Source organism: Apostichopus japonicus, chromosome 11 (genome assembly GCF_037975245.1).
Source record: "Apostichopus japonicus isolate 1M-3 chromosome 11, ASM3797524v1, whole genome shotgun sequence".
Taxonomy (NCBI): domain Eukaryota; kingdom Metazoa; phylum Echinodermata; class Holothuroidea; order Aspidochirotida; family Stichopodidae; genus Apostichopus; species Apostichopus japonicus.
In genome coordinates, this window is record NC_092571.1 from 10,346,296 (window position 1) to 10,490,474 (window position 144,179).

At 37.2% G+C, this 144,179-nt stretch overlaps 5 protein-coding genes across 9 annotated transcripts; 2 read left to right on the forward strand and 3 right to left on the reverse strand.

Moving 5' to 3' along the window:
* Positions 1-12,449: 12,449 nt before the first annotated feature.
* LOC139975734 (uncharacterized) lies at positions 12,450-39,203 on the reverse strand. Of its 3 annotated transcripts, none has more exons than XM_071983847.1 (12): positions 38,889-39,203; positions 35,828-35,930; positions 34,196-34,346; positions 32,740-32,811; positions 30,656-30,813; positions 29,548-29,742; positions 28,323-28,510; positions 27,587-27,688; positions 26,238-26,321; positions 23,852-23,930; positions 21,620-21,778; positions 12,450-17,075 (listed from the first exon to the last, which is right to left on the reverse strand). In XM_071983847.1, the coding sequence occupies exons 2-12, from the start codon at positions 35,877-35,879 to the stop codon at positions 15,667-15,669; spliced, it is 2,649 nt and encodes an 882-aa protein (XP_071839948.1). In that variant the 5' UTR covers positions 35,880-35,930; positions 38,889-39,203; the 3' UTR covers positions 12,450-15,666. The 3 variants fall into 3 exon arrangements, with proteins under 3 accessions (XP_071839948.1, XP_071839946.1, XP_071839947.1); XM_071983845.1 differs by having other exon boundaries at positions 35,828-35,956; positions 38,889-39,200; XM_071983846.1 differs by having other exon boundaries at positions 35,828-35,956; positions 38,943-39,057.
* Positions 39,204-39,348: 145 nt separating this feature from the next.
* LOC139975735 (7SK snRNA methylphosphate capping enzyme-like) lies at positions 39,349-58,147 on the forward strand. Its single transcript, XM_071983848.1, has 4 exons — positions 39,349-41,215; positions 45,930-46,148; positions 51,233-51,356; positions 52,343-58,147. The coding sequence occupies exons 1-4, from the start codon at positions 39,827-39,829 to the stop codon at positions 52,549-52,551; spliced, it is 1,941 nt and encodes a 646-aa protein (XP_071839949.1). The 5' UTR covers positions 39,349-39,826; the 3' UTR covers positions 52,552-58,147.
* Positions 58,148-62,042: 3,895 nt separating this feature from the next.
* LOC139976095 (beta-1,3-galactosyltransferase 6-like) lies at positions 62,043-67,392 on the reverse strand. 2 transcript variants are annotated; one of them, XM_071984530.1, is made up of 2 exons: positions 67,218-67,392; positions 62,043-65,928 (listed from the first exon to the last, which is right to left on the reverse strand). In XM_071984530.1, exons 1-2 carry the CDS (start codon positions 67,306-67,308, stop codon positions 64,910-64,912), a joined length of 1,110 nt encoding a protein of 369 aa, XP_071840631.1. In that variant the 5' UTR covers positions 67,309-67,392; the 3' UTR covers positions 62,043-64,909. The 2 variants fall into 2 exon arrangements, with proteins under 2 accessions (XP_071840631.1, XP_071840633.1); XM_071984532.1 differs by lacking the exon at positions 67,218-67,392 and adding an exon at positions 66,960-67,103.
* A 4,873-nt stretch (positions 67,393-72,265) lies between these two features.
* On the reverse strand, positions 72,266-94,170 carry LOC139975824 (ATP-binding cassette sub-family F member 3-like). The gene is made up of 19 exons (XM_071984035.1): positions 94,015-94,170; positions 93,021-93,162; positions 91,821-91,903; positions 90,350-90,399; positions 89,267-89,364; positions 87,984-88,106; positions 87,012-87,116; positions 86,010-86,171; positions 85,517-85,606; positions 84,224-84,283; positions 83,475-83,610; positions 81,859-82,059; positions 80,569-80,645; positions 79,856-79,900; positions 79,245-79,377; positions 78,016-78,196; positions 77,386-77,518; positions 76,383-76,470; positions 72,266-75,403 (listed from the first exon to the last, which is right to left on the reverse strand). Exons 1-19 carry the CDS (start codon positions 94,085-94,087, stop codon positions 75,251-75,253), a joined length of 2,133 nt encoding a protein of 710 aa, XP_071840136.1. The 5' UTR covers positions 94,088-94,170; the 3' UTR covers positions 72,266-75,250.
* A 105-nt stretch (positions 94,171-94,275) lies between these two features.
* On the forward strand, positions 94,276-119,086 carry LOC139975823 (BLOC-2 complex member HPS3-like). Of its 2 annotated transcripts, none has more exons than XM_071984034.1 (18): positions 94,276-94,429; positions 95,446-95,721; positions 97,653-98,193; positions 99,193-99,299; positions 99,909-100,162; positions 101,081-101,211; positions 102,308-102,553; positions 103,266-103,383; positions 103,982-104,071; positions 105,283-105,443; positions 107,037-107,211; positions 108,074-108,169; positions 109,104-109,211; positions 110,769-110,867; positions 111,761-111,836; positions 114,234-114,526; positions 116,155-116,326; positions 118,391-119,086. In XM_071984034.1, the coding sequence occupies exons 3-18, from the start codon at positions 97,877-97,879 to the stop codon at positions 118,564-118,566; spliced, it is 2,619 nt and encodes an 872-aa protein (XP_071840135.1). In that variant the 5' UTR covers positions 94,276-94,429; positions 95,446-95,721; positions 97,653-97,876; the 3' UTR covers positions 118,567-119,086. The 2 variants fall into 2 exon arrangements, with proteins under 2 accessions (XP_071840135.1, XP_071840134.1); XM_071984033.1 differs by having other exon boundaries at positions 95,446-95,717.
* The last annotated feature ends 25,093 nt before the right edge of the window (positions 119,087-144,179 follow it).

Genomic DNA, 144,179 nt, shown 5'->3' on the forward strand with positions numbered 1-144,179 from the left:
TGTTAGAAATAATGATACAACAGGTATAATACAATTATCAAAGGAATATTAAAGTTGTGCTTGGTATTAGTAAATGTTGATAATATGCTGTAGTTAACATATCTTTAGTTCGATACAGAAATTGTTGATCCCCTATACAATAGTCCATGTACCTGAAGCTTTGTAGTTGAGTTCATCATGTTGATAGGGGTAGCATAAGTTTGCTTTAAATGAAAATAAAAACAAAAATTGAAATATATGTAGAACAACTGCTTGCATAGCAGATGACGTAACAGGAACAAATTTATTTTTTATGTATTTTGAAATAAAGTTCTCATTTGACTACTCAAAATTGTATATTACATGCCAACATTACGCATTACGAGTAGAACCCCTGTGATAGGACCCTTGCAATGCCATCTACGAATTAATCAGGTCACACTGAAATATGGCTTGGTTGGTTTGTTACGATTTCTGAAAATAAGGAACCAACCTCCAAATAGGTTTGACATTTACAAGGCATATGCCAATAAATTCACAATTGGTTCGAGTTTGTCAAGATGCACATCGTTGGATATTGCTCGATTTCCATAGCATACATGTATGTAACTTGGGCAACGAGTCACTCGGACACATAATACCCCAGATCGTCAGGAGCGCCACTCTGACGGCGTTTATTTCCGAAATCGCAAAGCCACCTCATAATTTACATTGATAGAGTCGACAGGAAACCTTAACTTGTCAATAAGAAAGCTATATATCGCTTTCAAAGTTTGTAACTTTTTTTTTCTTATTTCTTTCTTAAATTTAATGGTCAACTTTAGTTAAACCCGTGTCGTTATCATTCATCCTAATTGCTGGTAACGTAAACATTTTTGTAAAAGGTTGTAACCATAATGTTCCACAGAAAAACGCGGTAAAGAGACTGACATTAAATGTAGATTTATGTATTCGTCTCCCTCCCCCCCCCCCCCCCAATTGGGTCGTAATAAGCGGTGAACGTATAAGAGTGAAGTAAATAACATTTTAGAAGTATGAATCATTACAATCATAAAGTTTATGTTTATAATAACACAGGAAATGTTGACCTAAGTTCCAGCACGAACCTCCATGAATGGTATTGAGCACTGTGTCTAGTATAAGGTTCCGTTATGTAGCCTGCTGAACATAGCTTAGTATATAACACTGACATAAGCTGAAGACATACGAGATCCGCACGCGCGTACATCATGTTAAGTCATACAATTCACTCTATACATGAACTCTAACGACTGACGGACACACAAGGCTACACGGGAAAGTTACGATATGCAGCCGTCCCAATGTATCGATTACCCTACTTCCGGTGTTTTCATCAGCTGGTTTGCACGTGACAAGAATAATACGTTGCCATTTTGCTCTCCAAAAAACACCGTATTTAAGTGATGAGGTTCTGTTTTTGTGACCTATACAAGGCTGGGATTATCTTAAAATACCACAAAAATGTTTTAATTACATCTCCTTCTTAGGTGGACAAAGTCAAGTGTTTCAGCCTGTGCGACCCTTGTATGGCCGTATCGTATCTCAATATCAGATTGTGGCAAATACCAAAATACAACGAATTCACTCTTGCGAGAAACATACATAAGCGAACCCACTTTTCTAAATAATTGACAAATTCTTAAAGACCGAATCACTAGGTGGCTCCCACACGTTTACAGTAGGAGCGTACTACAGAAGCAACAACCGACGGCATTGCAAAAGAATACCCTATGTCGGTTGTTATTGATCATTTACAGTTAAAATCAGTTATAATCTTCGTTAAATAGAGGGGGCTATTGCAACTCACCCCATATGCAACAATGATAGGTCTGTTTATTTTTTTGGATATTTTTTGGAAGCTGGTTATTTTGAAAGAAACGAATACGTCAATACGTACCCGCAGTCGACTCTGTTGGATTCTCACCCACGGTTTTCAATGTGTCATTGTACCATGTAATTACCAACTAATTAAAGCCATTGAAGCCTACCTCTTCATTGTCATAACAATAGGAGCCCCTTTTCAAGATGCTCCATTATTAATTGTTTCAATTGTAGGGATTCGTGACTCAGGTCTGTGACGAGTTTTATTTATCTATCAATGCGATTCATTGGAACCCATTGCAGACAAGATATGCATCAGTTATTGTCAAATTTAGGGTAAACATACTCGGTCGAAATTATAACTGTGAAACGGGGTGAATCTTAAAACGAAACGTTTTTGGTTCTCATTTGAAACCATCGGTTTCTGTTAGTATCACCATTCCTACTATTGGGCATAATTTTGCTGGACCAAATTAATATATTGCGTTCAGATAACTTATCTTTTCTGTTACAGATTAATGAGTTACGGCCAGGTCGTACAATTCCAACGCAGGCTGTCGCGTTACAACCTACGGTACGTAACCATTTATACGAAGGCTATATAGCCCAGAATCTGACGTTAATATAGATTTAAACAGCGGTGTAACTAGGCCGGTGCGGTCTTCCGGGACTCGCGCCCAAGGTGGGGGGGGGGGAGGGGTGGTGGCAAAGACCACCAATCCGCTTTAACCGGCCTCCGTGCCCCATTTAGTCTTCCAGGGCGTTAGAATGCCATATCCAGACGTCTAAACGTCAAGCCCAAGGTACTAAGCCCAAGCAGGTTGGACCAGGGTTAATGTGGACTCCAACTTGTGGCCATTTTTATTGTTGCACCGGGGTTGGGGGCGGGGGGGGGTGCATATAAGTTATTATATGCTATATAACCACATGTATTAATCCAGTTTTCGTGACGAATTAGTAGAACAATATATACAGCAGGGCCTATGGCAATGTATAGAATTACAAAATAAAAGAAATATGAAAAAACTTCACAGGGGCATAGATGGAATGGTTGTTATTGTTTCACGTGTTTATTCACATGCTGCCAGCCAAGAGTTACACTTGAAAACTTATTGAGCCAGTATTAGATTCGCAAATAACTTACTCCTAAGAATGAACTAAAGGTAAACAATGAGAACGTGAAAATATTTATGAACTCCATCTAGTGTATGGTTTTAAACCAATGAATAGGTCAGTCCTTTATTGACATCACATACGTCTAGACCTCAAAGAATCTATAACTACGACACGCGAGGCGTACATGTTTTAAGATATAAGCACGATATTAAGCAGTAAACAAACCATATAGCTGAATGAGAATATTTGTGCTTTTTGGACCTGAACAATTTACCTGATTCTTTCTTAAATGGTTGTTTGTCGCTGGAAACCATGCCGTATTAATAAACTGCACGTTCTAATGGTCATCAGTGTTGGGATAAGTCACCTAATAGTATGTAGTGCTTAATATATGCACCCTCTAAAATCGCAGAATACTTACATGTAGTATTTTCAACACCCCCCCCCCCCAAAAAAAATCACGTGATCGAGAATACATTGTTGAGTAAATAAATCCAGTGTAATATTATTTCTTGCAACATAAATCAGCAGTATGGCTATAAACGCAACAATTAGGATTGGCCCCAAATTTTGAGTAGGCCTATGCTGAAATTATTAAAAACTTTTTTCAGAACTAACTTACGCCTACTTCATTCATGTATAGGTTCTGACCTACCGCTAGACAATTAAGGGATTCAAGGCAACATGTCGATAGGGTGGTAGTTAAAACGAGGGACCATTGTTTTGACTTGGTAGCATTTTGGGGGCCAATAATGTTTAACCTATAAGTACTTGCCAATAACACCTAGAAATGACTCATGTATTGTCTCAGTGCCGAGCTACAAGAAGATAAAGAGAGGCCTTCTGCAGCAGGGGAGCTATATAACGATATGTTACCTTAAAATATAAAACGACCCCCAGTGGAACTCGTCGGGCACGTTTAGAGAGAATTGGGGAGTAAGTGGGGGAGAGGGGGGGGGGGAGGGTCTGTTGATACCTAAAATGAACTGAGTTACGACAACCCCAGATATGACCAGTGAGTTGTTGACGATATAACGAAGACCCGGAAAACACTGCCGTTATTGCCACGATTATGATAAAGTCAAGTATACCATACTTGCTATGACCAGGACTCTGTCATGTTAAATTATACATGGCTTCAATGTTTTGCACATTGGACGGTTTATGCGACAAAAGTATACCGTATTGAAATGAAAAAAAAAACACATCTTTGAGAAATGGCTCAAAAGTTGTTAAAAATCCAATTTCCTGGCGACTTTATGAACTACTCCTGTAAACATTTCAGGCAATATAACGGGTGACTTTTAACTTGGTCCACCGAAAACTTCAGTGGTGGTGGTACTGAGGGCACAGTGACGTAAAGTACAACGTGGAGAGCACAATAAACTCAAGGGTGCGAAAAGAATTAAACAAGCTGACTTTTATGACCTGATAAAAAATGATAATAAATAAATAAAGGTATATATAAATACGTGTTTCAGGTTACTCTGTGAACTAGCCATGGCGTCATAACCTGTTTATTATTTCTCCGAAGATGGTAATTTAAATCTGAACACTTTCTGTACCACAAGACCACACATGACACAATTATTCATTTCGATATAATATTATATGGCCTAATCTTAAGAACAAAACTCCTTTCTTCAGTTGAAATTTTCTTTCATGAAGAAATCAAAAAACGTTCTTTATTATTAGGATTGAAATACCTTAGTTAATCAAACATCTCAACTTTAGTCTCACTGGTCATCAATAATACATAACAACTATCACATACAGCCGTGTTTTCAACTTTGGTCCTGAAGATATCCTGAAGTAAGATATATTTGACAAAAAATGCGGATGGCAATAATATCCTTGTACTACTGATGGCGTCCACATCGTAAATTGGAGGACGATGGGGGGGGGGGGGGTGGTTGGAGGCACTGTGGTAAACTGACTCCTTTTTCGAGAGAGGGGGTAGAGATGTACGCCGGCTAACCGGGCCCTCCCCGTACGAATATAGAGAATACAGAGAATATATAATACATACTATAGGCATATACCCATATCAGTGTGTAATGGGAAAGAGGCACAGTGCACCTTAGTATGCGGAAGGGAGTGGAACTTGCAATACAGAAACGTTTCTCAGCACTTTTCGTAGCCCAGCTTTTGCTAGTAAGAGTTATTTGTAGTGAAGGCACTTAAGCTACATTATTTCAGTACGATGTGAACCCAAGATGGCAGAAGCTTGCCTTCCACTTCCCGCCCTCTCCCATGCACAGCCACCACAGCGTGCCGGCTGTTAAGGTATTCCATGGCTTTCAAGTGTATCAAACGAGCTTTAGCATTTCCAGAGGTTTGATCATGCATGTCTTCTCAATACTGCAGATGTATTCTCAATTTGTATTTTACTTTCGATGAGAGTGAATGTAAGTATACGGTAGCATAACATTAGCTTGGGCAATTGCGGGCATCTCTTCTTGAGGCTAATTGGAGTTATGGATGCGTAACATACACTATTCATGGTAGGCTACTCATCAAACGGAGAACATAAGAATCTTCAGAATTGCGATATTTCTGAGGATCTTGTCATACCACTTTTCTGTCTCCGATCGCATTAGTATATATATATATATATATATATATATATATATATATATATATATATATATATATATGAACATCACCGCAATTTCTCAGTTTCGGTTCTCATATATCGACAACTTGAAGAAGAAGAAGAAAAGCTAGTAAGATCTATCTGAGCTTCGTGACCACTGAGTGGTTGCTAATTACAATGGCGCCGTCCTTTCATCTAACCGTGTATGATACAGAGTTTGCCCTCTGGAAAACTATCCCACACACGACCATGTCTTATCTACAAACTTTGGGACAAATGTGATGTTTTATGTAAGACAGCTAGCTTCTGATATAACTTCTAACATGCAATAGATACATATTATCCAAAAGTTTAGGTTTTCCGCACAGACAATTTCAACTGCATATTTCACTCAGTGTGCATGTTGCAATATCTCAGGAAAAAATGTTAGTACCGTATGTTTCGCAGTGCGGAGCTGGTGCCGTTAGTGAATCCTAAAAGAGAGCGTAGTAAAATAGTAAACAACAGAGCTGTACATACACACACACACACACATGTATATATATATATCATATATAATTAAAATCGTAGTACATATCGTAGTACATATCGTAGTACAATCGTAGTATATATATATATATATGTATGTATGTATGTATATATATATATATACCCTATATATATATATAGCCTATATATATATAGCCTATATATATAGCCTATATATATATATATACGATTATATATATATATATTACGATTTTCATTTACATATATTCATTTGCCTTTGTCGTTTACCTCCATTGCATTAACATAAAGTCTGTTCAAAGTATCTCTTTCGAGATCCGGCTTTAGGAATCACAAATGATTTCGAGTTGGTTAGCATCATGTTTGATCTCTAGAGTAAGGCAAAATATGTCACCAAAAACAGAACTAGTATTGTTCGATACAGGTGACAAACGCCTACAGTGGAATTACGACCTTCCTTAACGGTTTCGAACCTCTGGACATACAATCAGCGTCCATAGCCTTTTGGTTAGGGTGTCCGCGTACAGAGCGGAAGGCCCGTGGTTCGAATCCCGGTGGAGGCTGAAAGTTTTTTCACTGTTCTTGATTTTCCAACTCATTACGATTTTCATTTATATATATATATATATATATATATATATATACCCTATATATTGCCTCATTATTCGTCTCAGATGTTGAAATGCTAGACTTGCTAGAACTTTTCAAAAGTACATTTCTGGTGGCTCTGTATCTTCAAATTACTTCCTGGCGTTAAATTAGACAATTCAATGTTTCAGTGAGAGAAAACAATACTTTGAGAGTGGTGGTAATAAAATGTTTCTTGAAGTTGGAGCATGGGTGTCCATAATTGGACATTCTAGCATATTTAAAGCCAATACTGATCACCTTGAATTACATCTCTGCGAACAATTCTTTCATTTTACGGCTATGACATTGTTTATGTTGGTGCTTTAACAATTGTCTGGATACAAAGAATTCGTATAAAAGAAGTACTTCAATTTGGTGTAAACATCACATATCGTTACATACCAAGCGTTCAAACAACAAACATAAGTGAAATAAATCAAAACGTCACTAAAGGTAAGTTTTTAATATCAGAATATGATGGAATGGAACTTGCAGCTGTAAATTCAAACCATCTTATTTAATGTGATAGAGAGACTCTTAAAGATCGACTCCACAAGAAACAAGCAAGCAAATAAACTAACGGATAGGTTACCTATGACTAGGGGAAAACGGAGCAAAAAGTTTACAGTAACGTATAATTAGATATATCGAAATGAAAATATGTATTGCGTTACTTCACTATGTTCAGAATTTGTGATACTGAACTGACTAGATACCAATATGTACTGGTTGAGAAATAAAAGAAACTATTACACGGCTATAGGCGGATGGAGCGATAAAACCATCTGTTAGGCATACTACATATTTCAGATACATCAAAATGCCTCTACTAAGTGTACATAAACATAGAGTTCTAAAAAATTCAGTCGGCTCATCAGCTTGATACCTCCCTGAGGGGTTCTTCTCGTCATTGCTGTTAAATCGTTCACCATTAGGGATCAATACAGGTATTGGTACATCACTTAGCGGGGCCACGACACCAATTAGATTTTTAGCAGAGCTCTTTCCCTAGTCCTTAGAAATGTGTATGCGTCACCAGGGAAGACTAGCTCGGGAACGTTACCGCAATACAACTGCGGTGATATGGGTCGAGTTATGCAACCCTCTGGGAGGAAACAGAGACATAACCAAGGCGACAGGACCACCGATGATCCCCTCGAAATACCCCCGAGCCAAAATGTTGCTGTTTTAAAGATCGCGATCATGAACTTGGGGGTAAGCTAAACATGGGAAAGTTTGTGCTGTCACGAAAATGAGAGTACATATCCCATACACCAATCTATGTTTAATATACATAAACGTTGAAGGAAAGCTGGAAGTAATCTTCACCTTATTGTAACACGGAACAAGGGATTTGATTGTTAAATTGGGTGTTGAAAGTATTCAATAGTTGACAGGGAGCGTCAAATTAACCTTTCTATAAGCTGGACTGCTTTTACAGTTTGTCATGCTCCATGAAAAACCTGTTAATATCAGTCAGGTATTTGACTTGCTATTAACTCATATCATCACCCTTAATTCCAGATAAGCCAGTTTCAATAATGGGAACATCAACCAGAAGAATAATGTATAACGTCAAATTAAGATTGCAGTTTCCAACAATTATTTTCTTTGCCTACTTTACTGTAATCGGAAATAGGTGTCCTATAACATGTGAGTTACTGAATGAAAAGTTCCATTGTCAGATATCTTGCTGGTGTGATCCCCAATCTTCCTCCTCCGTTTTAAGCTAGAATGTCAAGTTCAATGTTAGATGGATTACCTTACTAGTGGTCGTGTTATTTATTCAGTGCTTTGCATGATTATGAGAGTATTATTTTAATAACATCAAGAGAACAAACATATTAAACCAGAGGTGACGCATGCAATCTGAAAACGGCCAAGGCATAACTTCTATAATTATGGGGAGGAGAGGGGGGGGGGGGGAGAAATACTAAATTGAATAATTCTTCCGACTTGGCTCTGAAAGGAGGGAGAGAGAAAGAGAGAGAGAGGGGGGGGGGGAGGTGGAGGTGGAGAGAGGTGGGGTTTTCCTCTATTATGGTTTATGAAATAATGTAGCATGGCCATAAAGTGGTCCCCTACTTTTGTTTCTCTTGCAAGCTATTGAGAGCGCACAGCTAAGAGCCGCCACAGATCGGGTGAGGCTTCCAATTGATTCCTGTCACAAATTCGGGCAGTAAAATCTGAATTGGTCTGTGAGCATGGAGAGTGGCGTGGCTGGGCTTTCAGAGTCACAGGTTAAAGAGTTAGAGTTGGGACTCTTGACACAAAACCATAAACAAAAACAACATAAAGATTTGTCTGACTATCTTACTTGAATTGCAGGTTTGATCCGGGTAGCTCAAAATATCACAAAGCAACCGATGGTAGCACCGGATATTGGAGGCACTGGTTCATTGCTACGCCTCTGACCATACCCTGTATAGCCTACGCAACTCATCATGATACCATCAACAATGTAAGGAAGCTACCATGACATCTGGTGAGAGCTCTTCAACAAATTTCTTGAGCGAAACAGAGTGGCGTCTTGGTCACGTGAACCACCCACCTCCCTCATTCAACTGTCCAACTATATAACTATTAAAAGCATTCTTTCCTTCCTTAAAATTGATGTAGGCCACTTTATTAAAACTTTATTAATATAAATGCCAAACTGGAGATGCTTAAATTATGATTCTAGGTTTAACACGAAATAGCTATATAAGGTACGGTACCCTCTGAGGTGAACTTAATAAGTAAATTTTACCTTGACCAGAATTGACTTGTAAGAAGTTGTTTAATTTCTGAATCACATCTATAAAAGATATCTTAGTGGCACCGAACTGTCGATTAAGCAAGGTTCAACATAGTTAGTGGTCAGGGTCGGCATGTTTGGACACTAGAGTAGTCGTTACTGACAATCATTGTCTGACATTACACCTTAACTGAGTTAAGACTCAATGCATCTAGTGGTCACTAAATACAGTGAAATCAAGTATCATAAACACAGAAATTGATGTTGCTTTGAAGTTAAACGTGTGGATTTTGCTTTAGTTTTATCTGTTTATGAAGGGTCACCATATGGTTTGTTGTTTGCTTTCCTCGCCTAAAGATAACAAAACTACGGTTTCAAGTAAATATGCTATAGATTACAGACTTACAAAGCCGCCCGTCGCCCTTCTTCTTGCCGTACGTAGGCAGAGGGCATCAAGAAATGTAAATGTGTACCCTGCATCTGGTATAGCATTGAAGAGTGACGTATCTGTTTATTTGACAAAACTAAACGATGGGCTACACATCCCATGGTATTCAACCGTTTTGCTTGGGACACCAATTATCACCTTCATCATATTGGTGACCCTCCAGGGACTGATTGAATTGAATTTGAATTTATTGTCCACAATCGGAAATTCGTCTTACACAGGTCGCAAACGAAAAAAGAAAAGAAAAAAAGAAAAGCATTTTAGTATAAGTATCAATAGACTGCTAAACACATACAGTAATACAAACAAATATATACAGCAAGTCCTACAAATAAGAAACTTATCTTCTCACTTGTGAATTAAATATATGGATAGAATTAGGCACAAATGAGTATCTGTAGCGGGCCCTAAGTGTACGTGGTGGGCATAAACGCAGTCCTGCAGAGCGGTTGTAAATGTAGTGCTCAAACAAAGGGTGGTGTGGGCCGGGAAGGGGTCTACAGGTTGGAGGTACCCCATCCCCTTTGAGAAATTCATATATGATCAAGGGTGCATAGTTGCAAAATGGTCTTATATTTTGCAACTTTTGAAGTAATGCATGTTCATAATTTGTCAACTTTTCTTTCCACAACTATCGGAGTTTTTCTCTTCAACTTATATTTTGCTACCCTTCATCGCGACCCCACTTTGAATATCAGGTGACTACACCACCTGGTGTTGATCTTCACACACGGTAGTACCATGTACCTCTGTAGGGTTAAATCCCATAGAGACACAATAAGACAATGTTGAATGACCATGGGTGCACACTGTATGTAATGGGGGGGGGGGGGGGGATTACGGGCGGGTTCAGGGGAAAGTAAGCCTTCGTCTCTATTCATAGCAAGAAAACTGACATGTAGTGGGAGTTTTAAACCCTCATTTCCTTTGAAAACTTCGACTCCAGTACTTTGTAACAAGTGCTCGGACTGGCCAACTATTAGGATTCTCGGTTGACTGAACTGACTGGGCAATCACTGCATGCTCACGACTTCCTGCTTGATAGTTCTCAGCGTACATCGACGTTTCATCGAGTCAACCCACGTCTCGTACTGTGTATTTGTATGTTAAAGCGTTGCGGAGGCTGCTGTGACAAACAGCTTAGTCACAGTGTATCTATAGTCTGCTGTCAAGTAAGCGTGGGATGTTTCTACTTTTATTTTACCCTGATTCTACCACTGAAGCCTGCTTATAAGATGTCGTGATTTAGGTTCACAAGGAGGAACGATTCACTTTGTTCCGCAGGCATATTGTATCAATTTGACTGGTGCATTATACTTGTGACGTAAAGTTTAGTCACGGCTGTACAAAAATTAAAAAACAAAACGAAAAGAAAAAGAAAAATGACATCTATTTTTTCGTCATCACTTCTCATTCAAAAGCACGGGTTTTCGGATATGACGCTGGGTAGATACTGACTTTACGGAAACGAATTACAAGGCAAACTGACACAGGCGAGATAATCGGATATTCAGGTAACCGGGGGGGGGGCTCCTGGGTCGGTACAGTCAACGGAAAGGAATTTATCAGGCATGACGTGAACATGCAAAAGCTACTGTTCGGTTTTATAACTTGCTGAGTCCTTATAAACGGTGATAAAGGGCGGATGATGATTGTTTATCTATCTATGCTTAACTATTTATAAGTCTATATATAGTACACGATCAGACCAGGGAGTTGTTCCATAACAACTCCCTGATCAGACTCTAGCAACATAATTCAAGCCAGAGAATATTAGCTTATCTGTCCCCGTTCAATTCCTTTAAGTATTTCTCAGCCTGGACATAAACGGTTTTCACAAATAGTATACTTTGGAACGTTCTTTCTACCGGAGGGTTCTCCGGCTTTCAAGAAAATATCACACAGCTGGCATATATTAATCGACAAATACTAGAAAAAAAGTTGCAAAAAAAAAAAGTTCTTTCATTATTTAGTTGAAATCTAAATGGGTGAACGGACACTTGGCATTAAGACTCCAAGCATAGTTTTGAAGGTGATGAATAAATACGTTCGGTTCTTAATTAAATTCGATGGTGTTCTTGGTGTCAAGAGGCTAATTTGTGTTTTAGCTGTGTATAATACAACCACACTACTCATCTACACTATTTTAACACTGGGGCATATAGTAATTACAACTACTTCCTTGAAAACCTTCAAGAGTGTAGTCTTAGCTTTCCCCTTGCTTCAGTTCTTAAAGATGCAGTCAGGTAAAACGCACATTTCCCTTTACTTTCTCCTTCCTTCCTTCCCATTTGACACGACCATGACCGTTGAGCGGAACTTGGCAAGTGACCACGCCGCACAGCCTGTTGTCTTTCGTAAGCTCAAATCATGTGATACATTCACCAAAAGATTACAAAATACCACGAATAAGTCAAAATGGGCCAGGGCTTATTTTGTGAACAAATACAAAATCGTGTGAAATTACCAGTCAGAATTGACGAGTACCCCATGCACAGACAGCTCCAAAGATACACAACAATATATATATATATATATATATATATATATATATATATATATATATATATATATAAAGAAAAGTACCTGCTGACTTTGATTTTATTAATTTATTTTTAAAAGGTCCAATAAAGCGGAACGAACAAATCACGGTAGCTTAGCAGTCTTTCAGAACAGACTAAGTATAACCTTGAAATTAAAACGGGAACAATTTGATGTTATCGAGTAGACAATTAATCACTGTATCACATCGTTAATATGCCCAGCACTCCCAATTATCAAAGATCACAGTTCACCCGTTTGTTCTTTTGTATAGTGTGTAGGTCACGGTCTTGCTAAAGGGCTTAGTGTAGGCTATACCTGTTCATCTTTCTATTATGACGTCATCACACAAAATAAAAAAAGATCAAAACAAACGAAAAAGGTGAGAAAGAAGACAGGATAGGTGAAGCTTGAAATATTTTGAAATTGTATACCCTCCCCACACGTCGATCAGATGCCTCAATAGACAAAACCGTAGTTTTCGGCGAGTTCTAGGAATCTCTTAGAATAGAACTACAGATAAGCTTCCCCCCAAAGCAACTTTAAAAATCGACAGTTTGCTCCCGAAGTTTGAACAAGCTAAAATTTTCAAAAGGATCTCCCTGTTTGAGGGTCTTAGTGTCTTAACGAGTTCATTCCCAGGCATAGCAAGGACTGTCCCAATAGACAACTTAATATCTCAGTCAGTTAGAATGCTGATAGGGTGGCAGTAAAATGAATGTTGAAGTTAAAGCACGGGTGACCATTGCCTGACTGTCTAGCATATTCGAGGCCAATACTGTTGACCTTTAAACAGTACAAACCCACCTAACGGGGGAATGTCAGTCGGTAAGAAACAGCCGTGGGATTCTCAAAGATAAGATCAAAACAAACAGATCAATACAAAATTCATGCACTTACGGTCTCCACTCTGTAGTCTAGGTTTACATTGTTATATTCTAGCAGACCCTGAAATAAAAAGATGGGGTATGCATCAGCCATAAACTCTGTCATACAATCACTATATTTCATTTCACACCAAAGTTAGAACTTCACATGTCCATTCATAAGTCCAAAACTGAATTTTACAGGTGGTGCATCATTTGCTACAGATACCAAGGACACAAAATCAGCGTACTTCACTGTTTTATCATATTCCCCCAGGCCTTATCTTTTGCGATATCCAAAAGAGTTTGGACCACTTTTGTTTGGCGTGAGAGGATATTTCCTATAACCACACCGACAATGGCCGACCGCCCACCCCCAGTAGATTGTATTATAGTGCTTGCTATCCATTTCCATTCGTCACCTGATTTGTTGAAAATTCCTAGCGATGGCGCTACATCAAAACGTATTGTACTGGTGCGGTACATTTATCAAAATGCTCAGTGCTAAATTTGCTACGATGTTAAAATTAAAGGCGTTGAAGACTCGCCCTGTGAAAAAAGTGAACTTTCCGTTGCCCGCAAATGAAGTTTTTTTCTTGTCGCTACAACATGCAGACAGTAATGAAACGTGATACCGTGTTATCTTTTATCTAGACCTGAGATGTCCATCGCTGCTATGTACACTGTGCTATGGGTATTGACAGTAGCTGCACGTAGTGACTGTACACTAGTGTCTAATTACCGACCGTAGCATGCTGTGTGTGTATTTTCTGAGATCGATGGTGGTGTCTAACACTTCTGTTACACCTCAGTCGAAACTAGGTCAGATTACCGGAATGAGAGGTTTCTTTGTGCGTGAGTCTTCACACCCTGTAAACCTGCGTAAACTGGCTAACGGAGAGCATATCATCGAATATAAGACATACATCAAATACATGTCTTACACTCTTTCTCTACATCCAAATTTCGAATTGAGTTAAGTTATGTCTTAAATCTGTTGTTGAGACTGTAACTTTGTATCCTTCTATGCAAATGAGAGGTATAATGGGAGGATTACACTACTTTGGAAGTTATTTTATTATACAAACAAAGGGGAATCGGTCTCCATAAAAACCTATCAAACCTAACCCCTAAAACACTGATCCATCCTACCGACTAACAATTCCCGAACGTTTCCTTACTAAAGATACCAATGAAACTAACACGCCTTTGTGGTTGACCTATTTGGATCATACTTAATAGGGCGTAAACTTGCTAACCACCTAGTCAAATTAAGAAAGTTCTGTATCCCACAAGATAACATAATATTTACTGTTTATTTGGTTAAAGTAACACTTTTGCAAAACGTCTGAATTATAGTGGTTGTACATCCAGTAAAATTGACGTTTCAAAGTACCTCATATTTTCTTTATCCATACAGTATGGTAGGGCAATATTGAGACAAATCCCAACAGAGGATAACAGGAGATAGTCAAAACCAATAACAAACTTCCAAAGGACAAGTTACATACTGGAAAATTTCCAGACACTGAATGGAATAAAACAAACTTGTTGAGCATAGAAAAAATATTTAAATTGTTGGCAAGTTGAATGTATATCAAAATAATAATAGTTATAGAATATTACTCTCTATTGTCTGTAATAAATTACTTTATATCTAAATTATTCACAAATAAAACTTTCCATTTTTTTAAATACTCCAAAACTATAAATGCAAATGTGAAATGACCAATAATAAATATGAACTTCAATAACAACTATATACAAAACATGTGAAATGACCAACAATAAATAGGAACTTCAATAACAACTATATACAAAACATGCGAAATGACCAACAATCCTAAAATCTGTTAAACTACTTGAATAAATTACTCAAAAAACTTCCAAAGGACAAGTTACATACTGGAATATTTCCAGACACTGAATGGAATAAGACAAACTTGTTGAGCATAGAAAACATACTTAACATGTTGGCAAGTTGAATGTTTATCAAAATAATAATAATTATAGAATATTACTCTGTAATAAATTACTTTATATCTAAATTTTTCACAAATAAAACTTTCCATTTTTTTTAAATACTCCAAAACTATAAATGCAAATGTGAAATGATCAATGATAAATATGAACTTCAATAACAACTATATACAAAACATGTGAATTGATCAACAATAAAATATGAACTTCAATAACAACTATATACAAAACATGTGAAATGACCAACAATAAAATATGAACTTCAATAACAACTATATACAAAACATATGAAATGACCAAATCATAAAAGCTGTTAAATTACTCAAATATATTTAAAGGATTGAACAATTCAAAATAATGCCCTGAGTGGTGGTGACTTCAGTATTGTCTGGAATACAAATTTAATCATAACCATGTGTGCGGTTTATTCTTCCACTGCTTCAAATGGATCAGAATCGTCATCACCTGTGGGAGATATAACAGCTTTTACTCCTAGGGAGGGAAGTACTGTATCTGTCCATTCTAAGTCCAAGACGTCAACATCATCGGCATCATATTTCTCCTCATCAACCACTCTTCTCTCAGATATTTTTGAATCTCCTCTCGCAGACACCTCTGTACATCTATCCCTCACTTCCTCTTCCTTGGTTGCAGGGCCCTGATCAGTCTCGACAGTCACAGGCTTTTTCAAATTTGTTTCTACTTTGGTTTCACCAAGAAGCTTTCTTTTGACACTAAACTTCTTTCTCTTTGTTTTGTGGAGACCTGAAGCATCAACACTCTCCTCATTTGCATCCACTGCATATTTAGTAGTATCCTTGTAACTATCTTCACTGGTAGTCGTCATATCTTCATGTTTGATTCCCTGATCATATTCTTTGTGATCTTCATCATGCATTTCGATGTCATTTGGACTGGCAGACCTATTATTATCTTTCTGGGTTTTAACCTCCATGTCCTTGTTACATGTGGCAGCCTGCACAGGAGCTAAAAATGCCGCCTTTGGTTTACCTTTCGGTGCAGAAAACTTTGCTTTCTTTTGCAGACTAGGATTTTGTCCTTTTACTTTCTGGTCATGGTGTTGTGATTTAGAGATAGGTTCAGCAATCTGCTTCTTTGCTTTTTCATCTTTCTCTGTCTTCTTCTTCTCTTTTCTTTCTTTCACCTGCTGCTTCTTTAGTTCTCTTGCTTTCCTCTTTTCTTCTTTCTTTTTCATTTCCTGTTCCTTCTTCTCCTTCTTCATCTCCCTCTCCTTCTGTTTCCTGGCCTTCTCTTGGAGTGCCTTCTGTTTCTTATCTTTCTTTTCTCGTTGTCTCTGGATCTTTTCTGTTTTGGACGTTCCTTCACCCTGCTCTTGTACTCCTGTGTCATCATTCCTGTTACTACTGGTATGTATTTTCATTTCATTGGATTCATTTTCATCGAGCACGATAGGCGCTATGTTAGATGTTTCCTTCTCACACTCTACACTAACATCATCCTCTTCCTGTCCTCCTTCATTCTGGTGTGTCACAGCAACCGTATTTGTATCCTCTGCAACTGTACTAGCAATCTCTGTACCTGTAGTTTCATCTTCAACTGCTTCAGATATCTCCTCAATCTCATTTTCTTCACCATGTAATACCTCTCCATCCTCCTCCCCACTGTTGGTCATGGCTGTCTCATCCAATTTCTTCTTTTTCCCTTTCTTCTTACTATCTGCATCATGTCTCATCCCCTTCTTTGACTTGTGGTTCTTCTTTTGTTTCTTGTGCTTCTTTCTCTTCCTCGTTCCACGGTCATCTACATTTCCTGCTTTTCTTTTACGTCCATGCTTTTTCTCCTTATGGTCATCTGGATACAAAAACACCACAAACATAAAACATTTCAAAATGAGAGAGATGAAAGAAACAATTGGTCCATAAGGAAATACTAAATGTAATTCAGAGATGTAGGTGAGCCTACACTCAGTCCAGTATGTATACATACAACATACTAAATGCATATCAGAGATGTAGGTAGGCCTACACTCAGTCCAGTATGTATACATACAACATACTAAATGCATATATCAGAGATGTAGGTAGGCCTACACTCAGTCCAGTATGTATACATACAACATACTAAATGCATTTCAGAGATGTAGGTAGGCCTACACTCAGTCCAGTATGTATACATACAACATACTAAATGCATATCAGAGATGTAGGTAGGCCTACACTCAGTCCAGTATGTATACATACATTATACTAAATGCATTTCAGAGATGTAGGTAGGCCTACACTCAGTCCAGTATGTATACATTCAACATACTAAATGCATTTCAGAGATGTAGGTAGGCCTACACTCAGTCCAGTATGTATACATTCAACATACTAAATGCATTTCAGAGATGTAGGTAGGCCTACACTCAGTCCAGTATGTATACATACAACATACTAAATGCATTTCAGAGATGTAGGTAGGCCTACACTCAGTCCAGTATGTATACATTCAACATACTAAATGCATTTCAGAGATGTAGGTAGGCCTACACTCAGTCCAGTATGTATACATACAACATACTAAATGCATATCAGAGATGTAGGTAGGCCTACACTCAGTCCAGTATGTATGCATACAACATACTAAATGCATATCAGAGATGTAGGTAGGCCTACACTCAGTCCAGTATGTATACATACAACATACTAAATGCATATCAGAGATGTAGGTAGGCCTACACTCAGTCCAGTATGTATGCATACAACATACTAAATGCATTTCAGAGATGTAGGTAGGCCTACACTCAGTCCAGTATGTATACATACAACATACTAAATGTAATTCAGAGATGTAGGTAGGCCTACACTCAGTCCAGTATGTATGCATACAACATACTAAATGCATATCAGAGATGTAGGTAGGCCTACACTCAGTCCAGTATGTATAGATACAACATACTAAATGCATTTCAGAGATGTAGGTAGGCCTACACTCAGTCCAGTATGTATAGATACAACATACTAAATGCATTTCAGAGATGTAGGTAGGCCTACACTCAGTCCAGTATGTATACATACAACATACTAAATGTAATTCAGAGATGTAGGTAGGCCTACACTCAGTCCAGTATGTATACATACAACATACTAAATGTAATTCAGAGATGTAGGTAGGCCTACACTCAGTCCAGTATGTATACATACAACATACTAAATGTAATTCAGAGATGTAGGTAGGCCTACACTCAGTCCAGTATGTATACATACAACATACTAAATGCATATCAGAGATGTAGGTAGGCCTACACTCAGTCCAGTATGTATACATACAACATACTAAATGCATATCAGAGATGTAGGTAGGCCTACACTCAGTCCAGTATGTATACATACAACATACTAAATGCATTTCAGAGATGTAGGTAGGCCTACACTCAGTCCAGTATGTATACATACAACATACTAAATGCATATCAGAGATGTAGGTAGGCCTACACTCAGTCCAGTATGTATACATACAACATACTAAATACATATCAGAGATGTAGGTAGGCCTACACTCAGTCCAGTATGTATACATACAACATACTAAATGCATTTCAGAGATGTAGGTAGGCCTACACTCAGTCCAGTATGTATACATACAACATACTAAATGCATATCAGAGATGTAGGTAGGCCTACACTCAGTCCAGTATGTATACATACAACATACTAAATGCATATCAGAGATGTAGGTAGGCCTACACTCAGTCCAGTATGTATACATACAACATACTAAATGCATTTCAGAGATGTAGGTAGGCCTACACTCAGTCCAGTATGTATACATACAACATACTAAATGCATTTCAGAGATGTAGGTAGGCCTACACTCAGTCCAGTATGTATACATACAACATACTAAATGCATTTCAGAGATGTAGGTAGGCCTACACTCAGTCCAGTATGTATACATACAACATACTAAATGCATTTCAGAGATGTAGGTAGGCCTACACTCAGTCCAGTATGTATACATACAACATACTAAATGCATTTCAGAGATGTAGGTAGGCCTACACTCAGTCCAGTATGTATACATACAACATACTAAATGTAATTCAGAGATGTAGGTAGGCCTACACTCAGTCCAGTATGTATACATACAACATACTAAATGCATTTCAGAGATGTAGGTAGGCCTACACTCAGTCCAGTATGTATACATATAACCTTTCTACTGAATGACAGCATTACCATTCCTTGAAACTGCAACATCACTGCTCATGACATGACAAAATGGAGATATTTGTAGATACAGCAGAGTTTGAAATTACACATAAAATAGTACCCCAGAGTATGTGGAGTATGAAGTTCCTGATATGAGTCTTGACATATAGATCGTCTGTCTATTAGGATAACTCTGTTGAGTGTTCAGTATTGTGTCCCTCATTTACCTTTGTTATCTCTTTATGTCGAGTTATCTTCTAGACTATTACATATTGATCTATATATAATAATACTGATATAACAATACCACGGACAGATTTGATAATGACTGAGTGTTATTTAGTACCTGCTACTAATAGCTGATTCATATCTTCTGTGGTTGTCTCTCTCATAGCCATTACATATTGATCAATATATAATAGTATTGATATAATAATACAACAGACATATTTGATAACGACCGAGTGTTATTTATAATAGCTGATTCATATCTTCTGTGGTTGTCTCTTTCATAGCCATTACATATTGATCTATATATAATAATATTGATATAATAATACGACAGACAGATTTGATAATGACTAAGCGTTATTTAGTACCTGCTACTAATAGCTCATTCATATCTTCGGTGGTTGTCTCTTTCATAGCCATTACATATTGATCTATATATAATATGTATTCGGACTTATCTAGATAATGGTGAGAATGTGTTGGGTCTTTATCTAGATCTCAAGAAAGCCTTTGACACTGTCGACCACAAAATTCTCCTTGCCAAGTTATACAGTTACGGTATTCGAGGTAAAGCTTTCGATGTTATGCATAGTTACTTATCTAACAGGAAGCAATTGATGTATGTTAACAGTACTTATTCTACGTGTTCCAATGTTAATATCGGTGTGCCTCAGGGATCTGTTTTAGGACCGCTGTTATTCTTAATCTATGTAAACGATATTAAAAATGTTGTACCTGACGAGTCCTTAAGACTTTTTGCTGATGACACAAACTTTTTTGTCCACGACAAAAACTGTACCAATATCGTGCTTAAAGCACAATCAACGTTAAGCAGTCTCAAAAATTGGTTTGATGCGAACAGACTTACCTTGCATCTTGGGAAAACTAACTTTACTATTTTTCATGCCAAAGATAATGTTTCTCATTCGTGTCCAGAGCATTTTGTATTGAATAATACTAATATTTGTAAAACAGATTGCGTCAAATATCTTGGCCTTATGATTGATGATAAATTGTCATTCAAGCAACATATTGATGACCTTTGTAATAGTCTTGTTAAGTTTAATGGCATTTTCTATTGCCTCAGGGATTCGCTCACTCCCTCTGTAGCTATTCAGCTTTACTGTTCACTGGTTTGTTCTAAGATTTCTTACGGTGCTGAAATTTATGGCATGGCTAAAGCTACCATACTTAAGCCTTTACAAATCCTCCAAAATAGAATGTTAAAAACCATTACTTTTAAACATCGACATTATCCTACCAGTACTTTGCACAAAGACCTTGGTATTCTTAAGGTCAGCGACATTCATGTTCTCAAGATGTGTTCTTTTATTTATAAGTATATCAACAATATTCTCCCCGTGTCTTTAGTGATATTGTTAATCCCTGTAATTCAGCGTATATTCGTAACAGTACGAGGAATAATAACCCATTTTTCTGTTAGCAGACATCACTCGAAACACGGTAAATTACTCTTGAAAAACTACTGCTATAAAACCTGGAAAGTGCTTCCAAATGATATAAAAACTGTTAAATCTTATGTAACGTTTAAGCGAAAACTTAAAGCCCACCTAATTGAAAACTACGCTGACTGAGTATTGATTATCTCATGTTTATTTATCTCTACTCTTAATTGTTACCTTCTTTCTTTGTTTTTTTGTTATTTTTGGTCGCTAGCTCGATAAACTACTATTGTTTTTCTAGTGTCCTGTTTATACTATACCACTTTGTTCTACTGTTCTTATGTATAGACGAAATAAATGAAATGAAATGAAATAATAATATTGATATAATAATACAACAGACAGATTTGGTAATGACTGAGTGTTATTTAGTACCTGCTACTAATAGCTGATTCATATCTTCGGTGGTTGTCTCTCTCAGAGCCATTACATATTGATCTATATTATAATATTAATATAATCATACAACAGACAGATTTGATAACGACCAAGTGTTTTAATTTAGTACCTGCTACTAATAGCTGATTCATATCTTCTGTGGTTGTCTCTCTCATAGCCTCAACTGCCTCTGATATCCAGCCGTCTGTTTCATGCTCCAATTCTTTCATGTCCTCCGAGCTCAATATGCTACACAAGATGTCTTCGCTTACCTCAGAGTCATCCAGTTCTGTCAATTTGTGAAAGAGTATCAATGAAAAGCATAGCAGGGAGGGTTGTAGATACTGTATATTGCATGTGATCAGCCATGAAAAGTTATTGATGATTGAACTACCCTGAGTTAAAACTCATTTCCTTTTGTGTTTTCTAAAGACTTTCAACTCTAGCCTCTCTTGAGATAAGCTTGCAGATTCATTCCCTAGAGACTTTTGGAGACTAACGTAGTGGCTCTTTGATCATTTACTGGTGGACACGATGAAAGCAAGGAAAACATTCACAGAGAGTTCCCGATGGTCATAGCTGTTTATTATATATTGTGTCCGAGTAATCTATGGAATAGAGACAGGGGATCAACTTTGATCAGTCTGAGTGAATTGTTGATTTTATGATCCTTTATAAACCAAACTTGGAGGCGATGCTCAATGGTCAAGTTTGGCAGTCAGAACTGTCAGTGTAAGCAATTAATGTATCTAACAAAAGTGTTTGGATTAGATAAGAAGGATCAATTGGAGAATATTTTGATGGTCACAAAAGACATAACTTTCCTCCTTATTTGTTGAAAATAGTCAAGTGACCAATGCATTATTTTATTGTTACTTGTATTAGTCTGGAGGTCAGTTGGAGAGATTATTGATGACCCTGGTACAGGTCACTCGGTCAGCCTTATACATTCAAATTGTACATTACTACCTGCACAAAGATTGCTATCAACTGTTATGTACAATATCTCACGTACACCCTCAGATCCCATTTCCTGTTTGTCACAACTTTGAATCCCCAGAATTTGAAAGGAAAACCTTACACTTACCAATCTTGAATTATATTTATTCACCCATTTTTGTAATGTTTTGGAGTATCATTGATAATTCTACAGCTATAGTTATCTAGCAAAAGGCAGCATATGGTTACGATGTACTTTGGCAAAAACTTTTCAATACTAAGGTGTAAAACTTCAACCAAATGAAACTATTATGTCAATTTGAAACATATCATATGCAAGAATTTCTAATGGTTACTCCTGCAAGGGAACATTTCACCATAACTTCCATATATGGCTAATGTTTTACTTGTTTAACCAAGAATCACAGTAAATATCCTTGAAGGGAACCTTTCTAAGATAACAGACCAACTGATATCCTGTGTTTATAACCTAAACTGTAAACACAGTGTTTAGATCAGGGTTGTTTAGGGAGTGATATATTTGTCAAGCTTACAAAAGATTTCTAGTTCACTTCCTTTCACTTTGATAGTTCCTGTTCCTACTAAAGTGGTTGTTAAGTATCATTTAAATAAGAAAAGAATAAAGCAACAAGTAAACTGAGCTATTAAACTGAGTTGAAGATCAAACATTAAACACTGATATAAATCAATCACATCTGATTTGAATACACATTTTAAGTTCACATAAACTAGGACTGTCTTTGGCCAAAGGTTTCTAACTCTGAAAGGTGAAAGCTGACTGATTTTTATTGATTGGTTAATCAAACCGATAGGTACTTATCAACTATGCTCAATACTTCTGCTTGTCACACTTCCACAGCAACTCAGTGGAGTTTTGATCAGTTCAGTGTGAAGCAGTGAAAGAGGGTCTGAATAGTAAGCTTAGCTACACTGTATAGATTGGATTGATATATTAGGTTGATCAGTTCAGTGTGAAGCAGTGTAAGAGGGTCTGAATAGTAAGCTTAGCTATAGATTAGATTGATATATTGGGTTGATCAGTTCAGTGTGAAGCAGTGTAAGAGGATCTGAATGGTATGCTATAGATTAGATTGATGTATTACAGTTAAGTGTGAAGCAGTGTAAGAGATTGATATATTAGGCTGTGAACTAATGATGGATGAGATATCCAATGACAATGTTAGTGCAATCACCATTCTAGCTTCTTCTCTATATTAGCGTAACAGTTCACTCAATACATTATAACATTTCTGGCTGCTGTGTTTGATATGGTTTCCAGAACAATACTTCATTTATATAGGTCAAAGCGGGGCATATACAGTACATGTTCTCTGTCTTACAATAACAGAGCTATAAATAATGTGGAGAATAACCCAAATAAATAAAACAAAAAAAAATGTACCTTGCAAAGAACAATCTCTACTCTGTTTTGTCCAAACTCCTTTAAAGGTCTTGCTGAAGCCAAACGTGTCTATTCTTTCCTGAAAGAGACATCCAAAACAGCATTATATTGTAACAAATCAATTGGACAATACCTGAATATGACTAAAAATGTATTACAGGCAGTAGGCATAAACTAGACAATTCACCTGATCCTTTGATCTTTGCAGGGAATAATGATTTAACATCAAATAGTAGAATGCTATGAAAATGGTCAAATTGCTACACATGAGAATGGTCAATATTTATTTGTGTAGTGATCTGATAATTTCATACTGCATTCTGGTAAAGGATGAAAAGCTGATCATAACTCATAACTTTATTTTTTTTTTCATCAGAAAAACAAAAAATATAGACCTAAACACTATTTAAGTTATTTACTGTATTGGCAAACAAAAACAGTGCAACTATTTTTTTCTTCTTAAAACAGTGAAACTGACTACAACAATCTCACAAGTTATTGACAGGTTGATTTGAAAGATGACTAGATATTAAATACATATTTGTATAAGGTTACAGACACTGTTGAGTGATGAGAGAATCAAGGCCAGCAATATGTAAGTGTTACTTTTAAGGTTCTTTAGTGTTTTTAAACGGCAACAGTGCAACAATACAACAGACTATCAAACATAGTTTATCAGTATATAAGATAGGATAAATAGTTTGATGGGAATGCTGATGCAAGCTCAGGGAATGATGTAGAAATCACTTTTTGTGCAGCAGTTTTGAGGTCTATGAACTTTTTCTGATATAATATCATAGTTATTAATAATGAAACTCTGACAATTATAGAACTGCCTGTCGTTTACTTATTGCAAGTAAATTGATCTTTGGTTTGGTAACATCTTAGTCTATTTAATGATTGTTGCCTTTTGAGGAAAAGCATGAAACCTTGTTAAGTTTAACATATAAAGCATTTTATTCAAACCATTTCACATTCAATGTTTTTCACAACATTAATACTGTACACAGTGTTCCTTAGATGAAGGCTATGGATAGGGTCAGAAATCTTAATCACAAAATTGGAATTTAACCAGTGTAGGAACAGATAACAATACACCAGCATATTGCATGACAGTATTGGTTTATGGTCAACATTACTTTAACAAAACTGAGTAATAATAAAGGATCCAGGTGAAATGGTCACAACTGGAGTGTCACATGATACTTCTGGTGTTTCCCTGTCCAGCCATTTATAAGGTAATGGCTAGCACTCCATACACACAGGCTGGGTGGTTAGTAATGGCTAGCACTCCATACACACAGGCTGGGTGGTTAGTAATGGCTAGCACTCCATACACACAGGCTGGGTGGTTAGTAATGGCTAGCACTCCATACACACAGGCTGGGTGGTTAGTAATGGCTAGCACTCCATACACACAGGCTGGGTGGTTAGTAAGGACTAGCACTCCATACACACAGGCCTGGTGGTAAGTAATGGCTAGCACTCTATATACACAGGCTGGGTGGTTAGTAATGGCTTGCACTCCATACACACATGATGGGTGGTTAGTAATGGCTAGAACTCCATACACACAGGGCTGGGAGGCTAGTATTGGCTAGCACTCTATATACACAGGCTCAGTGGTTAGTATGGCTTGCACTCCATACACACAGACTGGGTGGTTAGTAATTGCTAGCACTCTATACACACAGGCTGTGTGGTTAGTAATGGCTAGCACTCCATACACACAGGCTGGGTGGTTAGTAATGGCTAGCACTCTATATACACAGGCTAAGTGGTTAGTAATGGCTAGCACTCCATACATACAGGCTGGGTGGTTAGTAATGGCTAGCACTCCATACACACAGGCTGCATGGGTGGTTAGTAATGGCTAGCACTCTATATACACAGGCTCAGTGGTTAGTAATGGCTAGCACTCTATACACACAGGCTGGGTGGTTAGTAATGGCTAGCACTCTATATACACAGGCTAAGTGGTTAGTAATGGCTAGCACTCCATACATACAGGCTGGGTGGTTAGTAATGGCGAGCACTCTATACACACAGGCTGGGTGGTTAGTAATGGCTAGCACTCCATACACACGGGCTGGGTGGTTACCATTTATCTTACTGTGTGTGCTACTACATGTAATTCATCAATGAACTGACCCAGGTCTATCTATAGACTTTTGCTTTACAAATGGAATGCTTATCTCCCTAGACTAGGGTGCTTAATTATATGCTGGAGTGCAAAATGGAAGAAAACATTGGTTATGTAACAACCAAGTGTCATACAAAAACTAGGAACTGGTATTGTTACACCAAGTGTGTGTAATTAAAAAAAAATTAATTGAAATAAGAGCAGAAATCTGCATTCAACTAAAAATGAGAAGAAAACAAATACCTTAATTGACACTTTCAAAGCATCTAGTGCTTGCTTCTTGGCTGGAAGTATCGATTTGGAGTAGTCTTTCTTCTTATAAAATAACTGCCACAAAAGAAGAAATAAGTTGGCTTTCAGTGATGAATTATATCATACATTTAACTACAGAACATTCAACATTGTGTATGACACTTCCAACTTTAAAATAAACAATGCATACAAAACATATATGAAAACATAGCAGTACTTCAAGTAGGATTTGAATAAACTTGTGACAAAATTCTAGGTTTAATTACTTTTACTTGTTGAATATAATGACATGTCCTAGTTTGACAACCTCCATTCCCATCTTTCCACTTTACAAGGAAACTTAAGCAATAAAGTGCCATTACTCACATTATTATAATCTGTATAATTGCTAGCTTTGCAGATGTCAAAATGTTGTGACAAACAAACCTGTAAACCTTTAAATTGATACCTTATCGATTCCCTTTGGTGATATTAACTGTGTGCATGCATACCTGCTGGCACAAAGACTCACACTGAAGGACTAAAATTAAAGAATTTCATTTAAAAAAAAAAAAAATACAGAAAGTTTCCACACTTTATCAAGTTTGTGTGCTACAATTAAATTTTTAAATGTTGGTTGAACATTGTAACCCTTAATATGAACTGTTATTAACCTTTTAATGCTACTGGTTGTTGTAACCCTTAATATGAACTGCTATTAACATTTTAATGCTACTAGTACCACTAAAGCTGGCTTATATAATCATGTCTAAAAGATAGGTAGCTTTCCCTTTAAAACTAAAGAGAAGCTGCCAGTGTTAAAGCTGTTCACTTTGCATCTTTCACCTAATTTTATCCTACTTTGACACCTGCTGAACAATGGCCACCATGTCAGCTCTTTTGGGAGCCATTCCTCTTACATCTCTTACATCTTCAGTTTTGAACCCCAAATTGAATTTCTAACATCCAGATAAACTCTGCATCAATTCTGCACAATACTAAGCAATGGCAACTGTGTATAACTCCATGGTAACCAACATTTGCCACTTTAGAACTCAAGGAGTCATGTTCCATCCAAAGTTGATCCTTTGTGATAAAATATTCTGACGAATTATACCACTGAAATAATGACATTTATAAAATCAGGTGTCATAACTTCCATAGTGTGGAAATGGTAACAGATGACAAAATGTTCACATTTAATTGAAAATCTGCTTGTTTCATGCCAACTTGACCCTATCTTAATTCATTAATGATGTTTGCACATTTCTTGGGAATATAAATAACCACTAAAAATTTGGCAGAAAACATCCCTGCAAAACAAAATGAATGAATGATCCCAAATTATTTGCAAAACTCACAGATCCTGGAGGTTTCCCAGGTTCTTCAAACTTCTTAACCGAGGCTGCACAAACCCAGGAACGGCTCACAACCTCGTCCAGGAATACACAATGATAGTGAGTCTACAGGAGATGATATCATGGTTAAAGATAACTCTAAGCTATATAATAGTAGTTCCATATGTCCCAACTCAATAAACTTGACAAATTTATTTTTCCAAATCATGCTTGTGATTCTTTGAGGTTAATAAACACATATCTATTCATGACCACATAGATTCCAAATTTCTTCACGATGGAAGAAAAGCTGACCATCAAAAGCAACATTCAAATCTATCACCTGGCTTGCTGAATTTGTTCTTCATAACAAATATCTCAAATGCTGTATTTATAAAAAAATGCTGTAATTAATAATAATTATGTAAAACTTTTGTTGAAGATTCTTTCACAATTGTTTCCTCAATTGGTTTTTTAATAGTTCACAACTTTACTGGGTTGCATCAAATGAAACTGGGGTGTGATCCTTGGTTACATAATATGCAAAGTACCCTCTATACCATGGATTGCTAACAACTAAGGAACGAGAGCTGGTTGATGGAGCACAGGACTTGTACAGTTGCATACCTGCGTTTACCAATTTCAATGAAGTTCTTACCAGTATTTTATTTGCATTTCTAAATTTATTCTAAAAGTTGGTAACAGACTCCAAAAGAAATGTTCTTGTTAACAGAAAAGAAGAGGAAAGGCCTTTGCTTACCACATCTGAGTCTATTCCATTGTGGAACATAAATTCACCACGGTCAGGGTCAGTCTCTACCATGGCAGGCCACCATGGAAATCCCTGCATCTTAGCCCACACGATGGAGCCTTCTGTGAACTTGTTGTGAATGAATTCCAATTGTGAGTAGTCTTCTTCTAGTTTGTCACATGAATTAAAATTTTCATCTATTAAACAAGAAAGAAAATGAAACAGTTCCTTACACACTGCAGACGAGCAACAGAATAGTCAATGTAATGAGCAAATTCATGCAAACTTTATATTGCAGAAGGCCCTGGAGTCATAACTTTTGGTTGAAATATTGTCTTATGCAAAAGAGAACCAGAGAATCAATTTTATTGAGAGAAACTGGAATGATTGATCATCCATTCACAAATTTTATACTGCTCTATTTTATTTTGATATCATATCTATTTTGTGCTAATGTACTGCCAAAAGAAGGAAAAGAAAAATTAAACACATAAGAAATGGGTATACCCATTTCTTCTTTGTTTAATTTTCTTACCATCCTGTGACTAATGCAAAGCTGTTGCAGAATGATCAGCCAAATAAGCCATTACTAGCATACACATTGTTGGCTTTTAGTGTTTACAGCGTATACAATATATGTAAAGGTAATGTGTTCGGTGCAGTCATCACTATGAATATATCAGTAGAGTAGATTCACTACCTTATATGTGCAATTAGTATGCACTTGAACAACATCTCAGAGGCAAATGGATCACTCCATGAGGTTGGGGTGCAAAGTGTGGCATCAATGTCAAAGTTTCAAAATGATTTTCTCTCTCATTTGAATGTGTTCTTTGTATAACCAAGATAGATGAGAACATACAATGTGTTACATAGCTGTATCTACATCATATATGTTCTTACATGCATATAAAATGAAACAAACAAGCTCAAATACCCATTTAACAAGTTAAATTATAATTTCAAGCTCTTATGTAGTTTTAAAACAGCATGAACTACATTCTCTATCTAGCAAAAGTATCTTGTGCATTCATGAAGTTGTAACTGATGACACAATGTTCATGTAAATTCATGTTACATTAAAGAACAGCAGATTTCCCTTAAAATTGTGTAGGTAAAAGGAATGGCTTGTAACTTGCAATTCGGAAGAGGATTCATGAAATTTAACTTCAGATGAAGAAGCTTGTTTTTTGAACACCTTTCATTCAGTGTTATTTCCATCTTTATGACTTACCAGGATGCATGATGCATGTCCACTGCTCTGGTATTTTAGCGGGGTCTGTCTCGGATTTAAGAAAGCGCCATTTCTTGCATTGCATGTTTTCACATTGTACCCAGACACCATCTTCTGTTATATCACGATCTTGAAACTTTCCTCTTTCCTTTAGCTTCCTTTTCTGGGAAGGTTTCTTCGATACCTTAGAAGAATCTAATCATAGGCAACAGAAGAATTAAATCAAACAATTTTCTGTCAATCTCCTCAAATTACTTTAATATGTCAATAAATAATGTTGACAGCATTTTTCTAGAGAGTATCACTTCCATTTCACTGCTCACTTTAGCTTTTGTGGAATATCAACCACACAAATTTTAAGAGAAGAACCACGTAGTAATTGAATAACCTTCTCAATACACTACACACTTTGTACCTACACATAATACCAAGATCATGGATATGTCATGGTTTAAATAGTATGACCATTTCTAGCCTAAAATCTGGCTGCCTACTGTATGACTGTATTCTGTGATTTATCTCTCCTTTAGTCCAGCTCTCTGAATCAATATAAAATCTTCTTCAAGGCAGTATGTATATACACAATGTTTAGAGCAAATGAGAGAACTGCATAAATTCTCGAAAAAAAAAAGGAAAGGAAGAAAAAAAAAAAAAAAAATCCCTTAAGTTGTCATTTTATATGTCAACAATAAGACCCACTGTATGAGAATTCAACAGAGCACAACCAAACCTGATTGCATTTTTGCTTCTCTCAGTCTTGATTTCTAGAGTTGAATTCCCCGGAATATTTTACCATGACATTTGCACTTCATTTGTTTCAAATCCATTTTTGGTAATTTCAAACAGCAGATATTACATTCCTCTTCCACAAATCAAATAGAAATAAACTTCTGAAATATTACAAAGTTTTACATTAATTTTAATAACTTTTATGAAATATAAAAATTATTTTCAAGGTTTTATATGCTCTCAGTCACCATGCTGTAGAAGAGTATTGATATGTTTAAACATAAAAAAAAAAAAAAATTTAAAAAGGTTCAATTAATACTGTGTCCATTTCTTCTATTATTGCTTCTTTCATAGCAAATGAATTAATATTCCTTTTTACCTGCTGAACCAAACAATTCCCTGCTTGGATTCCTTGGACATTCTTTAGAGTGAGCTTTCTTTCTTTTCAATTTCTTCTTTTGAGGAGGGTTTGGTGTTATCTCCACAGAATCTTCCATAATTTCATCCAGAGGAGTACAATGCAAGTCATCTTCAAGACTGTCAAACAATAAATAATGAAAAGAAGTTAAAAATATTAAAAAACACATATTTAGCAGTACTTGAGATCAGCATGTAAAGTGATAAACTCTCTGAGATGTCAAAAACAAATAACATAACTTAGGTATGGCTTGCCAAAGGGAATGTGTGGGTTCAAATCCCAGCTTCATACCATGTTCAGTTGCTTGGCTTCAAAATGTTGAAATTAAATTCATTTTATTCGGAATTGCACATTGTGCAAAATGTGCAATATTTTCAATGTCATACGTTAACTTTGTCACAAGACGTTCTGGGATAGCCCCCTAAGGTATTTTATTGATTGTTTGTGCATGTTGAGTTAATTGGATGCTAATTATTTAGCCATGGTTTTGTGCATCCTTAAGCATTGCATAATAATGTATTGTTAACAGAGTATTGGTCTTCGGCATAGTCACATGCTCTTTCCTTTCTGTCTCAGGCTTGACCCGAACACAAGCAAGACCATAAGTTGCTCTTGTTCAATTGTACAAAGGTAAGGCCAAATTTTAGTTGAAAAGAAAGGAAACCAGTATATCCACCAATTTCCACCGTCATTTGAGATGACACTGACTCATTTCCTTATGAATTAAATCGGGTGTCTTTTGGACCTTTATAGATGGCAAAAGAGGCAAGGAAAATACAAGCTGAACGAGAAAGAAAAAGAATGTGAAACTAAGGCCAAAAGCCCACGCTCATATAGAGACATGCTAGTAAGATAAATGAGAATATTTTTGTACTTAATCGCAATGAAGTGAACACGTTGAAAGAACCTTCAATGAAACAGAACTTAAACTAAAACCAAAAGGAAGAAAGAATATTGAGACCAAGTGGAGACGAGGCTGAATGAAATAAGAAACCATATGCAGAAGATATGAAATAAATGTAACAAACTTAAGAGAATATATAGAAAGCTGCTTCTATCTAACTGTTATTAATTTTTGTTTTGTAGTTTTGTTTCCTTGCACCAATTTCTCTGCAGTATATGTATATATTTATTATATTCAAATAGGGAAAACATTCTATAAGCAATGCGCTTCTTTTTTCTCCTTTTCTATGCATTTGTATAGCTTAAATATTGTATATCAAGTTACATGATGAATGTTTTTTTTTCTTTTTTCTTTGTACCAGCTGTCTCTCTAGATTGTATTGTATATCAAAATATTCGTTTATACTTTGTTAAACATTCATGTGCTGTACACAATTGCTGGAAATAAATTTTTGTCATTGTTGTTAATTTGGCTGTTACTATATATTGCACATTGCAACTCATATACACTCTCTGTCCTTCTTTACGCCCTTGTCAACTACTCTGAGAAGAATCCATGGCAAACTTCACCATCAACAGGTTTTGTTTATCTTTTAAATTCAAGTCATTAGTATAAAACCTTGGGAAAACTTACAATTAACTGTGCGAAGGGATGCTGTTTTATTGTAATAAGGTATGATAAAGTGCCTTAACCAGAATTAAATAGTGATTTTAATTGCAACAGTAAAACATAAGAGTCTGAAGACAAGGGTGGGAAACATGTTTGCTGTGTACAGCAAAAGAGCGAGTCTTTTAAAAAGAAAATTTTTTGTGTGTCACTTCAAACTACACCTATAACAGACATCATACAGTACTGTAATGCAAAATGTATTGGTCAAAATAGGGTGAATAAATTTCAGAAAATTTCATCAATGAAACAAGCGATGCAGTTGGAGCAATGTTTCATTTTAAGTGGCTCATTACTTATAGAGTCACTCTACATTATAAATTTATATCACAAAACAAGTAACTTGCATCCACAAAAGCTATTTTAATGAAGGACCAATAAAAGAATGCGGATAGGAGGTTGGCTAATGAAGCTATTTCCAATATGTCTGGTTTGGATGAAAGAGTTCTAAGAATGATAAAGTTATACTGCATACAACGATGCTGCGTCACTCAGATCCCCCGCTTGCTGCTCCTCATCCAATTCTTCTTTGTTTGGATCTTCTGGTCTAAGTAAGAAAACAATGTTACAAAAATATCAATACAAAGTTTGCAAAAGCAAAATATCATACAATATTAATAACAAATATGATATGAAACAAATTTTAAATACATATTACTGTAACTCCAGCCTATAATGAACTTTCACACAACCTGTTCTATTTGGTCATGCATTCCTTGATGAATGGTAGCTCTCAAAATTCAGCAGATAGTTGTACAGGTTGGGGCAATATCTGATGAGAGGGGTAATGGTCACTAGAGACACTGAGACCCAGGATCAACTAGCAGATACAGTACCATCATGCAAGAGCCACTTCACACACAGTTGGGCACCCTTTTTCGACGGCTACTCTATTATGAATATTCAGATATAAGTTATCGTAGGGATAATCAAAGGTGTCGCCTTCTTGATAGCCATTTTGGGGCTAAAACTTAACAAGAAGATTCCCTTAACAATAATGATGTTTTTGCATGTCTGGAAAGAAAGGACATCACGTTAGGCATCTAATGGCTGACCATCTAAGAAAAGACAGTAAGCTTGAACACTGAAGGAGGAAAACCTGTTCAAGGAAGCAAGATAAGAAGAGTCCCTCAACAATAAGGCTGAACTTTGCAACTGGAAAGAAAGGACAACATGTGAGGAATCTAATATCTGACCATCTACAGTAAGTATCTAATAAAAGAGAGTTGGCTTTAACACTGCAGGAGGGAGACCTGTTCAAGGTAGCAAGACAAGAAACACATCAAACTGGAGACAAGGCGGCAGCGGCAATAGCAAATGTCTACGATCACTGTGGACCAACAATTGGCACCTACTGTAGTGCTGAATGGTGCCAAACAAGGTTCTTCCAACTGGTAGAAGTGGATCTTTGAGTCATCACCAGAGATTGTTGCATCATAATTAAATGCCATTCACCTACTGGGGACATGGAAAGTATGTATAGATTACTACCCAATGGTCTCCACTTGAAGGAGGGTTCGAGGGGGTTTCGATGGGCATATTCCTGCCCTATTGGCCAAAAGGAATACCAAAGAGGCACTCCCTCTTAACCACCTCAAGTATTGTTTTGGCTATCTAGCAAAGTACCATTCAAAGTATCCAATATTTTCATGGTTACTACAAGCAAATTAATTTTCCTCCATTTTTTCAAACAATTCTAGGCCTTTTCCAAAAATTTATCTGCACAAGAATTCAAGGTCACATTAACTCTGAGAACAGATCGATTCTATCAAATAGCAGTTGCAGACATTGAGTAACTCCTTTGAATACCGAATTAAGTAAAAGCATAAATGGATTACTAGGCATAGAATACTGCAACCTTACTGAATTCAACAGTCTGTTTACCCAACTTTTTATAACACATTTTCTTATTTATTGAAGTTTTCACTCACATAAATTCTGGAGGTAACTGTTCATCTTCCTTATCCTGCTCTCTGCAGTTGCCACAATTATCTTCTTCCTCTGCCCCAGAAATGTCCACACTGATTGCTGAATCATTTGGCTTCAAACCATCTGTTACATTGGAGGGACCATTTTCCTCTTCTAATGAGAAACAACATGACAAGAAAATACAAAGTCAAAATATATTTAACAAAAGACTTTAATTGCAAAGACTTTAAATATTATTAAATGGAAGGTCAGAAACTTTGCCAAAAGCTATAATTATAGTACATGAAAATATTGCTTGAATATTGTTTATAGAGAAATATATCCTTCTGTACAATCTGTAAAGCAAACCAATCAGGTCTACATCTCATGCAGTAGCATAAACCAGGGAGTATTCTACATTTGTAACTGACTATGTACATCAAAATTTCACCCCATTAAAATATTATCAAGTATTATTTGCCAAGTACTGTATAGTAGCAGAGATGCCAACCTCTTGACACAAAAAACAGACTGAATATCCTAAAAAATCAGATTTTTGAGAGAAAAATCAGATTTTCACAAAAACTCAACACTACCACTGGCCCGTTGGGCCCGGGCCAGTAAAATGTCAGAAAAATGTTTTACTGGTAAGAACGCGCAAGTAAAATGTTTACTCTTTCAATAACATCTAATGAGAAATTGTAAAGCATCTGCAATAATTCTTATGATGCAAGAAGGGTGTTTAAATGCATAATGAGAATAATGATACAACTTAATTGCTTGCATATTTTGGGCCAATGAGAATTTGGTTCAAGACAGAAGTAGAAGTGAGAAAAAAATTACTGTATAGACTTGCATTATACTCATGGAAATATGAGCAACATTCCTGTTAACTGATATTATAAACCAATTAAAAGAAAAAAAGTGTCAGAAATTTCAAATAATCAAATATGAATTGCAGCATGTACAGTAGCAAGATTATTGATCAACTATTAAAAAAAAAATAATAATATAAAAAATAAACGATTTTTTTCTTTTTTTGAAAGATGAAAAGTCTTATTTTCAAGAGGCAAATCGTATTAACATTTCACTTTTTTTATCGTACTAAATACGATAAAATCGTACTGGTTGGCATCTCTGTAGTACCAATTAACCACACTGGAGACTTAGTGTATTTTGTCAATGTGCTTCGACACGTTAATAGACTTCATAAATCACCTGTTTATTTGAATTACTGCTTAAATAGTTGGATCACACAAAGCAATGGATTTAACAATGAGACTAACAGCCACGGATTTCAGCTTTTATAATGAACTCATTTGCAGCCAGTCATATATGCAGTCAAGCTGCCAACCATATGTGATTCATCCCACCTCTTGTACTGTACTATGTCAAATATGCACAACGTCTTCAATGACTGATACTACTAATGTTTGATGACATGGCTGCCCTCATACCCTTCTGACATTTTATATCTGGGTATGTGTTTGCACTTTGCAATTACTATCATTCATTATTTCTGTAATACAGCTACTGTATTCCAGGTCAGAGTATAGTAGTTTCCTAAGCAGAAATGACATTTCACATGAATCCAGGGTCTGACTACCTTCAGTCTCCTAAATTTAATTCTGAAACAGGGATGTACCATCATTTACCTTTGGTTGTGACATGCCCACTTTCTGCTGCACTGTCTGATTTCTCTCCCATGCTTGCTTCTTAATGGCTTTGCTCCACCAATATGTTGAAGGGACAAAGCAGCTACAGTATTCATTAAGAAGAAGTCACTTGAAAATAAGGAAGCAAACACAGTCATTAATAAAATACCAGTATAAAGTGGGAGCCTTTAGACCAGATAATTCATACTGTAATAGTTTCAATTATATCATGATGATGGACAAAGATGGCTTTCTTATTATAAAGAACAAGTTATGTCGATCAATGTAACATACTGAAACGTATCTCTGCTAAAACAAAAGAGCTAATTAACCATTCACGTTGTACAGAAATTGAGCATCTGGAGTACCAGGGATTGAAGATCATTTGCTAATAGAGAGCCATCATGCAGATGTCCCAACTGCTATCATTTGTCAATGAACTTTGTTGAATTAGACCTCTTAGTAGCAAGAATAGTGGATCAATGTATATTAAGCTGTACATATATCAGAAATGTGGTAGACTGCAGCAGAGGAGAGTGCACAGTCAGTTAAATTCTCCTACTATGCTGTCCAGGCTACAGTTGGCATAAAAATATGGATACGTCAAGGCCTAGCTTCATGGATGACTTTAGACGGAATTTTAATTGTGATATCATACCAAAAAAAAAAGTAAAGCAAAAGCTACATTAAAAGGTTTCTACAACTATACTCAGACCCGTCAACTCTCCCAGTTTTATACGGAGACTCCCGGTTTTTACCCGAATCTCCTGGCCTCCCGGTTTCATATTCTATTCTCCCGGTGTTTTACTGTTTCATCACTTGCGACATATCTGAAAATAGCCAACAATTAGTCCTATACTGAACAGGAAAGGCTATTCAGTGTAGTTCGCAAGAACAAGACAGATAGTCCGTCAAGTCTCAAGCTTTATGGGACTCTATCTAGCATACTAGCCATGAAGTCGCAGCACCCAGAGTCCACTGTTCCCTGTTTCAAATGGAAGCCTACTAAAGAAACCCTGGAGAAAGCGAAGCGAGCTGCTGTAAACTATAACAAGAAACACTGATTGGATGATTCTCTCACTGTATTGCATAAGTAGACTATACTTATTAAGGAGTATCCAACCTCCATATTTTCCCCTTGTTCTCCCTATTTTTTGGCCCTGCAAAAATGTTATTCTCCCTATTTTGGGGTCAAACAGGTTGACAGGTCTGTATACTGGTCTTAAAAGCTACATTGGCTTTCTTGTATTTTCATGTATTCCAACATTCTCGATGTTCCTGGCTTATTATTATTATTATGTGTAAATATGAAAGTTAAATCCATAAAAGACATGTTTTCCTACTACACTCAGTTTGCATACTGTATATATGAGCAAACCAATTACTGGTCTCTTTGTAGACCACCGTTAATATCCTAGTCTGTTAGACACTATAATAATGGATAATCCTTAGAAGTTTAAAGGGGTCATTTATCAAAGTGATCTGAAGCAGCCAATAGAAGTGTTTATTTACAGCCGACAAGATATCAAACTACATAGTAATGCCAGCTAGCTAGTCATAGGGCAGGGTTGTCCAACCTACGGCCCGCGGGCCACAGTCCGGCCCGCCGCAGGGTTACGTCCGCCCCGCCAGAGATGCTTCTACAGTGCGAAATTTTAGTGAGCAGAATTATTGATAACAATTTGAAGCTATATAATCAATCATTCGAACCTTCTGGGTACAAAAAACTGCATACAGGTCAGTTTGTGTGACACTCTCAGCGGAGGGGGGGGGGGGGGGCGGCTGGACTTTATTCATCTGTTTTATCAGGAAGGAAAATAAATCAGTGCGCTCCGCGCGCAGTGCTCACATTTTGTTGCCTTGGGCTTCTGGCAAAAAAATTCGAAAAATCGAGCGTAGGGTTCATGCGTCCCCCTCCTTCATAATCATTCCATGTGGACCTCCTCCGCAAAAGGTTGGACAACCCTGTAATAGGGCTTTCATATACTATTTAATGATAAATGTCAAATCCCTTCACTCTGGAGTGCCATGAATCAAAGCTTGATATAGTCCCAGTTGAATAATGTGGAATTGCAGGGTTTTGTTTGGGTTTACTTTATCAGATAATTTAACACTTTAAGAATTCTCCACAGTGCACAGTAATACCACCATCCCATATTGGGTTTCCAACACATGCCACTTGCAACAGTCATACTCATACTGTAGGCTTTAGTAGCATGTTTAAGCTCAGCTAGTTGCCTATGTAACAGCTAGTACACTGTGCAGACGTAGGCTAGACAAAGGAGCATTGTTCATTAGCCTATTGATCCTATTTGGGAAGATAGATAAATATCCTTTATTGTACGGTAACTTTGCATATCCCCTAAATTTGTGTACTGTGTTATAGGTATGTAGTTGCAGCTGTACTGATAGACAGTGTAGTTGCCTTGTTCGTAAGTCAAATTGTAACAACTTTTTCAATCACACTTTTACTCAGATACAAAATACCTTTCACAAAAACCGTCAAAATTGCCTCAGAGAATCAAGAAAACATCAATTTTGAATAATAAGACACCTTTGTGGATTATTACACCCATTTAACAGAATTACACAGTTAAATTCAATGAATGCACAAAGTTAGGAACATTTTTCTTCAAGTGCTTCAAGCTGCTTGACATGATTGTCATCACCATTATCTTTTTGAAGTAACTTTGATGCCCGGCCTTACTATCCCAAATTTACCATGATTGATACCATCATACACTAGTCTTAGTAACAGTAAATCACCAAGCGGCATATCAACTTCCTAAAGACACATCAGTTTATCGTTTTTTTTGTTTGTTTTCAAATAAAGTCAGACATGACATATCCAGTAGGTCTAAATCCCCTTTTCACTTAATCAAATTTCCCGCCATAGCCTACTAACGTTAGTACTATAGAAATGTACCAGCCTAACATTTATTACAACCTAGGTCTACTTCGATCAGTTCAAATGCACGAATTGGAACCAAATCTTGCATTTATATTGCAGTGGTGACTTAGAGCAAATTGCTCAAGAAGAGTATAATGAGATAAAACTCACGTAGGATCGATCTGCTTTGTTCCTTAGCAAGGCCCAACGCTAGATCTAACTCACCAAAATCAAAGACGAATTGCCCAGCAGCAGACGACAACAGAGGGAACTGTTAAAAAACACTACTGTATTGAACGATGTTTTCAGCAGTTGTGGGACGTATTCATAATACTTTACATTTGCTGGTTAAGAATTGGACAAGTGAAAATTTATAAAAAGATATACTGCATCTAGTATTTTGTAATAACGTTATTATGAGGCTTGTTTATTATTTAAGGATAACAGAAAATTTTTAAATCCATCTCAAAAATTTCTGTGAAAGCAACTACTAGAACGGCAACACGCGAAAAGATCCTGCGTCTGCGCACTGAAGATGTGATGTAGCCAAATACTTGTACTAAGTAAAACACATGCACACAATGTCATCAAGTTCTACGCATGCACTACATGCTGATATACTGTACGTACCTCACCACACTAAATACGTACGCTGGCTGATGCCGAACGTATCAACATTGTTATATTCTCGACCGTCGCCTTCGAGAGAAGAACGCAAGCTAGTTAGTCGTGATGAGAAGACTTTAAAGACCGCTTGTTAAGGATAGAAATAACCTAAGTTACACTGAAAGATATTTGGGTGCTAGGAATCGTGAGATTCTGACTGTTTATTCACAGAACGTCAGGAAAAGGAAGGTTTTGCAGTCGTGGTCGTGAAACGAGGTCTTCCATTGTGCATTACAGTTGGGGACACGAACCTCCATATTACAACCGAAACGAGACTGCGCATGCATGTTACACTTGCCTTCCACTTGCCCTCTGTATGCAAATGAGTTCAGTGCAATCTTCATGTGTTTGTAAACAAAATGGGAACACTCGTTGCAGCGGTAGTGTGTCTTCACGACCCTGGATGCTGAGCTAGAAGTAGTGGTACCGATGGAAGAGTGAAGATGTCGGCAGCTGAAATCATTCGAGAGGCTCATCAAGGAGATGCCTGCAAATTGGCATCAAAAACTTTGGGTGAAAAGGTACATTTGCAGACAAGCTCTGATATATTTGCCCAGCCTTCAGACTACAAAAAGGATGGCTTTGGATGTGTCTCCAATAGTTCAAAAGTTTCGCAAAAAGAGTTGTCAACAATTGAAAACGTTGAAACAGCTAATAATAGTAATACCTCTGGACCAGAGCTGAAAGATGGTGGGATAACTCCATCATCTTCATTTCATGGAAAACGAAAACTTTCGCTTTCAGTGGAGAACAATAATAAGAAAATTCCCAAGAAGAGAAGAAAAACTGTAGAAAAAAGCAATGTAAGATCTGTAAAAAAGTTTCTGTTAGGCGGGAACCGCACAGACCCATTGAACTTGAACAGCTTAGTTGATGAAGAAGTATCAAAGATTGCCAATGCCCAGACACCAATATCTTCCCCATTGCCAGAGAGAAACAAGGATCCAGACCCGGTTATTGTTCCTCAGGATCTGCGTGATCCATTGAAGTTAAACAGTGACACAGATGAAAGTAATCCCAGTCTCACAAAAGTGGTAGTTCGCAAGAGAAAGAGGCGCAATTCCTTTCGTAACCCCACAGCAGACGATACATCATTTGAAGAGGATACCAAGTCGGTACAAAGAAACTCGTTGGAGAAAGAGACTTTAACGATCGACGTTCGGCCCCACCAAGCAAAGCATCCTATTGTCGATAAAATTGTATCACCTGTCATTCCAGAAGCGTGTAGAAAGCGCAAGCACAAACGAAAGTCAGATCCTTCACCGACTGTTTCAAAAGTTTTACTAACGGATGAGGAGGGAAAGCCTTATGCACCAGTGAAAGCAAAGGACAAGAAAAATGATCATAAGAGCCCAGAAAAAGCCAGAGGGTCATGCAGTGAGGAAGTCTCACTCCCCAAGTTTAGGGACAAAGGAGAACAATACCAATATGGTAATTATGTGGGTTACTACGGATACAGAAATGCAAACCAGAAAGATGTACGTCTAACATACTTCAGACAAAATTGGTTTGAGGGCAAAACTTGCCTTGACATTGGCTGTAATACAGGTCATGTGACCTTGTATGTTGCCAAGACTTTTCAACCAACAAAAATTGTTGGAATGGATATAGATGCTAAACTTATTAACTTAGCCAGGAAAAGTGTGCGTCAGTGTTTAGAAGACATGTTGAAGTCAAAGGGTGGCTTTGGTGGTGGGAAGTTCCCAGTTTCTATGAAGAAATGTTATGGTGCTCTACCAGCATTGCAAACAGTGCCTCAGTTACAAGAAGGAAACAGCAGCTCTGCAAAAAAGACCCAAGATCTCTTCCCAGGAAATGTTTTGTTTCGTTGTGTAAGTACAGCAGTGAAGTGATTTAAGATTCTCTGCAAATACCTTGCTATTTTATGAAATGGAGTCACTATGACTTGCTAATACTGTAAGCTTTCCAAGTTTCAAACGGTAAATACGAGTAGGAGGATAGTGTTAAAATTGTAAACAGTGTATTAGGTTTGGTATTAAACTTGCATTGCCATGTAGGTTGATTGCACATCACTGCTTAGGCCTACTGTAAATGCAAAATTTATACAGAGTCAATCTTAAACTGTTATTACACTCAGTCTCAGACCACCATGGGACCTCTAAAACCTGGCTTGGAAGAAACAGAACTTTAGGTGCAATCATGTTTGGTTTATTAAGCAGATTTTCAATCCTCTGAAAGTGTAGGCTGTCCAAAAAGTGTTGGCCATGCTACAGCATGGCCAAACTTCTAGCAAGTTTGTAAACTTGTGGGTTTACTGTTGAAGAGTGAGCATTCATAATCTTTTATAATTTTTGATTCCTTGCTGATGGAGATGGTACAGTATATGTGTGGGTACAGTATTTGTGAGGGTGTGTCGCCTTGGCTTGCAAACACTATATAACTCAAAAGAGTACATGGTGCTTCATTTTTAAACTTGATATGTGGATAAAGCTTAGTAAGTAGACTGACCTTATCACTTTCCATGAAGGTCATTGGAGGTCACCATTTGAGGTAAACAAAGGGTAAAACTCAGAGAAACTTGTAAAACGGGGAAAACTTCAAAACAAACCATTGGTTAACTTCATACCTGGCATGTGGATGTACCTTTGTCAGAAGAACAACCCATTTTGTTTATCTTGAGGTTCAAGGTCATGAGAGATCAGAGTCTGAAATGTGTATTTAAACACAACACTGAGTGTTTACTTTGGATGAATTCATGTAGACCCACCATATTGATTTCACTGAACCTATAGTTTTTGTGGGAGGTCAAGCGTCATCTGCAGTTATCAGCATTTGGTCAAAGTCTAAAAATTCTGAAAGTTCAAGTTATTCCAGTGTAAAGGTAAGGTGAGCTTCTGTTGTTACTAGCTGCATTCAAAGGTCATTGGAAGTCAAACTTGGAAATACAGTGTTAGTTATATTAAATGTTCTTGAATAATTTTGTACTTTAGGAAGCATTAGTACAGCTAATTGGCTTTTTGGGTAACTAATTTTGAAAAAGACAAAAGGTTCTAGATGTGCATGCTAAACTGATCAAACTTGTGCACGAAGCAAGGTACAGTACTGAAGATTTTAACACAATAATGTAAAGAGCTGATAAACTTATGTCTGTTATGTGATTATTTGAACTTAGATTGAATTCTCTTTTAATAAAGTTACAGTAGATTTTCCTTCTATGTTTGGTAGACGTCAAATCGGGTATTAATTTGGGACAAAGAGAGTGTCATTGTGTAGATGAGACATCTCTGGCATAGTTTGATTAAACAATGGTTTTGTCCAGACCACAGTTCTGCATGTTATTGTTTCTAAGTGTATGGCAGATTTAATGACAGATGTACTACTGTATTGTTAATTATGTATACCAAACATTAATTTATCAATTCATTGTCATCACAATGAAGGCTGTCAACACTGACCTCTTACAGTGGATTGTGAATGTGAGATCATTCATGATCTGGCCATGTGGACAGATTTATTAAAAAACTACACCATATGACGTAGACATTACCCATTGAGGCCACATTTATCTTTATAGTTTAAAAATTAGTCTGTACATAGCATATTAAAATTAATTTGCTTAAATTTGTACGGTGCAAGTTGCTGATGCAATATATTTCTCAACTGCAGTGTGATTTATGTGAAAGTTATCATATTATTGTACATGGCTATGAAAAAAGCTTGTGACTTGCATTCAATATTAGAAGTAGGATAACCCCTATTTCAATACTCCTCAGGCTGTATGCTGAGGTTGTGTATTTAAACCATTATCTTGTATCAGTTGTACTGGTAGTCAATAAAAATAATTGTAACCTGGGACAGTGCACAAGAATCATAATTTACGTTCTGATCAATAGCCTTACAGTATTTCCATTAGACTATAATACTTATATTACAAGTGTCTCATGATCAAATTTTCAAACATTTTGATGCACATTCAAATTGACACTATATCCAGTTTCCTTATTATGATGATGTGACAGTTTGATATGTAGCACTGTCTTTGATTTTGACATCAGACTGGGCTGGTTATAAGGTTAATGTAACTATATGGCCTGCGCTTGACTTATACTTAGCTAAAGATGTATTCAAACTGAACGGAAGTGTCTAAAATTGTTTCAGGAAATGGTATAGAAAGGTTTGCAGGGTATTTGTCATCAACTCTGTAATTACAGTATTTTCTACGTGCTCTGGCCATTGTAGTACAAAGTTACTTACATTGGTGTAGGGGATGAACTGCAACATTGAGACTATGAATCCATTAGCATGTTAAAGGCATTGAAGACTCGCCCCAAACCGGGTGCCGCCATCTGAAAAAGTTAACTTCCTGTTGCTTGCAAGTAACGTTTTGTTCGTGTCGCTACAAAATGCAGACAGTAATGAAACGTGATACCTTGTTATCTTTAGCTGGACCTGAGATGTCCATCGCTGTATAGTTTATACACTGTGCTGTGGGTATTGACGGCAGCTGTATGTACTGACTGCACACTAGTGTCTAATTACCGACGGTAGCAAGCTGTGTGTGTATTTTCTGGGATGGTGGTGTCTAACACTTCTGTTACACCTCAATCGATACTAGGTCAGATTACCGGCATTTCGTTAGACGTTTCTTTTTGCGCGAGTCTTCACACCCTTTAATACTCTGGGATCATTATGAAGTTTGTGTCTAAAAATCTACTTACAGGTCACTGAAGTTCCATTGTAAGGTCACTTCAAGAGGCAATATTGATTATTGACACATTATTTTAAATGTTTGTTGATGTTCTTGTAATCTCTGTGAGCCATTTGCCACCTACTATTATGTGGTAATGTGGTTACGGAGGATGTTAAAAAGTCAATTCTTAATGAGTTATGTATTTGGTAAGGCAAAGTTTTTAGATACCGTTGGTTAATGTGCTCGGTGCATGTCTTACATGCACTTTGCTCAGTTTGCTGGAGTAAATCTATATATATATATATATAGTAGGGAATTATAAATCTATTACACAACAACTTTCTGTTCAGTGGAAACAATGTTCTATTTTTGAGGCTGATGCAGGCCAAAAAATTATGCTTTTCCTTCCATCCAGTTCAAAGGTTGTAAATATAATCTCTCTGTAAAGATTATTGATTTAATTCCAAAATACAGTTCATGCATGAATACATTTGAAAGGATCCTGCTCCATAAAGGGTGGAAATGAAAGGTCATGTCCTGTAATAGGTATTATTGTAAAACCTTGTGAACAAGGTATGTCAAGGAAAGATCATAGCCAAATATTGGTGGATATGTAAATATGTACCCCATATTGAGTATACATACCAGCTACATGTGCTTCTGATGGAACTCGTGTAAGGGTCAACATAGGTCAAAATAAGGAAACCTTGTCAACAGATTTATAGATTTCAAGAACAGAAAATTGGATGGATCTCACTCATAATATATGGGAAACTATTCAAACAAGTCAAAGGTCATATGAGTTATAGGTATTCCGTGGTGAGATGCACTAGCTTGTTAACATGAGCTCACAAGAAAGGCTATCCTGTATTTGACTCAGTTTTCCCCAAAAGTAAAATAATACGGTTAATGTTCGTTGGAGGTCAAAATTGTACCAAAAGTCACTAAAATCACTGAAAAGAAGTTGTCAGGGACTTAGTGTTTAAGATTGTGAGAGGTACTATAAGTTATAGTTTCCACACTCTGGTAAATAACAAATTATTGTTATGGTCACTTCTTCTCACTCCATTGAATATTTAGTGGAAAGAAATGGTTATATAATCAACTGATTATTAGACAATTTACAAGATGCATAACATCTTGCTGAAAAGTTGTCATAAATAAAGAATATAATAGCATTTTAAGTACATTGCAAGTAATGCTGATTAATGCAGGTACATTGTGAACATTCTGCTGTTTAAATGGTCATGATATTTTCAAATACTGTAAGATCTGACAGTTGACAAATTTCAAAAGATAGACCAGAGGGCAGAGGCATACCCAATGTGAGCTTGAAGCAAAGAGTTGTGATGTCACATATGTGAGCACTTTATGCCTTATATGAATAATATATACACACACATTTACTGGTATTTTGGTAAGTTGAAAGCCCCATCCCATCATCTTAGGTCATAGCAACAAGGTGATAAAGGAAGGAAGGCAGAATATTTTATTGTCATTGTGCAACAATGATGTCCCGGTTTGATTCAAGTTCACTTGTCATACAAACTATGACAACTTCATTTATCATCATGAGCTTAGATTATGTCTCTCTTTTATCAATTAAAAATGTAATATAAAAGAGCCACGTGGTACCCTCGATGTGTTATCGCCAGATGGACTTGGCACGGTGTAATCCTGAAAAGGACAAGCTTAATACTAGTCTGTCTTTTGATATCTGATCACTTGGTGGCATACGAACTTTCACCAATTGATACTGTAGTACAAAATTTATTTTGATGTTCCTGGTACTATTGTACTTTTTTCTGTACATGTACTGTACTAGAAGCTACTGGTGTCAACTTTTAAGAGAAGCAGTGTATTCTGAAATGTTTGCCCCTTTTTTTTCTCTGCAGGGTAACTTTGTTCTTAGCAAAGACGAGCTTCTGAAAACTCAGAAGGAAGAGTATGAGACAATACTGTGTCTCAGCATCACAAAGTGGATCCACCTGAACTGGGGTGATGATGGCTTGAAACGTTTTTTCCGTCGTATATTTCTAGCCCTGAAACCAGGAGGTGTATTCATACTGGAACCACAGGCTTGGCCTTCATATGCAAAGAAGAAGAAAATGACAGTAAGTCTCCTCTCTCATTGCACTTGGAAGGCTGCTACAGGGGATTGGTAGTGTTGTGGGGGTGGGGATGGTGGGGGGGGAGGGAGGGTGGGGGATGAGAGATGAGAGGGTGTGTGTGGTTCAGGGATGACTTAAAAGAAGGGTTATTGAAAGGCAATGGTCATTTGAGAAAATAAGTCTATAAATACTGTAGCAAAGTAACATTAAAACACATAACATGCTTAGCAGTGTACTGTACTGTCAGACACTGCTGCTGAAGTGATTGTGTTTTTAACTTTCACCGTCATTGTAACTAAGTGCTAGACATCACCTTATCAGGCGCGGATCCAGAGGGGGGGTCCAGGGGGTCCGGACCCCCCTGCTCTTGGCCAAAAAAAAAAAAAAAAAAGGAGAAAAAAAAAGAGAGAGAAAAAAATAATTTCATTAAATGCCAATTTTAAACATGTAGGACGTCAGAAGGGCGGTTATCCTTACAAGTCAGCCAGGTGTGTCTTTTCCGTCAAATGAACTATAGTGTGCATGCGTGCTACACGTGCCAAAAATGCCTAAAATTCTCAATTTTCAGACCGAAAAGTTTCAAAATTGAGGTGGTGTTCGAGAATTTCACAATGGATAGAGGGAATCCCACTCCCCTTAGACCCTAGGATCACTGGAGGCCAAACCCCTCACCTTTCCAGAATCCTGGATCCGGCCCTGCATCAAACAGTGGTGACGGAACGGGAGGGGGAATGGGGGCTAAAGGCATTATGATTTTTGTATCATCTCAACTCATCAGATATGTATTACCATATTTCATAGATTGTTTTTTTCTCATCAATTGAGAAATTGCAGACATGAGATCCATATTTTCAGGCTAGGTACATGCAGCTTAGAATACTCGGGAAGTGACGTTTCCGGCCATCTGGGGGGTTTGTAAAGCCAAAAATTTTCTGGTACGCTCCGCGCCAACCGATGGTGGCGCTCCGCTTAGAAAGTCTTACGTTCAGGCGCGGCTGGACCAGTCAGACCCCCCCCTGTCACAAATCCTGCATCCGCCCCTACTTATGTTGAAAAATGAACTGCATAAGTAACATCTGTTTAACCAGTGAAAAATCAAGCACAATGTGTTGAACTAGTTTGAAAAAAACTTGAGTGTCAAACATTGCCATTGCACTGCTCTGCAAATGAGATTTGTCTGGTCAAAAATTCCATACCAATTACGTGGACACTCCACAATGAAGACAATGTCATTAGAATAGGTGCTAAATGTTGGTTAGTTTCCACTGATAAAACTAGTTCAACATAATGGGAATGAGTGAACATGATTGAATCCAAGACAAAATTTGGCACCCTTCATAATATTTCGTACATTATTTGACTGTACGTAGAAGTACAAGGGTGCACTTAACATTTGGAAAGAACAACAGGGCTCTAAGAAGATTGGGATAAAATTAGGTAACATAAAGGTACCATGGTAACAAACAGTGACTGCTCTGAGTCTTGTCACTGTATTGTGAGGAGAAGACTCCATGGGAAGATTTATACTAAGGAAAGGAAGTAATACATAAATCAAACTTTGCACAAGAACAAGACCTTTCACCAGTAGGAGTAGCTGATTTATTTTGACTGAAAAAATGTGTATGGTTTAATGGTTAATTAGCATGAAAATTAAATTACTTGGGTGCACACAAACTGTGTTTATGATATGAGCTAACTGTAGCAAGTTCAAATTTTGTACATATTTTTTTCTAGCGTTTCTGAGAAATGTATGTACACATTCACTGTTTATATAATCCTTTGACAATTGAGAATCAGGTGGATTGTGACTTAATCTTCTAAGAGGGCTTTATAGTAATATAAACTTATTTTATTGCTACTTTTGTGGGTGCTGTGACTTAGTAAACTAACCAGTTAAGACCATATCTAGTTATAATTGGAATCTCTATGTGATTGTGAGGTCATAAGTTCATCACCATGGGGGTTAATGTGAATCAGTCTATTGTTATACTTGGTACAAGATGAAACAAACTCAGGAATCAGGACCACATCTAATGTATGCTGTGGCCTAGGGCAATGAATTGCTTATATAACTGAGGCATTATTCCTGGAAGGGTAAGAAAGGCAGTCCTGAATAGTGCAAAGACTACCCTCACAACTTAGACAGATGAGGGCACAGATAGAAAAACAAAAGTTGTTTAGGTATAGTGAAGTTTAAGGTAGCATACGCCCATTTAAAGCCCCATTGACTTACACACTAAATCACAAAAGTAATGTGGTCTCTAAGTCTAGATAGAAGTTTTCACTAGCTAAACGCACCCATCACCGGATAGCTGACAAGTTGGCCTTTCATGGCACCATCAATTTTCCATACCATGACCGCGCAGATTTGTTGCTATCCGAGCTGGAAGTTTTCGTCACTTGTAAACAAACCTCTTCACTCAGTAGTAAACAATTTTCCTACGCTGCTCCTGGGAGGCCTAAAGGGGTCTAAAATTGCCTCAATTGACCCAATTTTCTCACCACATGTACTTCCATTCATGCTCTTTAACATGCACGCCATAAAAAAATAGATCAGGATTGATAACAGGTCAAAAAAGATGTTCTCCTGCTGCTCTTTGGCACTTTTCCTGAAGGAGAACAATCGAGCGGATGGATATAGACTCTAATAGGAGTATGCCACCTTGGGGCAATTCTGGTGCACCATGTGGAAAGCTTTGTATGGGAGGTCTGTGGAGATCATTGGGTCAAATTGTTGAACCTAACATGTTAGTACCCTGGATAGGCCAACTAGAGTTCAAAGTCTTTCAGTTTCTCAATATGATACTACAAAATATATGTCTTTTCTTGTTACATTGTGAATTTTCTCAGACCTTGAGATTCAATGTGTACATTTGTTATGTTGAAATACCCCCAAAGGTACTGAGTTGGTGAAGTGGGAGAGGAATAGTTTATTTCTTACCATAGTACCTGGTTTAAATACAATAAGTAATACTTAACATGATGCTGCATGGTATGAAATTATGAATGGCTGTGCCAAATGCTGAAAAACCTAAAGAAAATGCCTGTAGATATACTTGTATGTACAGTCTTGCAATGGACGATTTGAGCCAACGATAACAAATTTTATCTAGGAAACTTGTTATAGTAGGTCTACAGTACATCCATGCATATTAGGTTTGACTACTTAAATATTTACTTCATCAAAAATTACAAATATGGGAGATCAAATCAAATCAAACAAGAAAATATTGTAACCTTTTCTGTAAAACATCAGCTAAAGACTAATGTGAACCTGTTGGGAGGACAATTGTGCAAAGGAGTAAGAATTAAACTCAAGAATGTGATCAGAGTACTGTATGTGTAAAGCAGTTAGCAAGTTTTCATTGAAGGTATTCTGCATTTTAAATTAAAGCCTATAGAAGCCGAGAAAACAAACATAATTACAAAATCACAAGAAATGTAAAATTACAAGATACAGTAGCATCAGGGTGGGGAAGGGGAGGGGATAGGGGACCGGACAGGGGCGAGTGTAAATCCAGTTGAATATGAGTGTGCCTGAAAACAGTACAGTGAGCAGTGAGCACTGTCGTTATGTACAGTAGTCAACATAATGCATTTGCTGCCAGTTTTGTGACAAACCTGAATAAGGTTATGATTTGTAGGTAGTTGTGTCATTGTGCTAAACTAACAACCATGACCCCTTCGTACATGGACTAACAGCTCAATGTTATAGCTAAGATCATTAATCAAACAGTGTGGAATTTTTGAGGTTTGGAGCATGTCCATATACAGTAGATCACCAAATGGTTGAAAAAGTGAAAATATCTGTGTCCAGACTATTTAAGGAACAAACTGAGTTTGCAAGAGTTTGCAAGACCTTGTAGATTTAGTTGTTTGTTAATTTATTTTAGCTATGATACCTGTCCCTAAGGGCAAATTGCAGGTTTGGCTGAGTATCTACAGTAATTCATCAAGATAGATAACGATCTGTTTCAAGCTTTTGTTTCTCCACCTTTGCAACAACTTGTTAGATCTCAGTGAATCTGTCATGTTTGCCACTGTTTTTTATTAGCTGCTTCTGTTGTGTAGTATCTTGTCTGTTTCTAATTTTAAGTTCTAATGGTGAATATTATCAGAATTAGCAATATTCCCACTCAGTCCCAGAAGACTTTGTTTGTTGCATAATAGGATAATGGATCAACTTTACCTTTGATTATAATGTATTAGAAATGTGATATATTTGCCTGGATTGTTTGTGGCGCTAAATGACACTTTCATACTCTACTATAATTTGTTGTTTTGTCTTTGTGAAAAGATGGAGATACTTTCTTTGTGGCAGGCAGAGAATTAACAGCTGGCTTTAAAGGTTGCCAATGGGAATCCATAAACTTGCAGCAAACAAGCTGAACTATACTAGTAATTTCTGTTCAGTCTGGTGAATGGAGCTGCTTTTACTGAAGTCAGTCAAGTGATATGCTGATAGGTCGTATTATTAAAACTAGTCAATACAAACAATTAACAGTGATTGTCAATGTTTCCTTACTATGTGGCGTGTTCAGTCAAGTGATATAGGCTGATAGGTTGTACAGTATCATTAAAACTAGTCAATAAAAACACTTAACATGGATTGTCAATGTATCCTTTCTCTGTGGTGTGTTCGGTCAAGTGATATAAGCTGATAGGTTGTATTATTAAAACTAGTCAATACAAAGAGTTAACAGTGATTGTCAATGTATCCTTTCTCTGTGGTGTGTTCGGTCAAGGGATAAATATAGGCTGATAGGTCGTATTATTAAAACTAGTCAGTACAAACAGTTTACAGGGATTGTCAATGCATCCTTCCCCTGGTGAGTTCGGTCAAGTGAAAAAAATAGGTTGATAGGTCGTATCATTAAAACTAGTCAATACAAACAGTTAACAGGGATTGTCAATGTATCCTTCTTCAGTGGTGTGTTCGGTCAAGTGAAAAAAATAGGCTGATACATCGTATCATTAAAACTAGTCAATACAAACAGTTAACAGGGATTGTCAATGTATCCTTCCTCTGTGGTGAGTCCCAGTCAAGTGCATCTCGCTTCATTACACAATTCTTCTTCTGCTTTCAGGAAACCACCTACAGAAACTTTTACAAGATCGAATTCAAGCCCCACGACTTCAAGCGGTTTCTTCTCAAAGATGTTGGTTTCTCCACTTGTGAAGTAATTGGGACACCAGTGAACCAGTCAAAAGGTATCAAATTACTGTTGTAAATGGTTTTGTCTTTATAGGGCAGAGAAGGCGGGTTTAATCCCTCAATTGGAGCTTTGAACGTTTATATCTCTTTCTTTAATCTGACCTTCTTTGTGACTGGCAAGAGTCCAGTTTGGTAAATGTTAATACTACATCGAATTGTAGTATGTTGTCCTAGGTTGTTGTTCAAAATATTGCCAAAAGAATACAGGCCGGTATTTGGATGTCGTCCTCAAATGAGTTGGTGCAGTTATTAAAAAAACATCTTGAATTTTCAAAATCTACACGGAAGATCTAATAGACGTAGTATTTCAAACTTTGCTGAATGCTGATAAAATGTACTGATCATTTTCATGGTACACACACCAGTGTCAGCTGAATGATGAGAGCTGATCTTCACAAACAAAATAGGTAAAGGCTTGTAAGGAGTGAAAGGGTGAAACAAACCAGCGCTCAGTTCATCCATGCTAAATGCTAACGCTCACGTACCTCTATTATCCAAGAGTTGACTCTATGTTCAATCGACCTCACGTCAGTCACCGCACAGCATAACCTTACTATCTACTATCAAACTTTTAAGTTATGCTTTGTTGAAATTGATGACATTGCACAATCCTTTGTTGTAGCAAGGTTACAGACTGGAGGATAAATGTTGGGGAAATCTTCATTCTCAGGGCATTGAGAGCAGTTAATGTGATTTACTGTTCCATCATCCTTCAAAGTGATAATATAAAGTAATATTCACTATGTAGAAACTCACGCCAAAGCAATGTTGTAATAGATATCAGCGACAGGAAGCATGTTGTTATTATTGCATTACTTATCCTTGTGGTACATATAAATTTCTGATATTCTTCCTTAAAAGTTTTATGCTGTTATTGATATGAATTATGAATATGATATGAATTGTTATGAATTATGTGGTACATCTCGTACTTGCTATTTAGACATGTCGACCCTTTATGTTAACTTTATTTTTCTTGCAGGCTTTAGGAGACAGCTGTTACTGTTTAAGAAGCTGAACCGAAGACCAGCAGATGCTCAGATTGCTCAGAGTATAGAGTTAAATCATAAGGACTCCTCAAGCCAATCTTCCTTGGAAAGTAGTAACCCTCCAGCTAGCTTACACTGTCTAGAACATAAGGAAGCTACAAAATGGAAAGACCGACCTAAAGAGGACAAAACCAATCTGTGACAAGATTGATTCACAGTCAGGCATCTAAAACCCATTCACTTTGCTGTATGTTAACACTGCCAGTAGAACTCAGCCAGTAAGAAGTCACCGGTGGTAAATACAGTGTGAGGACTTACTCGTTAAATAAGTGAAGAAACTTAGAAAGAAACTAAAGTTAAAATCAGAATTGTTCTAGACATGATATGTGTGATCAAAGTGAGACCGTATGTTGGAGAACACTTAGACTTAATGGAAATCTGAGGTAGAACAGTCTCAGTGAAATAAAGAGCAATAAATGCCAAAGCAAACAAACAAATAAACAAGTAAACAAAACAATACAAGGTAGTGGGAAGCAAAGCATTGAGAGTGAGTCCTTCCATTAAAGTTATACAATCATTGTAGCAAAGGGACTGAAAATTTACGTTTGTATGTGTAAGCATTCAATGAGATTGTTCCATTTAGCATGAATGCTCCCTTTTAAAAAGTGTATAACTTTGTGCTTGTGATACCACTTGTTTCTTCTTGGTTTTGGGTTACAGTATGTGGAAATATTTCTGTTTCATACTCACTGATGAGTTGCATGATAGTTTACCTATATATTCTCTGTGGGTTTGATTGTCACAGTCATCTACTTACAGTCAGGGGTGTCTGCAACAGTATATTTTGGGCTATCAGTTCAAGTTAACGTTTCTGATATTTGAATGAGGACTTTATTTTCATCACTGAGAAGTTATAGACTTAAAACAAGTTCCATATGGCAGAGGAAGCCTACAAGAATTAGAATCTCAACAATTACATCTAATATGCTTATTGTCTGATCAAGAATCCTGCAATAATAATGGTAGTTGTTAAGTTGCTTCTGCATTGCTGAGATGCTTGACCCTAAAAGGGCTTCATATCGCACAATAAAAGGTGGAATCTGGCCATTTAATTTCAATTTCACACAATGATTATCATTTGTATATTTACTGTGGCATTACAGAAAGATTGTTCTACACTGCTTTGATTTGATTGTGTTACGGTTCCCTTAACCGAACAGTGATAGTGTGTTACAGTCTCCCGAACAGTGATAGTGTGTTACAGTCCTCCGAACAGTGATAGTGTGTAACAGTCCCCCGAACAGTGATAGTGTGTTACGGTCCCCTTAACCGAACAGTGATAGTGTGTTACGGTCCCCTTAACCGAACAGTGATAGCGTGTTACGGTCCCCTTAACCGAACAGTGATAGCGTGTTACGGTCCCCTTAACCGAACAGTGATAGCATGCTACGGTCCCCTTAACCGAACAGTGAAAGTGTGTTACGGTCCCCTTAACTGAACAGTGGTCCCCTTTGGTGGCTGCTGAGTGAAGATATCTCATGATTGATGATAATTTATCAGAATTGATGTGGAACCATATTTAAAATTCAGCCCTGAATAAAGAGAGCAAGGGATAATTTGTGGTATAGCCAAAATGCTTCACAAGATGGTCGACATGCTACACAAACCAAAAGATACATATCAAATTATTAAACTTTGTAAATTAGAACATGGAACAATAAAGAAAACAATCGCAGCTGACATTATACATAAAACCCCAAGCTGAAAGGTCACTTTCTTTAAAAGCATATTATATAACAGATATATCTCATGTTGACATTCAAATTAGAATTAAAAAACCCCCACATAATACATGCATAGAGTAGCACCTTGTACATGCACTTGTCCAGAATGACCTTTAAACAGACAAATAGACAACAAGTAGGGTCATAGGTCAACTATATGTATGACTTGAGTAGCGAATCAAAGACGTGACTACTGCCACCACATGTTAGTGATGTTTTTAGCTTGCTTGGTACTAAAGCAATTCTCTGCCATGTTTGACTACAGGTGCTTATGAAGACTATTGATCAGGTACGATATTAGATGCCGTCCCTGCTTTTCATTTTACCAAGATTTTATTTATTTTATTATTTAGGATGAAACAAATGTGCCATAGCGTATGGTCTTGTTTGTTTAATGAGAATATCATTTAATTAATGGAAATAGTAATTACCTGTAAAGTCTCATTCCTGATGCTACTTGGAAGGCATATTATTTTGTATAACAAAACCACCGATTGAAGGAGATGTTTTGTTTTTGTCCCTTGTGCATATTTAAACCATACATTCCACAATCTCAGGAGCACACGTGGGATGAATTTATGTTCAGTCATGATGAAGATTTGGCGAGGTTTTGTCCGTGATAACCATATGATGGATGAAATATTCTTTATATGGTTATATACCACTAAAATATAACACTGTTGGTCATATCACATTTGTAGTTATGTTCATAATTCCACCAGGCATTTCATGAACAAACAATGATTCTAAAGAAGAATGTTTGTTGATTGATAGATTATGCAAATTTTTTCATCCTAAAGGGTTAGATTTTTTCCATAAAGAAACCATTTGCAAAATTGATAATTAAAAAATGATACTATCGTAGAAAAGCATAACTATTCTTGAAAATGGAAAGTTGCATGGATTTCAATCAACATGTAGCTCTGATTGCCTCACTGCAGAAATTGAAAGAATTTACACTTCATTGTTAATCTCTGATATCCCAGTATTTGTATCACCTTTGTGAATTGCTAAAATTACCAAGAGAAGAAACTTCAGAATTGTGCAAGTTACATAACTCAATTGTTGTTTGTTGCCTAGTACCAACTACAGTTACCATGTTGTCTCTGTTAAAAAAGTAGAATTGCATATCTCATTTTCATGCGGTATTGTGTAATTGCTGTCAGTTTGGGTTGCATGTGATGCCTGATTTTAATTGACTCTAAACTAAAATGTAAGTTGAATGATATACCAAGTTGTGCTTTTACGTTGTTCTATCGAAAGGGCATTAGGGATGCTTTACAAACACTTTATGTCTTTTATCAACTAACCTTTAGGGAGCAGAAAGGCGAAACTCGAGGGAATTAGGAAGAGAGGGCAGCATATAATGTTCTATGGCACATCAATACAACAAATGGTTACATTGTTTATTCAGCTTCTGATTTACAATGCATGATTCTATGAGGACATTAAAGTTGACTTTGAATGTAAGAGTGGGGTGGGGTAGTGAGTGCTTTTTGTCTTATCATTCATTCATATTGGTATTTTACTCTGAAGCCAAACAGAAGATGGGAAAAGATGTTTCAGGTTTATCAAGTTTCCTCTCAGTATAAGTCGATGATTCAAATGTCTCCGCTGAAATTGCTGTATTCCCACTCTCAGCTTAATTCTTTAGTATATCACACCGTGATGTCTGTGTACATTGAAACCATGTGCGTAAAACTGTCTGTCTGTGATACTCTTAACTTTGTAAAAGGTGCAGTTTCACAATCCATTTTAACTTGAAGCATCATTGCATTATTTACAAGTCAAACGCAAGATGACTTATTGTGTCACTCAGGGGGGTAGGAAGCTTCCAAAAAGTAGGGGGGGGGTTCACAACATCAGAGGTTGCACTTTCTCATTCCACAACCACCATTCGTTATGCTATAAACCGATACACACCGGCAATATCACTCAAATATATTTATGATGTGTTAGTATGCTATCAATACCATTATGGTGTACGTGAATAATTAAAATAAAATATTAAAATTAACAAAGGCTTAAGATACCCAAAAGACAGTTCTTCATCAAAGGGGCACATTTTACTTGGCAGAAGGGCACATTTGCTATCTTGGAAAAATAGTGAGGGAGGGGGGCATGCCCCCCCCCCGGCTCCTACCCCCTGGTGTCACTTACACTAATACAAAAATGGATGGATAAATTAATCACAAAGCAAACCTACAGTAGTGAATACATTCTTCTTGTTTTGGAAGAAGGAAACTTTCTCCCGATATTTTTTCAAATAGGCGGTAGTTAGTCTGCTAAATAAAGTACAAAATTGTCTAACACAAGCAAAGAGATGACATATTTTCATTTTGAACATTAATAAAATGTGGAACATCATGTCTGTTTACATTTCACATTAAAAACATCTTAAAAATCTCTAACAAAGATACAATTGACCAATTATTCATATTAACGGATGTATTGCAACATAACGGAAAAACAAGTGCTAGTGTTTATTTTTTCATTGGATACTCTTGCTGATGTTGGCTGAAATATTTAAAGCATTTCCTAAAGGGGTATTTTGTTTATTTAATAGTTGTCTGCAAGAAATGCGCCTCTTTCAAATATGAAAAGCTTTTTTCCTAAATCCTGATGTAATCAAATATCACAAATAGTGTCTGCTATAATAATGCAAGAAATCAGTCCATGATACAAAATGTGTACAACTACGTAATGTTAGCTAGCAAGGGGTCTTTTTAACCGAGCAGAAGATTTGTACATATTGTGAATTCTCTCTGCTCTCTGGGAAATTTCATTGGCAAGAAAATATTGATGCTGCTTTAAAATTTGGTTTGTTAAAGCAACCAATTTTCTTTGAATAAGCGAAGCTGTGCCTTGTGATAATCCCTTTGCTGGGCAGCTTATTAACTTAACTTTTGGTTTGATGAAGCAGCAATTTGCTTTGAATAAGCGTAGCTTTGCCATGTGATAATCCCTTTCCTGGGCAGCTTATTAACTTTAATTTTGTTTTTTGAGGCAGCAATTTGCTATGAATAAGCGGAGCTTTTCCATGTCATATTTCCTGGGCAGCTTATCAGCTTTGCATCTCGATATTCATTTCAGATGAGGGCGAAACATTTGTTGGTGTTCACTGGGGCTGGATGTGATTATTACCATTGTAGCAAAAAGTGAATTGGATGGAACAGTAAATTAAAATAGGAACTGTGGCTACCTTTGTGTGGCAATATCAGGAAGATATCTAACTTTTATTAAATACTGTCAGATTTTGATCAGCTCTGGATACCTTTGGTAAACATGGCATGAATTTCTGAAGTGGTGTTTAACTTTTCTACTGCAGCAATACCAAGCAGTGTTTGTTATTGGTATTAAACTACGGTTGCCCATATTGACAAAAATGCAGCTGATGTACTAAGCGTTCCGATTTGAATCAAATTGAAATTGGGACTTATTATTGTAATTTGATGTTTTTGTACCATGCATCTGACTCTTAAATGTTTACTCTAGGCAAACTACTATCACTTCAGTGGTTTGCATTCTCTTTGAGAATTGCTATGACGTACCCAGTAGTACCATCATTGAGCTGTACTACAAGCATTGAGAGGGATAATAACAAAGTTTTGACATTTAAAAACAAAATTTATAATACAGAGTAGCACATTGATCTAAATCAGACCTTAAAACCTTGTTCCATTGTTGAGATAATAATATTGCAGTTTATTTTTATTAGTGCAATATTCTGGAATGTTATACAAGGACTACACCAACAGTTGTTTTTGTTGTTTTTTCAACCAAAAGTGAAATGATTAGATAACCATGGAAAAAAAAAAATCTAACTTTGGGAAGGGATGTCTTTTTGTTTTAGTGAGGTGTGACCAAGTGACTTCATAAAAAATTAAATATCGATTTCAGTTGCAGGTGTTGGGTCCTGATTTAGTCACTGAAAAAAAGTGGTTTTGTGTATGACATCACAAGTTCTTACTCAATGTAATTTTCCAATTTTAATCAATAAATTTCAGAATCTTATGTGTTCCTTTTCATTTGCTATGCATTATATCTGTTTTGAGTTTTACACATGGTTATCCTTTTTTTCTTATAAAATTGGTATGATTTATTGAAATATGCATTGCCAGGGGTAAGGAGAGTAGTCTGTTAATATTTGTTCTCATATTTACTGACTGTCTCTGAAGTAACATCTCATTTTGTTTGCCTAAGTTGATTCTTTGAGGATTACTACTTGGCCGTATGAGATGAAGGTACAAATTTGATATTAAATACAATTGTCCCTTTACATTGCAATGATTTGTTTGGTAATATTTTGCTGTGAGATTCGACTAATAAATTTTAGAAGTATGTCTCTCTCGTAAGAAAATAAGGAAGTTCATGTGAAGTAATATAGAAATCCATTCTTCTATTCTCTAAAGATCAGTTAAGAGGAGCATACTGTTTACTTTTTCGGAATGTTTTCCTCTGCAAAATTCATATTTCCATGCTGTATAACTTAGCAGAGCAAAACCAGAAAGCCAACTGGCTTAGTGATTCCTTGTCAAATTTTGTATGAAAACATTCAGCAATAATACTGCAAACAAGGGTTCTAATTGTTTTTAAGAACAGTCACGGAAGATATAGCCTTGGCACAAAACCAAACAACGTAACTGATCCACTCTCAGTCCCCTTACATCGAGACACGCTGTATGACAATATTACAGTAAATGTGCATCACGAGTCCCTTGGAGAACAGATACTAAACATGATCTTAGCTTAAAGGCATAGAAGACTCGCCCCAAACAGCGTGCCGCCATCTTTAAAAAGTTAAATTTCCGTTGCTTGCAAGTGAAATCTTTCTCTTGTCGCTACAAAATGCAGACAACGTGATACCTTGTTTTCTTTAGCTGGACCTGAGATGTCCATAGCTGCTATGTACACTGTGTTGTGGATATTGACCGTAGCTGCATGTTCTGACTGTACACTAGTGTCTAATTACCGATGGTAGCAAGCTGTGCATGTGTATTTTCTGGGATCGATGGTGGTGTCTAACACTTCTGTTACATCTCATTCGAAAATAAGTCAGATTACCGGCATTAGACGTTTCTTTTTGCGCAAGTCTTCACACCCTTTTTAAAGGCCACGAAGCTTTCTAAGTGATGACCATTACTAATTTCAAGTTAGCAGTAGGCCTATGGTCCTTGCATTGCAGTGGACTTGCCTTTTAAGTACTAACTTCATCCATGTAAGGTTTACTTTTGTGTCATCAGGTTGACAAGGTTTTCAGACTTTGACCTCTGTTGAGCTCCACCAACCTCAACCTTGTTCTGGTATGCACAAAGCAGGATCTATATACAAAAGTGTGAAGTTCAAACCAAGATGTAAATTGGAGTTATCTTCACAAGGTTTTCAGACTTTGACCTCTGTTGACTCCACAAGTTTCTTGTATTACTTGCAGGGATTTGATTATCATCTATGGACTGCAACCAACATGTGTTAACAGGGTTTTCAGACTGATAGTTGTTGTCTTCAAACGACCTTTGACCTCCACCAATAGGATTCTTGTACTCACCATAGGAGGATCTACATACTAAGTATGAACTAGAAGATGTACTTTTTGAGTAATCGTGTTTACATTTTCAGACACTGACTTCAGTACAGAGAAGATAGGTCTTGTATCCAAAAAAGATGGAACCATGTACCAAGCTCATCCACTAATCAGGGCTTCTCACACCTCCACAGATAACATCGCGTAGATTCCGTTTGCCCTCGACAAGATATAAACGTTTCAAGGTCCCTTTATTTTAGATGTTCAATTTCATTTGTTAAGATGTAATCAAGTTTAGTTACAAGTGCCAAAGGATATAAATGAATGATGGTTTTGGTTGAACAACTGCTGTAGTAGTAAAGTAACCCAAGTGTTGTTAGAATGCCCTTTATCTTTATGAAGTTCGTAAACCTGCGATCGAAGCTTAAAGCAATCCATGTTTCCACACATAAAACTGCTTTAAATTTGTTTAACTGGAATAAAGGATTCATAGGTCTGAATTTGCTATCTTGTTTAAATGGGATTTTATATGATTTGTAGGCAGTCAATGGCTTTGAATTATTTGGATTTGGTCAATTGGGTCAAATGAACAAAAATATAGTGAAACCAGGAAATGAAAACGTTTCAGTGGTTCCGATACCTCATGATATTCGTGGTGTGGTATGCAATACATGTTAGTATTCATGCATTCAACTTGTGCACACTTAAATGAAGAGGATCATGTATTGACTGATGTGGCAACATATAAAGGGGGGTACCAGGAATAGTTATCGTAATATAGTATAAAAACATATAGGGCCTACATTCATGAATATTAATGAGGTCAACATTTTATGATCTCATAAGCATGTATCTATATATTTACATTGCATGCTGCAAGTAGGCTTACATGTGTAAATCTAATGAATTTCAGAAATATCTGATTAAGAATTGTATGTTCACTGATTAATTCATGATATGCACACTAGCACAACATGGTTGATTGTATGAATGTAGTGTGTCAAATTTAATATGCCAAGGATGAAAACCATACAACATTTGGTTCTTGTCCTGTGTTTAAAGGCATTTCTTGCAATTTGATGAATATTAATGACAAAAAAGTCAAAAAATACTTGTTATGCACCAACATTACCATACCAGCATGAACCAACTTTATGTTGAGCCCCAACCACTCATTTATATTCATGAGATGAGAACCAAGAACAATAGGGCACATCTACTCATCATGGGACATCTATCTACCCTTTATTGATTCAACTAGTATTTGTAGAGATATCATGTTTACAAGCTGTTTCTGACAATTTCCCATTACACCTCACCCACTCATGAATATCAATGAGGTAAAAATTATTTTGCAAAGAACTTAGTATACATAGTTACATCACTATACCAACAATGAACTAAATCAGACATATGGTTGAAGAGACATTTTAATAATGTTAAGCCCTGCCCACTCATTGATATTCAAGAGATGGGAACCAAAACCAATAAGGCACATCTACGCATCATGGGACATCTATACCTACCAAGTACAGTATGTCATTGATTCAACTTGTGTTTGAGATATCATGTTTACAAGCTTTTTTGATGATTTCCCATGAAGCACCATCCACTCTTGAATATAAGTGAGGTACAATTGTTGTTTTGCAGAGAACATGTTCTCACTATGTAGTTACATCACCATACCAAATATGAACTATATCGGACATACAGTAAAAGAGACATTGACATTTTAAGAATTTCACGTTAAGCCCCGCCAGCTCATTAATATTCAAGAGATGGGAACCTACATACATTTGGGAACACCTACACGTCATGAGGCATCTACCTACCAAGTAAAACATTGATTCAACTTGTGGTTGTTGAGATATTTTTGCAAGCTATTTGTCACATACACACATGCTAACATAATAATTATTGCAAAAGTTACTGAGCCTTCTGACATCGTAACTTCCCTTCGGACATCGTAACTTAAAAGTTACCTAAGTTTGTGTGAAATGGGTCAGATTAACAGGACTGTTGTACGTCAGTGTGAGTTAACATATTCTAAACTTGCACATATGATGTCATCACAGCTAATGGTGTGAACTTATTACAATGGATGGAATGTTGTACATTAAAAACATAACATAAACACTGTGATGTTTATCTGCAAAAATAGAATATTTATTGTATTATTGCTGTTTAACAAACATGTTTACAGAATGTGGCAAGACATAGCTGGACCAAAGATAATCATTACAGTCACAAATATCAGTTATTGGTAAATGAGGCAATAAGTTACCATTTCTCATTGCAATGCATTCTTCCAACTGATCAAATATAGTATAATAACCTTGTTTGCTAACAGAATCCTTATAAAAAAGAAGCACAGTTTTATATTTACTAACTCAATTCCTTCTGAACATTACAAGTAAATTATATTTTCAAATATTAACATGGCAATGACATTCAACTTATGAGAATAATAAGTTGTATCAAGGGTATTCAGTAATTGCAGTACATTTATTACCTATGGATATATTGTTGTCTTTACTCTTGTAACAGTGGAGTGGTTTTGAAATGAAAACGTGTCATTCCAGTTTTACATTGATGACTCAATAATCAAGTTTTGGACTAAAGACAATACCTTTACCACCCATGATATTAAAAGATGGCTTAAATAGGGAAAATACAAACTGTCATCAATAATCATAAGCGTAGGAGCCCAATTTGATTTGGGGGGGGGGGGGGGCTGTAACTACTTGCCCGAAAAATATAACCAAAACGTTCAACATTTTAATGTGCATATCATATAGGCATGCATCGGTTATTACATTACATGCCAATAACATACAATCATTTGCTGTGTTATTACCCTTCCATATTGGTTATAATTATTGGGGAAGTTGTTACAATAATCATGATAATAATATCAGTCTAACCATTGAAAAGCACATTGCAAATTATTTTGTAGTATATGCCCGAATAATTCTCAGCATATTGCCCAAATTTTCACAATAAATATTGGTTGGGGGGCTTCAGCCCCCCCCCCCCCCAGCCCCCCACCTCCTACGCCTATGTCAATAATTACTGAAACAAAAAGTGGCATATTACTGTGATATTTCCAACTAAGTCTGATGAGTTTGATACAGAATAGTGTAACTGGATGAAGATGCAAATGTTTGTGTCAAAGTTTAAAATGGTGCTCCCCCCCCCCCCCCAAAAAAAAAAAAAACTTTGTCCTTTAATATGGTAAACTGCATTGAGCTACTGTAACTTGAATGGTTTACCTTGAATCCTTGGTACAGTATTTCAGTCCGTTTGATTCTACTGATCTAAATTTGATGTAACCAAACAAATACTAAACACACCACAACTAATTATGAGTAATTAATATGGTTTGCCACAGAGGGTTATTACTCTCCATAACTATATATATATATTAATATAATACTTTCAGGGTTGACCTAGTCATGACAACTACCAGGAGTGATGACCAAGCTGAAATTAATACTAAGCAAGGCTTTTCTTTCCCAAAATCTGACATGTAAAATGAAACCCTGCAGGAATTTGCCAATTTGGGTCATCATTGATAAACTATGAAGAAATCTTTTTCAGCGACTATCAGATTATTATATTAACAGAAAGGTTTTAAACATGATGACGTTTAAGTTAGCATGTCAAATCGTGTGAGTTAAAGTAACATCCAAAAATATTGTCCCTGAAATTTTGCATAAAGTCAATGTGAAAGTTCTTAACAAAGAATTAAAAAAAATATAAAAAAAATACAGAAGAAGATGGAGAAGAAAAAACATGCAAGTAGAGACTAAGTGAAGAAAGTAAGAAGACCAAAACACTGCTGGAAGATGCAACAAGTCTTAACCAGATGGAGGACTTTCACACACTTGGCTACTGTACTTGCCTTATAAGGAAATTAAAGGGTGTGAAGACTCGCGCAAAAAGAAACGTCTAATGCCGGTAATCTGACCTAGTTTGGAATGAGGTGTAACAGAAGTGTTAGACACCACCCATCGATCCCAGAAAATACACACACAGCTTGCTACCATCAGTAATTAGACACTAGTGTACAGTCAATACATACAGCTACGTCAATACCCACAGCACAGTGTACACACGAAACAGCGAAGGACATCTCAGGTCCCGCTAAAGGTAACAAGGTATCATGTTTCATTACTGTCTGCATTTTGTAGCGACACGAACAAAACGTCACTTGCAAACAACGGAAAGTTAACTTTTTCAGATGGCCGCACGCGGTTTGGGGCGAGTCTTCAAAGTCTTTAAAAGGCAACATTCAAGTAACCAATTTTGCTACTCTTCTGTAAGCACGTTTCTTCCACATATCTGAAGGGAGCTGTTTCAATCTTTAAGAATTTTGTTAAAGAGGGTTTGTTTTGACATAAATGTCACATTAATTGTCAAACTAAATAAGTTACTTGAAATGATAACCATCAGACCTTTGGCTGAGGTCTTCTGATGGACAAAGGTTAAAAATATGCGCAGTAAAATAAATTTCATGTTTTACTGGTCTTGCTTTTTCTTATCGCATATTGTGCCATATAGCAAAATCTGAATCAAACTTTCAAAGCTGTAAGGGATTGATTTGATCAGAATTTTTTAACAGAGATAGCACTTTGAAGACTCTCATTTTAGCATCATTCCGTTTACCTCAAATGATCTTTGATGACACCAACAAACAATAATTTGGATCATCCTTGCACTTGTTAAATTGGGACACAAACTAATTATGATAATCTGTCAACATCACCCTTCTTGAGATATCATGTTCTCACATTAGGGTTGTGATGGTACAGTATGTCCATGCATGTCAGCTTGGGATCACAACTGCTAGATCTCATACCACAGACAGTAATGAGGTAAGTCCAATTTGCCGGTATGTGACAGATAATTCTGTTGAAGGTGATGTACTTCAAAATAAGTAGATATAGACTGTTCCTGGATGTACACAAACATAATGACAGCTTAGAAACATTGCCAGTTTAACTCTCAGTACCAAGATATTTTCTCAGCTTCTAACAGGTATATTTGCAATGTAATCATGTTGTAATTGTTATTCACCTGACATTCTGTTAAGTTACAAATCATCTCACAAAACCCAAACAGTATTAACCTGATGGTAGCTTCATATGACTTGCTCATGTGTAGAATACATGCAAGGTTCATTTCTGTTGCAAGCTTGGGTCATTCCAAGGTTCTAGAATCCTAGCAGTACACTTCTCATCACAGGTGCCCCCCTAAGGCACACCCTGTACCCGCTCGCAGCACTCCGAGGGTAATTTATTCCAGTTGTAAACATAAGACTGTCTGAGTTGTTGTTCACTTTCACACATCTTACCAGTACTTTGCAGATGCTGCCATTTATTTCTAAGGCTCTCTATGCTCTGTTTATGAGAGATGATATACACATTCCGACAGCCTCGTGATTTGTACTCGGTGTCGAACCTGGGGTCGTGCTCCCTGGTGACATCGACCGGAGCCAGCCATGAGCCCAAGGAGACGTCTTCGGCATGGTGAAGTTTGAGGTACGGAGCATTCCTGGCGACAAAGTGAACAAGATCCGATGAGATGACGTACCCTCCTCCAAGAGCATAGGGTATGTATCTATCGCAGAGGACCCAGTCAGCTTCACCATACTTGCCATTTCTATGGACATGCGCCCGGCCATCAAAGAATCCCCAGTATAACTTGACCTTACTCTTGCTTTCGAGTTCTCTCTGGAGTACATCCAGTCTCACAAAGGAATCGTCGTCCACTTTAAGCATGTAATCAAATTCAACGTTACTGTCGGCCCATACCATCATTTCCAGAACTTTACGGGTTAGACTCTTGAAAGCGTCTTCGACGTTGGTCAAGTATAAGAGATCTTTAAACTTGTCGTTCTCTTTCTTTAACTCTGCAAATTCCTTTTCAGTGACTTTCGCCGTTCCTAAGACAAATCTGATCATGACATCTTTATTTTGCTTCTGTAGCCAATTGTTTCGTAACTCTTCCCTCCTGGTCAGGAGAGGCGGGGCAGAGAGAATAAATACAACGAGAGATGCTTTGTATTTCTTATGGACAATGGCTGAATCATCCCGGCTAAATATGTCGGCACTTTGATGGTCATTGCCACCGGCACATTGACCACCGGAAGGATTGCATCTCGCCAGGTACAGGAAGATTGCAATGAAAGACAGGCCTGGGATGATGATGAGAAATGGGTTTGTGGTTCTGACCATTCTGCCCACCTTTCTTTGGGCTTTGTAGTTCATACCTATCAAGAAGAAGGAAGAGGTAATCATTATTTATTAGAGGTGGTACTGTATGTATGTTACATCAATGTGTTAAATAAACTAAAAACATTCTTAAACAACAATGTCAGTCTTCAGTATTTCTGCAATTGAAAATAGTGCAACTGTGTACATCGGCAATCTACTGTAGCTCTACAGTAAATTACTGAGCAAAATCAGCAAAGTTATTCTTTTGTTAACTATAAAATAAGGACAGTGTGAGGAACTTTAATGGGGGAAGGGTAGGGGGACTTAATTATAAAGTTCTTGTGTCTAGTCATAAAATTAAAATCTAGCATATAGTACTATAGACATTGTAGCATATTTATTTTGAGTAAATTAAAGGAGATAAAAATGTCGCTCATGATGCTAAAAGTTGCTTTTAAGATTTACTTTCTTACTCAGTAAAATGAGCCTTCAAATTTTTCTGAACTACTGTATTAAGGAGGGTTAAATGAGACAATTCACAACTGACTGACATTACATTTGGCAATAGTCAAATATGTTGCTGCACAGAAATACATCAGGCACAGTGTATCATTCTGGGTAAGTCATGGATGTGTTAATAATGCTGTTTACTTCAGCATGCAGTAGGTAAGACATCCCATCCACTGCATTTTATATCGGTTAGACAGCTACTATTAAGCATTCTGAAGATCATCAAATCCTGAATAGCTTACACATTCAGCATGTTTTAATGAGCTACATGCACTTTGCATACAAATAAGGAAGGGCTTCAATGTACTTTTTCCAAAGGGCTTCTGATTGTGCTGGCCATTAATGGCCTGGAAGTCGGATCAAAGTGCTTTGTTTGCAAACTTTGAGCCACTGTAATTACTCTTTGGACAAGATACTGATGAAAGTGTCTTAGTGATGTAACACTACTGTAACAATGGTTTGCAGCCACACCTAGGCTGTAGTGGCATGCACTGGATTTGAAAGGTAGTGGAGGGAGGTTGGTATGTCTAGCCTGGTTAGGTTACTAAAATCTAGATTATTGAGGATTACTACTTACTTAATAGTTTCTACAATTTCATACTTCACAATTTAACTCTTTAACAACGTGGCAAGTTCTTCAAATGCAAACAAGGTAGCAGTGCATAAACTGTAACACAATTGGAGTTGAACAACGTCCGGATATCTGACGTTAGGCTACATTGTGTCCATATTAGTAGCGATCAGCTGTTTCTTGTATTATGCTCCACGCAGGCAGTAAACAAACCGGCACTTCAACAAATTCTCGTCCGAATTCTTTAAAGCAAAAACCACTTACCTGATCTAGTGCGGATTGATAATGATGGTACCTTGATCCAAATTTCTGTCACATTTGCCCTGACATTTGGCTGTATGATAACAACGACCATCTAGCGGTATTTTTTCGCGTAGGCAATGGTAGCCCCTGATGTAGGCGTATATAGCAACGTCAACGTAGTGTCCATGTGTGTTTGCACACTTCTCAAACAGCAGACTATTTTGCCTGTCAGCAAAATACATCTCAGACGAAACATCACCGAACAAGCATGGAACGCCGAACCATCGCACGCATTTCTGTTGTGTGTAAACGATTTTATGGTAAAATACACTTTCCAGGCAGTGGCTCACCGCTCACGTACAAATGTTCGACGGAGATGGGGAGGAAGGGTTGAATCAATGTGTTGTTGGCACTTTGCACCTTCAAAAATCTCTGTTTGTCCCGACAAAAATCTGTTTGTCCCGACAAAAAATTCTCGAATTTCCCATAACTCATACTCCTCATCATTGATGGTGATAGCACACTATGTACAATCAAGTAATTAATTTTCTTCATAATCCGTCGAATTTAGATTTATTTTGTCAATATTAAAAAAAAAAAGGGACAAAATAGTTGAAATTTTGTTCTAAATCGTCACAATGATGAGATTAAACATCAAAATTTTGAGACATATTTGTAGAAGACTTGAGATAAAAAGTGACATAAGTTGTCACACATTTGAGATGAAAAGTTGACTTACAAGTACACCACATTACTGTGACAATTTTGTGATGCTTAAAGGTAGTCGACTCAGTATAGGCCCCAAATTATAGCATGCTATAACTGCTGGAAGTTTTCATAAAGTACTTTCCTGGAGGTCTTTACTCTTCAAATTGTTCTCAGACAATTTTAAGTAACACACAAGATGACTTCATGTCGCAGTGAGGAAAATTTCCTCCAAGGTTGTAATAAAAACAGTTTAAGATTTTTGACCAAAGGTGACCATATTTGAAATATCTAGCATATTTGGGGTGAATACAGCAAACCTCTAAGTCACCTTCTAGGAAAATTACATGGAGTATGCTACCCTAAGATGCTTCCACTATATTCTTCATCGCAAAGGTAGAATCCACTTTCACAGTTGGTCCACTGTCTTACCCACTGGTAAACATGACAGCCTGCACATAGAAAAACAGTCCTCCTCAAATTCACTCGAGCATTAATAATTTGTTACCTGATAGCATTATATACCCCAAATGCTGTCGTTAGCGTTCATCCTTGAGCACACCTAGTTGATTGACCAGTCACCTGTTTGCAGAGGCAGGATTTGAGTCGTTAAAGTGGGGGGGGGGGGGGGGGGAACCTGCCCGCAAGACTATCTAAGCGGAGCGCCACCATCGGTTGGCGCGGAGCGTACAAGAAATTTTTTGGCTTCAGGCGCGTAGCCAAGGGGGGGGGGCGAAGGGGGCGGCCGCCCCCCCTTGAGCATATTTTTTACAAAATTTTTAAAGGTTTTTATGATATCGCTAGTATTTTCAAAAGAGAAAATGCTAAGATGCAACTTACAAGGCATGGGAAGTGCCATTTCCGGCGATCTGGGAGGCATTTACAGCCAAAATTTTCTTGTACGCTTCGCGTCAACCATGATGGCGCTACGCTTAGATAGTTTGCAATGCGGAACTTACAGTTTCGCCCATCCCTTGGCAAATTCCTGGCTACGTGCCTGTTTGGCTTTACAAACCCTCCAGATGGCCGGGAACGGCACTTCCCGAGTGCTCTTAGCTGCATGTACCCATCCTTGAAATATGGATCTCATGTCTGCAATTGTATCTAGATAGTTACAGTGGCGTCACCAGACTTTCCAGTCTGGGGGGCACAGGGGGGGCACCAGCATTTGATGGGGGGCACTTAAGTGGATACACATCACCGTCCTGGGGGGTCTAAGGGGAGGGGGTTCCCTTCCAGGCGCGGCGGAACGGGAAAATTATTGGGGGGGGGGCTAATGTGTAGAGACTATCTAAGCGGAGCGCCACCATCGGTTGGCGCGGAGCGTACAAGAAAATTTTGGGTATTTCAAACCCCCAGATGGCCGGAAACGGCACTTCCCGAGTGTTTTATGCTGCGAATACCTAGCCCTAAAATATGGGTCTCAAGCCTGCAATTTCTCAGATTGCACGTAAAAGTCTGTAAAAACATTGTAATTTGTATATTCGATGGTGTTTTAAGAGAGTAGCTATTACTCGTAGTGTACTCGCAAAGACGTTTTTGAGTGTAGTAAGGGGATGTTGGAGAACTGGCTGAAATGAAGCAAGCCATTGGCCTAAGACGAAGTTGTGTTGCGCTTTCCGGTGCTCACACTTACTGCTTCCACTTTTCACGGGGCGTGAAGACGCGGTTGGGGTGACAATGTGGTCTATAGCCAGGGGACGTGCCCCCAGCATTTACTAAAATTATTACACCTATATAGTATACGTGTGCATCGGACAGATCGGCAAGTATGCATTGGAAAATGGGCAGATGCACGTTTCGGAGCCTTGGTAAATATTGAGGGGCTTATCATGCATTTGCCCCCTCAACTTTTTCATTGAGGGGGGGGGCTGAGCCCCCAAGCCCCCTTATCCGCCGCCACTGCCCCCCTCCCCTTTGGAAAATTTACGCATACGGAGGATGGGCTGGATGCAAAATGCTGCCACATTTGATGCTAAATTCGATCTGAAGATATCTCCAGAAATTGCTATTTTTGAGGTAATGATTTTAACAAGGCGCAGAATTTTGCAGAGGATATGAACCACATGCTGTCGATATTATGCCTAACCCTATCAATAGAACCTACATTTGTTGAATTAATGTGTGCATGACCCCCGACTCCTTTCTTGTCCTTCTCGTTTTCGCCCATTATCTATTAAGATGTAACAGTTTCCAGCATCGTTATTGGCTCCTATCAGGGATCTCACCATGCAATCCAAAGTTTGATCACACATCGAGTATGGCTCAGTATGCAGGTGTGAACATTCGCCATTTGTTCCTACAAGCATCTGACCTCAAATGACCTCTGCAGCCCCTACACAACAGGGTTAATATATGGGTCCACAAATATAGGCAAGTATGGTGCCTGCGGACCCTCACATTCTCACATTTCGTCAGCTCCTAACCTGTCAACCTCAGACCAAGGCAACATATTACAGTACCCTCCCTTCTCACAGTCATGTAGCTCGCGAAGCGGACGTGTATATCCGCTGGTATGGCGTGAGCACTGACACATTCAATGTAAATATCGACACCTGTTGTGATGGCGCGGGTTACGACTTCGATACCCGACGTTCAGGGAAAAACTTTTTCATATTTTCGCAGCTCATTTGAAGAAAATACGAATTTCTGTGCTTCTTTGTCCTTATGAAAACCAACTCAGATGATGGGAGTTGAATATAACAAAATATACATATATTTTTTTACCAACCCAAATCTCAGATGGGGGGGGGGGGGGCACTAGGTTTTCCAGGGGGGGGGGGGCACGTGCCCCCCTGGCCCCCCCTTGGCGACGCCACTGGATAGTTAATTATCGTTTAAAAATTTGAACAGGATTGAAAGTAGAACATATGGTCAGATGGTGATGTACAACTTTTGTTATACGTCACTATCTAAGCGGAGCGCCATCATCGGTTGGCAAGGAGCGTCGAAATTTTCGATGAAAGGTACCCTTAGATCGGTTAAAATAACACCCATATAGGCTTTAAATTGCATCTAAACAATTAATGAACGGGTGTAAATTTAGGGAGGACGGATAGAAGAACTTATATGGTGATGTACAACTGAAGCTTATCACTATTTAGGCGGTGCACCACCATCAGTTGGCGCGGCGCGTCGAAATTTAAACAAAAAGGAAATCCTAGATCAGCAAAAATGACACCTCTGGTAACAATAAATCGCATCTAGACAGTTCTTTCCCCCTAAAATTATTAGTATATTGTGCATTGGACCGATCAAGAAAATGTTCAGCACCCACTTCGAAATTCTCCCCGCGGTCCCCACTTCTTGGAGCACTTGGTAAATATTGGGGGCTGAACATACCTTTACCCCCCCCCACACTTTTTCATGGGGGATAAGCCCCTCAAGTCCACCGGTTCCGTCGCCACTGAAGTCGAGGCGGGGTGACTTTTTCGATTTTACAATGCGACTAGGTGCAACATGGAGCAATATTTACGGCTCATTTCATAGTACTGGCTGAGATGCATCATTCCAGGATTTCGAGCAGTAAAGAAATTGCATCGGCATTGCCATTGCATATTGTTGAATGACACGGAAGGGGGGGGGTGTCATGTGTCAGTGTATTGAATTTAATTATTGATATACCCAATATGCAAATCTGGATTTCGTAAATCGTTTCTCTGGATTTAGTTATTCAACGCTTTCAGTAGAGCAGCAACGTTGAAAATCAATTCCTGAAGCTAGCACTGTAGCACATGTCGCGGATTCATCACATGCATAATTGAATCGCTAGTGTGTTAGCTCCAGGATTCCGTAACCTGTGCTGCGAACCATGTGCTAGTTCCAGCTCCAGTTATTCTGCATGCTACATGTTACACACATATTCGACTTAGATTCGACAAATAGGCCTGTTTGATAGAGCTGTTGTGGGGGAATAATTTCGATTAGGGTTGTGAACATTTGTCTGCAAAAACGACAAAAAAGTGAACTAAGGTCTGGGAAAAAGTGGGGGGGGACAAATGCCCCCTCTTGCCCCCCCCGTAATCCCGCCCATGCCTGTGTGATTGTAAACACAAGTGCTCTAATGGCCAGCACTACTTTCCTGTGTGTGAAGACAAGTTTAGCTTGACCACTGAAATGGTACACTGTGCGTTTAATTTCTGCATATGAGCATTCAGTATGGCTACCATTATCAACTCTGGTAGATTTTCAATCACCCGTTTTTGGCCAAAGCAGGGGACTCTGGTGGTTATTTTCTATAGGCTGGGAAGATCGTAAGGAATTCACTATCATTGGCAAGCTTGCTAACTGATTCTCATGGCAAACTACTACACGAAATCATCGGAAAATAGACAGAAAAAGAAAACACCAACCAAAGCGGAAGCTCGGTATTTTTATATCTTTACGTATATTTGACTTCTAAAGGAACAGAAATCGTTTCTAATTAGTTCATTGTAACATGTAAAACTTTCCGATGAACCAGGTTACTAAAAGAGGGACACATGACCAATATTAAGCATATTAAAAAAAAAATTCAAGGCTCAGGTGTCTTAAAAATTTAATCCCTAAATTCATCTCATTAGGAATATGTAAGCTAGAGGCTTGTTTCACAGATAAACCATTGTACAAGTGATGCTGGCACCTAAAAACATCTGTATTTTGAATTTTTTTCACTCTCAACACAACAAAAATGAGTTACCTGCACATGATTAAATTAAGGTATGTTATGGTTATTTCATTATACTCCATAGTAAGTTATTATAGCAAAGGCCTTACAGCGTATTATAGTTCTCATGTAGTTCTGGTCTGAGTTTGTATGGTTCTTGTTCCAGCTTAGGCTCTCTGGTCGAGTGTAGCTCCTGTTCCCTTGTAAAGAGATGCTTGATCAAACTAACAAAAACATATATCTAAAGAAGGGGAGGAGTGAGGAGAGGAGAGATGGGGAGAGGAGGGGAAGGGAGGATTAGGAAAGATTTAAAACTGGAAGATTAACTGTATATGGTGGACCAAGAATGTTTACTGAAGGTTGCTGGAGTTGAAGAGTGGATTTGAAAAAAAAATCCAAATCCAATACCTTTATTTTAACAACTCGGCTGAGGCCTTCACTGAATTTGCATCAAGACATACATATTTTTTACTTAAGGTCCAATGAACTAATGAATCTTAATGATAGATGAAATTCTTGAGAAGCATCCAGCAAGATTGACTGAGAGCTTGGCTCCACTACTATTACTAATAATGGTAAATGTGTGACACTTCTTGAGACAATGAACATGTGCATAAACTCTTCTCTTTCACAGACATAAAAAGGAGTTTCAAGTGAAAAGGAAAACAAACAAAAGTCAAAGCCCAAAAGTTACCATAAACAGATAAAAAGGTTCCCATTGTTAACGATGTGCCACTAGTCTTGAAAAAAGGTCAGTATTGGTAGGCCAGGGTTGCAAGCATTTCTCAATATCATTTATTTTCCAACTTTTTTATATCTTTCAATCTGAAACATCTGGTGGCTTCCCCCAAACTCTACAAATAATTGTATTTAGTAAAGACTGTTAGATTATAATGCATAAAGGCACTGTCCTTTGAGCAAGTCATAAATGATAACTACATGTACATGTTGCAACTTGTCATAATCGAACACTACATCATTATGTTATCTCCTTGTGATACATAAAATCATGTACCTATGCAATTCATCACCAATACATGAGAAACAGGTTCTGATTGGAGGATAGAGCTGCTTAAAGGCTAGGCCTGTAGCTACATCTGGTGGAAATGTGTGGTAGGATATGACTTTTTGGAGAATAAAGGTCATCACTATTGCACCCAAAATATGCTAGGAGGTCAGAAAGTGGTCACCAATATTCAAAATTCAACAAGTACTTCCCAACAACTCTAATGTAGCGATTCTGCGATATTTCATTGTCTACTTTAGGTCTACTCGACAACTGGTATCAGAACCTTTAAGAAAGTACTTTTTGAAAACTTCAAGCAATTTTAAGTACGCTATAATTTGTGGCCAAAACCGATGACTTTGACAGTTGACCAAATATGCTAGACAGTATGAAGTCATATGTGAACAAATATCCTCAACTATTTTTCCGGGTATGCAGTGCCATACTTATAGATATAATGCCTGTATCTGTTGGTAACCTTTGACCTCACTGTGACCTATGACATACCCATGCACAGTTGAACTCATGCAACCTTCACAACTAGACAAGATAAAGTGTGTGTCTTTAATTCACCTTCCATCTTTCAAGAGATAATTCCTTCACGAGCATAGAGAAGCGAATCACATTTCAAGAAATCTGGTATCCAATAATCAAATGAACAGGATGAATCAGAAACTAACTAGGTAAACCAATCCATCTCCTTCAATGCAGAGCACAGAACCATTGGTTTACATAGTAACAGCTATTGAAACTAGCCAACAGTAATAACAATTCACCCAGTTGTGGAAATGTGATGGTGTATACAGCAACTTAGATAGAATTCATGAAAGATAAGATGTGTGATTCTGATCTCTGATCAATGGCCTCTCATACAGGCACCCTTTCTGGTAAATCACAGCCACTTACAGAAGGACAGTTTCATGTATGTTTATTTAATATGTAACAAATACATCAAAATTAAATCCAGACTATTGGATTCAAAAAGGGGCTGGTGTTCCAAACTCTGTATTTCAGTGGGTAGAATATATACTTAGCTCACTTAAACGGTGTGAAGACTCGCGCAAAAAGAAACGTCAAATGCCGGTAATCTGACCTAGTTTCGAATGAGGTGTAACAGAAGTGTTAGACACCACCATCCATCCCAGAAAATACACACACAGCTTGCTACCGTCGGTAATTAGACACTAGTGTACAGTCAGTACATACAGCTGCGGTCAATACCCACAGCACAGTGTATAAACGATACAGCGATGGACATCTCAGGTCCAGCTAAAGATAACAAGGTATCATGTTTCATTACTGTCTGCAGTTTTGTAGCGACACAAACAAAACGTCACTTGCAAGCAACAGAAAGTTAACTTTTTCAGATGGCCGCACACGGATTGGGGGCGAGTATTCAATGCCTTTAATGATATCCCTGTATCCTTTGACACGAGCAATGCCCATTGTGGCTCTTATTCTGATGATCTGTACTTTAGTAATGTAGGTCACAACAGCAGAAGGTGTATCAATATCAAACCCTTGAGGTGTAGACACATACAGCAGGAGTGTTCTTGCAGTATAAACCCCAAGAGTGTGTCCATTGTGAAAAACATCCCCAAAAGTGATCATTACTAATGACAATCCCAACCGATATGGTAAAACATGATAAGATAATACTAAAACATAAAAAAAGGAGTCCCCGATTGGTCGTCAAGTTTACTTCTGCAGAGCGAATTCCTTCTCCACCATCTTCTTGTAGGCATCGATTCCTCCTTCCATCGCCTTCACCGTGCCTGATCCACAAACCCACAATTCCTTGCAGACCATCCGTATTAAACTCTCGTCATGGGATACCAGAATCACACCGCCCTATGATAAAAAAATGAGCCAAAACTCAAATTACTGGATGAAAATATGTTGCCTTCTTCTGAGAAAAACCAAAACAAAACAGGAATCCTTTGTGTTTCTTTAATGTTGTTTTTCCTACAACACTCTCTTGTCTTGTAACAAGTTTAAGAGATTCTTCATCTAAGTTGGTTTGTTTCTTAGTGATAAAAACATGGACAAAAAAGAGAAGTTTTGATAATATATATTAATTTAAGTCTTCTCTGTTTATTTCTTGATGTTCTTTCTTGATCAAATACATATAATCAGCAGTTATTTTAAGCCTAAGCAAGACACAAATGTGGGAGAAACCTGCAAGGGCTTATGAATTACAACTTACACATCGGGTAGCTTCCAATTCAACATTTTAACTCAAATTTGGAACCAAAACATATTGCAAAAATAATTTATTGTCGACCCACAAATTTATCAAAGCTCGTTATAATCCATACATAGTCATTAATCAAAAGCTTGTTTGAAGAAACAAAAACTTGGTAGAGAATTTAAGATCAATCTGTCGCAATTATGGTTTGATTAGACTTGACCAATTTTAAGCAAATACCAGATAAGCATAAAGCTATCTTTTGTGTTGAATTTACCATATCTTGACACCATACTTGACAATTAATGCAAAAATATGTAAACAACATACGCTGCTGTAGTATACAAATCTGGCACCAGTTAAGATAAAAGAAGGCAAAGTTTACAAGTGGAACATTGAAACAAATTCATTACAAATTTGTGGGTCTTGGATGAATTAGTTAATGACATGTGAAATTAGCAGTAAGCATAATCATGAAACCTAGCAGATGTCAAAGTTAGAATAAGGAGTATCCTAGTACCCAACTAATATTTGTTAATATTACATAGATTGGTCAGAAATGACTTAAGGTAACAAAAGTTGTAAAATACAACATAATCGACTCCTTACATCGGTTCTAGCAACATGTCCATCGCAACTCACCTTAAACTTGTTCAAAGCATTGCCTAGGCCTTCTACAGTCTCTATATCTAAATGGTTGGTAGGTTCATCAAGGATAAAGAAATTTGGACTGTGGAGAGATAAAGAATGGCGGTCATTATTGACGAGACTAGAATGTCTACTTGTATTAATGAAGGCAGCTGTCTGAACTTACAAAGAATTTCTACATCAGAGGAACAAAACACACATTCTGAGGGTAAAGGGGTGGGGAAGGGGCATGAGAGAGTAAATTATAGTCCCACCATGCATGTCATCTTGCCATTCTGAAGAATCTTCTTGCCAAAAGTTTGGCTCATTCCCAGAGATAGAGCAAATGAAAACTTCAAACGCTTTGACTACATGATATTAAAAACCAATGCAGCTACAGTGAACAACTTTCGTTGGACACTATATTGCAATGGAAGAGGCTTCTTTGTAGAACTCGCGAAGAAGCCTCATTGGCTTATCAAAGCCCCAAGCTGACCGAAGTCAGTCTCTTAGACTCATATTTAACGTCCATGATGATGAATTGTCAACAACTCTGTAACTGGACGACATACATTAATCTTGGAGTGACTCAAACTCCAAGCATAGGACATGAAGCATGGGGAGGGATCCGAGGTGAGGTGGGAATAATAGAGAGAACATGAATTATTACGACTTCTAATGAGATGAATCAAGGGCCGACACAATACCTACTATCAATCTAAAGATCTATTCTAATAATCCTATCTAATAGTCGGGTGTTACCTGCACCTCACATGAAATATAAGTACAGAGAAGTGACCTTCATCAGTGGTTTACAGTAACATCCTGACACTCTCCTGCACCATCCATGTCAAGTTGAAGACTTTCATATTTTAAAGGCGAAGACAGTTGGAAGGTGTTTTTGTTCTTGATATAGTTTCACAATGGCTTATAGAGTGCGATATATAATAACTCAGTGTTTACAGACTATTCGTAAGTGTTGATATTGTTTTACAAAACTCTAAAAAGTTTCACATACTTTGCCATGCACATAATCGCAAAAGCGACGCGACTCTTTTGTCCTCCGGACAAGCTGGACACTGCTCTTGTAGCTAGTTCACCTGTTACACCGAACCCACCCAGTATACTTCTGTATTCCTCAACATGTTTACCTGCAAGAGAAGTAGAGAACAAGAAAGTAGAAACACCTAGTGGTTTGCTCATTAGTTCTTATTAATGGATAAATTGATATCAGGAGAAAACATGAATGCAGATACCAAGCTAAAGACTGCCACAGCATTCTTGTAAAGTGGTGAAGCATACATACACACACACATATATACATGTTTGTATTACATTCTAACTGAGGACCCCATTGTATTTTCCATTGTTCAAATCCACGTACCCTAACCTTAACAATACCCCATACAATAGAATTCCTCTGGGACGTGGTGATTCTTAGAAATCACAACCGAGGACCTGGAATTCTTTTGTTCAAGTCCTCGGTCAGATAAAAAACAAATGCACACACACACACACACGCATATATATATATATATACGCTAATGTATTGACAAGCAAAACTGTCTGAAATTATCTTGAAGATAAACATGAATGCTACCAGAGAAAGGAAAAATTAAAATTTGAAATAATTCCTGTTGTGACTCACCAGGATACCTAGCAGCACACACTTCAATAGCATTCTTGTTTAGGTCCATCTGTTCTACGTGGTGTTGACTGAAATAACCTATTCTGAGGTTACGATGGATGTGACATATACCACTGGTTGGACTTAGCTGGCTCTGAATAAGCTTCAATAGAGTTGTTTTACCAGAACCATTATCTCCAACCTAGGAAAAAAAAAAAAATTGTGGCTACATAATGTCGCATAACTCGCATTACTTATTGTTGACAGGATACAGTTAAAATTGAACTATCCAGGGCTTTATGCCCAGATGTTGGTATATGTGAATGAGAACTCTAAGCAATCCGTATTGTATGCCTATGTATAGTCAATACAGTCCAGTACTTCCATTAACAAAATAAATTTACTTGTCAATTTGTCATTACTATAACATCAAAGCAGGCTATTTTATGTTTCTCAAATAATGAAGCTAAGACTGTAAGTACATTAATGTAATGTCACAATGTACTGTCATAAAATACAGGCACAGAAGGCATTGGACGGTTTGTAAACTACTAAATCAGGCACAGAGGCCACTGGAAAGTCTATTAACTAGTAAATCAGGCACAGAGGCCACTGGACAGTTTGTTATTCTTAATCTGCTCATTGATTTACAATCGCAACTGTCTGATCAAGTAGATAGTATTTACCCCGAGGGTTACCAGGAGAATATTGTGTTTGTACTCATTTTGATATACTTGTACTTATATCCTCTCATAGGTAGGTGACTCATTGCAGCAGTTGAACCCTGCATCCCTTGATCAACTGTATCTTGTGGTTGTGTTACAAGCACATGCCAGTTCTTGAACTACAGTATGTGCTACACACTCAATATTCTACCTAGATTGTTTCATTACTCGTCAGTCATTTTGTCAGCTTGTTTAATATTATACTCACAGTACACAGAAGACTGAAGTGTTTACTTGTGTGGATCTTGTAAAGAATGGTTATGTAAGGTAAAGGTGATCAGCTTTTCCCACAAATAGATACCGACACTTCAAGAGGCATGATACCATTTTCAAAGTATCGTCCAATGGTCAGAAATGTGAGTTTCTAATGCAATGTTTGGAAATAAGGTGTACATGCTCCAGGAAAGAACTTTTGAGGCTAAATAGTAAGGAAAAGCAAGAGATTCTCTTTAACTTGATAAGCTTTGTGAATGCTCTAATTATCAAGACACTGAGATTCTGGTTTATCAGTGTAAAGGTACTCACTATACAGATTCTTGATTCTAGGTTTGCCGAGAGATCTACACTAGTGAAGATCGTCTTTCCCGGAGAGTAGTGGAAACCGACCTCATCCAACTGAATAATCGGGGGAGAAAGTTTGTCGACATCTGCAGGGAACCTGAAATGAAACCAAAGGTATAAACCAAATATACGTATTTAGTCCTTCTGTAATGTATACAAAATTCTCATTGAAAGATTATGACATATGTTGCCAAATCTTTTGACAAAAAAGGATAAGAAGAAACAAGAAAGCAACAAAAATAAAAAACTTAAGTATTTGCAGGAAGATTTGAAATTGATTAAATAAAGTACATGTTGGAAAAAAAAACTGTTTTCAAAGAAAACAAAACTGAGAATACCGGTTAAGGTCACCACCACAACACAGTAATAGCAAAGACACTATTGCGACCATTCTTCGTGAATAATTTACCAGGAAGTGTGGGACAGAGGAAGGAAACAGCAATATGCTAACTTCACATAAAATCTGTCAACAGTTGTTTTGGTAAATTATCATGTATCAAGATGTATTTGATAATCACATCAAAGGTTTTATTTAGTGAAACACAAAGTAAGGAAAAGAGAATGAAACTACTCACCTAAACGTCACATCTGGTTCTCGCACAACTGGTTTAAGTTCGGGCCTGCAAAAGATTTGACATTTCTTTGTAATAGTTTATTCCTCTTTTCCAAATTATTAATCACCTTACAATGCTAAGCTGCCACATATGCCTTGTGGAAAACACAAACAAGGCTTATATAGGTTCTATTCCTCACTTCAATTGACTTTTTTATTTTGTTTGTATTATTGTCATCTTTAATGAAGGTAGTCCTTGTCAGTGCAGAAGCGCTGCTTTCCAGAGGAGCCCTCAATTAAGTGCTCTAGATGCAGTTTGTTCACTCTCTAGCACACCACATTGAGCTTCCAACAGGGTCTTCAATACTCACTGCTCGTCTTTATATCTCATTAGGTGGTTGCTTTAATTAATTCATGGTTCTAACATGCTACACTACGAGGATTGCTATGACTGCAATCAAAACAGTGCTTGTACCTTGTCACAAATGGCAAGTAACACAACTAATAAGAATACATACACTTCAATTAGCATAAAAGGCCATCTCAACTTCTTCTTCTTCTTTACATATGTCTTGTTTAAATGTTAAATTTTGTCACTGGCTGCATATTAAACTTAAGATGACAGACACAGCCCAGTGGACAATTAGTCATCAATGCCTTTCTTGTTTGAACAGATTATTATCAACAAATCCACGTCTAAAACAATGGAAATAAGGCAAAACATTTTCTACTCACAGTTTCTCCAATTGTTTCAGTTTGCTTTGTACCAAGGAGGCCCGTTTTGCGTTGTAACGAAACTTATTTATGAAAACCTGCAACGAAAGGCAGCGTTAATTACTAACGCATCAATTTGTTGTAACAACAAAAGAAAAACAAATATATGCTTGTGTTTCCAAAACTATGGCATTTAACTATATAAAAATATAATTATATGCTTGCATCTTTTATATACTTTAACATATAACACTGTTTGGAATTCATAAAAACAAAATCTTCGCAAACAGAGAGGAAGAGTCTTTTAACAAATTTAACTTCTCAGATTCATAACACTGAACAACATACTAGACAAACATGATAGCCATGATAGAAGTACAATGCAAAACTTCATCACAACTTAATAATACCACGAACCTCCCCCACCCCCTGCCCCCACCCCCAAAACACTCAGTTCTGCTATCTGGCAATAATGGGATAATGTAAGTTAGTCATTCAGAAAGTTGATCTCTCCATATGTCAATTGTGTATTACAATCGTCCTTCCTAGAATTACTTGCCAACCAAAGAATTAAAACAAGGAAACCTTACAGCTCAATTTTATTTCTGTCTGATTCGATATTCTGACCAAGCAATGCAATATTGCCACATAATTTGATATCCATTAGTCTAAGGAAGTGAATCAATAGTCATTTAGTTCAAAAAAGCAAATTTATCTTCCAAACATTTAATGTCATGTGTTATATTTTGCTTATTTGTAAACCTTTAAATGTTCAGCACTTTATTATAGTTACTGGTGTAATTTTGAGTGGACTTAAAAGACAGATTATGTTTTCAAGAACCTTATCTGTCCTTTAACGATTTAACAAAGATGGAAATACCATATTGTTATAAATTCACAACAAACTTTCATCTGTATTTCAGCAATGTACCTACCATAGCATGAGCCCTGAATTGTATCTGTATTTCAGCAATGTACCTACCATAGCATGAGCCCTGAATTGCATCTGTATTTCAGCAATGTACCTACCATAGCATGAGCCCTGAATTGCATCTGTATTTCAGCTATGTACCTACCATAGCATGAGCCCTGAATTGTATCTGTATTTCAGCAATGTACCTACCATAGCATGAGCCCTGAATTGCACCTGTATTTCAGCAATGTACCTACCATAGCATGAGCCCTGAATTGCATCTGTATTTCAGCAATGTACCTACCATAGCATGAGCCCTGAATTGCATCTGTATTTCAGCAATGTACCTACCATAGCATGAGCCCTGAATTGCATCTGTATTTCAGCAATGTACCTACCATAGCATGAGCCCTGAATTGCATCTGGGCTTCGTATTCTCTGATTTGGTTCTTCATCTTCTCTTCCTTGGTTTGTGTAAACTTGTCGTAGTTGCCTTTGTATGCATCGATTCGCTGCGAGTGCAGATATATGATGTCGGAGGCAACCTCTCGTAAGAACTGTTTGTCGTGAGATACTACGAGGAGAGTTGTCGGCCATTCCTGACGGTAAAGAGAGAGAGAGAGAGAGATAACCAAAGTCACTGCTTGCAATAAAACAGATCTAATAATCCAGAACCTCTTGAAAATATCAACACCCTGGCAATGTATCTACCACTTCTGTGTGATAATCTCTTGTTTGCAAGAATACACATGTAGTTTAAAATATAATTAGCTTTAGTTCATCTCTTTCATGACATTCCTCATCTGATCACACATTCCAAAATTCTTGTCAGGATCCAAAAGCTATATCAGAACACTTAAGACACTATTTCTGGTAGTTTTACAAAATCTACCAAGAGTATGATTGAAAAATTGATCTACTAAAAGACACTCCCAGAATTTTCCTAACATATACGGTGTAACATATCTCTGCTTAGTCAATAAACTCCTGCTAAATATTCACAGCATCAAATTTGTACTTAATATTTCTTTGCAACTCTGCTAATGAATTTAGCAACTCATATTTACTTTTGCTTTTTGAGCTGTTATTCAATAATGTCAAACTCCTTACTTGATTTTAAGCCAGCTTAATCAACCATTGTCATAATGATGAGTTTAACAGATTTGCAGAAACTGTGCTTCTGGTGTATAGATTACTTTATGATCAAATTCTGAGATGATGATGATGTTTTACCACAAACTGAGCAGTGTGCAAAAACACTCATTGGTGTTTGGGAGATGGAAAGCAATTAATCACACGATTTCATTTCATTGGGGAATGAATGTTTTCCCATCAAGCAAAAGACTTGGAACAGACTTTTAAGAATAATATGAATATTTGAACCAAAGCCTGAGTCACCAAACTGACATATCAAGGACAAGCATAATTTCAAAATTGGGGAGAAATTTTTTGCATTTACAACAGCAGTTTTCCTGACTCTTGACACTAGTGAATTCACACAATGCTATCAATAATATATGTCTGCTTAATATTTCAGAGTGACTGATTTATTTGCTCTTATTAGCAAGCTTCCATTTGAAAGTTTGGGTTTCTGTAATTTTGTCTGCTTGTCTCTGAAGATCCTGCCAGGGGCAAATATTTTTGCCATTCAAGTTTTATAGACAAATATCACTTCTAATGTATGTATGTACTTTAGATCCTCCTGCAAGCAGGAACTTGCGAAGAAGCCTCATTGGCTTATCAAAGCCGCACGCTGACCGAAGTTAGATTCATATTTAACGTCCATGATTATGAATTGTCAATTGTCAACAACTCTGTACTGGATGACAAACATTTATCTGAGTGACTCGAACTCAGGACCTCTGGACCTAACTCGGGACCTAATGTGTACTGTATGTGAAAACTACTGTTTGTAGATGAAACAAAACAGAAAGGAAATGCTTTAATGTGCAAAATTTAATATTAACTTGCTCCTGGAACATATCCAGTCAAAATCACAGATTGAAAGACTTACCTGTAAGTAATCTTCGAGCCACAAAATAGCTTTCATATCCAACATGTTCGTAGGTTCATCTAGAAGCAGTAGATCTGGTTTTGAGAACAGTGCCCTTGCTAATGCTATCCTCATTCTCCATCCACCAGAAAATTTCCTAGGAAGAAGAAATTTTTTTTTGTTTCATAATATAGTCAAAAACAGAAATATAGTTTGAAACAAGAATCATTTACAATCATATGCCCCAAAGAGAGTAGCAACAGTGAGAATAATATCATGATACTTTGAATAATTACCGGTCATCTAAGTCATTGCAAAATTGTGGCAGACTTTTCAGTACCATTAAAGTCTTAACAAAAGCCCAAATACTCTGGAAAGAAGTCTTGTTTATGGTACAAACTAAATGCTTGACAATAGAAGAACACAAGTCAACTCTCAATATTGTGCGACACATTAGGTACTGTATATTAACTACTATAAGGAATATAAATTGAGGTCTATGTTTTTGAATAATTTATTCATTTCCTTTATGTCCTCTGAGGTCAACTGTCAAATTTTAAGAGCAAAGTTGAACTGACATTAAACTGTGTAACAGTCAATATACATAAGATACTGTAACAACATGTAGATCTTTTTATGTACACTTTCACTGTTATCAAAATGAACACTCTTTCACCATTATCTAACAAAACTTACAAAATAAAAAGTGAAATAGAATTGAATTATCATGACCAGATGATGTGGATTAGTGGATTTAAACCTTGACTTACTTTGTTTCTTGTACCTGCATTTCAGAAGTGAAACCTAGACCAGACAGTATCATGGCAGCTCTATTTATACAAATAAAAGAAGACAGAAAAACAGATTACTTTATGAAATTTACAGATCCAGTATATGAAGAAAATCACAATGTGACTCCATATAACATAAAAGGGCTGTTATCTTAACCACTGCTCACAAATCTAATGGAAATATTCAATTATTGTCATAAATACAAAGAATTTGCAAAGGACTATATAAATACCAAATAAAATACCAAATATTTAAAGTGCTGTTATCATGAAATAAAACATGCTCAAGAGCACTGTACAAAAGAACCAATACCTGGAATATAAAATTACCAAACTTAAGAAAACCTTAAAGTAATAACAACAGCAATAAAAGTAAAAAAATGATATAACAATGATATACAGTTGATTTAGGAGGAACATTACATAGATGTCCATTCATGTCTAAGATAATGTCATATGACCTCATGAACAAACTGAACATATCAAATACAGAGAAACTCAAAAACAATGGTAGGATGTATAAAATATCAAAAATGATACTTTTAACTAGCTCAAGGAACCAGTGTAAATGCAAATGACAGATAACGGTATGGTTCACATGTACTGTATTACTGAATGTGGGTCAACAACAGCTCACTTAGATATGATATTAAATACATTATAATAATAACAATGATATCCACACCATCATAGAATGAACAACCATCTACCTATCAGGAAGGGAAGAAAATGCAGACCACTCCATTTCTGAAGGAACTTCATTGGCTCCCTATCAGCTACAGAATTAAGTATAAACTACTTCTTCTCACCTTTTGTGCTCATCATCTGGAACAGCCTGTGTACTTGTGGCAACTTCTCCTGCCGTATATTCCAACTCGCACACTTCGTTCCACCAACAAACTGTATCTAACTGTTCCTAAACCACGCTTGAAGACCTATGGTTACAGAAGCTTCAAATACTCTGGCTCTTATCTCTGGAACAAGTTACCAGATCACATTCGAACATGCTCTAATGTTTCTACTTTCAAAAGTTTACTTAAGACCCATTTTTTCACTTGTTCTTTTGTAAATTAATTTACTTTCTTTGTAAAGTCATTGAGAAGTGACTTTTGTCTACTGATTTGGCGCTATATAAGTCTCATTTATTATTATAATTATTATTATTACCAGCTGTCTAAACACCTCAATAGGTAATGTTAAAATCAGCACATAATCTACTATAGCATTCGGTGAGGAATATCAGGACGGTGTCCATCTTTCTTTTCAACCTACCTTGCGGGGGCTTTGTCGGCTTCTATTGCTTCTAACTGTGTGTAGACTTGGCTAAGCCTGGATGATAACTTGGGATCAGATGATCCAGGACTAGGGAGAGATATATATGATAATAAGACATAAATAAATTGCAAAATACATATATATCTGTTATAATCCACACTCCTGCCCCACATACTAATAGATAAAAGACATACAAAAACAAACAAGCCAGCATGTTAAGTCATCCGTTCAACTTTTATAGGTCATGAAAATGCAGAAGAGTTGTTTGCTTGAATGTAGGAAACTCAAATTGATGGTTAATAAATTTCATGGTTAATGTTTATGACTTTTCCATGCAACAATGAAATGGTGCATTACAAAGACATTTCCATGACGATTGACAATAATAATATTAATTTGATTATGTTATAACACCTACAACAATTTAACAGCTGATCATTGCTTGTACGTAAGGATGGTGACATTGCTAACAGAGCCGGGTTAGCTTTACCTTGTGGAATGAATCTTTTCATTTAATTCCCGTTCTTCTTTCAGTAACCTACTCCTGAGTTCATCACACTCTAGAACGCTGTCCACGGCTCTAGTCTCATCCCCAGCCACTTCTTGTTCAACATGGAGAATGCTAAAGTGTGACTGTATCCTCAATTGCTTGCTACAAGTAAAGAGAAAAATGTATGGCTTCAAAAACAGCTTGTAAAAATACATTTAGATCCCAGCAGGATCTTCAATTGCTTGCTACATGTAAAGAGAGAAAATATGGCTTAAAAAACAGCTTGCAAAAATACATTTAGATCCTAGCAGGATTTTCTTCAAAGGTGGACTGTACACAAGTTTTTTTTTTTTGGCACTAAATGACCAGCCTGCTTACAGCTTTTCCCTCCTCATTTTCATAAATGTTATCATATAAATTTAATGTAAAGAATAAAAACTGATTAAACCAGTCAAATATTTCAAATGTGCAGTTAACCTTTCAAACAGATACTTGCTAACAAAGCGCTGATGAAGCTTTCCCCATATCTTTTTCTAGTTTTATCAATATTCAGTATTTTGAAAAGATTGTAGCACCAGATTACACTTAAAGGCATTGAAGACTCGCCCCAAACCGCGTGCGGCCATCTGAAAAAGTTAACTTTCCGTTGCTTGCATGTGATGTTTTGTTCGTGTCGCTACAAAATGCAGACAGTACAGTAATGAAACGTGATACCTTGTTATCTTTAGCTGGACCTGAGATGTCCATCGCTGTATTGTTTTTACACTGTGCTGTGGGTATTGACCGCAGCTGTATGTACTGACTGTACACTAGTGTCTAATTACCAATGGTAGCAAGCTGTGTGTGTGTATTTTCTGGGATCGATGGTGTCTAACACTCTGTTACACCTCATTCGAAACTAGGTCAGATTACTGGCATTAGACGTTTCTTTTTGCACGAGTCTTCACACCCTTTAAGTAAAAAAAACCTGTCTCAAATGGAAGAATAGTGACAAAACGTTACCTGGATATCATCCTTAATAATGTACTTTTTCCGACACCATTTCTTCCGACAAATCCGTACCGCCTGCCAAAAGATAATAGAAGATCGGCTTCCTTCAAGAGAACTCTGCAAGGAAAAAGAGGAAACAGTTCTAAACAGACATCCTGATGATTGGGTTTGGGATGGAGTGAAACAGGTAGAAACTTCAACATTTATGAAAAGGACAGAAACCATTTCAAGGAAGCCAGAAGGATGGGGTCCCACTGAATCTACATGAAACAGACTCTTCCACAGAGAGCAACAGAATGGAATCCTTAGTGTTTAACCACAGTTACTTTGTATGATATTGTTGGGTGTCTGGGCTGTTCCTCTGGTACCCCCCTCTTACCCATTAGAGAGCGTGGTGGCCAATTGGCTAAGGCGTTGGACTCATGATCCATGGATTGCTGGTTCGATTCCTGCCTAGTTCATTACATTGCGTCCTTGGGCAAGATGCTTTAGCTCACTTGCCTCTCTCCACCCAGGGGTTAAATGGGTACCTGTGAGGTAACTTGTCATTGGGCGCAGTATATAACTGCTGCCGACTGGAGGGATTGTCTCTGGGACAGGTTATCATTGACCAGGGGTTGTATCATGTCTGTAAAGCGCTTTGAGACCTATCGCTGGTATAAAGCGCTATATAAAAAGCGAATATTATTAACATTAGTGAACGACCTTCAAGAAAAGTAACACATGCCCCTCACAGACGTTTCACTGCAAGAGCTAGTTGAAAGCTGTTCGATAACTGCAAGCGGGGATGAGACATCCAATACCGTACCATGCAAAAGTGACATATTATCAGGGGAATAATTTACTGTTGGCACGACTCGGCCATTTCTTGGGGTTCTAATAGTTGGCACTTTCGTACAACTGCCCACACAATTCTCAAACATGTTGCCCACTTTGATAGCGTGTTTCTATTTCGTATGAGATAAATCATAGTTTGACTTTTACCTGTTACCAAATGCAACATCAAATTTTTCAATTCTGATATCTCTGGATCTGTTTGTGCCTGCGTCATCTTGTTTGATGTCCTTCCTGTTGGTCACTTGACTGGCTGTGGCAGTGACCAGAGTTCTGCAGAATTTTAAAAAAGTACAAATATTAATTACGAAAACTGGAAAGTTGTAGTAGAGCAATCTAAAAGTACCATACCTTTTTCTCAATTGGAAAGAAATTGAATTTGGATCGGAAATAAAATTGCGGGAGACATAAGAACATTCTTTGCCATTCATGTTTGAATGTTGCAATTCATTGTCAACAAAAAAAAGGAAGATTGATGAATCTGGCGTTGTAGGACACAATCCGTTGAACAAGAATGATCAACACTCTCCAAATCTTGATCAGCAATCAACATATTTTGTGAAAGTTGAACAATTGAAAAAAATTCCTGCATGAACAAACAGTTATACATTTTTTCTTCACTGCAATATCCATCTTTACTCCTTGCTATGTAATTGTTACACAGTGTTTGCTGATCCTCAATGGAATCAATATTCTTTCCTGACAGATCACATAAATTAAATGTTTATTGACACTTATCTGCCCGACAAGAACCTTATGCAACTTTTTCGTGTTACTTTTGATAGAATTTTCATCATTATCCAATACTAAAATCCCATCTTATGCAGGTCATTTAACTTGACTAGTCAAATTTCATTTGAAACAGAGAAAATGTTGATTTTTTCCCCCAAAATTTCCCAATTTTGCAAGAGGGTAAAACTACTGTAATATGAAAAAGTGTGTGGGCAACAAAGTATCGAGAATCAAACGTAATTCATTTGAGACTTTTCATTAACATTCATTCAGGGAATACATTCTTTGATAGAGTCTTGAGCTTTGATTAATTCAAACCTCATTTTGATTAATAGCTAATACTAAACAAGGTTTGGTAAAATTGCTATGGAAAGGTCAAAAGGCTGTTTAATACTTTCGAGTTTATTTATAATGTCCAACCTGGGTCTCTGCCATTACAATAAGGATTGTTAGCTAAGTGGTTAATGCTGGTGCCTTCCAATCATAAGGTCCCAAGTAGTTGACAATTGACAATTCATAATCATGGATGTTAAATATGAATGTAAGAGACTGACTTCGGTCAGCTTGCTGCTTTGAGAAGCCAATGAGGCTTCTTTGCGAGTTCCTGCTTGCGGGAGGATCTAAAATACATACATACATACAATGCATATATACGCTGCTCCCCTTTCCAGCAACCAATCTTTTCTTTACTTCCAACTCACCCATTCGAATCAGGACTCTCATCCTTCTGACCCGATCGTTTCTCTTGTTTCGCTTTAAGTTTGGCTTCAGCTTTTTCAAGTTTTCTCCTGTCTACTGTCTGCAGGTGTTAAGAGGAAAGTATGAGAACCAGGATGAAATCTATCTGTTCACCCAAAGATTGATTATCGATGTGTGTTCCTTCCAATACCTTCCCCTAATTGTCAGATTATTCAGAGACATCTAATTGGTTATCAAGGTGTGATCCTTCCAATGCCTCCCCTAATTATTAGACTATTCAGAGTTTCCCTGACTGACATCTATTCATAGTAGTTGCATTGGGACAGATGATTAAAAACTTGAGATAGAATTAATACTTACATACTAAACATCAACAAGCAGTCTAGTCCTACAACAGTCTCACATTAAACATACTGTACACACTGTAGTCTAGGCTTCAGATTCTTCACTTGCATATTAAATGATATCAAAAGATTGGCATAAAAAATACATAAATCTTGCTTCCTACAATTGTGACAATCTGTTAATTGTGTCATAACAAATGACCAGAATCTACCAAGTAACACAGCACATTGAGTAGTAGATAGGGTGTATGTAACATAAATAATTAATATCAGCAGTTTGGGGCAACAATACTTTCCAAGGTTTGTCTGGAAATATTTCATCACATTGTCTTTTTTATATTGTTGTTAATTTGCAACAGAGGCTTATGAAATATCAAATGCATCTCCAATGCTTCTTGTTGTAAACCAAAGATCATTCTTATCAACTGACTTTAAAAACTGTTTACTAGTTCTCAAACAAACACTACATCTCCAGAAGTCTATTTTTCAAAGCAGACATTGGGAGCTCAGAGGTGGTAAGTAAAAAAACGACTTACCTGTCAAATTATTAATGAAGATTTTTAATGTTTTGAATTTTATGTTGAAACTTGAGTGCGTATAATTGTGAGTTTGAAGTATCCTAAACATTTACAGGATCAGATATGGATGAAATGCTGTGCATTAGGTATCTTCCAAACCTGTGTTGGAATATATGGGTGTTAATGAGGTCAAAGATTAAGGAAATTAAGTATTTATACTTACTGCATTGACTTCTTTAACTTCCAGCCAGGAATATGTACCTGTCACATCCTCTGTACGAAGGCAATACAGGAATAGATGAATAAACAACATGAAAAGTAGACAACATTTCATTTCATTTCATTTATTTGTTTCTTCACAATATAAATACAGAGAAGTTAACTAAGTGACAAAACATATCAACAACAGGGAAAATTGTGAAAGGAAGCACTCCAAAAAACCCAGAGGGCTTGTCTAGTAGAGCGCTCCCATAAGTACAGTAGATAGAGAGAACAATACAAGAAAACAGTAACACTTCCACCCACACACCAACCCAATATGTATAACCCACCCACCCCACCCACAATACATACACATATGCATACATACACAATTGAATACAAATACAAATACACACACGCATGTATACACATATATGCATAAACATATATATATATATACACCTGTGTTAATATAAACATGTATGCTTAATTACACAAACACAAAAACAATCATGTATACATATATGTTAGGGGGGAAAAATTACAATAACAAAGGGAAAACATACTAATTCTCCGAGCAGCCTTAATAGCTGCAGGTACCACTCCAACTTCAGCTTAGTTATAATATTGACTCCCTTCACTATATGGCCTTGGGGATTTCCTCACAAATCTTGCATGGACAGTACTTACTGTGAAACCTTATGGCCAAATATGATTGTAATACTGGAATTTGTTTCAGCATTCATTCAATTTATGGCATACTGTACCTATGATCTAGATCTATTAAACCAGTTTTATGTCTGTTCATTTCAGTTTGCTCCTGAAGGAGACCTTGCTACGATTCAAAAGTTAGGCTGAACTGACATCTTATACATTTACTGACATCGACTTTTTCTTGTGGAAGACAAGCAGTTTGTTATCACGCTTTTTCTTTCTTAGTATGTATATGTAGCAATGAAGGATTTTGCCTGCAACAATACATGGAACAACCACTTTATAAGATCTAAAGAGATCTGTAAACTAATATAGTAACAAAAAGTAACATAGTCTTTGACCAAGGAAAGTCAATGTGCTTTTGTATAGAGAGAGTAACAGACAATGTCTGTGTACCACCAAATCTCATGGTTTAAAACCAGAATGAAAATTACTTTTCCATTTTGTTTTCCAACTTCCTTTGGCAAAATTTGTAATTTTCTTTTGTTTCCTTTGTCATCGTTGACCCTGTCTTTTAACCACTAATCATTACTCCTTAACAATGTTTCTCCTCTAAAACTGACTGCATCCTCCATTTATTCAACAGCTTTAGATATGGTTACCTCTATAGTAACTGTGTCCAGTCCGTCTGATGCTATCTGAGTATATGTTACTCTACTCTTGGTTGAAAATCTTGTTAGTTTTGTCTTAAAACAATGTTCTGAAATAATGATGTGAACACAGTCAGACCTTCTCACCTAAATATTGATTTAGTTAGTATATATAAGATTGTTACATACCTCCATCATCAAGAAGGGTATTTCTACTAAGCTGCACGGGTGCATCCAGTAATAGAATAGGCTGACTGGAATCCTTGTCATTACTAAAGAGTAGCAAAGAGAAATAAAATAAACCACTATAATTATAAAGCACTATAAAGTAAACCACTATAACATAAACCACTATAAAATATACCACTATTAAATAAACCACCATGAAATAAACCACTGTGAAATAAACCAATATAACATAAATCACTATAAAATAAACCACTATAAAATGTACCACTATAAAATGTACCACTATAAAATATACCACTATAAAATAAACCACTTTAAAATGTACCACTATAAAATATACCACTGTAAAATAAACCACTATAATAAACCACTATAAAATATACCAACTACAAAATCAACAACTCTAAAATTGACCACTATATAATAAACAACTATAAAATATACTCCACTTTCAAATAAACCACTACAAAATATACCACTATAAAATAAACCACTATAAAATGTACCACTATAAAATAAACCGCTATAAAATGTACCACTATAAATATAAACAACTATAAAATATGCCACTATAAAATGAACCACTATAATAATAAACCACTACAAAATGAACCAATATAAGATAAACCACTATAAGTGAAGCTGCTATAAAGTCTCCAAGGATAATGATCATGTCAAACCTTCACAAATCATATCAGCATACAATAGATCATATTTCTAGATTAATTACAATTAGTTAGTATTAGTTTGCTGTACTTAGCATGCTTGTGCTGGGACTCATGGTAAACTCTTGACAAAATGATTCCTAGCATTGAAACCCCTACACAAAACAAAACTGAGATAAAACCAGACCAGATACTGAGACCTGATAATCATACTTGTTATACTTTAAAATAATGGAAACTGGAAAAGAAGGGACTTATAATGAAGATAGAGAGTCCTTCAAAGAAAAGTCCAGGTCAAATTTCGTTATGATATGTTAAAGAGGAACATAATCTAAGCATACTGGTGAAATTTGCATTCAATTCCTATGTACCGTTTTTGAGATATTGACAGATATTCACCAGAATGCTTAGATTATGTTCCTCTTTAACCTATCTTTAACCTTTAACCTATAACAAAATTTTTGTCCTGGAGGCTGGACTATTTTTTTATTGATCTTTATAATAGGATGATATAGCCATAACCGAGACTACTTACAGATTTAAATTGTCAAAGAGTTGCTGACAGATCTTGACTATCTCATCTTCATCTTTTGAATCTAATTCAGAGAGAACAGCTCCAATGGCTTCATATATGTCATCTGCAGTCTCAAAATCTTCAATTCCACCTTCTAGTACACCTACAAAGAATATACACATGATTACAAAACTTAAATGTGTCTTAAATCATAATACTTTTTATTATATAAATGATGTCTGTTTCATATGTTAGTTATTTATTATACTAGTTAGTTAGTTACTATTATAAGCATGCATTATTGGTATCAGCTGATATCTGTGCAATCAGTCTGAAATTGGTGTCAGTAAAATTGCGTCATTTAATGATAGTTCGCAACTGAAATTTGTAAGAAATTAATGATAATAAAGGACAAAAAGAAAACATCACTGAATGAACAACACTACGGAATGTTCATGAACATTCCGTAGTGTCTTTTGAGATCAAGATTGGCAAGTTTAATGGAGAAGAATTGCACACAGATATGTCCCATCATTAGATTCTAGTTGTATAATCATTGTTATAGGCATACTGTAGCATTGGTATCGGTTGATATTAAGACTTGTAATATTGGTTATCAGCAAATATCATCTTCCGTGCAAATTAGTTTGGATGGTATTGCATTTCACACCAATTGGGATGTGTTTTTAATATTTACTGGCTACTAACAGTTTATTTTACAGCGATGGGTCTCGTATAAACTTCGGCGCAACACCGTAGTCACAATGATACCGTAGTACTTACTACCCTAGCTTTTGCAATGATAGTCAATACTCATACTCATATCATAGGTCTAACTTTACACTGTACCACAGCTATTGCGCAACGTTATACACGTTAGTGTACGTTTGGTCTTAGTGGAAGTGAAGCACTTTTGCATTCATTACAAATATTCGTAGTTATGATGATCAACAATTTATTTTCGAACTTATTGATGTCTTAAAAACATTATCCGAAACTGTAATACTGTAAATACCTTCAACGTATTGCAATAATTCCGTATCTATTTCAGGAAATGTTTCGGTGATGATCTTCATGCAGGCTGCCATTTTGGAAGGATAGAACTAATGAACAGTCGTTTTATTGATGGTCCGGTTTGGTTCTAGTTCTTTGATTCGGTCATAATTCACGTTTCAGTTTTACGTGACCATTTTGCTGAGGCGATTGCGCAACATATAGCAAAATAGGCTAGTTTCGTTGCTGTCATAATACACAACACCAACAAAACAGAAGAATAACGTTTCCGTGTTATCAACAGAGTAGAGCTATTTATACTGCCCAAACTTACGCACAGATTAGGTCTTACCAATTGAGTAGGTCTTACCAGTAACAAATTGTTACTGCAATGTTATATGTTTAACTAGAGGCTAGAGCTCAGGGATGTTTAATACGTAAGTATTCTGCATCCCAGTCACCGAATAGATTGAACTGGACTTCTTCCCTATTTGGCGTGTAACAAACATTAGAATTTATCTTAATTATTTTCTACTTAGTGTTACTGTTAGTGTTATTATACCTAAGTTAGTATGCTAGTACATGATAAGGTGTTAGTTCTAAAGTGTCTAAGTAGCCTAGATGTGAATTTAATACCATTCTAAACAGCACACCAAGCTTAAAGGTCTCCTGTATAGACCCCAACTAAAGCATGCTATAATGGAAAAGTTTCTTGAGATTACGTAATCGACCTGCTTTGAAATTGCAAAACCCAGGCCTCAAAATGTTGACTATTTACTGGTGAAATGCCAGAGGATTTTGCCGTTTGCCCGAAGAAAAAAAAGAAGAAAAGAAAAAAAAAACACAAGCAATTTTTTAGCCAGTAGACATTAAGAACTATTAAAACAATGGTAAGTCGATTAAGCATCGTCAGTCAAACACTTGGCATGAATCTGTATCTAACTGAAGCCCTTGATGACCACTTATTAGCAGCAATTACTAGTGTGCTGCTCTCAAAAGTCTGTGCACTAACTGATGTATGTTGTAATTCAAGAAAATGCCAGTGAGAAGTTAATATTAGCTAGTACTGTAGATTTATTAAGCACTTGCATCTTTTATCGAGCGGCTAATATTGTGAAGTTGTACGCCTGAAATGTAATTTAATCAGAACTTGTTTAGATTTGTTAGCTTTGTGAATTTTATATCAATTTCAACTGCTACACCCATATGTAACTACTTGATGCTTGGCCCTAGTCTAGATAAATACTAATGTTGGAAAGTATTGAAGTCAACATTTTCTTGTCCATTTATTCTAGTTTTGCTATTTTTCAACATTTCGGTTATCACATGAACAATATATATTGGGTCCAAATGGTCTTTCCGAAGGTGGGGTAGCTCAGTTAAAATTAATAGGATGACATCGTTTCCTGTATTACTGCTACCAATAATTGTTCTATTTTAATATTTATTTCAGGTAAAATGTCAGAGGAGATGCTCCTGTTGTTTGCTGCATGGTGTTAGAGCTCTACAAGATGGTACTCGTTATATCTTGCCATCCTTTTTCATCTCAGAGGGTGATAAATCCCTCCAAGGAACCAATCAAATGCATCATCTCTGGAGAATGGACCTTTCTTTTTACGATTGATTGCGGGATGGAAATTCATAAATTAGTGAATTCAGATTGGTGCCTCCAATTCACTATTCAAAATGAAGGATTTGTAGAGCAAGCTGTGATTTGTAGGAAAGGTTTGTACGTAAATATTATTTTATTTTTTATTTTTAGCATCTTATTTCATGGCCGACCTTCTTTCAAATGCCTCTCATTTGTTCATTTAGATTCTGATTTTCTTTTGTGTATTCCAAGTGACATGTACAGTATACATATCATTTGGACAGTACAAAATAATTTACCATACTAAAGAACATCTAATAGAAAATAAAGAAATCCACTTAAACAGAGAGCAAAGTACAGTAGTTTTGCAGCAGAACTTTCCCAAGAGGGTTTGGCAGAAACATTGTAGGTTACTTCTCTATTATTGACCACCATTAAGCTACGATGACCAGTTTTGGTTTAACCTTGAAAGTAAACAGAAAATGCATGTTGTTGTTTCATCTACCCAAACATGGACATATCAGTTTAGTAGAACAGGTGCCCAGACTCCCAGGGACAGTCCCTGGATTCCATGTGCCATCCCTGGGTTAAAAAGTGTCCCCGGAAATGTCCTTAAATTTTATATATCGACCCGGGGTTAGGCTTATCTTCAAATTTGAAAAGGCTCTGGTTGATCATTTTAGCCTCCTGTTCATAGGGAAATCTTGAACATAATTAAGCTGTGAAGTCTACTGAACGGCTTGTCCATGCATTTATTACATCTCGCTTGGACTACTGCAACAGCCTCTTGTATGCTATTCCATCTTCCAAACTCTCTAAGCTTCAGCTCATTCCGAATTTGGCTGCCCGTCAGGTTACTCGCTCCAGGAAGCACGACCATATCACTCCAATCCTCCGTGACCTGCACTGGTTGCCTCTTCATCTTCGCATTCACTACAAAGTCGCCCCTCTTGCTTTCAAAGCTATCCACGGTCTGGCCCCTAGCTATCTGACAGACCTCATCGCCTCCTACTCACCACAAAGTTGTCTCCGCTCGTCGTCCGAAACCTTTCTCTGTCGTCCTCTCAGGTGGAACACTAAATTCTATGGAGACAGGTGTTTCAGCTCTGCTGCTCCCGAAGTCTGGAAAAATTTGCCAACAAACATCCGTAGAACACCTAACCTTAATCGTTTTAAGACAGATTTGAAGATGTACAGTACCTTTTTAGCTGTTTTTAAACTGTCATTATACTTCTTAGCCTGGTTTAACTGTTTATGTTCCTTTTTACTTATTTTATATTGTACATCGCTTCGAGATTTCTGGGAGGCGCTATATAAGTATTAGGTCTTATTTTATTATTATTGTTCATAACCACAAATGTTAAGTTTTTTCAGGCTAATAGATAATGGCAACCCAGAGCATTGAATAGATTTGTAACTGAAATTCACATGAAAAGAATCATGTTTATTGTTGCACTAAGTAATGAATAATGAGATTTCCAGTTAACTTCATGTTTTTGGTCATTGGATTTTATCTGGAATGAGATACTTGTTTCTGGATGAGGAGTTTTAAACTTGGGAATATCCTTAAAAAGCACAGAACTACCAAAATACTCATTGATCATCAACATCCCACCTATCCATTCAAATGTACATTGTAGGTACCAACCAAGTTATGTCAACATGAAGGGGGGGGGGGGGGGGAAAGGTGTCAATATCGATATCATGTCTGTGGATTTCCTTGAAAGGAATATGGTCACCTTATCATTAGTACAAGCAAATGCCTCGGAGAGGGGGGGGGGAGGGGGAAGAGGGGCGATGGGGAATGGATGGATAGTTCAGTATTGTCACCCTCTGCTTGGTGATGGTAACTTTATTCTCTGATTGCTAAAGTGATGCTACAGTAATTTCTAGCAGTACTTATGCAATTTGAGAATTTACCTACTATAGTTTGATATACGATATACAGTATATATACGATTTATATAAGATATTATAGTTTGTCACATTTTGTTGTTGTGATATGTCTCTTGATTACATGTGTGTTATATATTTTCACATTTTGGTGTTACTCTTATCATTTTCTTCAGGAAATTATCTTGCATCTTTGGAAAAGAACCAATTTGGGGACTTTGTTCAAGTTTACCACGACCTTTTAGATGACTCAAGAAATGTTTCTGACGAACCTGAAAATTGGAGATATAAGCTGTCACTAGACTTCACACCAACCTGCATCGATTGCTGCTCACTCTCGGGGAGTCTGGCTGTCGGAGGAAATGAATGTGTCAGCATCTTCAAACTCGATTCAGAAGAAATGACAGGAAGGGCAACGTTGAAAGCGTCGATGAATATTCATGTTTCATACTTAAATATACAGCTACTGAATATTCAACAGAACTTTCTCGCAGTCTCGTCCACCAAGGAAATGCATGTGCTGTACGTTCCGAATATGAACATTCGCGAGTCGCATCGATTGCCGAAACATTACCGAGAGGTTTTGGAGGCAACCATTCTCCCATCAGTGGCTGCAGAAGAAATATATTATCATAGAAAAGAGGAAATATTTGAGTTACATGGGCCATCATGTTTTGCACCCAGAACAGCAGTCTTGGTACAAAGCAGTGATAGAAGGTGAGTGAATGTATGTATGCATGTATGTATTTTAGATCCTCCTGCAAGCAGGAACTTGCGAAGAAGCCTCATTAGCTTATCAAAGCCGCAAGCTGACCGAAAGTCAGTCTCTTAGATTCATGTTTAACATCCATGATTATGAATTGTCAGCAACTCTGTAACTGGACGACATACATTAATCTTGGAGTGACTCGAATGCTATTAGGTAATTGAAATATAGTTAGTAACATTGATCCAGAGGTAAGCAAGAAAATACAATTGTTGGAACTGTCACAGTTGATGTCAAAGGTTATATATCGGGTGCAAACTTTCAACAACCTTGCAAAAGTTGACCTATGAGAACTAGAAAAATTGGTGACAAAGAGCATTGGAAAACCGGGGTTTGATCACCGGTAGCTACTGTAGTATGACAAATTCAACTACGTTGTAGCCAGTGTGCCTTAGGATAGTTGAAGTGCTTAATTTAAATACTCAATTATTCAATTTCTTTGATATATTCAACAGTTATTTCATGGCTATAGTTATTCTATTGGAGAGAACCCGCTTTCACCGGCTCCACATATTTGAGAAAATAAAGTTGTTACTAGCGGTTGAATTTTTGAGCATAACTCGAGATTTAGAGGTTTTAAAGTTATAAGCAATATACAGTAGTTTGGCGAGAAATTGCATCATACTGTTTAATTAAGAAAGCAAGGAAAATTTTATCATTTGAAGGAAAACACCCTGTACACATGAAAAGCCTAAAGACAGTAATTGTGGAAATAACAGGAAAGACCTTTTCCTAAGTAAGATTTTGTCCGAATTATAAAACCTCATGGTTTCATCTCAATTTCCGCCTCTGACTTTGCTATCTGCTATAAACTAGCAATTAACAAAAAACATATTCTTGGAGTAGTCCTGTTTTATGATGAACACTTAATGTGTATATTAAGATATAATGAGCCAAAGCAGAAAACATTTCACACTGATCGTTTCTTTCTTTCTTGTTGATCTTATAAGTGAATCTGAAGCTACAGAGAGGACCCTTCACTTACTCTATAAACTTCTGTCTGAGAAAGAAACTCCATTTCATACTTTACAACTCAGTCCAAGGTACTATTCCCAAGGTATGTATGACATGTTACGCTGGCTTTACTTTGTTATGTCTTCTATCTAAAATGTTTTTTAGATAATTCTTTATGATACTTATTAATTACCTTTTAACCTTTTAAGCAAAAATTGTAAGAAACAGAAAAGTAGACATGCAGTAACAACAACGACAACAACAACAAATGGGGCTGGTATAATTGTTATATTAATGAAGAAGAACATTGCAATGTATTGCGACTGTATATGACTAGGCATGGTCTTTCTACAGTAGTGTATCTGGGGGGGGGGGGATTGGGGGGGGAAGTGACTCCCACAGAAATCTTTGTGGATAACTAGGGACAGCAGAAGATAAAAAATGTGAAGGAAAACTAAATAACTATGATTACATGAATAACCTGGATAGGCTAGTTGTGTCCAAAGCATCGGGTGATCTGCTTCTCCTAAGGTGTCCTCTTTAGCCATACTAAGCATAGGTCAAGGTTTCTCTGAAGAAGTTAACTCTGATTCGGTAATCGACATGTCTAGCCATATTCATAGCCATTTCATATAACATTAACATGTATGATAACTGAACCAATCCTTTAATCAATCTGTTCATACACCTTGGTGATGATTTCTTTCTGCAGATGAAGGTCAAGAGGCAGCTCCATCAGTAATAACAATGCACTGTCTGGTCAGTAATAAAAAAGAAGGTTTTCTATTCCAATTGTACCCCTGTGTGATGCTTCAATCCAGGTACCTCTACACCTCCCCCTGTACCTCTGTTAGTTTGGACCACCAGTTCCTCTTTGCTACCACCGATCATGGGTTGGTTACCTATACACACCGTGTCCATGCAGCTTTCATCAATCAGCTTTATCTAACAGGATGTATTGACGAGGTAAGTTATCATCATGTGGACCAGACTTTTGTTTTTCTGTGGAGGCTATTTATAATGAACTAAAAGACATATAAGGTCATTGCATCTTCTCTTGCTGGCAAGTTTCGTGTCAAGCACGCGGGCGTTGTGGTCAAGTGGTTAAGGCAGTGGACTTGTGATCTAAGGATTACAGGTTCGAGCCCTGGCCAGATCATTGCGTTGTGTCCTTGGGCAAGGCGCTTTATCTCCATTGCCTCTCTTCACCCAGGTGTATAAATGGGGACTTGCGAGGTAACTTGTAAATATAGTTGCGTGCGCTGGTTTGTGGCTGCACCCTATGGGAAGTCCCCCGGGGGACACGTGGTTGTGGTGCACTGTGGTGCCCCAGGAGAGATTGATTGAATTGTGCACACTTTGGTGTGTGGGTGTGACAAGTTACCAATGACCAGGGTTAAGTTGTAAAAGTTGTGTGAAAGGGCCTTGGCCCTGTACAAGACTGTAAACCTAAAATAATAATAATAATAATAAAGCACCAACTCCACAATTGGATAAGTTTTTCTCAAAATGTAACGTCGGCGTAAGTTGGCAACTCGACAAAACTTTACAAATTTGTTGTGATGTCGTGTAATAATAACACGGTGAGTCTGCAACCCGTCTGTTACTCCATAACCACTTTAGTCCCTTATCTATGGAGCAGACATTCAGTAAATACAGTCTTCAATCAAGCCAAGGTACAGGGGTAGAGGGGGGTATTTATCTTTTCTGATACGTTGTAGTCAAATGCGTGCGTATACTCATCTAACAGATTGATCAGCGCAAGTCTTGCAATGTTAGCAGGTCTTACAGACTGTTATTTCAGTTTCATGGGTCTTAACTCTGCCACAGTTTCGTAATAAACCTCTCCCCCCATATATATCTTCTCTCTCGTCTGCAACATAGGATGGCCCTGATCCGATGCACGAAGTTTGCCTCGTAAGTCAAAAGCCATTTTACGGTTTGCAGAGTCTGTGCACGTCGGGAAACAGGGTACTTATGATGTCAAAGATCAGGGAAGAGAGGAAATCCACGAGGTAAGTGAGATGAAGATAAAGATGAAGATGAAGATGGTGTTTGTCACCGAAGAGAAAGGTGTGGGGGAGAAACTATTAAAGGTAAATATCTACAAAATGTATGTAGAAGCAGAGCAATAGAGAGTTATTCTTTGAGAGATTGTGTAGGCAACTAAATCCATATATATGTATTTGTAGATCCTCCTGCAAGCAGGAACTCGCGAAGAAGCCATCATTGGCTTATCAAAGCCGCCAGCTGACCAAAGTCAGTCTCTTAGATTCATATTTAACGTCCATGATTATGAATTGTCAATTGTCAACAACTCTGTAACTGGACGACATACATTAATCTTGGAGTGACTCGAACTCGGGATCTTATGATTGAAAGGCACCGGAGTTAACCACTGAGCTAACACTCCTAAATGAATGTAGGATATATGAATGTAGGATAATATCTGTCTGAATGAAAGGAGAGTTCGATAGGGATGTCAGTCAATGAGGCAGGTTGGAAAGCAATGGGAAAACGAGAATGTACTGTTTAGATAAATAAATCCCAGGAAAGACTTCATGATTTGAAAGCAGGAAAGAAGGTATGCATGGTAAATCCATGAGAGATGTGAAATAAGCAAATAACATGTAAGCTATGAGGTGTGAAAATGTGTAGTCTCCAGCAGGTAGCAAAACATGGTCAAGATAGAAGACTACCTTACAATAGAGAATGTGTATTAAGAAAAGTATAATTAAAGAAGAAGCTAGGAAGTGAAATTTACATAGGGGTAGATAGCCTATCAGGTGTAAATGAGACAGATCATTTAAGTGTCTATATTTAATGCAGCAATAAAGTCTACTTACATACGTGAAGAATTTTGTGTAAGCAGTGTAGACTGCACTGTCCCATTGGTTTGACCGATCAGGTAATGGAAGACAGTGGGAAGTAAAAGTTACAGCAATTTATGCTTGGTTGTCTGGCTAGCATACAGTAATTGTTTTTACATGATCATTTAATGCTTAGGAAAAGTTGAAATGATAATTTACAAATGGACTCATGAAACCGGAAAATAATTTCATTGTGATTGGTAACAAACTAACTGGTAGTCTAATTTGCATTCTTTGGCAGTTCTTCGGAAAATTCATGGAGTGTTTACATTCTGGATGCGGCCAATCCCTGTGACATCTTTGATGATATTGTGGACTTTAGTCTCCATAGCAACCAGATGAATCCAGAGACCTATTTACAAGGTCTAATAGAAGCCCACTTCCTCTTGAGGTCGGAGGTCATCAATAAGATGTCATTAATTACTGATGAACAGCTGAAGGAGTATTTCAAAAAGTCATGTAAACTACTGGGGGAATTTTATGCAAGGTAAGTTTCAGTTTACATTGGTGTTTGAAGAATGATGTATATATCTTGAAGTATTCATATTATGTAGCAAAAACTGACCCGTGCAGCATATTTTATTTACCTCCCCTAGGTCCATACTAAAGTAAGTGGTTGTTAACACAAAGATAATCTATGGGTTCAGTAATTATAAACATAGCTAGAGGACTGATAAAGTTGCAACATATCATTGTTATGCTCCAGTGAGTTGAATAAAATTTGAGCAACTGAGGTTTTGAAAAGTCTATCATTTTGGATTTGAAAAATATATTAAAGGTTCACATAACTTGAATCACAAGGGAAGGGGAGGGGGATAACTACTCCCTGTGGACCCCTCCCCCAGGCTAGAACATCAGCCACTGGAGGGTCACCAAGTTGATAAAGATGTAAATTGGGGTCAAAGTTTGAATACCTGGGCTTACAGTCTACTTGCAGTGGAAAAGTTTCTCACTGGCCTGAATGAATGTTAAAATGATTAACTATCAATTAAATAGTTGCAATAATATTCTAGTTCTTGCTGTTTTTTTTATTTAATAAGACTGCTAAAGTTCAATGCTGCTCATTAATGTACGGAAACCTTAATCAACATTTGTTTTGATTAGAACGCATCCATTTGTTTTCATCTGCAGTCTTTGAAATTTTACCAGAAAAGTTCTTTTTAGTGCTTTCCATTTGAAACATTTTCTCTTTTTGCTAGAGAACCAAACAAAAACCACTTGTTAACCCTTGAGTATTTTAGCCTGGCTGGAATAACTCTCGACGAGGCTTGGAGATTGTGTTTTTTATCCAGGAAGAAATCGTCTTCTTCTTCTCAAGTATGTTTATGTTTGTTTGTGTTCTCATAAATGTTATGACAAGTTTATTAATAATTATTTTATAAATCTTTAAACATGGTATTTTTAGCTTTTATACAAGAACAGACAGACAGACAAACTAACAAAGAAACTAACAAGCAACCAAATATAAAGGATTGCTATTAATTTTAATATTATTCTCAATTAAGAACAATTAAATTTATTACAAAATATTGATATCAAAGTGTCATTAACCAGAAATGTTCTTGAAAAGAGCTTTGAACGGGATCAGAGAGGAAGGGTCATTTCACGTCTCAAGGTTATAAAGCATAGAATGTATTTGGAGCAAGCTGTTTATTATATACTGTATTGTGCCAAAGCTTTGTGAGTATGTGGAGTGATGGACCATGGTCCCTTTGTGTCTTCAGATTCTGTTCAAACCAAGTTACCTGAGCTATTCAGTCCGAATATGTACTCACAGAGGGTTTAAGGAAGTTGTCAAAAGGTTATTGCATTAACTACTTAAATATCTCCAAAAAAAAAACTTTATTTTATTTCCACACGTATTCTACATACTTTCTAATTTTTCTTTATTTAAATCTTTGATACTCTTGTATAGGTAGAAACAGTCAGTGCTAGTAGAGGGTTCCTACACTATCTCAAATATGCCATCTTCAGCTCAAAGATGTGTGGGCAACATATTAGCCAGGTATGTATAAGTGGTTCGTTTTCTTTATAAAGCTTTAGGCAGAATTTTATAAATGTAGTGACAAAAACATTTATTCAGAATAATTGAAGTCTGTCGTTGAAGAAAACTTGCTTAATTTGTCTCCAAATGGTTAACATAAACAGGTCCTTGGGAACCAATTATTGACTGACATTGTACTAGTCTGTTTTTGTAGTGTGTGTGTTAGAATATATTCAAAGTGTGAATACCTGTTCAATGATTTCAGCAAATACTTCAAGCATTGGACAAATTCCCTGTGTGATAGGAAATGTCAAATTAACAATCCTTGCATATTATAATATACGTACACGTTTCGTTACATACATAATTACAAGAACTGATTCAAGCGAACGTTTCCTGGTTATTTGAAACGAAACTCAAAGTTAGGCAAAAAAGATGAATGCAGCATCGTCTGGTCATCATGTTTTGTCAATTTGACAAAATTCATACAAAATTCTACTTTATGTAAAAAATATGAACATGAAAATCAAGTTAAATGAAGAGAAATCTCTTGTAATGAACCTGTAGTTCAGCTCAGTTTATCTCCATTTGTGTATAAACAAAAGTATGAATAATTATGAACAAGTATGAATACAAAAAGTTTGGAGGAGAGCTTAAAGTTTAAGAAGCTAGATGCTTTTACAGCCAGCTCGCATTTACAGAACTGAAGCAAAAGATTACTAGAAAAGCAATACAAGAGGAATAGAAAAGAGAGTAACAAAAGGGAAAAAAACAAGAAGAAAAAAAAAACACTAAGAGGAAAAAAAACTAGGAAAAGCAGACATAAACTGTAGCTTATCTGTGGCCTAGCAACAATTACTCCTTTAATTGTTTGGTAGAAAATAGCTACAGTCTTACAGATTTTAAGCTGGATGATTTTTCAAGACCGATGCATAATTTTGCTCCAACTGCAGTTATTAAATACACCCCTTTAAGATGCCACTTACATGATAGGGAAAACAGAAAGAGTTTCAGGTTGTGCATTACATGGGTTGACAACCCAGGGAATGATTATGACTCATTTTCGATTTTGTACTTTGGGCTGTGTGTTTGACATCTATTTCAGATACAAAAAACTGTGGATTTCACCTGGATGAAAGTACTACTTGCACTAGGGTTAGAAGTCATTTCCTTTAGCTGTTAGTTAATTAACATTGCTAATCTATTTTCCTTTCTTTGTTATGATGATGCAGGAATGTCTCTCGTCTGTGCTCGACATTTTCCTGAAGTACGAACCTATGCTGTGCTCTGAAGTCATCGTTGCTCCTCATCTTCAAGAAAAGATCAACCTGAAGAAAACAGATGAAGTGCTAGCTCATCTGAGGACACAAGTCATGCATGGACAACAGTATCAGTGAGTATATATTATACACAAGTCATGCGTGAACAACAGTATCAGTGAGTATATATAATACACAAGTCATGCGTGGACAACAGCATCAGTGAGTATACATTATATACAAGTCATGCATGGACAACAGTACCAGTGAGTACAAATTATACACAAGTCATGCGTGGACAACAGCATCAGTGAGTATACATTATATACAAGTCATGCATGGACAACAGTACCAGTGAGTACAAATTATATACAAGTCATGCGTGGACAACAGTATCAGTGAGTATATATTGTAAACAAATCATGTGTGGACAACAGTATCAGTGAGTATACATTATATACAAGTCAATCGTGGACAACAGTATCAGTGAGTACAAATTATATACAAGTCATGTGTGGAAAACAGTATCAGTGAGTATATTATAAACAAATCATGTGTGGACAACAGTATCAGTGAGTATACATTATATACAAGTCAATCGTGGACAACAGTATCAGTGAGTATATTATTTACAAGTCATGTGTGGACAACGGTATTAGTGAGTATATATTTTATACAAATCATGTGTGGACAACAGTATCAGTGAGAATATAATATACACAAATCATACATGGACAACAGTATCAGTGAGTATATATTATATGCAAATCATGTGTGGACAACATCGTCAGTGAGTATATATTACACACAAGTCATGTGTGGACAACAATATCAGTGAGTATACATATTATATACAATCTGAAAATGTAAACTTATCTATTCATTGTTGTTGTTGCTGGTAGTGGAACCACTGCAAAACTTGAACTTGCATAACATTTTTAACTTGTTACATGCTGATGATAGCAAACTAGATGGTTAAAGGAAAATTTAGGTACCTGAAAACCTAATCTATATACATGTTAGTCCACAAGAATCTCACCAGCAACTACAGAATTAGCAACTACAAAACTTCACAATGGTCTTTTACTTAAAAGAGTAAAATACAGATTAAAAGAACAACCTGGATTTGTTCAATTTGAATTTGATTAGCTTCAGTCAATTTGTTTTATGTTATTAATCCCATGTTATGATGTTCATTGAAACATTATTTTGTTAAATCGGAAATAATTCACACAGAACACACTAGAAGTCATTTAATGAACAGATTAATCTTTGAACAAGATTTCAAAGCAACACATCCTTTCTCAAAGTATGAAACATTTGTTGGAAAATTAATGCAATACTCTGGATGACCTTCAGGTATGATGTGTAGATTTACACTAGCGCAAGAACCTTGCTGATGATTTGATGTCGACAGTTGTCAAAACCTGAAAATGCTGTGTGCTGTGGGCATTAAAGGCGCTCAAGTAAAGTGTGTCAAGGAGTCACCACTTTGGTTGGCCCTATGTCCTGTGTGTGTTTGTTCTCAAATGTAAAGTGTGTCAAGGACTCACTACCTCATTTGGCCCTGTGTCCTGTGTGTATTAAATGTTCTCAAATGTAAATGGTGGCAAGGACTCACTAACTCAATTGGCCATGTGTCCTGTGTGTGTTAAATGTTCTAAAATGTAAATTGTGGCAAGGAGTCACTCCCTCAGTTGGCCTTTCGGTTTTTGATTTCAAATTAGGTGGAAGCCATTAGATTTCATTGCTGCTATCACTGTGCACCTGAGGAAAGGGGAGATGGAACAAGCAATGGCGACCTTTGACCTTATCTATGAAGATGAACTTGTCAACCTTTGCTGTGAGAGGGAACATCTGGTGGTGAGCAAGACCAAGAAACTGTTCACATACTTTGCTGAAGTAAGTTGAAACTATTCCAAATATGTTAAATTGATCTTGTCTAGTGTATCTTCTCAAGACTCTGCACAATTAGTTTCTTGACGTTAACGATGTACAGATGTGCCAATCAAAGGATAACTGTTGGCACAGATTTAATCGGGATATATTGTAAAGAGTTAAAAAACCAGTCTAATATACACAGACCATTCAGTCAGCCCCTTAGAAGAAACTTTGCAAACTCAATGGATACACAGAAGACTTCTGTTGCCACACAGAACATGTAATTTACAGTGAAATTACAAATTTTGTCAACAAAAAGCCCCCTGATATTGGATATCATCTATGGGTGAATCTGTTATTTGTATGAAATTTAAAATAAAAAATCATAAGAAGTTTTAAAACTATGGATTAACATCAGCAATTAGGTTAAAGATCTGTGAAGCCGACATCATAAATTTGATTTACCCTTAAAAGGAGCATTGCAGACATTTTAAAGATGAACCGTATTCTGTTTAAACCTGAATAGCTATAGAAGCATAATTTGTGTTCAATAATTTTTGTTGTTGTTGGACAATAATACATCAGCGGTTAAAAGCCTGTCTTATTTCATCCTTTAAATATCACAGAATCATCTGCAATCAAAGATGAAAATGGATTAAAAACTGGCAAATTATTTTCATGTGTTAACCTCCATCAGAAGGACAGGTCGGGATGGGGGTGGGGGATGGGGGAGGGGAGGATATGTGAGAAACAAAATTCATTACCCTGAAGACTTCTGTACAATGTCTGAACCTGAATTATGTCTGTAGTGGGATTGTCCCTGATAACATGCACAGTTCTGTCTTATTTCTCAGTAAATATGCATCATGCTTTTTCTTTTCAGATGATGTCTAAGTTTCCATCTGCTATCGTGTCTATCCTGATTAATTTGACCGAAGTCAGGAAAATGAGCTACTTAGAGGTCTGTGATGTTATAGAGGTAAGATCATTTATACATTTAACATGCCACAAAGCAGTCAGAGTTATCTGTATCCTGGGAGAGAGAATTAAGTTTGCTGTACACTCCAATTCTTTGCCTGACATGATGGAAAATTATTATAAATTCTTCATGGTTTTGCAAATGGTAAATGGACTCCACATGATGATAAGATATTTCATCAATTTGTTGGTGAAGCCATACGATGGCTGGTTTGAAACCCTCTTGATTAGGTATTGTTTTAACGCTGGCACTCATTAAGCATTTTACATGTTTATGAGGTTCAGAGGCTTATGAAGCAGGTTCATCAATGACATAAAAATCATAACTGCTTCTATTGGTAGGGCCACTAAACATTATCCTCATCTGATGGATGAGAGTTTACTGAGGCTACTAGAGTCTGTCAACTTTCTCAAACAGGGATGTGAAGATTGAACATTTCTCTGCAGTGGAATGGTGTTGAATGAAGTATTTACTTTGAATCTAATGGAATAACAGAAACTAACCAGTTTCCGATTCTCCAACCAAAAATAACATCCACCAACCAGCATAACACCATAGCATTTCTGTACAGGTTAAACTACTATCGTTGTTTTTGGTTAATTTGAACCAGGATCCTAATGTAACATATCTGTTGCTGTGGGCCATTACTCGTCTAGTATACCAAGTAAAACCAAAACCAAACAGACCCTCCTATAAAAGACATTTATATAATTTCTGTACAGGTTAAACTACTATGGTTGTTTTTGGTTAATTTGAACCAGGATCTGAATGTAACGTATCTGTTGCTCTGGGGCCATTACTCTTCTAGTATACCAAGTAAAACCAAACAGCCCTCCCAGACATTTATATAATTTGTTTAATTAAGACGGAGAGAGTTCCCCCTCTACGTCATCTATTAATAATAAGCTTTTTATGATGATTTCCATTTACACAGAAGAGCATCCCCGAGGGTCTCGGACAAGATATGATCTTAATGCAGTATTTAGAAGCTTTCATCACCAGTTCGTCAGATTCTTGCCTTGGTTTCAAGATGGTTGCTGTGGTATGTAGGAAGTATACAGCAAATGAAGTAAAGCACTGCCAACAGTTGAAACCAGAATTATACAAGCTAACCAGACATATGTATCAGTAATGCAGTGGTGAATTATGATAATTTCAGGGGCCCAGGCCCAGGCCCGGGCCATGGTGTGTAGGATGTATACAGCAAACGAAGTAAAGTGCTGTCAACAGTTAAAACCAGAACTGTACAAGCAGAACCAGACATGTATCAATAATGTAGTGGTAAATTATGATAGTTTCAGGGGCCCAGGCCCGGGCCATGGTATGTAGGATGTATATGCAGCAAATGAAGTAAAGTACTGTCAACCAGTTGAAACCAGATCCGTACAAGCATAACCAGACATGCATCAATAATGCAGTGGTGAATTATGATAGTTTCAGGGGACCAGGTTAAAGGGGGAGAACTGCCAGCCATGAACTCTAACTTCACCTTAGCTGCACTGAATTGACACAAAGCCACTTATGTTAATATCAAAAGTTCCTCCTGGCTGATTCCAGGATCTTACTTGACTGGCAATGGCAATCTGTCTGCTCAGAATGTCAGAAACCAACCCTTTGGGGGTCCCTAGACTTTGGGGGCCCTGGTTCAATGACATGCCTATTGCTACACCTCAACGCTTACTGTTTGTACAATGCGTTGATATTATTATGATTTACACAGTAATTCCTGGTACTAAATTAAGATTAAAACTAAATGTAATGTGTTAAATGAGAAAAGAGTTGTTGTAGGTTCACAAGAACCACATAGCTTTGATTTATTTCCTTTAAAGTTCATCCAAAGCCTTGTTTTAGATTTGCTAATCGGTTAACTAAAGCTATCATTTCTCAAATGATGATTCCATTAATTTTTTCTTATGCAGACATAATAAAACATTGTATATCAGTTTTACCATCTAAACTGCACAATACAGGTTATGTAGTTTCAAGTACGTTCTTCATAAAATTATGTGTTTTTGATATCAATGAGCACTTTGGCAAAAGTGTCAGTACGTATATCACTAAAAGTTGTGACAGTTGATCCTCCTCCCCATCCCCATCCCCACCCACTCCACCCCACCCCCTATTGAGAAGAAGAACAGTGGTGAAACAAGTTACTTTGAAACATGAGAAACACACAGAAATGTCTGTGGATAGCAGATCAAAGTTTTGTCATGGAAAGATTCACTGTATGTGTAGCATTTATTCATATTTGGAAATGCTTTCGTATTTGAAGATGATCCCTGAGTTTGCATTAATCTGATGGAAGACTAATTAATGACAAGTTATGAAAAAAAAATATTAAAAAAAACAAAAAACTTTGTTTTGTTTTTTGTCCACACTGTTGTCGACATGGTATTACATGTTATTTGAAAGAAACTCAGCATCTAAAGTACTGTGTATTGCAATTTCAGGGGGAAAACAGAAAGTTATTGAATTTTCTTCCAAAAAAATAAATAATGATTTGGTAAAAATGAACAGCAATGTCCAAAGTGTCATTAAGTTGATATCTTGCGGTTACACATCTGACCAAAGTTTATTTGTGCTTTTTTCCATCCTCAAGGAGAAACTTCTCCATCTTTACCTGAGACATCTGATGTTGGAGGCATCATCATCATCCTCATCCTCATCCTCAGAAGTCATGAAGAGGAATCCTCAAAGTGTAAGCTTGCAAGTTTAATTTTCTCTTTGTTGAATAACTTATTACTGTATGTGTTACTTGTAGCCTTTAATATTTCGTAATACTTGTAATCTCCAACTTTGTTCTGAGATAATTTGTTCTTGTAACATCCTTGTAAAGATATTCTGGTCAATACAGCTTTCTGATTTGATTTTGGATAAAGTTTTGGCTGATGATGAAATTTCATAACAGTACAGTTCATTAGCTTAATTGTCTATTACCATTTAACTGGGGTAAACGATGACATTATGGCAATTTTTTGAGATTTGACCACAAACTTTGAATTTATGGTACTTTAATCCAAAAATACCAGTTAATACTCAAAAGGGAGATTGCAGATGATATTTTGTTGCACTGATGACTTTTCACTGTCACAGCCTTCAGTATAAATGACAAACTTTGTGCAATTCATGCTGCTTGTATAGTTGCCATGGATACTGAAACTTTAATGTATTTTGTAGTCCAATGAAAAGAGTAATACTCCTCACAGTGTCCATCTTGAGATCGTTAAACTCGAAACTTTTTGAGACTGTCTTCTGTTTAATCTTCTCGAGTGCATCAATCTTGGGGGGTTTTCTTTGATATATGTGGCTCGATAGCTATCAATGTCTCTTAACGTGATATGTCGACGATGTCCTTGAGCAGTAATAAATTTAGCAGAGTTATCGTCATTGAGTTGTAATAATCACTCTCAAAAGTATCCTTGCTCCAAAAAAAAACGTTCCTAAGTATGATCTCTTGAAACTGTCATTTTCTCGCTGATGTTTGTCATTGGAAAGCTCCAGAAAAGAAGCATTTTGAGTAAAAGAAAGAGTTTGACATCTTTAATAATTATGGTCTTTTTTTCAACAACCTCTTTCTCTCTGGTACTTTAGACATTGAGGACGGGTGGGAAACAAGCAAAGAGAAGTTCAAGACACTCGTGGCTGGACAAACTGCCTCCGTTCGAAGGTACAGAGCAGGGCTGTCTTTCCAACTTTCAACTTTTTTTTGCTATTTTCCTAAAAGTGTTTTTCATTTGATATCTGTTTGCTAAATTTGCTCCTCCCCCCTTTAAAAAAAATTCCTAGGTTTTTCATTTTTGATCACTGTAAGATTGACATATATGTATAAATATAATGAGCAGGTAGTAACAGATTCATTATCTGATAAGGCTGAGATTTCTAAAGACTTTGTAATATTTATATTAATATGAAACAATACAGCAATCGTAATTCAAACTTTTGTATTCCTTCGTTGGCGTTCATATTGAAAAGCTGAGACCTTGTAAGAGATTTTTATGCTCATAAAATTTCTTGTGATGTAAGAATGTGACACAGATCATAAATGCAGTGTGGGTGGACTAATTGAAGTCAAATATAGAACTGGCTCTTACAAGGAGAGATTACCTTCTATTTTTTGAAGAGTTTTATAATCTCAAATGACGTCATAAGGGGCCATGAATTTGTTAAAAATAGTACCGGATAAATTGTAAAAGAAGGAATCATTTTAATCTTTGATTCTGTGTTAATGATTTGCTACTGGTCTTTTAATAACTTTCTTAAATGCTAAATGAAAGATTGGTTACTTGAAAGAGACTATGTTACTTGAAAAAAAGAGTTTGTTATTTACATCCAGTGGGAGGGCAACAGAATGATGACATTAGACAAACACTGAAAACGTTTCAAAATACAAAAATAGACCAAATAATTGTCCTTTAGCCTCTGAAGAAGATCCTAATAGGATCAAAACGTCAGGCCAACCTACTTTTACACATTCTCCTACTCAGGCTCTCTAGTGGATAAGCAGTTTGCTAACAGTTTTACTTTATTTTGAAAAATAATTAAGCAGTAAATTACTCACATTTTTAAAATTATTTTTATGATTATTTTCATCTTTAATGAGGGTAGTCCTGGTCAGTGCAGAAGCACTGCTTTCCAGAGGAGCCCTCAATACAAAATACATATACAATATAATGCAGTAGAAAAACGGTAAACATCCAAAAGCACGGCAAAAAGATAGACAAACAAATATCAGACATCTAAACAAAATATATAATTTTTAATATGATGGGTGGCAGCTGATTTGTTGAAACCGTTGAAGATTTGTTTAATAATCAGTTTAATATTTTGTTGATACTACACTTCATGTAGCCTAATAACAGCGTCTGTTATCGGCAGCCGATTGTTTCAACTTTGATTAGAATGTAACAAATATTCCACCATTTTAAGTTTGTCCTAGTAATTTATTGTATTCCAAGGCTTTTTTGTGTCAGAATGTTTTGTTTCCTAATTTTGTCCGTGTCAGAACTGTTGGTGTCAGTCCAGTTAATAACGGAATGTGATGTTGGCAGGAGGTATTTGTTTGTAAAGTTTCTGCGAATGCTCAGCAACAATAGTTGAACGCTTCATTGTGATAGGATGTGTACAGCAAAGATGGGCATGTGTAAAGTGTGCTGGAAGTTTTCGTAAATGTTATTGGCAACAGTGGCGTTAGTAAAATGATAAAGACAGTAGAGCTGAACTATATCTTTGCTTTCCATTAATTATCATTTGCATATGATTATCCAAAGAGCTTTGTCTGCCAGATATGGAAGTTGATCCATTTGAGCAAGCTATCTATAATTTTTGAGATCATAGACCTACTGTATGTTACCTGCTGTGTGTTACCAGCAAAGAGCCATATCTTAGAGTATAGTGAAAAAGGCATCGAGTAGTGGTTTACTAGTAGGGTAGTTGCCCAATAATTGATACATTCTCTGTCACCAGGACATCCCATGAAAGCATCTTGTAGTACTGATTTCTGTCAACAGTATTATGCTATTCAATACTTAAATTCCATAACAATACAAATTCATTTATATAACTTGACTAGACAAACTTCTTTCAAAGGAATTGAAGAAAAGCTTAAAATCTCTGTTTTGAATTTTACATGTGATTAACCCTTCTGCTATGAAAAATATGTTTTTACGATGTATTTATTAGATTCATGTATGATCTTTAAATTAATTACTACTTGACGTTTACTTGTTAACATAACTCATGAAGATGTGTTAGCTTGATCCACTGTAATTTGTTTAAATTGTTATAAGGTTCCATAAATTATCATCAACAAAGCTCAAATCCCCACTCCAAAATACATTGCATAGTTTTCCTACCTGGTTAAATCAAGGTTTACTAGACACAATTTTAAGAGCATTTTAACCCCTGTTAAATTGCAATATTTTCAAGGCTTTTTGAAAATTTTAAAGTATGCTTCGATTTGAGGCCCAAACATCAAATGTTTGTTTATGTTAAATTCAGTAATACTAAATGCATGCAACATAAAGATCTGTTTCCTTAGCTATTAACTTGTCTTTCCTCTCTTCAGGTGACGATGTTAAAATTTGTACCAAACTAGTAGAAACTAAAAATATTCACATGAAGTTGAGAGGCCTGTGGCGTTTCTCTGCCGGGAAATCACCACAAATGGATTCTTCGACCGTTAAACAATGTCATTGTCTTCAGTGCCATTCTAAACTTGTCAAAATCCAAGACCTCTTATGCATGGAAATCAGCAGAGATATAAATATTCATGAAGCCATGGAGATATGCCTTCAGCTTCCAGACGAGAAGGGTAAACTGTCCTTACAGTTGCTGTGTCTGGCTCTCACTTCCCCTCTGGTAAGTTGTACCGTAATATCGAGCAAAGACATTTAGCTGCCGTAGGTTAAAATAGTAGTTCAGGGTTAAAGGGTGTGAAGACTCGCCCAAAAAGAAACGTCTAATGCCGGTAATCTGACCTAGTTTCGAATGAGGTGTAACAGAAGTGTTAGACACCACCATCGATCCCAGAAAATACACACACAGCTTGCTACTGTCTGTAATTAGACACTAGTGTACAGTCAGTACATACAGCTGCGGTCAATACCCACAGCCCAGTGTACAAACGTTACAGCGATGGACATCTCAGGTCCAGTTTAAGATAACAAGGTATCATGTTTCATTACTGTCTGCATTTTGTAGCGACACGAACAAAACGTCACTTGCAAGCAACAGGAAGTTAACTTTTTCAGATGGCTGCACGCGGTTTGGGGCGGGTCTTCAATGCCTTTCAGATAAGGTGCTTAAGTAGCTTATTTCATTTTTGTCGTGGGGTACTGGTAGGCTGGGTGGGATGGGTGGGCCTGGCCCGTGAGTGGTGGCTGTGAAGAAGGAGTGGAGAAAGGTGTTGGAAAATTCCACTTTTGTTGGACTGTCTTTTATGTTTTGGTTTTGTTGTTTGCACCCCCTAGTTATGGTTTATATATATCTTTGTGGGTTGATATGCTTGATAGCAGTGGAACCATTTTAGCAAACTTTAGAGGTCATCAGGGTCAATTAGCAGGTAATTAGCTTACCTGCCAACAAAAGGAGAAATTAAGTGTCGAAAGAACTGAAGGTAATATATAAGTTAGTTAATTTAGTGTAACAACAGATTTAAGATTGCCTCTGAAGAAGATCCCTGCTGTCAGGCCCTCTGACTTTTGCAAAAGATATTCGTAGAGGAAATTGTAGAGTTGTATCTTAGAGTTTCGTAGCTTTGTAGTTTCGTAGATTCGAGTTTCGTAGATTCGTAGAGATGTATCATGTCATTATGTCAAAAGCATGTTGAGGGAAGAGGGTGTGCATGATAAAGAAACATTTTATTGCTTTTGAAAAACATTGCATAGAATAGAGTAAATATTTTTACTTCCATAAAGTGACTGTAAAATGATTCCTTTTCTTACAAGTTTTCATATTTTCTATCACGTTAACATTATAAATGACCTTTATGTCGTATATAGCTAGATGTGATACTTGATTGTTTGTTCAAGGTAAAGCCTGCCACTGCCTTTTTATTATGGTGTCAGTAGTGGGACAATTTATGCAACTTTACCAAAGATATTGTAATATCTGTATGAGTGGTTCATCTCTTTTATCTCTCAATGCAAAGCTGCTTTGTAGAATAAAACTCAAGAGATATTTCAGATAATTCTAAGCATCTGGTAGCATTAGCCTGATTGCTATGTAAATATATCTTAAGTAAAAAATATGCATTTTTAATTACATCATGGACACAACAGGGTGTGCATAGGTCAGCAAAGTCTGTTATTGGTATTTCTATTTTTAAATATCATTTTGTAATTGATTGTCATAGATCTTAATCAATTTTTGACCAATGAACTTTAAATATACTACATGTGTAACTAAAGAGGTCTTTGTCTTAACGGTGATGGCGGCGGGCAGCTGTAGTCATTCTTTGTTCGTTTTTAATCGTTTTTTCATTACAGGAAGCTGTCAGAATAATTCTCGATAAGTCGCCATCCATCTTGGGTGATTTCTGTGTTTGTGCAATCAGAGAGGGTGACTTAGAATCGTGGAAACTGATTCTACAGGAAATAAAGAGGAAGGAGAATGATACAAGAGGGAAAGATATCAAAATATACCAACAGTATACAAATGGTGAGTGCAGCCTTTAAGTATTGTGTATATATATGTGGAAATGTTGCCTCAGAGTGTGTTTATGGTGGGGGGGAGGGGGATGGAGGAGGGGTTAGTTTGTGGGGCAGGTGAGGACAGGAATGTGCAAGGTGGGAGGATCTGAACATAAGAAATGAAAAAGTAATTTAATTGGAAATGAGGGGTAAAGTACGAAGTGGAGGACTTGATGAATTTATGCTACTTCTTGGCCCCCTATGATATCTGTGTTTATGCTATATATATTTTATACACACAACCATGGTGCCAATCACCCAACCCTAGAGTGTAGTCAAATCTTAGTGGAGGACATGATGAATTTATGCTACTTCTTGGTCCCCTATGATATCTGTGTTTATGCTATATATATTTTATACACACAACTATGGTGCCAATAACCCAACCCTAGAGAGTAGTCAAATCTTCCCTCTCTCTCTCCTTTAGTTCTGTAGGTTGCAAAATAAATATATTTCAACTTTTAATGTTGACGATATTTATCAAAATCTCAATTTAACAGACCTTTACACTTCCTCTTAGTTATCAGAAGGACATGTCAACAACTGTACCAAATCTTGAAACCGACTCACGTCGTCAATCTGTGTCAGAGACAGTGGGCAGGAAGATTTATCGTTGTTTTCAACTTACAGCCATAAATTTTGGTGATGGAAATAATCTACAAGATCATCCTATAAAAATATTCTTGCCTTACAAATATTTTTCTTCTCTCCTGTGGATTTCACAAAAGACTGTTTTTGATGTTATTTCTTAGACAGTAGTTAAATACACTGAATAATCATCTCTTTAGCATTATAAAGCCTACATGATATGCTAGTGCATATTTATAATAGAGCTGATACATATCATGTCTATTAGCCTGGAGTGTTAGATTCCTGGAGGGTGGTCTTGAGTAGGTCAATAAAACTTGGCAAATATATCTTAATCACATCTCAGGTCATTTAAAACTAGTATCAAGATACAATGCAAGGCACAGTGTGCTTAACATTTTTTTAAAACTTGTTGTCAAATATTTTTCGAAATCAAACCATAACTTTCCTCGCAATCTGGAAAACTAGACATTTTAGTTTTCTTGAGTCACAAGGATAATATATCTGAATATGAATGTCCTCGCTATATGCCGATATAATTACGAAGATAAACTACCGAGAATCCATACAAGGGCTCAGGCGATTGATGTACAGTGTAGTTTATGTGCTTGCGATGATTACAAGATGAACCAAAGTTAAAGCGTAGTAGTAACAGCCATCCTATCTCAAGTAAATATAAGCTAAGCTCCCGAAGATAGTATAATCGCTCTTCACAAAATATGGCTTCGAAAGCTTCCTTAATATTGTATCCATAAAGACTAAGGAATAATCCTGTGTAAAGATACATATCATATATAATAAAACTAAAGCCATGACGATATGGCGTAGCATTAATCTAGCAACTGTTAGACTACTGCTGCTATCTCATGGGCCATGTTGTTCAACGGGCTAGAAACCCAATTCAGGGTCACTATGGAAAACATGTCATGGACTAATCCAATAAGAAATTGGTGGCCGTAAAATATATTGAAAGTTATTACAAACCTACTGGGATATTTTAGACAATGGAATAGAGCAAAGAATTAATAGCTGGAACAGGATTCAAACCAGTGAGTGATCTCTGGGTTACAAGCTTAGAATTCTACCAACTGAGCCCTTAGTTGGTGGAGATCCATATATATATATATATTGCCATTTCCTTGCTGGGGGCGCCAGTCTGAAGCCACAGTAGCTTGTATCCCTTTAACCAGAGAATACACTCCAGTTTCAATTGATACAAATCAACCATATGATGTATTACAGTAGTGCAATAGGCTGTGTACAGTGTTAATTTAAACTATATATGGTCAATAGAATGGAAAGATTTTGCATAGCTGTGGTTTGATATTAAAATTTCATTTCTTACAGTGTTTACGTTTAAACTATATGGTCATTCTAATGGATATATTTTGCTAAGCTGTGGTTTGATATTTACAATTTCCTTTCTTATGGTTTATTTCTGCAGATCTCTTAAATCATCTGGCCAGTAAACTTTCACCTTTGGACTTTAAGAAAGTTCTTCCTGAAGATGTTTCATCCGAATTTTCTGCTCCTTTTCTGGCCAAACTTATCGAGGAGGATAAGCTGCAAAGTCTAAAGGAGGATATTGTCGCATCTTTAGAAAATCTTGTAAATCCGTGATCGGAAGGTTTTCAAAAAAAAACGTGGAGTAGTGATGTGATCATTGGACACGCGTGTCTAATCAAAGACACTTAAATATGACTTACATGATAAATCATTTTGCTATTTATGTTGGTTTATTGACAGTCTATTCATTTAGTTGTGGTTAACAGGGTGTACCTGAAGTGACCTTCCTGCAGGCCCCATTAAGAAGGAGGAGAACATGTAAATAAAAAGTGCTAAAACATAATGTAAAGATGGGGATGGGAAGAGAGAGGGGGGGGGGGGGTGGGAGAGGTGGTGAAGAGATGACGAAGGCAGTGAGTGAGATGAAGGTTGAGAGTGGCTGGGAGAGGAAGAGGGAATTAAACACATATGAGATACACAATTATGATGACAAAAATACCTTCAAAACAAAGAAACAGAAATGTTTGCTTGTTTTCAAATGGAAGTTTCCCAACATTTTGACAATTTCAGAAGTCAATATACTTGCATATTTTGTTCACATTGTGTCAAGGGCGTAGGAACCGGGGGGCTGGGGGGGCGCCAGCCCCCCCAGTGAAAAATATGGGGGGCAGAAGTATCAGTCCTGTGTGGACAGTGTGATTCATCAGGTTACTGCTCAGTTGAGTCCTGTGTGGACAGTGTGATTCTTCAGGTTACTGCTCAGTTGAGTCCTGTGTAGAGAGTGTGATTATTCAGGTTACTTCTCAGTTGAGTCCTGTGTGGGTTCATGTAACTGCTCAGAAAACCACTTTTTCATTTCCAAATGAGAACAAAATCTCATTTGGAGCACCAAATTGCATCTAAGGTCAGGTGAAAATGCAAAATTTTTTACAAAATGGAGTGGGTGTTGAAGTGTGCTATATTGCACCAAATTGCATCTGAGGCCACCTGGAAATGCCAAAAAAATCCAAAGGGGAGGGGGCCACCCCCTCCCCTTAGACCCCTCCCCCAGGCCGGCCATCAGTCTTCAGCCCCCCACTCAAAAGTACCTTCCTACGCCACTGCATTGTGTTACATAAACAACTGTTGTTAGAGATACATTCAGTATTGTACCTTATATTGTAATTTAATTAAGCAAACATGATTGGGTACTGTTCTACAGGTGACCTGTTATGATACACTGTTGTTTTGAGTCGTATGACTTGAAAACAGATATCAATGCTTTGACATAAGATACTGTACTAGCAGTAACGTCAGTCCACTGTTTGAATTGTGCACTCTTGGGTGTGTGGGTGTAACACACTTTCAATGACCAGGGGTTAAATGTTGTGCACACTTGGGTGCTGATGTAGCACACTACCAATTAGCAGGGGTTAAATGTTGTGCAGGCTTGGATGTGTTGGTGTAACACGCTACCAATGACCAAGGGTTAAATGTTGTGCACACAATTTGCATTGATATAAGACTGTAAACATTGAAACTTTAAATTTAATGTAAGGATATTCATGATTGATATGACCATAATATAATAATGAAAGGTTAAACATAACATGGTAGAATCTTGTCTAATGACACCAGCATCATTGTCTTAGTATTCTAGTACAACTGGGATAGTTTCTGTCCATGATGGTAGTCTGGTACAATTGACATCTATTGGCTATAATGTGGAATGATTGAATGGATTTGATCTAAAAGACTTGTGTTAGCTACAAGAAGATGTGTTGTTATGTGTGGTTTAGACTGTCCTTAAATCAGGGTTGGAGGTATGGAAAGTCATGACTGTAAGAACCATGAGCTGGAATATGTGTCCTTCCTGATTCTGTTAATTGTCAAGTAAAGCAAAGTTTGTTAGGAATATTAAGATGCTATTCAGTACTATTAAACTTAACAAAACTCATTGTTACTTTTTATGATATATAGATCACAATAAAACTGACAAATATACATAATAATGAACTAAATTTGACTTGTATACATTTTTATAAGTACATAGGATCTAGTAAAGATGAAAAAATTGCCTGTTGAGTGTTTTCATCAGAGTGAATTTTTGAATCATTACAGAGAAATTACAGCAACATCCTTAATTAATGAACTTATTCCATAGTAGTGAAATGATGCATATTCTATTTCTATTATAACTCTGTGGTATGGTGTAACTTTATGGTATGGTATAACTCTGGTATGGTGTAACTCTGTGGTGTGGTGTAACTATGGTATGGTGTAACTCTATGGTATGGTGTAACTCTGGTATGGTGTCACTCTATTGAATGGAGTAACTCTGTGGTATGGTGTAACTCTGGTATGATGTAACTATGGTATGGTGTAACTCTATGTCATGGTGTAACTCTGTGGTGTGGTGTAACTCTATGGTATGGTGTAACTCTATGGTATGGTGTAACTCGGGTATGGTGTAACTCTATGGTGTGGTGTAACTATATGGTATGGTGTAACTCTATGGTATGGTGTAACTCTGGTATGGTGTCACGCTATTGAATGGAGTAACTCTGTGGTATGGTGTAACTCTGGTATGATGTAACTATGGTATGGTGTAACTCTATGTCATGGTGTAACTCTGTGGTATGGTGTAACTATGGTATGGTGTAACTCTATGATATGTTGTAACTATGGTATGGTGTAACTCTATGGTGTGGTGTAACTCTATGGTATGGTGTAACTCTGTGGTATGTTGTAACTATGGTATGGTGTAACTCAATGGAATGGAATAACCATACGGTGAGCCAGGTCACTTATTATCGCCTAGAAGTAAACATGTTGACAGATTTTATCCATATTATTGATTTAAATATGGTAATTGAGTGCTTTAGTGTTGGTAAGCTTCCATGAGTTTATATTTTGTTAAGCCACTAATGATGTCAGATTTACGCCAGCAATATTTCATTGTCTGACATTTAAAAGTTGTTGTCATTTAACCGTAAAGAAAAAAAAACTACCGACGGCAAGTTATGTGTGGGATTAATGTGTTTGTGTAGCTAAGTGGGTTGAGGTTTGACTCCAGGAAGTTTGTAAACAATATTACGGTTATTACCAATTTGCGGTAGTTTTCTAAGGTAGTTCTAAAATTTTACATTCTGTGGCATCGGAAGCTACCCAAAAATATGAGGGGAGAGAAACCATTGGGGTAAGGTGGTCTTCCCTAGAACAAAATTTGTAAGTGCTATGCTGGCCCAGATGGGACATTGAAAATTTCTGATATTTTCTCTCTCAAAGTTTGACTTTTGTCTTTGATATTTTGAGCTAAATCCCGAGATCTCAGCTTCATTTCTTCAACCTTTGCTTCACCGTTTATCACAGAATTTGTTATATTGACATTTTTTCTTTAAAATTTCGGTTAAATCCTCAAAATAACGACATTCTATCTTCAAGGTTGGATTTAAGAAATAGTTGAAATAGGAGGAATAAGTCGAAATTCCGATTTTTTTATTTGAACAATCAATGTTTGATTGATAATGAGGTATACGAAATGAAAATTATCTCACATTTCATTGCTAGTCACTGCTTTTCCCAAAACAAGGATCTAGCTGAATGCTGTAACACTACTGTGGCGTACATCCCCAATTGGAAAAGTGAGGGCGCAAAAACATACTCCTATCCTCCTACTTTTCAAAGTGGTGGAGGAAGCAGGGGTTGGGCCAAGCTTCACTCTCTGGCCTCCCTCTTCCTCGTCGATGATATTGACATTTTGAAAGGCGAGAAATTGTCTAGTATGTTAACGTCAAGGAAAACTCTTTCTCTCCATTGCAGAATTATATAAATACCTTCTAATACTTTTTGTTTTGTGGTACAAATGTGGTGTAGTGATTAGTTTGTTCCATAATCTGCAGGTAAACAACATCCACATTCTCATGACCACAACATAAATTACTGCTGCTCAGTTGAGTCCTGTGTGGGCGGTGTGGTAATTCATGTTATTGCTCAGTTGAGTCCTTTGTGGACACTGTGATTATTCAGTATACTGCTCAGTTGAGTCCTGTGTGGACGGTGTGATTATTCATGTTACTGCTCAGTTGAGTCCTGTGTGGACAGTGTGATTATTCATGTTACTGCTCAGTTGAGTCCTGTGTGGACAATGTGGTAATTCATGTTACTGCTCAGTTGAGTCCTGTGTGGACAGTGTGATTATTCATGTTACTGCTCAGTTGAGTCCTGTGTGGACAATGTGGTAATTCATGTTACTGCTCAATTGAGTACTGTGTGGACGGTGTGGTAAATCAGGTTACTGCTCAGTTGAATCCTGTGTGGACAGTGTGATTATTCAGGTTTCTTCTCAGTTGAGTCCTGTGTGGACAGTGTGATTATTCAGGTATTTGCTCAGTTGGGTCTTGTGTGGATGGTATGGTAATTCATGTTACTGCTCAGTTGAGTCCTGTGTGGACGGTGTGAGTATTCAGGTTACTGCTCAGTTGAGTCCTGTGTGGACAGTGTGATTATTCAGGTTACTGCTCAGTTGAGTCCTGTGTGGACAGTGTGATTATTCAGGTTTCTTCTCAGTTGAGTCCTGTGTGGACAGTGTGATTATTCAGGTATCTGCTCAGTTGGGTCTTGTGTGGATGGTATGGTAATTCATGTTACTGCTCAGTTGAGTCCTGTGTGGACAGTGTGATTATTCAGGTTACTGCTCAGTTGAGTCCTGTGTGGATGGTGTGGTAATTCAGGTAACTACTCAGTTGAGTCCTGTGTAGAGAGCATGGTAATGCAGGTTACTGCTCAGTTGAGTGTTGTGTGGACAAGGAGTGGTAGTTCATGTTACTGTTCAGTTGAGTCCAGTGTGGACAGTGTGATTATTCAGGTTTCTTCTCAGTTGAGTCCTGTGTGGACAGTGTGATTATTCAGATTACTGCTCAGTTGATTCCTGTGAGGATGGTGTGGTAATTCAGGTAACTGCTCAGTTGAGTCCTGTGTAGAGAGCATGGTAATGCAGGTTACTGCTCAGTTGAGTGTTGTGTGGACAATGAGTGGTAGTTCATGTTACTGCTCAGTTGAGTCCTATGTGGACAGTGTGATTATTCAGTTTACTGCTCAGTTGAGTCCTGTGTGGACAGTGTGATTATTCAGGTTACTGCTCAGTGTGATTATCCATGTTACTTCTCAGTTGAGTCCTGTGTGGACATCATAATTAAAGGAAAGCATAAACAATTGAAGTAGGCCCCTACATGTTGTTTCGATGATGTCATATTTAAACATGATCAAGTCTTCAACATTTAATCTGGAATATTATATTTCTTAGCTGTTTGGGGAAGTTATATCATTACAGCTATATGTCTGTCTCACAGGTGAAGGATGGCTGGGTTTGTGTCTCCATTAAATACGCGCCCCATCATCCAGACTTATGTAAAACCGGTGCTGTGTCCGAGTGGAGAAAGGTGGTGGCATTTGAAGCAATGAGGCTTAGCAATCGGGAGGTACCGGGTTCAATCCCAAATGACTTTCTAAAATTGAAAAGATTCCAAATTTGAGTTAAACTGTTGAATTGGAAGCCACCCGACGTGTAAGTTGTAATCCATAAGCCCTTGCGGGTTTCTCCCACAAATTTTGTGGTCGCTCAAAGCGTCGATAAAATAACTGCTGATTTTTATCATTATTATAAAAGCAAATAACAATATATTCGATGGAGCTTTACCATATCGCAACTCATATTTGACACAAAGAATCCCTTTTCATAAGTGTGATTATTGCACAAAGATCACCTAATAATAATTGCTGAAAACATCGAGAATGTGTGCAGAATGAGGCTTTAATATGGTGAATGTTTTTTGACAGAGAGACCTTTCTTCTGTTGTTTGCTAAGTTCATCTGTAAGTAGACATTAAGTAAATATTTTCTTTTTTTTCTTCACAAATATTACCGTCTGACTGTATGATTTTTCTCTTTATTTATTCCATATCTCTGCTTGGAGTCAGCTGTAATCGCTTCCAAAAGCAAACACCAGTTTGCTAATTACCATTTTAATTATCATAGTAAGGCCATTGCTTCAAGAAAAAAGGGTGAGTTGATTCTGTAGTAGATTTATTTTTTAATCTCAGCAATGAATTGTCGGCTAGAGACACAGAAAGGTCAGTCTTTCCATAATTTGGCATTTTCGATTATTAAGAGATGTCTTTATTATACGATATCTCCGCCCCCAGGTGTACGGCGGTAAAAGTTGAGATTACCGTAGTTACTAGAAGAAGGAAAAACAACGAGAAGGAAATGTACAGAGTTCCTAGGGAGAGTTAATGCGTAGTGTTAAAGGCGATAGAAGCTGCTTATAGGAATATTAAAACCACAGTTTATGATGTGTATATTCATTAATCTGTGTCGAATACTTTATGACTTGTACATTTTAGGATAAAGTCAATATTTCTCCAACAGTATAGCTTAATTTTGTTTAAGTATAAAGTCCATTGACTGATGAAAGACGAACAGTGGGATTTTCAATCAGTTTCTAACCACAAAGGTTAACAGAACGTTGTCGTAGGTTTTACGATGTGTGATCATCCTAAAGTTAAAAGGTGCGATGGATTGTCAATAACATATTTTGCGTTATATTAATATTTTACTTTAGCGTATGTGAAGTTAGCAATCAAACAGTATGTTGGGAATTCCTTTTTATGAGGCGTCCCAATTTTAAGTAGCTAAGTGGATACAATTTTTGAAGAAGGAAAATGGTAGAGTTGTCAAGGTGCATATCATATATGACGAGCATCACACCTATTTGCTACAAGTTCACTGTAGGTAGGGTAGAATGATGTGACTACATACAGTTCTAAAAATAAAATACCTCATCTCCTACAGACGTTTCTTCTCGCATACTCTACTGGAGAACCTAACCATCACACTATTGGGTGAATCTTGTAACCAAACTTGGCATAATTTCTAACAAAAGAAAGTCCATATTAATCATCATCATAATTATTGAAATAAAGAAAGACACTCGACCTCCGCTGGAATACCTCAGCTAACAATACTGAGTATATTTGATGATCAGCTGCCTTCTAGTTCATTAGGGATTCTTGGGTGAAGTGCTAGTCATGACTGATTAATTTACCTTATGTTATATAGGTCAGTTAGCTGAGGCGAACACATTCTCAAGATGTTATATATCAGCGACTTTAGTGTGGCCTCGCAAAGTTCACTGATCGGAATTATCAGGTGACAGTTAATTTGACTCTCCTGTGAAATACAATTTTACGACATCACCTTTTTGCTGCGTAAAATAACCGTCTCGGTATCTTAGTCCTAAATTGAAATAATATTGTTACCAGTCTGAACTTACCGTGTTGAATATAATCTCTGCATTGTAACTACTGACAGGGTTCACTGACTTGCTAAATTGTCTGGAAGCACGATGTAAAGGGAACAGCAGGCTAGTAATTATTAAGCCTTCAAAAACCAAAACAACAACAAATTACACAAACAAATAAAACCTCACAAGGAATTGTTATTCCTTTTCAGATATAATTTTGTATCATATTAAAAAATATTGGTTTGTTGTCCAACTGTCGTAATGAGGTCACTTAAGATAAGATAAGATAAACTTGATTAAACCCCACAAAGAGTAACTGAATGCTCGCATAAAATCAGTATTATACAAATACAAATATACTAAAAAGTTACAAAGGGGCAAGAACAAATAAACAAAGCAGGACATATATGAAACATTACACAGTGACAAATTAGAGTTAAAATTTAAATTATGAAGTTTTATATATTGTGGAATAAAAGAAGAGTGGTGCCTATTTGTACTGGCCAACGACAGCCTCATCGTACCACTCCGAGAGAACACTGTTTAAATCCCCCCTGTTACTCATAATGCAATGCCATTGGAATATAGGGACAAAAAAGGATATGTGTGCTAAGATACACCACAAAGGTTCAAAGATTTACGAGATGCTTTAAATATTTTTTTTTTTAAGGTTTTGTAATAAAGTTAAATATATTTTCATGAGGACCAGTCAGTCTTCACCAAGCTATGCGTCTGTCTTGCTTCATCTCGCGTTCTCATTTAACGGTGTTGCAACATATTTTCTAAAATAAAGGGGAAATGATCTCTGATCGGCCCATCCCTTTAACTATGATAAATGTACCTGTGACCTTTAAGTGGCAGATATCTCATCAGAGAAATATTTACTTCTTCAATTCCATTAAAAGACCCCTAAATTAGTTTCATGTTTGGTATAGGACTTAATCAATGGTACTACTTTTCTATGCCCTCGATTTCCCTTTGATCAATCGCAAATTTAAATTACTTTGCCTCCTTGGCTATTTCAACTGTATTTTTGGTTCTATGAATGTTAATTTTTCGAGTCTCATCACACCTATTTGATTTGCTCTCAGGCTAAACTTTAGATCATTCATTGCTTTTGCGATCGTTATTCTTCTTATTCTACATCAAAGATACTGGAATAGACGTTCAACTCGGCTAGCATGCAACACAATTGGTGTGTATCAGTATACGTACAGTAGAACACAACATAACATGCATTACACTATAGCAATCAGCACGTTTAACATGAAACACAATAGAGGATGCATTGCACTATCTTATCAGCACTTATACTCGTATAAAACAATAGGACTTGTAATATACTATTGTAATCAGCACGTTTAACATGAAACAACAATGTCTACTTTGTACTATCGTATTGTTACGCACCGCATAACACAATAGAAGATGCTTTTTATATTAAGTCAGCATGTTAAAGGTCAAGCGACACGTAGACTTGACTTTACATAATATTAAACTTAACAATTCTTACATTAACAAAAACCCAACACCGCGATTATCCTCTGGACACTTATCGAAAAGAGAAGACTTGAAATTAGCCGGTGTTCATCCAGTGACGATCTAACACGGGTAGGGTCTCACATTAGTTAGTGTAGGGCTCCCTGATCCTTTGTCTCTAAACTAGATTTTAGAGATTAAAGAATAAATCTCTCCAAGATGCAACCTATTAATAAATTGGGAGCTTAACGAGAACGTCCATTTATTTTTGATTACTCACACTGTGCTGAAACTGTTCAATTTCTGCGTGCGTTGGATACAATGTTGGAATATTCTCGCATATTAGGGTATTCTAGATCTTTTACGTTATTGCTATACTTTGCACACAGACAAACGTTTTTTGTTGTTGCATATCTCCATAACGCGTAATCGTAACGATATGCATTAGTTAGCTCAGTGGTTAACGCCGGTGCCTTACAATCATAAGGTCTCCGGTTCGAGTTACTGCAAGATTAATGTATGTCGTCTTTTTACAGTGTTGTTGACAATTTATAATCATGGACGTTAAATATGAATCTAAGAAACCGACTTCTGTCATCTTGCGGCTTAGATAAGACAATGAGGCTTCTTTGCGAGTTACTACTTGCAGAAGGATCTAAAATACATACATACACACATACATACATACATACATACACGCATACATACATACATACATACATACATTCAAATACTTTTTCTGGTATTACGTATGCTACTTAATTTCTCCATCAGAAGTGTTACTGTAACAAGACGCAAAAGGGAGGACCAACGGTGCTACTAATACGAAGAGTTACCACTAAGTTATAAATCGTACAGTTGTGATAGAAGCACTGGCAATCGTCAGGTGACATTTTAAGTTAATTAGATGTTTACTAGACGTGAAGTTCACGGGCTCCATTCGGCGTCCCCATCCTTACCAATATGTGCTTAGTATTCTAAAATAATTGTCACGGAGAGATATACAATGGTAAAAAATGAAACAAGGAAGTACTTTTTAATACATTCAAAATTTACAATTAGTTATTCACTTGGCGTGAAGTGCACGACCTCCATTCAACTTTCCCATCGTTTAAAGACGAGCTTAGCACTTGAAAGTAATGTCATGGAGATATATGCAAAGGTTAAAAATGAAACAAGGAAGAACTACATAGCACATTCAATATTTCGTCAACGATCTAACATTGAAAAGGTCTCAAATAAGCTACTGTAAGGCTTCCTGATCCTTGGGTCTCTAATCTAGATACATTAAATAATATGAGGGATATAGCCGGGCAGGTTGCTCGTCTTTCCTGGACATTAATGTAACTCAACCTGAGTGTGTGTACCATATGATGACAACAATAGCTAGGGTATTAAAACTATACATATATATGCACACCATGTCCTTTGGTAGCTATCGTTTTTGTTATGGAAATGAGGAAACCACTATACTTATACACCCAACTTATCAGTAGAATCTTAATTGAAACTTTAAAGAAGCAATATTCTAGCATGGTCTTATTACTGTAGTAATGATATAGATATGTAACATATGGACACACTCTGTCAGTTAAGTTTAATTAGAATCGACTGTATTTAATCACTTTCTATGAGGCATACCTCTTTCATTGCACTCACTTAATGGACTTAAACATCACTTTAATGTTTGTAGCACAATTTTGAACTTTAACTTATCAGTTAATTTAAACACATACATATTGTGTGTAATCACAATGCATGATATAAAAATTTAATAACGTAACACAGAATATAGCATTTTATGAGCTGTCCTCGGTTTTATTATGTTGAAAATCCGCTTTAAATTGACTTTTTGTAGGGGCAGTCTTCATATTGACCCCGCAGAGTTTAAAACTTGAGTTTAAAGCGTGACCCACCAGGCTAGTAGGATATCTCCCAAACAAAGCAAGATTTACCTTTCTTGTTTTTCATCAAAAATATCTCTATCATATAACACGAAGTTAGCGGTTGACTCCGTGTAGAAACGTGAGTGGTAGATGAAACTGGAGATGAGGCAATTCAAATCTATCATTAAAAGGAAGAGAAAAGAATTGGCACGAGGACATTGAAGTCACGACTTACAATACTAAGGAATATTTTTAATATTTTACGCTCCTTTTAGATACCGACAGGCATTCGAGTGTAAAGAGTCTCATAATCATTATTTTCATCGCCGTGATTAATTTGAGAAAAGAAGTGAATAAATCGACAGAAACCAGTTGGTACATTTATCGTCTATTTTTTAATGGTCGAATATGTGTAATGTATAACCATCGAGGACTAACCCGTAACCAACACCAAGGGTAAGATCCTTCATCCGTACCATCTACCCGAAGCTTACGGGAGTCAAATTCTGAAATAGAGCATTAGCATATGCCATCTTACTCCAATTAGACAAGACGTAAGGGAAATAATATTTCATAGGATGAGCATTAAGGAAGGTAGATGAAGTAATCATTGTAAACAGAAGATGTATATGAAATCTACTTTGTTCATACATCACTCGTAGAAGCACGGTACTTGCCTCGATTATGACGCACTTAAGAGTTTGAAGCGGTAAACTGTAGGTTTCGCCTTATAAATGTTTCTGATTCCCACATATTTTGCTATGTGTCCAACACGCGGTTGTATTTCACGATATGTAGTTGGCGGCTTCTTTCTACTATTCCATCTTGAAATTTAGTTAAAAGTTGAGAGTGAAGATAACACGTGGGATACCCCTAGCCTAGGCTTACTATAACCTGGGCTAGTGTCATACCTCAAACTCGTTTCACAGCAAGCCTGGTAATTGTAATTAAAGTGTTACAATTCTCAGTTAAAAAAATTACGCTGTATGGAAGTTCATTTACAGTGTCATCGTACTCATGTGTGTTAACTATACAAACTAGTTAGAAAGTCGTAAGTGCATGTGCATATTGTACATACTTTCGTACGTAAATTCATTTGCCCACTCGTCAATATATGAATATTTTCAACACCTCTGGACAGGGCGAAACTACTCAATTTACGAAGGGATGTTAAATTAAAAAAACTTTATGTAATGGTCTTGCATTAACATATTCTAAATTGTTTGCTTCACAAAACAGAAGACTGTTGTAATAATTTAATAACGTCATGCCTACTTACTTTTACACGTAATAATATAATGTCACAATGGTAAGCATGGTGTCAGTTGATACAGAGTAACGCCAAAGAAGGTACTAATAAGCTGAGTTTGTTTTCGACATACCAATAGAAAAGTTCGATATTTGGACCACATGGCGTGACTTCATAGTCCTAAATGTTCACTGTATACAAAGTTGTAGTGCGCAGTTACCAAGGGCGTAGGAACCGGGGGGCTGGGGGGGGGCGCCAGCCCCCCAGTGAAAAATGTGGAGGGGCGGAAGTATCATTCCGCTCCCCCGGTTCGCAAGTCAGAAAACCCCTTTTTCATTTCCAAATGAGAAAAAAAATCTCATTTGGAGCACCAAATTGCATCTAAGGCCAGGTGAAAATACAAAATTGAGTTTACAAAATGGAGTGGGTGTTGAAGTGTGCTATATTGCACCAAATTGCATCTGAGGCCACCTGGAAATGCAAAAATTCCAAAGGGGAGGGGGACACCCTCTCCCCTTAGACCCCTCCCCCAGGCTGGCCATCAGTCTTCAGCCCCCCCCCCCCACTCAAAAGTACCTTCCTACGCCACTGGCAGTTACACTAGAGATTTTATATTTTATTAAATTGCTTTGGACATTTTATATACGTATGACATTCCGTAGTCCATAGGTTCGAAAACAGTATGGTCGGAATTCTAGTGTAGGCATTTGCCGCATGTATCAAACAATGCTAGTCGTATTTTGATGACATATTCTGCCTTACTCTAGAGATCTCGAAAACGGTACGTGAGTGAGCATGAGTGCGTGCGGGGACGTATTAGTCAGGTGGCTTAGCAACTTTAACGTTACCGGCCGGACAAAAGTACCAAATTTGGCATGGAGTTTCTGTTCGACCTATCTATCGATTTTATCCGTGGAACCCACTTCATCGGTTCCGATTTTTCAAGATGGCGGCCAAAATCCAAGATGGCCGCAAGAAAAAAGGAAATGTCATATAACTGGCTGTAAAAATCGGAGATGAACAAATGAGGGGTCAATTCAGGTGTTTACGGGATCACTGAAACAGATGATGATCATGGCATGTTGCTTGAGTAACCCACTTCCAAGATGGCGGCCAAAATCCAAGATGGCCGCCAGAAAAAAAAAGGAAATGTCATATATCTGGCTGTAAAAATCGGAGATGAACAAATGAGTGGTCAATTAAGGGGTTTCCGAGCTCACTGAAACAGATGATGGTCATGGTATGTTGCTTGGGCCACCCACTTCCAAGATGGCGGCCAGAATCCAAGATGGCCCCCTGGAAAAAAAGGAAATTTCATGTAGCCTATATTCATTCCCAAACCCCCCTGTGCCCTTTTCTGATCGGGACCATCAAACCTTCCGTCCTCAAACGTGTAAATGAAACCGGGCTAGCACCCTGACTATATGTTATGGCTGGTATTCTAATTGTGTCACTTTGGTTCAGGAAGCCACTTAATTAGGACTTATTGGGGAACTTTGAGGTGTGATCGACCGTGGATAGACACTGTCGCAAACCTGTTATTATATGGGAGTTATACGAGTGTCATGTAAGACTGATTACATTGAGTCAACTATATAATAGGGTAACTTGAGGGAAAACAGACCAGATGTGAATACCGACTCATTGAGAGATTTTGTACGATTGTGCACCCTTCATAAACACAACGTCAATTGTGGGAACAACACACGCTAAGCAGGTCACTAGGCATCTGAGGTATTTAAGTCATTCTTTTCGAACCTGTACCCCAGGGCTACTGTTAGCGAGGATCTCCAGGAAGACTTGTTGTCTGGTATAGACAAGCCCCCCCCCCCCCCCTCATAGTAAAACGATAGCTTGGGTTCGAATCTCCCGTTGGTGAGCTCTGGACAGCGGTTGCAGCGATGAAGAAGGGAAAGTCCCCGGTCCCGATGGCCTCCCTGCTGAGTTCTATAGGACCTTCTGGGAGGTTCTCGGTGGGGACTTTAGCGACGTGTTCGCTACCGCTTTCCAGTTGAATTACATGAGCCAAATACAGAGGGCTGGAAATATTGTTCTCCTCCCAAAGTGGGAGACCCTTTGGACCCTAATAGGCGTACAATAACGCTGTTAAATCTGGACTACAAAATCCTGGCCAAAGCATTAGGAAATCGCTTAGCGGATGTGATGCCGGATATTGTAGGTCCTCTCCAGACTTGCGCTGTGCGAGTCCTTCGGATTGAACTCAGTGTTTATTCGTTGGGTCTCTTTACTATATAAGGACGTCACGAGCATGGTCACTGTTAACGGATTTACTTCTGGTCCCTTCCCGGTTCGAAGGGGAGTCCGTCAGGGTTGTCCCCTCTCCCCGTTGTTGTATGTTCTCTTCAGCGAAACGCTCAGTACCTCGCTGGACAGATGCTTGGGGTTTCGACCTTTCAATGTACCGGGTGGGGCTAGAGTTAAATGCGTGCAATATGCCGATGACGTCACTTGTATTGTGTCGGACCTCGTCTCCTTCAAGCCTTTATCGAAGGTTTTGACCACCTTCCAAGAGGCTACCGGTGCCAGACTTAACAAGTCCAAGACCAAAGGGCTGCATTCAGGAGGTTGGCGTGGCCAATCCCTCCCGTTCGATGCTACTTGGTCAGATGTCATGATCAGGGTAATCGGCATCTGGCTAGGTTATGGTGCCCCGGAGGCCACCACTTGGGCCGAGAAGGCTGATCAGGTGGAGGCAAGGCTCGACACATTCAATCGGAGGTGACTCTCCCTCCCTGGGAAGGTTACAGTTGTCAATCGTTTTATTGTTCCTCTACTTTGGTATCCTGGTACGGTGATCGCTGCACCAGATTATGCCTTGGTGCGATTGGAGAGGATCATTTTTTATTTCATTTGGGGAAAGTGCAAACCAAACCTTCTCAAAGGACCGTTCTATAAAAGACCCCCTTGAGCGGGTGGGCATGGTTTGGTCCACCTACCATCTTAACTGCGCTTTCTCCTTTTGAAAGGTTTTTTCGTTGCGTTTGAGAATCCCTCGTTTGCCTTTTTTGTTAGGTTCTGGGGTGGTTTTCTTTTTCGCCACTACTGGCCCGGATCCTTTTCCAATAACCGGCCAAAGGCGACACGCCCTTCGGGGTGTATACTCAGATTGGTGACTCACTTTGTAGAATCAAAGAGGAGGGTGGGCCACATGTTCTGCTGAACGTGGCCCCCTCGGCTTGCCAAACCGCCATCTCTCCAGATGTGTGGTGTTCTGTGTGTTGCAAGTCACTAGATAGCCGTCTCCGGGACTTGGCGAGGAGGATTGCACATGGGATCCTCATCACTAACCATTTTCGCCTAGTCAGGTGGCGATTAGGTTATGGGATTTGTCCCTGTGTGGGCTGTAAAGCCATTAGGACTATGCAACACCTTTTGCTGGAGTGTCCCTTTGTCCGGGTGGTGTGGGAATGATGGTTTCATGCCTTCATTATTGGTGTTATTGGTTGTTATTGTTGTTGTTTTGGTTATTAGTGTTATTGGTTGACCTCAGATGACTAGCGACCCGACTTAGCGTGTGTTGTTCGCAGAATTGATATGTGTTTATGAAGGGGGGGGGGGGGGGTTGTCTATACCAGACAACAAGTCTTCCTGGAGATCCTCGCTAATAGCAGCCCTGGAGTACAGGTTCGAAAAGAACGACCTAAATACCTCAGATGACTAGTGACCTGACTTAAGCGTGTGTTGTTCGCACAATTGACGTTGTGTTTATGAAGGGTGCACAATCGTACAAAATCTCTCAATGAGTCGGTATTCACATCTGGTCTGTTTTCCCTCAAGTTACCCTATTATATAGTTGACTCAATGTAATCAGTCTTACATGACACTCGTAACTCCCATATAATAACGAGCTTTGCGTCAGTGTCTATCCACGGCCCCAAAGTTCCCCAATAAGTCCTAAGTAGCTTCCTGAGCCAAAGTGACACAATTAGAATACCAGCCATAACATATAGTCAGGGTGCTAGCCCGGTTTCATTTACACGTTTGAGGACGGAAGGTTTGATGGTCCCGATCAGAAAAGGGCACAGGGGGTTTGGGGATTGAATATATGAAATTTCCTTTTTTTCCAGGGGGCCATCTTGGACTCTGGCAGCCATCTTGGAAGTGGGTGGCCCAAGCAACATACCATGACCATCATCTGTTTCAGTGAGCTCGGAAACACCTTAATTGACCCCTCATTTGTTCATCTCCGATTTTTACAGCCAGATATATGACATTTCCTTTTTTTCTGGCGGCCATCTTGGATTTGGCCGCCATCTTGAAAAATCGGAACCGATAAAGTGGGTTCCACGGATAAAATCGATAGATAGGTCGAAAAGAAACTCCATGCCAAATTTGGTACTTTTGTCCGGCCGGTAACGTTAAGCCTGAAAATTGTTGCTAAGCCACCTGACTATATGTGCACTTATATAAATCGTATGCTGTTCATACATAGCTTGAATTTATACTGGGATAAACTGAAAGTGAAATTTATTTTCAACAGCTAGACTTTCCACAAATCGAAACTCATGCATTATACACAGTAAAGATTCCCACCTTTATCAAGGAACATTTATACAGGAACTGAAAAGAGTGTTGGGAGGTTTGGCACAAGGTCAAAATATTTGTACTGATTGAGTGTATTTCGCCATGGAACGTTTTCTCTCAGTCATTTTATTACTGAGCTTTTCGACTCTGCCTTTCTATGGAGAAGGAACCCTGTGTTTCAATACCAGTCATTCTGATATGGAACGAAGATTCTTTGCGTACACCGGGGATGCCGTTGTTCTGACATGCAACCCTTATGATGGAGCTAAGAATGTTAAGATACTGAAAGGGCAAGATCCACACACTCAGTTGTTACTTCAAGGTGGTAACCTACGAGCAAGCGACGAACGCTATCAAGTTTTATCCTCCAAGGAAGAGTATAAGTTATTGATTCTAGCTTTGCATACGTCGGATTCAGCTGTGTATACATGTACCTGGGAATTCCCTTGGTATAGTCCTATTAAATGGGTGCTTTGGAAGTATGAACTACAAGCACGTCTGCAAGTGGTGAACCGTCAGATGAATGAATGTGTTCTATTAAATGGATTTGACGGCATCTTTTTTGCAGGAGAGAACTTTGATTTATACTGTCCTAAAGACATTGCTATTGACCTATACATTGCAAATGAAAATGAAAATATCACCGTGCAGCCTATATGTATAGATTCTAACGAGAACGTAGTGTTGACACGTATACACAATGTATCTACACTGTATAACAACAGCAGATTAGTGTGTAATAAGAATGGCAGTGACAATGACTACTGCATCTCAACTCCAAATATTACTGTATACGAAGATTTACAAGTAACGGTAGAGCCTCAGACTGTAAATGTTATTGAAGGAGGAAAAATAACTCTAACATGCCTTATATTTCCTCGAATCCAAGCATCAATCGTATGGGATTTATCTGGAAGCCGAAATATCATTTCCAATGCCAACGTGTCTCACTCAATTAACGGGTATGAATCGATGCAACTTACCATTAGCTTTAAAAATGAAACAAAAGTGGCAGATCAATATTCGATCAAATGCAGAGTAGTCGCAGGATCAAAGAATATAACTAAGAAAGTCACCATTCACCGAACCATTGAAGAAGAATATCGTAAAATAATAATCATTATTATACCATTTATACTCACTTTAGTGGTTATATTTGGAGTCATTTATGTAACTTTGCACAGCAAAAGGCTCACATGTGACGCAGAAAGAATAGAAAAGGAAGACATTGATGGAATTGGTGGAAGAATTTACGTGAACGAGAAGAATGAGATGCAACTCTCAGAAAATGATTCTGTACTCGTACACAATTCAGTGAAAGTTGTTAACACATACGACAGAAGAATATACGTCGAAGAGAAGGACATCTATGATAGGAGAATCTACGTTGATCAATAGATTACAGTTTTCTGAAATTTATCCCCACCCAAAAACAACAACAACAACAAAAACAAATAGATGTGCAAGGAGAGTATATTATGGGAATGTCTTGCGATATTCCATATACGTCTGGTCACTCTAAAGGAGTAGCCTAGGGTAATATAAGATCTCGTTAAATTTGATTCATGATCAACCATTTTGTTTTAGTTCATTAGAATAACTTGATTGCTTTAAAACAGGTATTGATCATACTTTCGATGTTTTCACTTTCCAGTTTGCAAGTTAACCTCCCTTAGTTAAATGAAACACTGTGATCGATAGTGAATGCCTGTACTCGTGGGAATGTAGCGCAAGCTGATCACTGTATCGGTTCAGTATTAAATGTAACAAGCAATTTGAATAGCATTATAGAAAGTGGCATGTAAATGTATTGTCCATTACTTGTTAAACTAAGGAGATGGGTCACATTTGGACGTATCTTGTAAATTCTTGTGAGATCATGTATTGATATTTTCCATCATGTATAGTTTTTAGCCTAATCCAACAGTTTGTGTGTAGATGTGTATGTGTGTAGTTTTTTTTTTGAGTCCAAATATGACTTAGTTCCTTCTAATACGTTGATGTCAACAAATAATTGGAGATAGTTGATGGCAAACACCGGGTAAATTATTACTTACATTAGTTAATTAATAATAACCCTTAATTACAATATAGCAAGGGAGACCGGAGATATCTTAATATTCAACTTGTAAGCATAAAGTACTCTACGCAGGTTAGGAATGTCATACGGACTCATTTCAAATAAAAAGTCAACTTGCAACTGTTATCCGGGATAGAGTAATATCGTTCCGTCATCTTGTATTCTGTCATCGATGGAGTGTTTTTCTCCCTATGTTTCTCCCTCGAAAATAGTAAACCGATTAAAATAAAATGAAACTAAAGAACATAATCTGGGGCGTCCATCCGAATTGAAATGTGGGAGACATTAACGACTGAGCGAAAAGCTGAAGGAGTTCGCAAGTTTCTTGGCGCAAAGCATTTATCGGGGTGGGTCCATGGGCTCGCCTTAAAGCCCCTGAGGGATGGGTCCTGAGACGAAGCCCCGGCGGGCGAACTCAAATCCAGTAATCTTCAAGTTTGCCTTTGTTTAGTCCCTGAATTGATATGTCAGTCATAAATATATTTTCACATAAGTCAAATCTGACAAATGTTTGAATTAAATTAAGATAGACTGGGCATATTCACTTTATCGGAATCATAAAAACTAAAGATACTTCAGGGTCGTAACCTAGGTAGAATATCTCGGAAGCAGTTTAGGAACATCGAGAGATATTATATAGTAAGCATCATGACACTATCTAAGCGGAGCGCCACCATCACTTGGCGAGTAGCGCAGCAAGAATTGTTTTGCCAAAAATGCCTCTCAGATTACCGGAAATGTCACTTCCCGGGACTTGTAAGTTGCGTCTAAACATGCTTAAATTTGAGCTCTCATGTTTCCAAAATTTACAATTAGAAATTTAAAACAATTATTAAGTAAACTAACTTTCTATGGAAAAACTGGGAGTTTACGGTACTTTATAAGCTCTGGTTATACATTGTTTTACACAGGTAATTGATGATACGCAAGCGCGCTAGAGCACTATGATAGTGGACGTCGCCTATATATGCTGAAGGGAAACCATATGGGGAATTAAGGTGCAAGTACAATAACTGTTAGGTTTGTTCTTTTTTTTGTCTTATATGACAAAAGGGACCTGCTGGGTGGGTGGGAAGGGGTATCTGAGTTTGGGATTTGACATTGGAACACTCATATATGGGTTTAAAATGAAACTGTTAGCGTATATAAAACACATAGACGTACATATATTTATGAACCGTAGTTTCACATTAGACTGCTACACTGTTCACGTCGTTTGAATCCTATAGGGGCTCTCTGCGTAATTGTTATTCTATCAAAACTCGTGATAGGGTAGCATTCTCCTATGATAGTCTATATCAAGCCGCTCGAGTTTTCTCTCGAGTGTTCAGGGAAAGTGTCAAAGAGCAGCAGGAGAACAACTTTTTAACACGTTATCAATCAGGATCTGGTATTTTGTGGCTTTTATGTTGAAGAGCATGATCATATGGTTAATTTGAGACCAATTTAGGCTTCCCATGAGCAGCATACGAAAACTGTATTCTGTAAAGAGGTTGAAGAGAAGAAGTGATGAGAACTTCAGGCCTGTACCAGATTTATACCAGATGACTTTAAGATAGTCAAAGTATTTCCCAGTGTATTATAAACAATGTCGTGCAGAGCTCTCAGTTTAGAATAACAATCTTAAAGGGATTTGCATACTCAAAATTGGTGACAGAAAATTTCCTTTTAGTCACATAATATGTATCTGCAGTATATTTCACATAGGAATGAATACAACAATTCTATACTTTAAATTTTTTACCAGTGAATTAAACGGTTGATGCTTTGTCAGCATGGTAGCTGATTCCTGATACCTTTCTTTAAATGTTGCTGCATTAGTCAGTAGATATTCCTCTTTATTTTGGTGTGCACAAGTGCACGTTCATGTAAATTAACATGTATGGCTTACCACACCATGAATATGTATAGGCAGCATAACCACTAAACGTTTTCGTTTCCTGGTCTATAATGCTTCAATCCTCCAGATTTTAGACCATCAGTAATTATCTATACTCTTCAACAACCAAACATAAACATGATTATGACTCAAAAACGTCACTTCAGTAGGTAAATTTGGAAAATTTCCAGATGGTTAACTATTCAGGCCGACGTTCACTTAATGTAAACAGCCATACTGTCAAGTTACCACATCAGTATGTTAATATTTTATAACAACATACTAAATTAGATCTTTCATTCAGTCAATCTTGGCACAGAAATACATATATCCTGCTTAGAAAATTTAAAACAATAGCTCTTGTTTAAGGTTATTTAACACAGAATTAAAAAAGATTCACCATTTTCAAAAAGGGACTTCTTATGACTGTACGAGTATTGAAGTCACCACAACACACTATTGCATATAAAAGTCTAAATCTTGGATCCAATACAAAATATAGGTACCGTACTGGCACAATTTGGTAGTTAAAATGGGTACAGAAATTTACCTCTTAGGTCTTAGAGAATCCGCACCTGGCGAGTCTAAAAACCAGATTGAAAGGACACGATGAAATGTAGCTAGTTTAGACGAATTTATTAACAGTGTTGCAGTCAAGTATTTTTATTTGAGTACCAAGGTCTCCTGAGTACTTGAGGTTCTGAGTATCAAGAACCATAGTCCGAGAACTGCTTTCTTGGATCCGAGTTCCGAGTACCAGTGTCTATAAGTACAGCACTTGACAGTGGCATTCCGAGAACCGATCATGAGTACTTATCCATCCAAATACTTTTAATTTATTACATTTACTAGAACCTGATGCTTAAAGGTCAAGCGACACGTAGACATGACTTTGCATAATATTAAACTTAGCAATTCTTACATTAACAAAAACCCAACACCGCGATTTTTTTCCGTCTCCAAAGGGGTAGAAATCGGTAAAAAGTACTATTACGTAATAGATTCAGTGACGTCACGGGGGGAGCGCAGAAGAGTGCAAACTGTATATGTTCTGCGCAGTGCATTGGGTATGGAGAAATCTCAAACTTCTCGAAAATATTACCTTTTCAGCAGTCTGTTACAAGAAAGTTAAGATTTGGATTAAGATGAAAAATCACAAATTTATACATAAGACATCGAACAAAACATACATTGACTTCTTTTTTCATAAATTCCTTGCATTTTCTTCCTATCAAGCAACATAAACTCCTCAAAAATCGGCTAGATTGACTCGTTCAGGGAAAGCCGAAAACAAATGACGTCATTTGTTTACCAAGCCGAAAGTGCATGATATCGTCGCATACGATATTGCTACCACATACAGTTTCTATACACGCACTGTAGTACGCATATATACACAGCACAGCATAGCTTATACATATCGCGAATTGGCTGCCGGTGGCATTGACACACAGTATTTAGATAGCAACGGCGAACTCCTATCCAAAAACCGGGAAAGACTAAAGGTCCACCAGAAAACTTAAGACCAGTAATTTTATTATCAACACTGAGGAAAATTCTTGCGGTTTGTGTGGCCAGGAGGATTCGTCCGTCAATTGATGAGCATATCCTCCCCATTACCCAAACTGCCTACACTTCAGGACGTTGCACAGCTGAACTTGTCTTCGCTTTTAAAGTGTTAGCAGAAAAAGCTATAACATCCATAGGTTACACTATAAATCTATTGATGCTAGATATGAGCAAGGCGTTCGACACAATTCAAAGAGGATCCTTGCTAACTGACCTAGAACAGGTTCTTGACAACGACGAACTTCACCTGATATCACTACTAATTCGATAACGTCTCCTACACCGTCAAATTAGAGGGCAAACTAGGACTTCCTTTTAACACTAACATTGGTTCACCACAAGGAGATAGTGCAAGTGCACTATTTTTTATAACTTATCTAGCCAACTCTATGAAATCAGATGATAATGATATCGATGCAGTTATCCTGCCATCGCAGTTAGTTGATCATGATTACAGCACTACCACCACTAATTCTTTTTTCACAGTAGACCAACAATACGCTGATGATATCTCTTGGGCATCAACTGGTCAGCATATACTGCAAGACATCGAAAAACGAGTTTCTGACAAACTGGCAGTAAGAAATCTGAAAATCAATTGCACAAAAACTGAGAAATTTACAATCACAAGAAAAGGAAATGACAGTTGGAAGAAATGTAAATATGTTGGAAGCTTGCTGGGAACCGAAGAAGACATTAACAGAAGAATTGGTATAACCAACGGTGCTTTCAACACACTGTCAAGCATTTTTAAAAGCAAAAACATAAGCCGGAAAATTTAGCTTAGGATCTTTGAGACTTTATTAAAGAGTATTTTTTTGTACAATTGCGAACTGTGGGGCACAACGAAGGATCTTGATCGCAAAATTGACACTTTTCAAAGGAGACTACTTCGAAATATTCTCAACATTAGATGGACCAATAATAATTGGTTATCAAATGATGAGCTCTACAACGAAACCAACCAAACACCTTGGTCATCGATAGTCGCACATAGAAGGTTGAGATTTTTCGGTCATGTAGCAAGACTCCAAGAGGACGCTCCAGCAAAGGTTGCTTTAAGAGAAGCACTGAGACATACTGCTAAACCAGTTGGAAGGCCCGTGACTACATTGCTTGGAAAAATAAAATCGCAATTCAAGGACGTTAACATTAACAATTTCGAAGAAGTAATAAACCTTGCGCAAGATCGTGATACGTGGCGGAGGTTAATCACTGAGCATGTCGGATAGACGAGACTCAACTTACTACTACTACTAGGAATTGTTATTCCTTTTCAGATATAATTTTGTATCATATTAAAAAATATTGGTTTGTTGTCCAACTGTCGTAATGAGGTCACTTAAGATAAGATAAGATAAACTTGATTAAACCCCACAAATGGTAACTGAATGCTCACATAAAAACAGTAATATACAAATACAAATATACTCAAAAGTTACAAAAGGGCATGAACAATAAAACAAAGCAGGAAATTTATAAAACATTGCACAGCGACAAATTAGCGTTTAAAATATAAATTATGAAGTTTTATACATTGTGGAATAAAAGAAGAGGGAGGGGTGCTTTTCGTACTGGCCAACGACAGCCTCATCCTATCACTCCGAGAGAACACTGTTTAAATCCCCCTCTGTTACTCATAATGCAATGCCATTGGACTATAGGGACAAAAAAAGATATGTGTGCTAAGATACACCACAAAGGTTCAAAGATTTACGAGATGCTTTAAATATATTTTTTTTAAGGTTTTGTAATAAAGTTAAATATATTTTCCTGAGGACCAGTCAGTCTTCACCAAACTATGCGTCGGTCTTGCTTCATCTAGTGTTCTAATTTAACGGTGTTGCAACATATTTTCTAAAACAAAGGGAAAATGATCTCTGATCGGCCAATACCTTTAACCATGATAAATGTACCTGTGACCTTTAAGTGGCAGATATCTCATCAGAGAAATATTTACTTCTTCAATTCCATCAAAAGACCCCTAAATTAGTTTCATGTTTGGTATAGGACTTAATCAATGGTACTACTTTTCTATGCCCTCGATTTCTGTTTGATCAATCGCAAATTTAAATTACTTTGCCTCCTTGGCTATTTAAACTGTATTTTTGGTTCTATGAATGTTAATTTTTCGATTCTCATCACACCTATTTGATTTGCTCTCAGGCTAAACTTTAGATCGTTCATTGCTTTTGCGATCGTTATTCTTCTTATTCTACATCAAAGAAACTGGAATATACATTCAACTCGGCTAGCATGCAACACAATTGGTGTGTATCAGTATACGTACAGTAGAACACAACAGAACATGCATTACACTATTGTAATCAGCACGTTTAACATGAAACACAAAAGAGCCTGCATTGCACTATCGTATCAGCACGTACCCGTATAAAACAATAGTCCTTGTATTATACTATTGCAATCAGCACGTTTAACATGAAACACAATAGAGCCTGCATTGCACTATCGTATCAGCACGTACCCGTATAACACAATAGTACTTGTATTTTACTATAGCAATCAGCACGTTTAACATGAAACACAATAGAGGATGCATTGCACTATCGTATCAGCACGTACCCGTATAAAACAATAGTCCTTGTATTATACTATTGCAATCAGCACGTTTAACATGAAACACAATAGAGCCTGCATTGCACTATCGTATCAGCACGTACCCGTATAAAACAATAGTCCTTGTATTATACTATTGCAATCAGCACGTTTAACATGAAACTCAATAGAGGATGCATTGCACTATCGTATCAGCACGTACCCGTATAAAACAATAGTACTTGTAATATACTATTGTAATCAACACGTTTAACATGAAACAACAATGTCTACATTGTACTATCGTATTGTTACGCACCGCATAACACAATAGAACATGCATTTTATATCGAAGTCAGCATGTTAATAATGAAACACAATGGCATTCATCGTAAGCATTTTTGCGCCTTATCAATACATATAATTTGTATTGAAGATGTTTTACCTTCATTAGCCAATCGTATCAGTGCACATGTCGTAAAACACGATCAAATATTAACATATTCCTTCGAACTTTGGGGAAGGAAGAAAAAACGTCCTGTTACTTTGAGGTGAAAGAACTTCAAAATGAAGTTTGGACCTCGGATAGCAAGTGACTGCATCTAGTACCTCTTCTTGAAGTAAATTAATACTTAAAACCGAAAAGTGCAATGGTACATAACCTCAAGGGAATATCTCATTAAAATCTTCGTCGACACCTTGATGCCACTTTACATTAAACGTGAGTGGATTTTGTTAGTTCTGTAGTTATTCGAGGTTTTTTTCAAAAAAAAAAATAGGGGCGGCACTAATTTTAATCGCAGTCTATTAGCATTTGAGGCGGTAGTTCGAATAATACGTTAGAACTTGTGGAGCATGAAGAGGAGACATGATGGGAAAACCATAACGGACTTATCTCATAAATCAAATAAATAACTTCCAAATTTAAATGTTAAAATCTGTGTGTAAGACCATCAGCACCAGGTTAGATATGAAACTATCCTGGCAAGACCAAATATATTATGTGTATGAGACCTACAGCACCATGCAGGTATATAGGTCCTCTTTAGATGAATCAAGCAATATATTGATGTACAAACCTGTGTATTATAGTATCATGGATAGTTGGATACATTCTTCCGTACCTCGACTACTGAAATCTTGTATGGGGATCATACAACCAGGGAAATATTAATAGGATAATTAAGCTCCAATAAAATGTT

What these genes read in the sequence shown, in the direction of transcription:
- LOC139975824 (XM_071984035.1), bottom strand. Translation starts at nt 94,087, where the DNA reads ATGGCAGCCTGCATGAAGATCATCACCGAAACATTTCCTGAAATAGAT. An exon ending in CTCTTTGACAATTTAAATCT is followed by an intron (nt 91,904 to 93,020) that starts GTAAGTAGTCTC and finishes GCTACTCTTTAG; the next exon opens with TAATGACAAGGATTCCAGTC. An exon ending in ATGCAGGTACAAGAAACAAA is followed by an intron (nt 83,611 to 84,223) that starts GTAAGTCAAGGT and finishes TCTTCTTCCTAG; the next exon opens with GAAATTTTCTGGTGGATGGA.
- LOC139976095 (XM_071984530.1), bottom strand. Translation starts at nt 67,308, where the DNA reads ATGGTCGTTGTTATCATACAGCCAAATGTCAGGGCAAATGTGACAGAA. An exon ending in ATCAATCCGCACTAGATCAG is followed by an intron (nt 65,929 to 67,217) that starts GTAAGTGGTTTT and finishes TCTTCTTGATAG; the next exon opens with GTATGAACTACAAAGCCCAA.
- LOC139975823 (XM_071984033.1), top strand. Translation starts at nt 95,483, where the DNA reads ATGGTGTTAGAGCTCTACAAGATGGTACTCGTTATATCTTGCCATCCT. An exon ending in TGTTCACATACTTTGCTGAA is followed by an intron (nt 107,212 to 108,073) that starts GTAAGTTGAAAC and finishes TTTTCTTTTCAG; the next exon opens with ATGATGTCTAAGTTTCCATC. An exon ending in TGGCTCTCACTTCCCCTCTG is followed by an intron (nt 114,527 to 116,154) that starts GTAAGTTGTACC and finishes TTTTCATTACAG; the next exon opens with GAAGCTGTCAGAATAATTCT.
- LOC139975735 (XM_071983848.1), top strand. Translation starts at nt 39,827, where the DNA reads ATGTCGGCAGCTGAAATCATTCGAGAGGCTCATCAAGGAGATGCCTGC. An exon ending in CAAAGAAGAAGAAAATGACA is followed by an intron (nt 46,149 to 51,232) that starts GTAAGTCTCCTC and finishes TTCTGCTTTCAG; the next exon opens with GAAACCACCTACAGAAACTT. An exon ending in ACCAGTGAACCAGTCAAAAG is followed by an intron (nt 51,357 to 52,342) that starts GTATCAAATTAC and finishes TTTTTCTTGCAG; the next exon opens with GCTTTAGGAGACAGCTGTTA.
- LOC139975734 (XM_071983847.1), bottom strand. Translation starts at nt 35,879, where the DNA reads ATGGGAGAGAAATCAGACAGTGCAGCAGAAAGTGGGCATGTCACAACC. An exon ending in CTGAGTGACGCAGCATCGTT is followed by an intron (nt 30,814 to 32,739) that starts GTATGCAGTATA and finishes ATTGTTTGACAG; the next exon opens with TCTTGAAGATGACTTGCATT. An exon ending in CTTTGAAAGTGTCAATTAAG is followed by an intron (nt 23,931 to 26,237) that starts GTATTTGTTTTC and finishes TGTCTCTTTCAG; the next exon opens with GAAAGAATAGACACGTTTGG.